This window comes from Narcine bancroftii, chromosome 2 (genome assembly GCF_036971445.1).
Source record: "Narcine bancroftii isolate sNarBan1 chromosome 2, sNarBan1.hap1, whole genome shotgun sequence".
NCBI lineage: Eukaryota > Metazoa > Chordata > Chondrichthyes > Torpediniformes > Narcinidae > Narcine > Narcine bancroftii.
This window is the reverse complement of record NC_091470.1, coordinates 373,179,293-373,323,471: the sequence shown is the minus strand read 5'-3', so window position 1 is coordinate 373,323,471 and position 144,179 is coordinate 373,179,293. Positions and strand designations below refer to the sequence as shown.

The window sequence follows — 144,179 nt, the reverse complement described above, 5'->3', positions numbered from 1 at the left end:
CTCCAGCAGCCCACAGCCTGTGTGGGTCCCCTGACCATTAGTTTCCCACGGCCGCTGAACCCCTCACCAGTCTGCCACTGTGGATACTATCTTGTAGGGTCATCTCCTTCTCAACAGGAGGTTGGTGGGGGGGGGGGGGAGGGGTGTGGGGTAGGAGGGTGTTTGTTCTTCTTGTTTCTGGTGTCTTACGAGCCCAAAGGTCTCAGAAACCAGCAGTAACAGAAATTCACCAAGATGATGGTTATTTAAACAAAACTGGTTTTATTTTCTTAATACATAATAAAATCAAACTTTAACTCATTACTATTAACTTAACCCCCTTCTAATTCTAAGAGTACACGTGTATGTCATGTTTATGTTCTCAGCAAAGTTATTTTTCACTGTCCATTCATTCACTTCTCCAAGTTCACTGGTATCAGGCAATCTTCCACACTCTGCACAGAATTTAACAGATATTATGTTCACCAGGATATGGTGCTTTAACTTGTTATTGTCAGGAAGGTCTTTGTTGGCTTCAGGGATGTTTGTTGGACACACACAAACTGATATCCTTCAATCAGCAACTGAGGTGTCTTACCCAAGAAACTTACCCCCTCTTGTGCTTTTCCAAAACATACCTTCTTCTTCCAGGTGACCACAAGGAGTTCTTCTTTTTCCCCTATTTGGGGAGAAACACAATAACCAGCCACAACCTCTGCAATTGACTAGAGAAGTTTGACTAGGCCGAGTTCGGAACTCGAAACCAATCATGAAATGGGGTCTTGGAGCAGAACTGCCAACTTGCAGCCTTCAACCCCAACTACTGCTGAATTTCTCAGTCTTTCTCTCCCAAAAAAATGGATGTTTTCTCTCTGTTTGTAAAACCACATGACCCCTCTTAGGACAACCTGTGTCCCCCAAAGCTCAATTCCTCTGATCCCTGCCTCTTGAGCATGCCCTTTCTCTCTCCCCATGCATTGATGGCCAAAGTTGCAGCCTCCTTGAAGTCAGGTTCTTTAATTCTGGCCATATGCCTTAAAACTGGATTCTCCCTTCTTCCATCTTCCACAATGTGTTTTCTTCTAACTTCTGTTGTTAAATATCGTGAATTTCTCTTGTTAAAGCTGCGGTGGTTACTGTGAGGGGTTTTGGTTCCTTAATGTATATCTGAGATGCCATCCTCTCTATTTGATAGTTACAAAGGCCTGGTGGCAGAAGCTCTGAGGCAGCTGCTTGGTCATCAGTGTTACAAGCAGGACGAGGTTCTTCCCCCAGGATATTACACAGGTAATGCCCCCATTCTGTCCTCTTTCTATGCTGGTCTTTGGAAGGTAAAATGGAAGATCAGAATATTATTTGTCAGGTAAATGGCAAGTGTCTGCAGCATGCTGACGTGCAGAGGGACGTGTTTGTGTATGAATCACAGAAGGTTGGTTTGCAGGTGCAGCAGGCAAATGGTCTTTCATTGCTGGAAGGATTGAGTTGAGGAGCAGGGAAGTTCTGCTATAACTGTACAAGGTCCTGGTGAGGCTGCATCTGGAGAACTGTGTGCAGTTCTGGATCCCTTACTTGAGGAAGGATGGACTGGCTTTGGAGGGGGTGCAGAGGAGGGTCACCAGGTTGATTCCAGAGAGAGGGGGGTATGCTATGAGGAAAGATTGAGTCGTCTGGGTCTGTACTTGCTGGAGTTCAGAAGAATGAAAGTGAATCTTATAGAAACCTATAAAATTGTGAAAGATGGAGGTAGGTAAGTTGTTTCCATTGATTAAGGAAGCCAGAACTAGGAGACATAGCTTCAAGATTTAGGGTATTAAATTTAACTGAGGAGCCCCTTCTGCTGCTCCAGTATCGAATGCCGCAGCGCAATTCACAAATTCAGCAGGTCACGCAGCATCCATGGGAAGTGAGGGGTGACCTTGCCTTTTGTGGAAGATAAGCATGAGCAGGCATGTGCCTCCAGACCTTCCAGTTTAGTGAGTGTGACACCTCTGTGTCCTGTCGTTAATGGAGGTGCAGACTTTGCAGCAAATCCTCCAATCGCCTCTGAGTAAGACGTTTGTGTGGTTGAATCCATTTTGAGGGACTTTGGCTCATCGCTGGGACTGATGGACATGAAGTTGCTGGGGAGCAGGGTACTGTCGGAGGATAGTTTTGAGGGAGCCGTGTTGTTGGGAGACAGTGCTGAGGAAACCCCAGCAGAATGTGGTAATCATGGACCCTATCCACAAACGTGCTGGAGAAATCAGCAGGTCACACATCATCCAGGCCTGAGCCCTTCATCAGGTTTGGGGCCACACAGTGTGGAAACAGGCCTTTCAACCCAACCATCCCTTGCCAACCTAAATGTCCCAACCACACTGGCCCCACCTGCCCACCTGAAGTAATCCCTTACTAATCCAGAGCATTAATCCAGGGATTGCTTCAGGTGGTGTGTGAGTGGAAAGGAAAAGTTTGAAAACTACTGTTATAAACCCATTCTATCCATGGATCCATCCAATTTTTTTCTTAGACATTGCAGTAGTCCCTCCCTCAAACACCTCCCCCAGCACCCATTTCATACACCCGTCACCCTCTGTGTAAAAACGTTACCCTTCAGTTCCACTTAAATCTCTCCCACCCCCCCGCCCCCCCCCCCCCCCTCCTCCGGTTACTGATCCTCCTCTGGGCAAAGGACTCTCTGCATTCACCTGATCCATTCCTCTTCTAATTTTGAACACCTCTATGTGATCACCCCTCATCCTCCTCTACTGCAAGGTATAAAGCCCCTGCCTGCTCAACCTCTCCCTGCAGCTCAGGTCCCCGAGTCCTGGCAACACGCTCATAAATCATCTCTGCACCCTCTCCAGCTTCACATCTTTCCTGTAACATGGTGAACAATACTGAACCCAACTCTCCTCACCGTCTTTAACAATTGCACCGTGACCTCCCAGAGACTGCATTCTACACCTGATGAAACCTCTCTACCTGTGACACCACTTTTGAGGTACATTGTACCTGGATTCCTCTGACCCACAACTCTCCTCGCATCCCTACCATTCACTGTATGGGTCGGACCTCACATTTTGATGTGTTAGATGCCATCAAATATTCCTCTGCCAACCTGCCCAACCAAAAAAAATCCAACCGTAATTGTTACGGTTGTCTACCTGATTGCCCTGAAGGAATGCTGCAGTGCCAGTGTCACTGTGGGATGGGCAGTACTGAGGGGGGGGTGTCACTGTGAGGGGCAATTCTGAGGGGGGTCACAGTGGGAGGGGCAGTACTGGGGGGTCACTGTGGGAGGGGAAGTACTGTGGGGGGATCACTGTGAGAGGGGCAGTGCTGAGGGGATGGTCACTGTGGGAGGGGCAGTACTGGGGGGGTCACTGTGGGAGGGGCAGTACTGGGGGGGTCACTGTGGGAGGGGCAGTACTGAGGGGGGGTCACACTGTGGGATGGGCAGTGCAGCATTATGGTCCACACCGCTGGGAAGACAGAGAAGGATAAATGATTTAACTGGGTGAAACGGGATTTGAATGGAAAGGTTTTGTGTGCGAGGTGTGGAAGAACTCAGGAAACCTCTTGTTCAGAACAAGTCTGCAGCTTGTGAGTAAAGTTCTGCTGTCTCCAACTCCACAGTTCCAGCAATTAGCTGGCAGTTTTGAACCTGAATCTGTTATCTTCATGGCCAAAATATCTCATTAGTGTTATCAACACCACAATATGAGAATTTAAGGCTGGCTCGATGGGCCAATTGGCCTACTTACTCCAGCACCTATTGTCTATTGAGTTAACTTGGAACCTACAATGGTTGGTGAGCTCATGGGGTACAGGGGAATCAGGGAGCATTGAGAATTCCGAGATCGGTCAGCAGGGTTTCAGGTGTGCCTTTCTGGAAGATGGAGAGCTGGACAAAGGAGTATTGGAACCAAGTTTGGAGGGAACCAAGGTGTGGACTAGATCTGGTTGAGTTAAACTTTGTTTTACAGCTTAGTGTGTCAGTGGCAAGGTCAGGAGAATCCACTGCCTTAGGGATAAACACCTTCATCAGTGCGTTGGATGAACCGATAAATGCAGAGCAGGATTGTGTTCCCAAAGGTAGAAGCAGGCAGCCGTTGTGGTGGAGATGATGCAGGTTTAGAGGCTAGATATACTGCCAGTTTTACCAAGGGATGGATTAAAAATAACCTTGGTGATGGAGGACATTTCTGTCCCAGCCAGCACCATGTGCAAATAGGATTGGAACCCAGCAGAGACAAGTCTTGCCAGCTTGGTATTGTACCAACCAGCTGCATTTAACTATCTTGCTTAGCTCTTATGGGTCCTAAAGCACATCACTGAATTGCCAAACTATTGTGTCAGAAAATTCACTGTGGATGTTAGTCAGTGCACTGGAGGAACTCGACTGGCCTGCAGTTTTGATGGTCTTGGGTGTTCAGCGGAGCAGAGAGGTGGGTCCAGAGTTGTACATCTTCTCTAAGAGGGGTACTTGCCACTGTGTGGCATGACTGTGGGGGCTGCTCTTCCAGGGTTTGATGACTTGCAGTGTTAACTGCTGAATGTCCATCCACTGGGCTGCCCTTGAGGGAGACTCTTCCTGACGCACGAGCAGGTTTTTTGTGTACAGGCAGTAGGCACAGAGACGAAAACAATTGTGAGTGTTGATTCGTGCTTGGTTCAATGAGCAGGAATGAATGAATCGTGCACAAAGTTCTGGGGAGTCCAATGAAAGTTTTTAGGTTTGGTGCCAAGAAATGTAAGTTTGCTCCTGTTCTTGGGTGATGTCAGCAAGGACCAGTTAATCACCCATCCTGAATTTGTCCTGAACACAATTACCTTTTCCCACGGTGGGAGAACCCAGGACAAGAGGGCACAACTTCAGGATTGAAGGGCATCCACAGAACAGAGATATGGAGGAATTTCTTCATCTAGAGCCCCCCTGAATCTGTGGAATTTGTTGCCACAGGCGATTGTGGAGGTCAGGATCTTGGGTGTATTTAAAGGAGAAATTGATAGGTTCTTGATTTGCTAGGGCATCAAAGGTTATGGGGAAAAGGCCGGGCAGTGGGGCTGAGTAGGAGAATGAATCAGCTCATGATTAAATGGTGGGGCAGACTCGATGGGCTGAATGGTCTATTTCTGCTCCTATGTCTTATGGAATCGCAAAAAGTTAGGTTGTAGGTGCAGCAGGTTATTAAGAAGGAAAATGGAATGTTGGCCTTCATCGCTAGAGGAATTGTATTCAGGAGTAGGGAGGTAATGTTGCAACTGTATAAGGTACTGGTGAGACCGCACCCGGAGTACTGTGTCCAGTTCTGGTCTCCATATTTGAGGAAGGATATACTGGCTTTGGAGACGGTCCAGAGGAGGTTTACTAGGTTGATCCCTGGGATGAAGGGGTTGACTTATGATGAATGATTAAATCATCTAGGATTGTATTCACTCGAGTTCAGAAGAATGAGAGGAGATCTTATAGAAACATATAGGATTATGAAGGGTATGGATAGGATAGATGTAGGAAGGTATTTTGAGCTGGCCGGGGAAACTAAAACGAGGGGACACAGTCTCAAGATTCGGGGGAGTAGGTTTAGGACAGAGATGAGGAAAAGTAGTTTTTCCCAGAGAGTAGTGAATGTTTGGAATTCTCTAACCAGGGAAGTGGTTGAGGCTGCTTCATTAAACATATTTAAAATTCAGTTAGATAAATTTTTACATGATAGAGGAATTAGGGGATATGGGGAGAAGGCAGGTAGGTGGAGTTAGGTCCTAAATTAGATCAGCCATGATCGTATTGAATGGCGGAGCAGGCTCGATGGGCCATTTTTGGCCTACTCGTTCCTACTTCCTCTGTTCCTATGACTCCAGAGGAAAAGTCAGTGAGACAGGTCGCTGTTGTTTTAAACTGTCCAGCAAGTTTTCTTTGCGACTCAGATTGGTTCCTGTGCCTCATTCATCACCAGGACCAGTTGGCTGTGGTGAACGTAATTTCCATCTGCACATGGGTTGATGTAGCTGGTCACACCAGCTCATGGAGCAGTATAGTGTGAAGAGACACTATACCTCCCTCTGCTTGTGGACATGGGGTGGGTGTGGGTGTGTGTAACTGAACTAGACTGAGGGACGAGTGATTATCTGTTCCTTTTTGCTCCATTTCCAGACTTCTTACTGTGGATCAATGGTTCAGGCGCTGTCCTCCATATTAATGGGACCACCCCCAATGCCGGCACTCCACTGTGCTCCTTCCTCCCACCTCCAAAATCTACTGAGAAGCCCAGTGCCCTTCACACCCTGGCCAACATCACCTCACTGACTTCTGACTTCCAGAGGTTCTCGCCCTTCTGTCCCAATGACACAATGCCAAAGGAGAAGAGAGAGGCTGAGCACATGGTTGGCATGGATTTCCTCAACCGCACGCGAGTACCAGGCAGTGGTGGCTCCTCCATCTTATCGGGCGCCACGGTTGAGTACAACACATACTACCCTCCTTCCAACTACTACAGCAGTCTGACCAAGGAGCAGTCGCTGGAGAGTCAGGAGAGCTCCACACTCAGCAGTCCATCGGACAGCTTGAACCAACCGCCTGCCACCACTGGCTCTTCCCCTGCCATCAGCTCCAATTCCCTCTTTCAGTTCCCCATTGGAAAGATCCTGGACGAGGAAGCAGAAACAGCTCCCCAGGACCAGGAACACCATCTCTTCGGAAATGAGGAGCCAGCCCCAAGTTTCTACGACAACCTAGCCTATCCTGAGGGCCAGGGCAGGGCAGGACAGGGGGAGCCAGTGCCTACACCTCTTCAACTGTCCAGTCCGCGACTGACTGACAAGGAGAGGGGCCGGAACAACGATCAAGTGAACAGGTAAATGCCCAGGGACAGTTTTCCCTGGTCTCCACAAACCATGTCTCTTTAACCAGAGCTGTTACAGACATGGGTCATACTCTCTTCATCAGAAGAGGCTTAGAGGTCAAAACGAAGGAAATTGCAGCAAACCGTATAAACCTGGGCCACCACACAAGGCAGATTTCTGTTGATGGGGTCCTTCAACTCCTGGAGAGACAGTAGAACCTGGGGTGAGTCTCCTTTGGATAGAGAAGCAAGAGGAAATTTGATAAAGTCATGAGAGAGTTTTGGCAGATTCAATCAAGAGTTGCAAGGGATGAGAATCAGAGGGTCGGAGCAGTTAGTGGAGTGGTGGTGGAAAAAGATGTTGCTAAGACTGCAGACAAAGACGGGAATAGAAAGGTCGAGCGTGGTGGGAATAATGTTCTGATGTGCATCTATTTCAATGAAAGTATTGTAGGAAAGGTGGATGCGCTCAGAGTATGGTTCAGCACATAGAATTATGACATTGTGGCCATTGGTAAGACTTGGTTGCAGGAGGGGCAGGACTGGCAACTCCATGTTCTGGGATTCTGTGATTTTAGATGTGATAGAGAGGGAGGAATGAAAAGGGCAAGGCACACAGCAGGACACACAGAAACCACAGGAAGTAAAAAGGCAGTTGATGTCGCATAGCATAGAAACAGGCCATTCAGCCCCCCTAGTCTGTGCTGTTCGTCATCTCCCTCGTCCCACTGACCTGCTCCCATTCCATAATTCTCCAGGCTTCTCCCATCCATGTACCTATCCAGAATAAATGGTGGGGAAGGGGGAGGAGCACAGGCTGACAGGTCACAGGTGGATACAGGTGGGAGGATAGAAGAGAAAGGAGCTGAGAAGTGTTGGGGAGAGGGCAGAGGGTGAAGATCAGGATTGGACAAGGATGATGTGGGGAGTTGGAGGGAAGGCAGACCAGGGAGGAGTTGGTAATGGAAATTGGAGGTTGATATTGATGCCATCTGGTTGGAGACTGCAGAGATGGATAGAGGGTGATGGTCTCCAATTTTCAGCTGGCCTCAGTTTGGTAGTGCATGAGGCCATGAAATAGACATGTTGGTGCAATATTTCTGTGTGGAATTAAAGTGGGTAGCCACTGGGAGATCCTTGCTGTTGCAACAGACAGAATGAAGTTGCTCAACGAAATGATTTCCATTTTGCGTCCAGTCTCTCCATTGTAGAGGATGCACCGGATGCAGTAGACGGCCCCTGCAGATTCACAAGTGAAGTGTTGCTTCACTTGGAAGGACTGTTTGGGGCTTTGAATGTTGGTGAGGGAAGAGGTACAAGTCCAAGTATCACAGGGGTAGATACCAAGTTGGGGGGATGGTGAATATTTGGAAGGGATAAGTGGAAGAAGGAATCCCGGAGGGAGGGGTCCCTGCTGAAAGCAGAGATGGGAGGGGAAGATGTGTCAGGTGGTGGGATGACTGTTGGAGACGGGAATTGTAGAGAATAATCGGTTGAATGCAGGGGCTGGTAGTGTGGTGGTGAGGACAAAGGTAGCCCTGTCCTTATTGTGCCTTGGGGCTGATGTGTGGGAAATGGAGGAGATATGGGTGAGGGCCAAGTTGATGGCGGTGGAGGGGAAGTCACATTTTCTGATGCAGGAGGACATCTCAGATGATCTGGCATGGAAGACCTCATCCTGGGTGCAGATGTGGTAGAGCTAGAGGAATTGAGAGAAAGGAATGGAATCCTTACAGGGGACAGGGTGGGAAGAGGTGTAGTCCAGTTAGCTGTGTGGGGTAGTGGGTTTATGAAAGAGGTTTTTAGATAGTCTGACCCCCTGAAAGGAGGCAGGGAGATCGAGAAAGGGGAGTGGGTTACCAGAGGTGGATCAAGTAAATTTGAGGTCAAGGTGGAAGTTGGCAAAGCGGATAGAGTTGATGAGTTCATCGTGGGTGCAGAAGGCAACACAAATATAGTTGTTCATGTGCGGAGGAAGAGTTGAGGGGCCTTGCCTGTGTAGGCTTGTAGCATGGATTGATCCACGTAGCCAATGAAAGAATAGGCACAGCGGGGCCCCTAGGGGTTTCCATGGCTACACCTTCAACTTGGAGAAAGTATGATAAACAAAAGGAGAAGTTATTGAGGGTGAGGACAAGTTCTGCCAGATGGAGGAGGGTGGTTATCCAGGAAGAAGCGGAGAGGTTCAAGACCTCCTTTGTGGGAGATGGAAGTCTACAGTGACTGGACGTCCATGGTAAAAATGAGGCAATCCGGCACAGGGGAACTGGAAGTTGTTGAAGTGATGGAGAGCATGTAAGGTGTAAAAAGGCTGGACGGCTTGGAGTTTGTCACATGTTTTCAGGAAAGTTTTCTAAATCAATATATGGATATACCAACTAGAGAGAGAATGCAATACTGGATCTCCTATGAGGGAACAAGACAGGACAGGAGACAGAAGTATGTGTAGGGGAACATTTTGGGTCCAGTGATCATAATGTCATTAGTTTCAAGTTAATTATGGAGAAGGATGGGTTCGGGCTTCAGGCTGAGTTTCTAAATTGGAGAAAGGCTAATTTTGAGGTAATGAGAAAGGATATAGAATGTATGGATTGGGATGTTGTTTTCGGGAAAGGATGTATGAGGTCAGTGGAGGATGTCCAAAGGTGACATGTTGAGAGTAGAGTTTGTATGTTCCTGTCAGGATTAAAGACAAGGTTAGCAGGCAGAGGGAACCTTAGTTTTGAGGGATATTGGGGATCTGGTTCGGAAGAGAGAGGGGTATAACAGGTATTGGCCACACGGAGCAAATGAGGAACTTGAGAATAAAAAATGCAAGAAAAACATCAAAAAGGAAATCAGGAAGGGTAAAAGGAGACACGAGGTTGCTTTGGCAGACAATGTAAAGGAAAATCCTCAGGGTTTCTACAAGTATCTTAAGAGCAAAAGGATAGACAGGGACAAAATTGATCCCCTTGAAGATCTGAGTGGTCGGCTTTTATGGAGCCAAAAGAGATGGGGTGGATTTTAAATGTTTTTTTTTCATCAGTATTCACTCAGGAAAACGGGCACAGAGTCGTGGGAAATAAAGAAAACAGGCAGTGAGGTCATGGAACTGATACAGATTATAAAGGAGGAAATGCTTGCTGTTTTAAAGCAAATATAGGCAGATAAATCCCATGGGCCTGACCAGATATTCCCTTGAGGGAAGTTCCTGGAGAAATTGCAGGGGTTCTGGCAGAAATATTTAAAATGTCCTTAGCCAAAGATGTGGTGCTCATGTTCTGTTGTTTAAAAAGGCTCCTAAAGTAACCCTGGAAATTATAGGCTGGTGAGTCTGATGTCAGTAGTCTCTACATTGGAGAGACCGGTCGCTGACTGGGAGATCGCTTTGCTCAGCACCTCCGCTCTGTTCACACCCACAACGACCTCCCAGTGGCCAACCATTTCAATTCTGAGTCACGTTCCCACACTTGCATGTCTGTCCATGGGGTTGTGTACTGTCCCACCCTGACCACCTACAATTTGGAGGAACAACAACACTTTATTTTCCATTTGGGCCCTCTCCATTAACATTGACTTTACTGCCTTCCACTAAACCTGCTCACCTTCTCTTTCCTCTCCCCTATCCTGTCTTTCCAGTTCTCCCACCCACCTAGTCATCCCTCCTCCACTTAATTGCTGCTGTCCCCTTCCTCCTTTCTCCACTTATCATCTCCTGCCTTTGCCACCCTCTCTCCCTTCCCCTCCCACTCTGGCCGGCATTTTCTCATGCTTTGATGAAGGGCTTGAGCCCAAGACGACTATAATGTATCTTCACCTCTGCTACATAAAGGACACTTTGACCTGTTGAGCTTCTCCAGCATTTTGTTTTATTTACTTCAACCACAGTGTCTACAGAATTTTGTGATTTATTTCTGATGTGTTCTTAGAGATTAGATATGCAAGCATTTTGATAGCCAGGAACTGATTGGTGATAGTCAACATGGCTTTGTGCTTGGTAGGTTGTATTTAACCAATCATTTTTCGAGGTGGTTACCATGAAAGATGACCAAGAAAAGGCTGTAGATGTTGTTTACGCGAACTTTAGCAAGGCCCTTGACAAGGTCCCACGTGGGAGGTTGTTCAGAAAGATTCAGATGGAAGTTATTCATGGTGAAGTATTGAAATGGATTTGACAATGGCTGGACAGGAGAAGCCAGCGAGTAGCAGTGTATTGATTGCTTGTCAGATTGGAGGCCTGTGACTAGTGGCGTGTTTCAGGGATCGGTGCTGGGACCATTGTTGTTTGTCATCTATATCAATGATCTGGATGATAATGTGGGAAATTTTGATCAGTAAGTTTGCAGATTACATGATGATTGGAGATGTTGTGAACAGCGAGAAAGGTTTTCAAAGTTTGCAGAGGGATCTGGACCAGGTGGAAAAATGGGCTGAAAAATGGCAGATGGAATTTAATGCAGACAAGTGGGAGGTGTTGCATTTTGGAAGGACAAACCAAGAAAGGACATACACAGTAAATGGTCGGGCACTGAGGAGTGGGGTAGAACAGAGGGATCTGGAAATACAAATACAGATACAGAATTCCCTGAAAGTGGCATCACAGGTGGACAGGATTGAAAAGAGAGCTTTTGGCATCTTGGCCTTCATAAATCAAAGGAATGAGTATAGAACAATGCAGCACAGCCCTTTGGCCCCTCAATGTTGTCCTGACCCATATATTACTTTCTAAAAATCCCCGTTATGAACTAACCAACCCCCGTTAGTACTAACACAGGAACAGCAATGAAAGATTTGCCAGATAGTGGAAAAATTTTTATTCAACTATTAACCACATAACAGTTCTCCCTTAACTCTAAACTTATTAACTCCAAGCTTAACCCTACTATTTGTGAGTGCAATTGTATCAATGTGTGCGTGTATTAAAGACCAAACTATTTCAGTTTAAACTTGAGTCTGAAAAATTAGCTTTAAGGCCCAGTATTTTGAAGTTTGGTTGAACGTGAAGGTCTGTTAAATTGTTGTTCAGAAGTGATTACGCAGCATCAAGTTCTTTTAAATTGTTGCTTAAAGCAGTAATTAAATGTTTGTTAACATTGAATCAATCCTGTTCCACCCCATAAATCTTGTTGAGCTATTTTCCTCAGGAAGAGATGATTTCTTCTTCAACTCTCACACTGGCTAATCTTCAACGGCCTCTTAGCTCCTGGAGATTCTTCCCATGATGAGGCTGGCGTCTAAATAATAACAAAAAATAGACAGTCAGAGGTGTTCTGGCTTACTTTAAAGCCACTTAGAACAGCACTTCCTCCTTCTCCAGAGAATACTGTCAATCATTTCCTTCTGGTTTCTGCTTCTCTGGCCTCAAGATGCCTGTACCTTAGGATATGTATATATACCCATGGACTTGTGTGAAATTACGTCGCCAATGAGGTCAGTCTGAATTTCTTTGAAATCATGTGACCATTTACTGAAATCTTTAATAGCTGTTTGCAACAGTTTCTTGGAAATCATGAGATCTTCATACCTCTGGCTTGTAGAGACCATGACTCCAAAAGATTACCTCACTTCTGTTTCAAGATGCTTAAGTAGGATCACTCACATGTCTCTAAGTTTCATTTCTCTTCTTCATGAGGTCTTAATTGCTTTTAAGAACCACACCTGGCACTTGAGTTTCAACTAAGAACACTTCTGTTCCATTATGGGATTGTTCTTCGAGACACACTGCGACTCCAAACTGACGCTTTGCTCTGAGTGTAATGAGGTCTTTGCAACTGTGTTGTGTGTAACCCTCTTCCAAACCTACTACATTACATATGACAGTTATAAGAAATCTAGCTTAACCTAAATATTACTATTTACACAGATCCATAACTCTCTACTTTTCTTTCATTCATGTGCCTGTCTCAGAGACTCTTAAATGCCCCCAATGTTCCAGCCTCCTCCACCATCCCCGGCAAGGTATTCCAGACCCCCACAACTCTGTGTAAAATAACTTACCCCTGACGTCTCTCCTAAACCTCCCTCCTTTCACTTTGTACATACTCTATATTTTGGTGCATAAGTTGAGTCATGAAACCCTAAAAAATTTCTCAGGGTGGGGTGGGGGGTGGTGTCGACTTGTACACCAGATATACATTTGAGACCTTAAATTCAATGATAAAACCAGATTTACATCAATTTGGCATACAAGTGGATGCTGTAAGCACCTCCCCACTGCTGGTACCACTGCTCCCCAACAGTTCCCCACAGCTGGGCGCCGCCATTACCGCTCTTATCTGGAATCTTGAGGTTGCCGTCGCCACTCCAGCTCCATGGGCCAAGGTGTTTTTTACTTACTTGATTTACAGCTTTGTTACTTGCGATTGTGAGGGTTTAAAAGGTTTTGGGTTGTTCCTGCGAGGTTCAGACAGCCCAAAAAATGGGGGTCAACATACACTGGATACACCATAAAACCCTTAAAATTAGACAAAAAATGGAGATCAATATACACTGAAATATACGGTATGTCCTCTGGTGTTTGCTGATTGTGCCCTGGGAAACAGGCGCTGGCTGTCCACCCTATCTCTGCCTCTCAGAATCTTGTAGACCTCTATCAGGTTTCCTCTCATCCTTCTACGCTCCAAAGAGAAAAGTCCCAGCTCTACAAAGCTTGCCTCATAAGACTTGTTTCCCAGACCAGGCAACATCCTGGTAAATATTTGCACCCTCTCCATGGCATCTACATCCTTCCTATAATGGGGTGACCAGAACTGAACACAATATTCCAAGTGTGGTCTCATCAGAGATTTGTGGAATTCTAACATGACCTCTCTACTCCCGATTTCTGTCCCCCTATTAATGAAACCCAGCATCCCATAGGCCTTCTTAACTATCCTATCAAATTGCGTGGCGACCTTGAGAGATGTATGGATTTGGACCCCCAAGGTCCCTCTGTTCATCCACACTCTGAAGTAACCAACTATTAACCCTGTATTCAGCCTTCTGGTTTGACCTTCTAAAATGCATCTCCTCATACTTATCCGGATTGAACCCCATCTGTTACTTTTCTGCCCAACTCTGCATCCTGTCTATATCATCTTGTAACCTTCAACAACCTTCAGCTCCATCTACAACCTTTGTGTCATCTGCAAACTTACTGACCCATCTCTGTCTCTTCATCCAGGTCAGCCAGACAGACCCCTGCAGAACTCCACTAATCACCGACCTCCAGGCAGAATACTTTTCGTCCACTACTACTCTCTACTTTCTCTCTACAAGCCAAATTTATTATCCACACAGCCAAGGTTCCACTGATCCAGTGCCTCATGACTTTTTTTTTGAGTCGGTCATGGGGGACATTGTCAAATGCCTTGCTGCAATCCATGTCAATCACATCTACCGCCTTATCCTCATCAATTTTTTACCTCCTCAAAAAACTCAAATTAAATGCGTCAGGCATGACCTACCCTTCACAAAGCCATGCTGACTATCCTTGAGTAGATAGAACTTCTCCAAATGCTCATAGATCCTTTTCTTAAGAACCCTCTCCAATAGTTTATACGCCACTGATGTAAGGCTCACTGGTCTAGAATTCCCAGGTTCTCCCTATTACCCTTTTTGAACAAGGGGACCACATTTACCATTCTCCATTCCTCTGGCACCTCCCCTACGGCCAAACAATATTCAAAGATCATAGCTACTGCCCCAGCTCTCTCTTCCCTCACTTCCCACAGCAGCCGAGGATTTATCACGTCTCGCCCGGTGACTTATCAATCTTGACGTTTTTAAGAAGATCCAACACATAATCATATAACAATTACAGCACCGAAACAGGCCATCCCGGCCCTTTTTATCTGTGCTGAAACACTTATACTCTCCTCGACCCTCTGACCTGGATTCTGCCCATAACCCTCCATACCTTTTACATCCACATACCTATCTAAATTTTTCTTAAAAGATAACATTGTACCTGCCTCCACCACCTCTACCAGAAGCTCGTTCCACACAGACCCCACTCTCTGAGTAAAGAAGCATCCCCTTGTGTTGCATCTAAACTTTTGCCCCCACCTCCCAGCTCATGTCCTCTTGTTTGAATCTGCACTCTCCTCAATGGAAAAGGTCTATCCACATCTATCTATCCCTCCCTCAACATTTTAAAGACATCTATCAAATCCCCCCCTCAGCCTTCTACGCTCCAAGGAATAAAGCCCTAACTTCTTTAACCCTTCTCTATAACTTACGTGCTGAAACCCAGGTGTCATCTGGTGAATCTTCTCTGAACTCTCTCATCCTTCCTATAATTTGGTGACCAGAACCGAACACAATATTCTAAATTTGGCCTCACCAATGCCTTGTACAATTTGAACATTGCCTCCTAACTCTTCTACTCGAGACTGATTTATAAAGGCCAGCATTCCAAAGGCCTTCTTCACTACCCTATCCACTTGAGATTCCAATTTTAGGGGACTGTGGACCATTATTCTTAGATTTCTCTGTTCAATTGCATTCTTTAACGCCCTACCATTCTCCATGTATGTCCTATTTTAATTAGTCCAACCACAATGTAGCACCTCACACTTGTCAGCATTAAACTCCATCTGCAACTTTCAGCCCACCTTTCTAACTTGCCTAAATCTCTGCAAGATTTGAAAACCTTCCTCACTATCCACAACACCACATATCGTAGTATCATCTGCACTTCTGCTTCCTTAATCTCTGCATTGTCCAGCACAAAGTCCTGTTCAATTTCGACCTCATCCTGATCAAAATCCTTTTCCCTTGTGAATAATGACACAAAGTATTCATTTAGCACCACCCCAACCTCCTCTGCCTCCAGCCACACGTTCCCCCCTTTATCCTTTAGCGGCCCCACCTTCATTCTCATCATCCCTCTTCTTCACATACGCATAGAGGTTCTCCTTAATTCTACAGGCCAAGGCCTTATCCTGCCTCCTTCAAGCTCTCCTAGGTCCTTTCTGAAGTTCCTTCCTGGCTACCATATACTTCTCATGAGTCCTTCCTGTTTCCTGCTTCCTTTTGACCAGATGCCTGACCTGTTTCGTCAGCCACGATTCCCTTTTCCTACTATCTTATCCTTGTCCCAGTGGGACAAACCTATCCTGAACCCTGCACAAGTGGTCCTTAAACTTCCTCCATGTTACCTCTGTGCTTTCACCCTTAAACAGCTATTTCAAATTTATTCTCGCTAGTTCCTGCCTCATCCCTTTATAATTAGCCCTTCCTCAGTTAAATATTTTCCCAGTTTGACTGTTTTTAACCTTTTCCGTACCTACATTGAAGCTCAGGGAGTTGTGGTCACTTTCAACAAAATGCTCCCCCACCGAGAGGTCCGCCCCCTGACCAGGTTCATTTCCCACAACCAGATCCAGTCTGGCCTCTCCTCTCATCGGCCAGTCCACAGAGTGTGTCTGGAATCCTTCTTGGACACTCCTGACAAATTCAGCCCCATCCATCCCTCTTGCAGTCAGGAGGTGCCAGTCATATTAGGGAAGTTGAAATCACCCATAACCACAACCCTGTATTTCCTACCATTCCAAAATCTGCCTGCTGATCTGCTCCTCGGTGACCCGAGGGCTATTTGGGGGCCTATAGATGACTCCCAGCATAGTGAGAGCTCCCTTCCTGTTTCTGATGTCTACCCACTCCCTCTCAGTGGACCCTTTCTCTGCAGCCTTCTACCTTTCTATAGACGTGATACTATCCCTGACCAGGTAGGTTACTCCTCCCCCCCCCCCCCCCCCCCCACTTCTCTCTCCCATCCCATTCCCTTTAAAACACCTGAACCCTGGTACTTGCATCAGCCAATCCTGTCCTTCCTCCAGCCAAGTCTCAGTTACGGCCACACCATCGTAGTTCCACGTACAGATCCAATCTCTAAGTTCATCCCCTTTATTCCTGATACCCCTAGCATTGAAATAGACATTTCAACCACCCCTAACTGGCTCCCTTTATGTTTTGTCCTTTGCCTTTCCTTCCTCACCAACTCAGAGCACACAGCATCAAGCTTTTGTCCTGCTACTCTAATTTCCACACTCACATTCTGATTCCCACCCCCCTGCCAAACTAGTTTAAACCCCTCCCCCACCCCCGCCAACAGCTCTAGCAAACCTGCCTGCCAGGATATTGGTCCCCCTCCAGTTCAGGTACAGCCCGTCCCTTTTGTACTGGTCAGACCTTCCCCAGAAGAGATCCCAATGATCCGGAAATCTGAACCCCTGCCCCCTGCACCAACTCTTCAGCCACACCTTCATCTGCCACAACATCCTGTTCCTACCCTCCCTGATCCATGGCACAGGCAGTGATCCCAAGATTACCACCCTGAGGTCCTGCTTTTTAACTTCCTTCCCAACTGCCTATATTCCTTCTTCAGGACCTGATCCCTACTATCTAGGTCATTGGTCCCCATGTGGATCAAGACATCTGGCTGTTCCCCCTCCCCCCTCCAGAATGCTGTGGACTCGATCAGAGACATCCCTGACCCTGGCACCTGGGGGGGCAAGAAACCAACCAGGAGCCTCAATCTCATTCACAGAATCTCTTATTCACTTGTCTAACCAACAAGATCCAAATCACCATTGCTCTCCTCTTCTCCCCCCCTTCCCTTCTGAGCCGGGGTGGAGCCTCTGTGCCTTAGATGTGTCCCTGGTAGATCGTCTGACCCCCTCAAATAACATCCAAAACAGTATACTTGCTGAGGGGAACAGCTGCAGGGTGCTCTTCACTGTCTGCCTCTTCCCTCTCCTGACAGTTACCCTGTTACCATCTTCTGACTTTCGGGGTGACTGCCTCCCTGAAACTCCTGTCTATTACTGCCTCTGCCTCCCTTATGATCTGCAGTTCATCCAGCTCCAGTTCCCTAACTTGGTTTGTCAGGAGCTGCAGCTGGATGCACCTTCTGCAGGTGTCATAATCAGGAACAAATGTGCTGTCCTTGACTTCTCACATCCCACTGCATTGCCCAAACTACTTTCTCCGTTACCTCCCTTACCTATTCCTAAGTTAATTAAATTTATGAAAGAAACTTACAGACCTTTCTCTGTGAGTAAGCTCTTCCTCAATGGGGATTCTGAGGGCATTTGGAAAGGCACAGACTAATTAGGCATGGTCAGCGTTGCTTTGCACGTGCGAAATTGTATCTCATGCACTTGACTGGGTTTTTTTGACAAGGTTCAAGATTCCTTTTATTGTCATATATGATACTTCAGAGAAACTGAGTGTCCATGGTAACCAAGATTACGATGTGTCCACGTGGACTTTAGCAAGGCCTTTGATGAGGATCCATGTGGAAGGTTTGTCCAGAAAGTCAGATTGTATGGGATCCAGGGTGAGTTCGCCAATTAGGAATAAAATTGGTTTGATGGTCACGGGTCATGTGAAGGGATGTTCTTCAGAATGGAGGCCTGTGAACAGTGATGTTTGTTATTTGTGTTAACCCTCTGGATGAGATTGTGGTTGTAAGTTTGCAGATGACAAAATTGGTGGTGTAGTGGACAATGAGGAAGAGTGCCTAATTCTGAGGCAGTCAACTGAGTCAGTGGGTGAGGATCAGCAGATGGCAAGTGTGAGGTGTTGCATTTTGGTCAGTCAAACCGGGGCAGGACGGGCGAGGGCTGGTGAAAAAGGTCTTGGCACACTTAAAAAAAATTAAAGGCAGATGTAGTTTTCTTGCAGAGAAACACACCTTACTAAATTGGAACATGCTAAATTAGAAAGAGGATGGGTGGGACAAGTAATATCGTCTTTGTTCGGTTCAAAGGCGAGAGGAGTAGCAATTCTAATTAATGAAAATAGTAGAAGATGTATCGATTGACCAAGCTGGAAGGTTTGAAGTAGCACATTGTAAAATTTATGCAGAATCCTGGACTTTTAGGAATATTTGCTCTCCAAATTATGACAATCAAGTCTTTATGAAGGATATCTTTTTAAAAGCAGCAGAGAGTAGACTAAATATATTGGTCGGCCTGGTGGGGGGGGTGGGGAGGTGGGGGGGGGAGGTTTAATTTCTGTTTGGATCCGATATTGAATAAAACAGCAAGAACAGTAACGAGGGCAAAGGCCAAGGGAAGATGGTACCATTGTGGCTAACAAAAGAGATGAAGGATCAGATGAAAGGAGAGGAGAGGGCATACAAGGAAGCTAAAATTAGTGGGGAATCAGAGGACTGAGACTCCTTTCCACACTTACAGAAAGTGACAAAGAAAGTCATTCAGAAAGAAAAGATGAGCTATGAAAGGAGATTAGCTAACAATATTAAAAACGATACTGAGTTTTTTTAAGGAATAAAAGAGACACATGTTGACATAGGACCGATAGAAACGATGCTGGGGAAATTGTAATGGGTTAAAAAGAGATGGCAGAGAACTTAATCAATATTTTACGTCTGTCTTCACCGTGGAAGACATTAGTAATATCCCGGACAGTCAGAGGCTTCAGGGAGTAGAGTTAGATTCAGTTAGGGTTACTAGAGAAATTGTGCTCAGCAAATTAAATGGATTAAAGATTGATAAATCTCCTGGACAGGATGAGGTGCATCTGCGGGTTTTGAAAGAGGCGGCTTAGGAGATTGTAGATCCATTGGCAATGATCTTCCAGAAATCTATAGACTGGAGAGATTCCAGAGGATTGGAAGGTCGCAAATGTGGTTCCACTGTTTAAGAAAAGTGGGAGACAGAACAAAGGACACTCTAGGCCGATTAGTCTGACGTAAGTGGTTGGGAAGATATTAGAGTCGATCCTCAAGGATGAGATGATGAAATACCTAGAGATGCACGACAGGATCAGTCCAAGTCAGCATGGTTTTTTTAAAGGGTAGATCCTGCCTGACCAACCTATTAGCGTTTTTTGAAGAAATCTCAAGTAGGATAGACAAAGGGGAGGCTGTGGATGTTATCTGTTTAGATTTTCAATAAGGTTTTTGATAAGGTGCCGCACGTTAGGCTGCTAAAAAGATGAAGGCGCATGGAATTACAGGAAAGTTATTAACTGGATAGAAAAGTGGCTGATAGGCAGGAAGCAAAGGGTTGAAATTATTAAGGGTTCCTTTTCTGGATGGCTGCCTGTAACTAGTGGTGTTCCCCAGGGGTCGGTCTTGGGGTCGCTCCTGTTTACAATTTATATTAACGATTTGGATTGTGGTATGAATGGTTTTGTGACCAAATTTGCGGATGACACCAAGATAGGTGGCGGAGTAGGAAATGTAGAAACCGTAAAGTTGCAGAAGGAAATAGACAGATTGGGAGACTGGGCAAAAATATGGCAGATGAGATTTAACATTGAGAAATGTACAGTTGTTCATTTTGACAGTGGAAATAAACAGACAGATTTTTATTTGGATGGGGTGAAAATTCAGACCTCAGATGTGCAAAGGGACCTGGGTGTCCTCGTGCAGGGAAATCTAAAAGTTAATGACTAGGTGGGAATGGTAGTGAAGAAAGCAAATGCTATGTTGGCATCATTTCAAGAGGAATCGTGTACAAGAGTAGAGAGGTGTTGATGAGGCTCTATGGGGCACTGGTGAGGCCTCATTTGGAGAACTGTGTGCAGTTTTGGGCCCCCTATCTTAGAAAGGATGTGATGTTGTTGGAGAGGGTGCAGAGGTGATTTACTAGGATGATTCCCGGAATGCAAGGGCTAACAGATGAGGAACGTTTGGCAGCTCTTGGATTGTATTCATTGGCGTATAGGAGAATGAGAGGAGATCTCATAGAGACATTTCGTATTTTGAAAGGTTTAGATAGGGTGGATGCGGGTAAGATGTTTCCCTTGGTGGGTGAATCGAGGACAGGGGGTCATAGTCTGAAAAGTAGAGGTTATCCATATAAAACAGATTAGGAAGAACTTCTTTAGCCAGAGGGTCGTGGATCTGTGGAACTCACTGCCGCAAACAGCAGTGGAAGCCAAATCACTGGGAGTACTTAAACAAGAAATGGACAAGTATCTCATTAGTGAGGGAATCAAGAGGTATGGGGAAATGGCTGGAAATTGGAACTAGTGTAGAGTAGCTTAGTGTAGATTTACGGAACAGGCTCATTGAGCCTATTTGGCCTGCTTCTGTTCCTTTGTCTTGTGATCTTGTGATTGATATTTGGAGGCAGCTCAACCTCACAGAGAGAGACTACTCGTTCTACTCAAGGGTCCATGACTCACATACAAGGATGATTTATTTCTAATGTCTGAGTGGTTGAAACCAAAATTATTGGCGATGCTAATTATCAGACTATTAATCATAAGTATTGTGTCAGTGGAAAACAGGAAAATGTGTACAGATGGCACCTTCATGTCACATTGTTGAGATGGACAGACTTCTGTGAGTTTATTACGAGACACAAGTATTTTGTGAGACAAATCTCCCTTTCACTGAACACCTTTTTGATGTGGGATATTCTTAAAGCTTATCTATGAGGGCAAATTATTTCTTATACAAAAAATCTTAAAAGAGAATATAATGTGGAATTGGATCATTTCGAGAAAGCAATAACAGAACTGGAGAAAGAATATCAGAGGGTAGGTTTACAAGAAAAATATAGGCTCTTTAGAGAATAAAATAATTGAGATGTAACATATTACAAATGTATAAAATAGAAAAAAATTATTTAAAAAAAACTAAACAAAACTATGAATTAGGAGAATGAGCACATAAGGTTTTGTCTTTGTAACAGAAGTCAGAGGAGACATCGAGGATGATAAATGGATAAAACAAGTCAACATCCTAACGTATAATCAAAAAGAGATTAATGATATTTTAAACAATATTACACAAAGCTATGTAAATCAGAATTATTAGGAGATGATAATGAGATGAACATTGAGCTTCCAATATTCAAGGTAAGAGAACAGACAGAGAGTTAGATGCCCCTTTTACAAGTGTAGAAATTGAAAAGGTTCTCAACACTCTCCAAGCTATTAAGTCTCTGGGGGAGGATGGCTTCCTGCCCAAGTTTTATTGACAATTTAAGGATCTGTTGATGCCTCTTACAAGGGATGTGCTGGGTCGGGCAGTGGAGACTCAGACTTTCCTGGACTCTTTTTCAACAGCTATCATCACAGTGTGGCCGAAAAAAACAGGGACCCATTAAAAACCTCATCATATTGACCTACCTTGCTTTTAAATGCTGATTATAAGATATAAGCTGCGCTGGATGGGTCACGTCTCCAGAATGGAGGACCATCGCCTTCCCAAGATCGTATTATATGGCGAGCTCTCCACTGGCCACCGTGACAGAGGTGCACCAAAGAAAAGGTACAAGGACTGCCTAAAGAAATCTCTTGGTGCCTGCCACATTGACCACCGCCAGTGGGCTGATAACGCCTCAAACCGTGCATCTTGGCGCCTCACAGTTTGGCGGGCAGCAGCCTCCTTTGAAGAAGACCGCAGAGCCCACCTCACTGACAAAAGGCAAAGGAGGAAAAACCCAACACCCAACCCCAACCAACCAATTTTCCCTTGCAACCGCTGCAATCGTGTCTGCCTGTCCCGCATCGGACTGATCAGCCACAAACGAGCCTGCAGCTGACGTGGACTTTTTTTTTACCCCCTCCATAAATCTTCGTCCGCGAAGCCAAGCCAAAGAGAGAAGATAAGATACTGGCGAAAGCATTAGCTAATAGACTAGGACAATATTTACCTAAATTGATACCTCAGATCAGCTGGGATTTGTTAAAGGAAGACACTTCAAATAGTCTGGGTAAGTTATTTAATCTAATACATATGGCCAAATCAAAACTGAATTCCAGAATAACAGTGGAAAAGGCATTTGGCAGCTTAGAATGGCCTTTTTTATTTAAGACGTTGGAGAAATTTGAAATAGGTAGAACATTCATAAATTGTTTAAAAAGTCTCTATCATGAACGAAAAGCCAGAATTATAACTAATAGTCAAATGTCAGCAGTTTTCCCTTTGAGTAGATCAAGTAGACAAGGGTGTTTCTGTCCCCAGGGCTTTTTATCCTTGCAATTGAACCGCTGGCAGAGATTATAAGGAGAGATCCGGATATTAAGGACTTCAAAGTTGGACAAGAACATAAAATCATCTGATGATGTGCTATCTATTTATCTGACCTGGCTGAGTCTCTGGAGAAATTACAAGCCACACCAGAAAAATATGGAAGAGTTTCAGGGCTATAAAATTCATATGGCTTAAAGTGAGATAATGCCATTGATAAACTTTGATTATGAAAGACATCAAACAGGAAGTTGATTTAAATGAAAAGTAGATGGAATTAAATACTTAAGAATAATGATTGACAAAAACCTACAGAATTTGTACAAATTAAATTATACTCCCCTGTTGGGGAAGATAGAGAAGGATTTGCAGAAATGGAAAGAGTTGCCGATTACTTTGGTGGGAAGGGTTAACTGTGTCAACTGAAAGTGATGCCAAGATTACAATATCTTTTCTAATCACTGCCTATTTCTTTGCCAAAAATTTATTTAAATTATTAAATAATTGTATTCGCCAATTCCCATGGAACAATAAGGTGCCGAGAATTTTGCTGGAAAAATTAACGTTGAATTATAAACTGGGAGGATTTAGGCTACTGGACTTTAGAAACTATTATTTGTCAACACAAGCCTGATTTCTTTCATCTTTCTTTGAGGAAGGCAGCCTTCTCCCACCCCCCCCCCCCCCCCCCACTACCCCCACTTCTTGGATTCAAATGGGATTAGACTCAATGAAAGCGGGGGCAGCAAAGGATTTTATCTCGAAGTGGAATGTCGGATCGTATATTAATACTTGTGAGTGTATTGAGATAAAAGCAGGGATATCGTTAAGGGTATCATTATGTAAGAATGTCGCGGCCCAATGAATTTAGATAACACAGTATTAAACTCTTAGTATGACAGAAGAATAAGATAGATTGAAGACTGCTATGCAGAAGGAATTCTTCTGCCTTTTGATCAACTAAAACAGAAATATGGAGTAGCTAATGGGACTTTCTTCTGTTCTCTTCAGCTAAGATTGTTCCTGAGAGAAAGATAGGGGCCAGCATTAGCCCCACCTGAAATGAGTGAACAATCTGGCTGGGGAATACACCAAAATTCATAACAATTGTACTTTGCTCTCCAGAGTGAAAGTGCAAAACCAGATTTACAGAGGTCAAGGGAGAAATGGGAATCTGACTTGGGTGTTATAATACCAGAAAGATGCGGGTCAGATTGGTGTTTGGATAGTATGACATCAATTATAAATGCAAGATATGAACGGGTTCAGTATAACTTCCTACACCAATTTACACTGCAGAAGCTACATGGGTCAAAATCTGAAATATCAGAGATGTGTTTTAGATGTGGGATTGAAACAGGAACATTTTTACATGCTACGTGGTTGTGTGTGAAGGTGAGGCCTTTTTGGTAGGATATTGCTGTTTAAGGACAGTCAGATGGTAGGTGGATGGTAGGTCGTGTTTAACAAATCCTGTTGAGTTTTTTGAGGAAGTTACCAAGAAGGTTGATGAGGGAAAGGCTGTGGATGTTGTTTATATGGACTTTAGTAAGGTCTTTGACAAGGTCCACATGAGAGGTTGGTTCAGAAGGTTAGGACACTAGGTATACATAGAGAGGTTGCGAACTGGATTCAAAATTGGCTTGGTGGAAGAAAACAGAGAGTGGTGGTGGATGGTTGCTTCTCAGATCAGAGATCTGTGTCGAGTGGTGTGCCTCAGGGATCTGTGTTGGGGCCATTATTGTTTGTTATCTATATCAATGACCTAGATGATAACGTGGTGAATTGGATCAGCAGGTTTGCTGATAACACAAAGACAGGAGGCGTCTGCACTGTGAGGAAGATTTTCAAAGCTAATACAGGGATCTGGACCAGCTGGGAAATTGGGCCAGTAAATGGCTGATGGAGTTTAATGCAGACAAGTGTGAGGTGTTGCATCTTGGAAGGACAAACCAAGGTAGAACGAACACTATAAATGGTCGGGTATTGAGGAGTGTGGAGGAGCTGAGAGATCTGGGGCTACAGATACATTGTTCCCTGAAGGTGGTGTCACAGGTGGACAGGGTAAAGAAAGCTTTTGGCATCTTAGCCTTTATAAATCAAAGTATGGAGTATAGGAGTTGGAATGTGATGTTGAAGTTATTCAAGTCATTGATGAGGCTGCATTTAGAATATTGTGTGCAGATCTGGTCACCCAGCAGCAGGAAAGATATCAATAAGATTGAAAAGGTGCAGAGAAAATTGACTAAGATGTAGTTGGGTCATCAGGAGTTGAGTTCCTGGGAAAGGTTAAACAGGTTAGGATTATACTCCTTGAAACAAAAAAGAATGAGGGGAGATTTGATAGAGGTTTATAAGATTATGAGGGGTACAGACAGAGTAGATGTGAGTGGGATGTTTCCACTTAGATTGGGGGAAGTAAATACGAGAGGGCACCGCTTTAGGCTGAAAGGGGAGAGGTACAAGGAGAACATTAGGGGAACGTTTTTCATTCAGAGAGCGGTAGGAGTGTGGAATGAGCTGCCATCTGGTGTAGTGAATGCAGATTCAATCTTGAGTTTTAAAAATAACTTGGATAAACACATGCATAGGAGAGGTCTGGAGGGACATGGAATGAGAGCTGGTCAGTGGGACTAGCTAGTTTTATTGATTGGCACAGACCGGAAGGGTAGAATGGCCTGTTTTCTGTGCTGTAACGTTCGATGGTTCATTAACAAGAATAACAAGGGTGGCCTTCACAGACAACCCAGACCTTTATCTTTTTTGGTGATTTTATTGAAATAAATAATAAATTAAGTAACTTCCAAATTTATTTTGTCAAAGTAGCTTTCGCGGTGGCTAAGAAGTGTTTTGCAACTACTTGGAAGTCCCACTCTCCCTTACTGATATCGCGATGGATATGCGGAGATGAATAGTCATATACCTATGGAGTAAATTGCATACAATCTATCAAACAAGTCTTGTGGTGCCTTCAGGCAGAGCTAAAGCAAATCGTCCGACTCGGGTTGTGATCAGCGAAAAACTGCTTTAATCAGCTTTACAGGCAATTTTTATGTCACTTCTGGTTCGGCTGTCCCGAATCCGGAAGTGACATCATGGCATTTCCAACACATTTGCCAGTCTGCTTACTTCATCCCCGAGACAAAATGGGATCCAGCATCATCTTAGCGCAGATCCCTGGAACGTGTGGTTGGCCAGAATCATGGGGGCCATTTGGGCATGAAGTCCCACCCCCTTGGCTGCTGCTACATTACCCCACCCCCCAAGAATTGTTACCCAGAGCAATAATCTGAGCTTGGGTTGTTTAGGCGGGTGACCACGGCAACGCGGAGGTGGGAACAGCACTGGCTCAGCTATGTCCACATGGACGGTTTGAGTCGGTTCTTGGTACAAAGTTCATGTTTGACCCCAATGTTCAAGAGCAGGGTGGATCCGTTGTTTGTCAGCACTTTGTATGGACTGATGTAGGAAAGCTGCAGCTGTGTTCCCTGTGTTGGGCAGCGGACAAGCACAAAGTCCACTGAGTTGAGCTCCACTGGTACTTGTGTGGGTGCTGAGCTGTGTCTTGTGGCTGGAATTAGGGCCAACGCCCCTAGTTGCTGGCGCAAGCGCTGAAGCTCGTCCGATGCTGTGGAGCCGGTTGTGGCGGGCAATGGTGGAATGTCGGCTGGCACCATTAGGGCCGTGGCGTAAACCAGCTCAGCTGAAGAAGCTTGCAAGTCCTCTTTTGGAGCTGCCCCTATCGCCAGGATCACCCTGGGTAGCACGTCCAGCCACTGTGGTCCTGTGAGTTGTGCACACAAGGTCTGCTTCAGATGTCTGTGGAAATGCTCTACTAATCCGTTGTACTGTGGGTGGTAGGCCATGGTGAAATGGAGTCGGGTGTCGCAGATGTGTGACAAGGCAGCCCACAGTGCCAAATTAAAGTGCGCGCCTCTGTCAGAGGTAATATGCACTGGTACCCCAAGACGTGCCACGCAGCTGGATAGGAGAGTTTTGGTTGTTATATTGACCCTTGGTGTGGCTTCCGGTCAGCGGGTGAATCGATCGACAATAGTGAGGATGTATTTAGCCGCGTGATACGAGCAGGGGTCCAAGAATATCAATGTGTGTGTGTTGGAACCTTTGGGTGGTCGGGGGAAAGTCCTGCTCTTGGTGTCTTTGTGGACCTTGGCCGTTTGACAAGTCTTTGCCCACTGGGAGACTTGTTTTTTTTAAAATTCCGTGCCCTTTGATTGTTGTTCGTATCGACGGGTGCGACAGCCCGTTTGCCTGGTCATAAAGTCTTTTGCACCACGCTGTTAGTATTACAGGCCAGGCTTTACCTGTGGAAACATCACAGAGCAATGTAATTCTCTCTGGGCCCATCTCATTTTCTTGCAGCTGGATTCCTGTTATTGTGGTCCGGGAAGCTTGCACCTTCACATCCTCCTGCTGGGCCGTGGCCAATGGTTTCAAGTCCAGGCCCCCAGAGATGGAGCTGATCTCAGATCTGGAGAGGGCATTTGCAATGTCATTGTCTTTCCCCGACTCATGTCGAATGTCGGAGGTGAATTCTGAAAGGAAAGACAGATGTTGCTGTTGTCTCGCTGTCCATGGGTCCGAAATTTTGGATGGGGCAAAAGTGAGGGGTTTGTGGTCAGTAAATACAATGAACTGCTGTCCCTCTAGGAAATGGCGGAAGTCTTTCACAGCCAGGTAAAGCCCCAACAGTTCCCGATTGAAGGCACTGTATTTAAGTTCTGGGGGCCATAGATGGCGGCTGAAAAAGGCGAGTGGCTGCCAGTGGCTGATGACTCACTGCTCTAGGACTGCTCCTACAGCTGTGCTGGAGGGGTCTGATGTCAGTGGCAACGGGACGTCCATGTGTGGGTGTGCTAGCATGGTTGCCTTAGCAAGCACCCCTTTGGCTTCCCGGAATGCTGTCTCTGCCTCGGATGTCCAAGTCAACAGCTTTTATTTTCCCATCAAGAGGTGGAAAAGTGAGTATAATATCCTGGTAGCCGTGGGAACAAAACGGTGGTAGAAGTTCACCATGCCGAAAAGCTCTGGCAGCCCTTTGCTGGAGGGCCTTGGGAAGTTCCAGACGGCTGCCACTTTAGTTGGCAACGGGGCTGCTCCAGTGGATGTGACTTTGTGCCCGAGAAAGTCAATGGTGTCTATTGAACTTGGCTGAGTTGACGGTAAGACGGAAATCCCAGAACTTCCAGAATAAGAGGCTGAGGTGCTGGCCGCGCTCTTCCTCCGTAGTGCTGGCCACGAGGATATCGTCCAGGTAGATGGAAACGAAGGGGAGATCTCTGGAAACTGCGTCCATTAGGTGTTGGAAAGTTTGTGCTGCATTTTTAAAACTGAATGACATCGTCAGGAATTCAAAAAGTCCGACTGGGGTTACAATGGCACATCCTCTGGGTGTACGGGGATTTGGTGAGAGCCCTTCACGAGGTCCACCTTGGAAAAGAACAGTTTCCCATGCAGGTTTGCGGCAAAATCCTGAATATGTGGTATCGGGTAGTGATCTCGTACCGTCGCACTGTTCAGCCTTCGGTAGTCGCCACATGGACGTCAACCCCCACTTGCTTTAGGGACCATATGTAGGGGAGGTGACCAGGGGCTGTCAGAATGCCTGATAATGCCAAGCTCCTCCAGGGTTTTAAATTAGTCTTTAGCCTGTTGTAAACAGTCGGTGGGGGGGGGTGGGTGGGTGAGTCTCCTCGCCTTGGCGTGGATCGGTGGTCCCTTGGTCGACATGTAATGTTGCTCGTTGTCCAAATGAAAATCCGGAGTGAGGATTTAAGGAAATTCAGTGAGGACTTGCGCAAATTTGTCTGTAATGAGGGTTTGTTCCCGCAGGGCTGGCCGCATACTAGGCAAGAGTGGGCATGTCTGGAAATTGGAGGCATGGATTAACCAGCGACCGCGTATGTCAACCAGTAGGTTATTGGCTCTCAGGAAATGTGCCCCTAGGATCGGTTGGCGTACAGCTGTGATAGTGAAGTCCCACCAGTCGGTCGAGTCTCCCAGTAATAAGCGGACTGACCTGGTGCCGCAGCTGGATTTAGGTGTTCCTTTTGCCGCGAGTAGGTTGAATTGCTTGCCCCGTGTTTCCTGTTCAAAGGTGTTCAGTGGCAGAGTGCTGCGTTCGGCTCCCGTGTCAACCAAAAATCTTCATCCAGAGATCCAGTCGACGTTGAGAAGAGACCTGTGTGTTCGCCAACCGCTGTGACCATTACTGGCAGCTGGCGGTGCTATTTCCCTGGTTGTTGACTGAGTAGGTACATGGTGGGACACAGTGGCGGGCGTTCTGGCCCTACCTTCTGAGGTAGAAACACCACCCGTCCCATTGCTGGCCTAGGTGGAGGAGGAGCATCCCTCTTTCCAGCTTGGACATGGAGAAGGTTCGTAGGAGGTGGGTCTTCAATGCCTCGTACTGACCTTCTGCTGGAGGGTCACTCGGGAACAGATCGACTTTATTGCCCGCCTCCTTGTCTAGCGACGCGACAACGTACCAGAACTTTCTGCTTTGCTGTAACATTGCGGAGGTGGAATTGTGCCTCCACCTGGATGAATCACGCATGTGGTCGTGTGGTCAGAACCCTGGCATCTTAATGACAGCAGCACTCAGAACTGGTTCATCTGCCATTGTGTAGCGTTCAGAGACGTCTGAACCATTGGGGTCACCAATGTGGTGCCTTCAGGGCAGAGCTACAAGCAAACCGCCTGACTCCAGTTGTGGTCCGCAAAAAACTGCTTAATCAGTTTTATAGACAACTTTTATGTCATGTCCCGTTTGGCTGTCCCGAGACTGGAGTGACGCATTCCCAAGTCTGCTGATTTGGTCCCCAGGACAAAGGGGGGTCCAATACTATCTTAGTGCGGAGCCCCAGAACGTGTGGTTGGCAGAATCACGGCGTGATTCAAGCATGAAGTCCCGCCCCCTCGGCTGCCACTACAGTCTGACACATTTGTCAAGATATGGGAGCCCAATTATAATAATAACAGATCTTTTATCGATTTTGTATGAGTGAGAGCTCTGGCAATGTATGGTTTTATATTTTTTTTTGGGGGGGAGGGGTTTTCATTTGCTTGAAAAAGTTTAATATATTATGACGCTGAAGATTTTACTATATATTTATTTTTTAAAATGAAATATTCAAAAAGAGCTAGCACAGTGGTGACAGGACGAATGGTTGAAAGTCTGCAGACACTGTGATTGCAGTAAAAACTCAGAAAAGCTGTAGGAACTCAGCAACGTCCATAGGAGGTAAAGGTATTAAAACCAATGTCTCGGGCCTGATGGTTGTCTGAGATAGGGTGAGCGTCTGCTGTAAAAACACGCAGAAATGCTGGAGGAACTCAGCTGGTCTCCCAGCGTCCATAGGAGGTAAAGATACGTTACTGACATTTTGGGCCTGAGCCCTTCATCAAGGTTATAAACAAAGGACAGGAAGGCATCAGAATAAAGAGTGAAGATTGGCAGAGGAAGGAGTTAATTGGATATGATAAGAGGAGAGGTGAGAATTGATTTTGGCTCTGTGAAAGGAGACGGAAAAGGGAAGAGAGAGCTGTACGCCAACCGATCCTTGGGGCACATTTCCAGGGTTGAGAGTCAGAGGTTGAGATGAGTGATGCAAGAGTGGAGCCTTCCGGGCCAGTGGTACAAAGACAGCTTCTTCCCCATCAGATTTCTGAACGGACAATGAACCACAGACACCTCCTCACTGTCTCTTCTTTTGCACTGATCATTTATTTTTAAAACGTAATGTGACGCTGGCACAAAACTCTGATTTTCGTCATGTGTTCACAACAATAAATTCTGGTTCTGACTCTTCTAACTAATGGGTTCAGACATTTGCGGTGCCTGACTGCTCCTTCCCACCACCCCACAGGATTGTGATGTCGGTGAATGACAAATGGCATTACTGCCACAACTCGAACGTGCTGGTGGGGTCACGAGCCATGCGGGATCGACACTTACGTTTGCTAGGATATACAGTTCTGCAGGTAAGGGGCATCACTTCATGGAGCAGTTGAGAAGGAGGTAGTTTGGTCGAACCTATCCCAGACTGTTCCCTCCTCATGGCCGTCCCAAACTAATGCCTGTGTTTTGTGCTCCGTTGATCCAGTTCTTCTCACTGATCCTCTGTGGCCACAGTACGATGGAGCACATGGTTCTGGGATGGTCTTTGGCCACAACAGGCTCGCTGACCATAAACTACCTCCTATTCCACTAATTCCATGGTCTGCAGCCTTCCATTCCTTGGTAATTCCTGGGTCTGTGAGAGCCTATTCCTCCAGCGTCAGGCAATGCATTCAGTCCTCTGATCTCTTCTAAACCTCCTTCCCTTATGACCATACCCTCTGTACTTACTCCCAAACACCTTTAAACTAGGCCCCCTCGTGTTAACTATTTTAGCCCCTGGGGGAAAAGCCTCCGGTCGTCCACACAATATAGGACAGACTTCATCTTGTCCACCTCTATCAGCTCACCCCTCATCCTCCATCACACCAAGAAGTTCATTCAACCCAACCTCATAAGGAATGCTTTCCAATCCAGACAGCGACCTTGTGAATCTCCTCTGCACACTCTCGATAGTATCCACATCCTGCCTGTAGTGAGGTGACCAGAAATGAACACAATATTCCAGGTGGGGTCTAACCAAGGTCTTTAGTTGTAACATTACTGCACAGCTCCTGAACTCGATCCCGCGGTTAATGAAGGCCAACACATATTCCCCCTTCTTAACAACACGTTCAACGTGTGCAGCAGCTTTGAGTGACCTGTGAACACAGACGCCAACATCTCTCAGTTTGTCCACACTGCTCAGAGTCCTACCATTAACATGGAATTCTGCCTTCAAATGTGACTGACCACAGTGAACCATTTCATATGTTTCTGGGTTAAACTTCATCTGCCACTTCTCAGCCCAGCTTTGCATCCTATCTGTCCTTCTGTAACCTCTGGCAACCCTCCAGATTATCCACACCACCACCCACTGTCATGTCATCCGCAAACTTGCTCACCCACCCTTCCGCTTCCTCACCCAGGTCAGTTATAAAAATCACAAAGTGGAGGGGTCCCAGAACAGATCTCTGCGGACCACCACTGGTCACCAATCTCTATGCAGAATATGAACCAACTACAACCACCCTCTGTCTTCTGTGGGCAAGCCGATTCTGTATCCTCAAAGAAAGGTCTCCTTGGATCCCATGCCTCTGTACTTTCTGAATAAGCCTTGCATGGGGAACCTTATCAATCGCTTCTCTGAAACCCGTATACACTACACCTGACTCAGTAGACAACCCCTCCACTCCTTCCCCCATTTCTGTAGCTGTGACAGTATCCCTGATCAGCAGTGCCTTTCCTCCACCTCTTACCTCCCTCCCTGTCCTTTACGAAACATCTAAACCCCGGTTCGTTCAGCACCCATTCCTGCCTCCGAGACGACCAAGTCTCTGTAATGGCCACAGCGTCATAGTTCCACGTACTGGTCCGCACTCAGACTTCATCTGCTCGTTTCCTAATACTGCTTGTGTTCAAATTCACACATTTCAACCCATCCAACCTATTGCCGTCATGTTCCATCCACTGCCTGGCCTTCCTCACACACTCACTTCACAGAGCATCCACCATTTCACCAACTGTTCCATCATCTGACCCAACCCTCTGATTCCCACCCCTCTACCAAAGGAGTCTAAACCCTCCCAAAGGCTCGATGTAGAGGCAAGGAGAAGTGTTACAGGTCTAATGCAACCAGTGTGATTTGTTCAGCTGGCATTCAAAGTGAGTAGGGAAGATAGGAGCAGAAAGGACCTGTTTCTGTGCTGCACCACCCTGTTTGTGTCCTGGCTAAAACACAAACAGCTTGCATACTTGGTCCCTGATGCCTCTCTTTCCTTGGTGACCCTCTGGACATTGTTGATGGGAACGGCCACTGGGGTGCCCTGCTCCTTCTGCCTCTTACCCTTCCCAGTTAGCTGCCTCCGGACATATAGGGGTGACTGCCTCCCTGAAATCACAACTTCTGCCTCCCTTAAGATCCACAGATCATCCAGCTTAGGTCCCTATCTCAGTTTATCAGGAGCTGCAGCTGGATGCCCCTTTTGCAGGTGTTGTCATCAGGGAGCAAACGTGCTGTCCCTGATTTCCCACAACCTGCAATCGGAGCACTGGACTGCCCTAACTACTGACTCCATTAACCTTCCCATGCTAATTAAATTTATTCAATAAACTTAACAACCTTACCTTTGTGGGATCAACCTCTTTCTCAGTCTCCGTGCCCTTTATAAACTAGCACTCCTCAACTAGACGTTCGCCCCTCCTCCGACTCCAACTCCCTTTAAGTCAAAGTAAAATAGCTTCTACATCCTTTCTGTAATGAGACCACCAGATTAAATGCACTTCAAGTGCGCCCCAATCAGAGCTTTATAGAGCTGTAACATTACCTTAAGACTCTTGAACTCGCTCTCCCAACTAATGATATGTTAGAAGACAAAATGAGTCCCCTAGAAGATCAGAGTGGCCGTCTGTGTGTTGAGCCTTATGCCGTTTTTTCTTGTGTCAGAATTTATTTAGGAAACTGGCAGAGTGTATAAGGAAGGAAGGGTAACCAGCAGTAGGGTCATGGAACATAGAGAGTTAAAGAGGAGGAGGTACTTTCTGCCTTACAGAGAATAAAGGGAGATAAATCCCCAGGGCCTGAAATTCCCTTGGACATTGAGGCAGACACATGGAGAAATTGCAGGGGCCCTGGCAGGAGTGTTTAAAATGTCCTTAGCCACAGATGTGGTTCTGGAGGATTGGAGGGAGCTCATGCTGTTCCGTGGTTTAAAAAAGAGCTCCAAAAGCAAACCAGAAAATTACAAGCTGATGAACCTGTCATCAGTGGTGGGTAAATTATTGGAGGGTGTACTGAGACATCAGATATACAAGTATTTGGATAGCCATGGACTGATTAAGGACAGTCAGCAGGGCTTTGTGCATGGTAGGTTGTGTTTTTCAAAGAGGTTACCAAGAAGGTAGATGAAGGAAAGGCTGTGGATGTTGTCTGCGTGGACTTTAGTAAGGCCTTTGACAAGGTCCCACACGGGAGCTTAGTACAAAAGTCAGGACACTTGGTATTTAAGGAGAAGTTGTAAAATGGATTCGAAATTGACTGAATGGGAGAAGCCAGAGAGTAGGGGTGGATGATGCTTCTCAGACTGGAGGATGTGACTAGTGGGGCCTCAGGGATCGGTGCTGGGACCATTGTTGTTTGTCATCTGTATCAATGATCTGGATGATAATGTGGTCAATTGGATCAGTGAATTTGCTGATGGCACAAAGATTGGAGACGTTGTGGACAATGTGGAAGATTTTCAAAGCTTGCAAAGGGATCTGGACCAGCTGGAAAAATGGGCTGAAAAATGGCCGATGGAATTTAATGCAGACAAGTGTGAGGTGATGCATTTTGGAAGGACAAACCAAGAAAGGACGTACACGGGAAATGGTCGTAGGAGTGCAGTAGAACAGAAGGATCTGGGAATTCACGTACATAATTCCTTGAAAGTGGCGTCACAGGTGGACAGGGTTGTAAAGAGACCTTTTGGCATCTTGGCCTTCATAGATCAAGGTATTGAGTCCAGGAGTTGGGATGTTATGGTAAAGTCATATAAGGCATTGGTTAGGCCAAATTTGGAGTATCTTGTGCAGTTTTGGCCACCGAACTACACGAAAGAGATCAATAAGATAGAAAGAGTGCAGAGAAGATGTTGCCTGGACTTCAGGAACTGAGTTACAGGGAAAGGTTAAACAGGTTAGGACTTTATTCCCTGGATTGTAGAAGAATGAGGGGAGATTTGATAGAGGTGTTTAAAATTATGAGGGGGACATATTTACTCTAAATATAGATAGGCTCTTTACACTGAGATTAAGAAAGATAAATCTGAAAGGTCAGGGGAAGGGTTTAGGGGGGAAATTGGGGGAACTTCTTCACATAGAGAGTGGTGGGAGTGTGGAACGAGCTGCCAGCTGACATGGTAAATGCGGGCTCACTCTTCAGAATAATTGGATAGATACATGGATGGGAGAGGTCTGGAGGGTTATGGAATGGGAGCAGGCCAGTGGGACTATGGAATGATGTTTTGGCACAGACAAGAAGGGTTGAATGGCCTGTTTTCTGTTCTGTAGAGGTTTTTATTAATGAAGGCCAACACACTGGACACTTTTTTGAATATTTTAATTTTCATTGACTCGTAAAATTCAAACAAACCATATAATCTTTTTTAACATTCGTGTAACCTACAGAGTCTGTATTTATTCCCCCCACCCCTCACCCCCCCCCCCCCCCCAATCTTCGTACAACTGAAAGTATAGTCAGTTAAATGAGATCGATATAAATTCTGGTGGGGCCAAATGCCCCTTCAGAAACCTAGGAAAAAACAATCAGAAAGGCTAAGTAATAAAGGGGAAGAAATTTAAAAAATGAAACTAAAAGAAGCACATTGCTTGCCCCAAGTCCCACTTCCTCAATCACATTAATTTTAGATTATTACACTACCCCCATTTCAAGCGGAGGGGAATAATCAATCCGCGAGCCCATGTATTTCAAATAGGGCTGCCCCACTCTAAGAAACGTGTCATGTTTGCTCCTTAGTCTGTACATGATTTTCTCCAGGGGAATGCAACTCTGCATTTCTACATTCCATCGTGTGTTATTTAGCTGGGAGTCAGACAAGGTGACCTTCACAAATGGAATTTGGCATTAGGACAGTCTAAAACTCTGGATTCTGTGGAAAATCCACTTTTGTAATTTTTTTCAGAATGCCCCCCAGGTCTTTCCAGAAAGATCTTACCTTTGTACATAGCCAGGTGGAGTGGACAAAGGCTCCAACCTCCACACCTCACCTAAAGCACATTTCCAAAATTTCTGGCTTTGATTTGTGTAATTTTGTGGTGTGAGAGATTATATTGCCCAACTTGTATCTAGCGTTGATGGCCCCCATCATGCTGTCCAGACACAGGTTTTTCCACCGCTCTTCATTCATTGTTGTACCCAAGTCCAACTCCCATCTCTCCCTCGACCTGTGTAAACCTGACCAGGCCCTCACTTTGGAATATGTAATAGAGATAAACTTGCACACATTCTCTTGTAGAATTAGAATCTCCATGTTACTACATCTAGGTAGGATCAACTAGGATTGTCCCAATTTTTCCCTTAAGGAAGATCTTATTTGCAGATAGCAGAAGAATGTTCTTTTAGACAAATCGTTTTTGTCCCTCAACTGCTCGAATGACATGAGCTGCCTTCGCTTGTAACAATCCTCGATACACGTGATCCCTTTCTGGCACCAGGTGTCCGGGATTTTATTACCCAGTCAAGGGTATCAAGTTGTTCTGGGTCAAAGGTGTTTTGGGAGGTAACTCCACCTTCAATCCAACACATTGATTCATTCTTTGCCACATCTGAAGTACAGCTTTAGTGTGGGGTTATCCATTTTCTTTGAAATTAATTTATATATAAACTCATAGTTTATAATGGGACATATGATGTCCCATTTATATATAAACTCTCCTGCTGTCTTTTCAACTACCGCATGCAGTCCAATTTGTGCCCAGGAAAGTGGGGGGGAGGGTGGAGCCTCTCTCAGAGAGGGAGGCGATAAACTTTGCCTGGGTTGCCCAGTAATTTTTTCTGAAATCAGGTAATTTTAAATCCCCCTAAATTATAATCCCATGTCAACATTTCCATGGAGATTCTACCCAGTTTACTGTTCCTTAGGAACCTTCTGACACATACCTTGAGCATCTTAAAAAAGCCCTGTGGCAACGAAATGGGTAACGATTGAAAAAGTTACTGGAGCCTTGACATCATCTTCATTCTGACACAGTTAACTCTGCCCATCAATGTTAGGGGCAGAGTCTTCCATCTAGCAAGATCGTCCTCAACCTTCCAGAGCAAAGGGAGATAATTACATTTGTATAAATTCCATAAATCTTTGTCTACTTTTACCCTCAGATATTTAATGCTTTCTTGCGGCCATTTAAGTGGACTTCTCTGTTGATTTTGTCTGTAATCTCTGTTTGTCCAAGGCATAATTTCATTTTTTCCAAATTTACCTTGTACCTCAAGACCTTCCCATAATCCTCCAGTGTGTACCGCAGCCTGGTCAATGACCACCCACCCCCACCGGGATCTGTCCAATACACTAACACATCATCAGGTAAAAGATTGATTTTGTGTTTCATCTGGCCCACCCTCAACCCCTTTATGTCTGGATCCCGCCAAATGGCTTCTGCCAGCGGTTCAATTGCCAATATGAACAGCGCTGGGGACAATGGGCAGCCCTGCCTACTGGACCCGCTCAATGGAATCACTGGACTAATCTGCCCATTTGAAATAATTTTTGCTTGGGTTTACAATAAAATGCACCATACACCTTCTAACTTGAGTGGCAACCTTGAGGGATCTATGAACATGGACCCCAAGATCCCTCTGTTCCTCCACACTGTTAAGGCTCCAGCCATTAACCACATACTCCTTCAATTTCAACCTTCCAGTGCATCATCTCACACTTATCAGGATTGAACTCTACCTGCCTCTTGTTCACCCAAAACTCTGCATCTTGTCTATATCCTGTTGTAACCTACCACCACCCCTTGTACATTATCCACACCTCCAGCGTTCATGTCATCTGATAAATTCATACCATTTACAAGAAAATGTGAAAGAGCAGGGATCCCTGTGGAACACCACTGGTCACTGACCTCCATAAGAATACATTCCATCTCCTACTACCTCTGCAGGTAGGCTGATTTTGATTCCACACAGCCAAGGTTCCATGGATCCTGTGTACCTCATGACTTTCTGGATTAGTCTCTCATGGGAGACCTTTCTAAAATCCATGTCGACCACATCTACCACCCAACCCTCATCAATTTCTTTTGTGACCTCCTTAAAAAACTCTATTAGGCTCACGACCTTCCCTTCACAAAGCCTTGCTGTCCATGAAAAGAGTGTTTCTCTCGAAATGGTCCTAAATTCTGTCCCAAAGTAATCCTCTCGAAGTGTTTGCCCACCACTGATGAAAGTAAGACTCATTGGTCCATAATTCCTAGGATTCTCCCTGTTACCAAGTTATGGAGACGTTATTGGAGCCTGAAGAAAGAAATGTCAGGCAAGAGGAAATGGCAGAGAGAGTGCTTGTTCAATCTTCCTGTTCACAGATATGATATGATTCCCATTTGTGATCTGCATTAACAACTTCGTCATGAAGCCACCCTCACGGGCAGATGGGTCTGGTTGAGAGTGTGCAGAGGAGATTCAGCAGGATGTTACCTGTAACGGAACATTTCTGTTCCGAGGGGAGACTGGCTCTGTTTAACTGGAATGGAGGAAGTGAGGGAGACAGTAGATCATGAGAGACTTTCCAGAGAAGATCCAGAAGGACTACTTCATATAACAACTACAGTACGGAAACAGGCCACATTGATTTACATGAAACTCCACTAGTCCCACCTACCCACTCCCTGCCCATAACCCTCCAACCCCCTCACGTCCACTCATCTAACCTCCTCTTAAATGACAGAATTGATCCTGCCGCAACTACCTCTTCTGGAAGGTAATTCCACTCAGCCACCACTCTCTGAGTGAAGAAGCATCCTCTTATATTACTCCTAAAGTTTTGGCCCCTAACCCTTAATTTATGACCCCTCGTTCCAATCTCCCCTTCCCTCAAGGGAAAGAGCCTATTCACATCTATCTATTCCCTTCATAATTTTAAATACCTCTATTAAATCCCCCTCAACCTTCTACACTCCAATGAATAAAGTCTCAGTCTACTCAATCTTTCTCCGTATTCAAGATACTGCAATCCAGGCAACATTTTCGTAAACCTTTGCACGATCTCGACCTTATTGATATCCCTCCTATAATTTGGAGACCAGAACTGCACACAGTACTCCAAACCTGGCCTCACCAATGCCTTGAACAGACTCAGCATCACCTCCCAGCTCCTATATTCTGTGCTATGATTTATAAAGGCCAACATACCAAAAGCCGCCTTCACCACCCTATCTACATGGGAATCCACCTTCAAGGAACGCTCAACTGTTATTCCAAGAACCCTCTGTTCCTCTGCATTCCTCAATACCCTCCCCTTCACTGCATACATTCCTCCAAAAATGAAGCACCTCACATAAAACTCCATCTGCCACCTTTCAGCCCACCTTTCCAAACAGTCCAAATCCTTCTGTAGTCCATGAAAACCTCCTCATTATCCACAACTCCCCCTATTTTTTTATCATCTGCATATTTACTCAATTTACCACCCCGTCATCCAAATCATTAATGTAAATGACGAACCACAAGGGACCCAACACTGATCCCTGAGTCACACCGCTCGTCACCGGCCTCCATCCTGACAGATAGTTGTCCACCATGACTCTCTGGTGCCTATCTTCCAGCTACCCTTGATCCCATCTGACTATCTCTATATTAATCCCTAGTGACCGAATCTTCCTCACTAACCTTTCATATGGAACCTTATCGAAAGCCTTACTAAAATCCAAATAGACCACATCTACTATTCTACTTTCACCAACCTTTCTGGTCACCTCTTCAAAAAATTCATCAAGATTCATCAAACGTGACTTTCCCCTCACAAACCCATGTTGGGTGTCCCTGATCAATCCCTGCCTTTCTAGATATTTAATCATATTATCCCTAAGAATACTTTCCATTAGTTTCCCCACCACCGATGTCAAACTTACGGGCCGATAATTGCTTGGCCTACACCTTGAGCCCTTTTTAAACAGCAGAACCTGGTTCTATTCCTGCCTTCACTATCACATGGCACAGGAAGTAATCCAGAGGTTAGTCCCTTAGTGGTCCTACTTCTCAGCTCCCTTCCTAACTCCCTATAATCATTCTTTAGGACCACTTCCTCCTTCCTCCCAATGCCTTTGGTACCAACATGTACCTCGACCTCTGGTTTATTGCCCTCCCCTTTTAGGATTTTAATTTTAATTTAGACATACAGCACAGTCCTTCCTGTTCTCAAGTCCATGCTGCCCAAATACCCCAATTATCCAACCCCCGTACGTTTTGAACAGTGGGAGGAAACCCTCACAGACACGGGGTTGACGTACATACTCTTTATAGTCAGTGTGGGATTTGAACCTCAGTCCCGATCACTGGCGCTGGAACAGCTGTCAAATATTGCTGTGACTATTTGCACGAGGATAATGGTGAACAGGTATTATTTTTAAGTATTCCACGGGTTTTGTTGTACAGTGTGTGTATGACGACAAACCCATTGTCAATATCAGAAACTTCACCCCATGGCAAAGGTGTCCAAGACCAGAGGGCATAGTTTTAAAGTGAGGAGCAAAAGGTGTGTTGAACCCGGGTCGCAGGACCTACACTAACTGCTGCACTGAGTGGTTGGAGTCTGGAGCTCGCTGCCTGAGGTGTTGGGGAAGCACCTGGTGAGGACTTCAATCACCCAGGCAGAGTTGGCTTCGGACCAGTTCATCAGGTGGGATCAGTATGATATGCTCTGTGATTCTAAGACTGTGGGGTAGTATTATTTAAAAGGAAGAGTGTGCAGGAGGCTAGTTACTGGTCCATTCTGAGAGATGATGGGACCTTCATTAAGAAAGGCACTGATTGATCGTTGCCTTAGCATGAGTGTGAGGGGAGGTTACACAGAATTTCCAGAGGGATCAAAGTCAGTGTATCTCATGGTCGACCTGCTTTCTGTCAAAGCTGGTATCCAATGGCCACAGGATGCAAGATTAATGAGTTTTTGTATGATTGGAAGGCTGTTACTTGTGGACTTTCTGGTATGTTGATAGTTTGGACAAATTGTGAGCACCTGATCTAGAACGATACAAACCCTGGCAGTTTGATTAACGGAGATGAGGGAGTTTCAGACTGCAGGAAGCTGGAGACAAGGTGGGTGGTTGACAGAAAGGTAATGGGTGGAATTTATCTGGAGAAGTGGTGAGGTCACGCATTGGGGAGAAGCAAAAAGGCACAGGAATGGACGATGAATGGGGAGGGAGGGGGTGGCATTGACCAGTGTGGGGGACGGAGGGAGCTTGAAGTGCAGATCCCTGATCCTTAAATGTAGCAATGGCTCAGTGATGGAAAACAGCTCATGGGACATAAGGATCTACAAGAGTCTGAGAGGCATAGACAGCCAACACCTTTCCCAGGGCAGGAATACCAAACACCAGACAATGTGTACAATGTTGGGGGGGAGGGGGTTTAAGGGGGATGTCAGGGGTAAGGTTTTTTACCCCTGATGTTGTGGGTGGAGGCTGGAAGAGTAGGGGCATTTAAAGAGGCACATGGATGGAGGAAAAATAGAGGATAAAGAGGCAGAAAGGGTTTTTTTCTAGGAATGTATGTCGGCACCTCATTCAGGGCCAAAGGGCCTGTATGTGCTGTTATGTTCTGACAGGGAGAGTTTTCTGGACCCAGTACTGGGTAATGGACCATGTCAGGTGATGGACCTCTTGGTGGGGGAGCATTTTGGTGACAGTGACCACAACTCCCTGAGCTTCAGCATAGTTATGGACAAGGAGTAGAAGAAATGGAAGTGTTAAAATGGGGAAGGGCTAATTACGATGGAATTAGATAGGATCTGGGGAGAGTGAATTGGGAACAGGTATTCTCAGGGAAAAGCACAGAAGTGATGTGGAGACGGGAAAAGATGGTTGGAAAAGGGAACTGTGGTTGACAAAACAGCTGAGGAAGCTGGTAAAGAGGAAGAAGGAAACATACATGAGGTTGAGGAAAAAAGTCAGGATTGTAGAATTGTATTGTAGCCACAGCATGAGGAGGCCTTGGCAAGAAGAATTAAGGTGTGGAAGGACAACTTATGGTTCATGGATTGGTCACAGGAGGCAAGGTCAGTGTGAGGGCAGTTGGAAAAATTGAGGAACAAGAAAGAGAGGCAGCATGTTTTTGCAAAAGGGAAGATTGTGTCGGACCAATTTATTTAATTATTTTGTATATCGATGAGGGCAGTGCAGTTGATGCAGTCTCCGTGGGCTTCAGCGAGGCCTTTGAAAGATCCATGTGGAATCTGAGGAAAGGTGGCAAATGGGATCCAACATTAGCTTGGTAACAGGAGGCAGAAAGGTGATGGGGAGGTTGCTTTTGTGTGTGGAAGCGTGTGACAGGTGTCCCACAGGGGCTGGTGATGGAACCCTTGCTATTTGTTCTCTATGCTGGATGTAGAGGCTATGATTCGTTAGCTTGCAGATGGTCTTGTTGCTGGTAAGGAGGATTCTTTGGTCCCGGAATAGTATTGATGACTGGGTCACGTGAAATCCTGAGGTGATCAATAAGGCTGGGCCTATCCAACAGTGGGAACAGGGGGTCCTCTGAATCTGTGCTGAACATTTACATGAATCCTATTTTGTTCTCCCCACATTGTCCTTGTTCCTCCCCCCCCCCCCCCCCCCAGATTCTCTCCCTCACCCACCCACTTGTTAAGCAGATAGATAACAGTGGCCAATTCACCCACTGATCCCAAGCGCCTTTGAGGTGCGGGAAGAAACTGAAACCCCCCCCAGATAACAGTAGAATGTGCAGCCGGTCTGACCCTGTGTCTGTGTTCTCTGTTACAGTTGCCTTACCACGAGCTGGAAAAGTTGAATGGGATCGAGGAGGTGAAACAGTATTTACAAAAGAGACTCATGGATGCACAGTTATGACGCTCAGACTCGGTTATTTTGTACCCTTTTCCCATTTGTACTTGGAGACATAGTTGGCCACCAGCCCTTGGCAAATTGTAGCTGGGAATCCTGGGATTGATGGGAGCGTTTCTTCCTCCCTTCCTTTGGAGTGTTGTGTCTGTTTTACCATTTTTATTTGCTTTGTGTGTTCACATGCTAACTACTGCCAGATTTCCCATCTCTGGAGACGAGAGGCTAGAGAGGTGACCCACGCGTATGAGCACAGTCGGTTTGTTCCGAATATTTCCACAGGAATTTTCACAGGAGGCCAGTTTTAGAGGAGTTTGTGATGAAATGTTCACTGGGCTGCAGGGCGTTGGTCAGCGATCCTCTCACCCCATCGTCCACAACCTCTTTTCATAGCAAGCAGTGCTGGACAGATGAAGTGGGTCTCTGGGATTTGGCTATAGTTTCAGTTAGGCCCCCCCCTCCCCTTGCTGAGGGAGAACCCAGCAAAAGTGATGGTGATAGAAAGGCAAGTGATGGGGGGAGTCCTGCTCCCCCACCCTGGAGCTGGGTTCGAGGGAATTGTTGGCAGGGGTTGAGAGCAGTGTGTGTGCCTCTCCCACTGTGACATTGGCCATGCAGAACCCTCAGTCAAGATCAGATGGTCTCAGAAACGGAACCATCTTCAGGCCAACGTTAATGACTTTGACCCACTGCAGGGTGTGTGGGGGATTTGGACTAGGAATACATGGAAGGGTGGACCATCTTGCAGTGGCTGCTGCCCACCACCTCACAGGCAGTGGAAGAGCAGTGGGGGGGGGGAGGGGGTGGATGCCAACACAGTGGATGGAGCATGGAGCAGGGAATGCATCTTCAGGTTGCTGGGAAGAGGAAGAATTACCCAGAGCTCAGCCCAGCCTGTTCGTTTGGATGTCAGCCATATGTCACAGCCTCGGTAACCACGGTTCTGCACGATGTAAATTGGAAGTGTTGGAGGAGTTTGTACAAGAGAAACCTTCATCCTCAGTGAGGGCTGATATGGTTGATTGGAGGATGTTGAGAACACTGGATCGTGGTGGAAGGTCAGCACTCCCCCTCCCCACCACAGCTGGTTGGGAAGGTGTGAATAATCCTGTAATCCTTGAAGTGGGTAGATCAAACTGGACAATGTGTGACTAGTGAAATGGTGATTGTTAGTGTGTGGGTTGTCAGTAGTTACAGTGAGCAGATCACAGTATTCTCAAATCCCAGCAGGATGGAGACTGGTGAGGGAGGGAGCAAAGGTTTAGTGTTTTTAAATGTGATGTTTCAGTTGGGGATGGGGGGTGGGGGTGGAGTGAAGAGGTCTCCAGGTTATGGGGTTTTAACGTGTGAATGAATGAGGAACTGGTGAAGTAACGGGGGACGGTGACGTGTGACTGAGGTCAGATAGGCTTTTTAACAATCTGTGTGTGTGTTTGTGGGGATGGCACGGGCTTGGGTGTAGTTCATGGAAGAGGAAATTAATGGCCTCGAATCCCATACATGTTTACGTTCTGGGGTGATTAATCAGCCACTGCGGCTAATGACAGTGCAGCTGGAAGGGATTGTGTGTGGGAATAAATAAAAAAAGGAAATCCTCTGACTCTGTGGTCTCCACTGTCATGGGACAATACCGAACACTGGTCACATTGGAAATGCTGGTCCATCAATCTGCTTCCTTCAGCCTGTGGAAACACAGCAGGGGGACCCACAGCAGAGCACCTTGGACTGATCCTGCCGTGCATCTCTAGGTATTTCATCACCCTCATCCTTGAGAATCGACTCTTAATATCTTCCCCACCACCGACGTCTCAGACTAATCGGCCTATAGTTTCCTTTTTTCTGTCTCCCACCTTTCTTAAACAGCGGAACCACATTGCGACCCCTTCCAATTGTGGCCAGGACACCAAATGGGCAGGTCTCTGTGACTCAGTGCCATCCAAACTGGAATGAGCTGCCCAAGGTGGTGGTTTAAGGAATAGCAACATGACGGGTATGTGGACGGAGACATGAATGAGTGGGGCACGGAGAATTAATGCAGGTAAGTGGGATTGGTGTAAACAGACGTGATCAACATTGGCACAATGAGCCAAGGAAGGGGCCTGTTTAAATGTAGAATTCCATGCCACTTATCTGAACCTCCCTCTTGTATCCTGTGAAGTTCAGAACTCAAGTTACCTGGGTCCCTATTTCTGAAGGGCCTGTACTGTTCTATGTTCCTAAAATACATCATCTCACATTTATCCAAATGAAATTCCATCAGCCCTGTCCATCTGACACCAGCACCAATGAAAAGGACCCATGGTCATTACCCCCCAAGGTGAAAACGTACAAACATGGCAGGATGAACAAGTTGGTGGATGACACTAAGGAGTTTGGCTTTGTAGACTGAAGAGAGTCGCCAAGGATTTGCAGAAGGATCTGGATTGGTTGTGCAGAATAGTTGATGAAATACAGGGAAATGTGAGTTGATGTAGTGTGGGAATGTATAACGTGGGTCGGACCCACAGAGTGAATGGTCGGGATATGGGCGTGTTGCAGAGGAGAAGAATCCAGGCGTTTTGGTGCTCTTTTTGGAGTATTGCCTTCAGTTTTCGTCAACATTCTACAGGAAAGATGATGTCAAACCGGAGAGGGTGCAGAGATTTATGAGGATGTTTCCCAGACTCGAGGGGGCCTGAGCTGAGAAACGTAGGAAATAGGTGCAGGAGTCGGCCATTTTTCCCTTCAAGCCTATACCGCCATTCGTTTTGATTATGGCTGATCATCTGCTCAGTACCCAGTATCTGCCTTCTCCCCAGACCCCCTGATCCACTTCACCACAAATCTAACTCCCTCTTAAATATAGATAAGGAACCAGCTTCAACCACTTCCTGTGGGAAAGAATTTCACAGATTCATCACTCTGAGAACATTTTTTTTCTCTCATCTCAGTCCTTAAAGACTTCCCCCTTATCCTTAAACTGTGACCCCTGCTACTGGTTTTCCCCACATTGGGAACAATCTTCCTATCCAATCCCATAAGAATTTTATACACTTCTTTTAGATTCCCCCCTTAGTCTTCTAAATTCCAGCGAGTATAAGCCTAGTCGATCCAGCCATATGCAAGTCCTGCCATCCCTGGTATCAATCCGGTGAACCTTTTTTGCACTCCCTTTACGGTCAGAATGTCTTTCCTCAGATAAGGAGACTAAAACATTAGTAATACCCTGGACAGACAGAGGCTTCAGGGAGTAGAGTTAGATTCAGTTAGGGTTACTAGAGAAATTCTGCTAGGCAAACTAAACAGATTAAAGATTGATAAATCTCTCGGACCAGATGAGGTGCATCTGCAGGTTCTTTGGAGATTGTAGATCCATTGGCGATGATCTTCCAGAAATCTATAGATGGAGAAATTCCAGAGGATTGGAAGGTCGCAAATGTGGTTCCGCTGTTTAAGAAAGGTGGGAGACAGAAAAAAGGAAACTATAGGCCAATTAGTCTGACGTCGGTGGTTGGGAAGATGATTAGAGTCGATCCTCAAGGATGAGGTGATGAAATACCTAGAGATTCACGACAGGATCAGTCCAAGTCAGCATGGTTTTTTAAAGGGTAGATCCTGCCTGACCAACCTATTAGAGTTTTTTGAAGAAATCTCAAGTAGGATAGACAAAGGAGGCTGTGGATGTTATCTATTTAGATTTTCAAAAAGCTTTTGATAAGGTGCCGCACGTTAGGCTGCTAAATAAGATGGCGGCCCATGGAATTACAGGGAAGTTATTAACTGGATAGAAAAGTGGCTGATAGGCAGGAAGCAAAGGGTTGAAATTAAGGGTTCCAGTTCTGGATGGCTGGCTATAACTAGTGGTGTTCTGCAGGGGTCAGTCTTGGGGTCGCTGCTGTTTACAATTTGTTTATGAATGGTTTTGTGGCCAAATTTGCAGACGACACCAAGATAGGTGGCGGAGTGGGAAGTGTAGTAGAAATCTTAAAGCTGCAGAAGGATTAGACAGATTAGGAGACTGGGCAAAAATATGGCAGATGAGATTTAACATAGAGAAATGTACAGTTATGTTTTGGCAGTGGAAATAAACAGGCAGAATACTATTTGGATGGGGTGAAAATTCAGACCTCGGATATGCAAAGGGACCTGGGTGTCCTCGTGCAGGGAAAACCTAAAGGTTAATGACCAGGTGAAATTGCTCATTAAGAGGAATAGTGTATAAGAGTAGAGAGGTGTTGATGAGGCTCTATGGGGCACTGGTGAGACCTCATTTGGAGAACTGTGTGCAGTTTTGGGCCCCCTATCTTAGAAAGGATGTGATGTTGGAGAGGATGCAGAGGAGATTTACCAGGATGATTCCCGAAATGCAAGGCCTAACAGACGAGGAACGTTTGGCAGCTCTTGGATTGTATTCATTGGTGTATAGAAAAAAGAGAGATCTCATCGAGGCATTTCGTATTTTGAAAGGTTTAGATAGGGTGGATGCAGGTGAGATGTTTCCCTTGATGGGTGAATCGAGGACAAGGTGTCATAGTCTGAAACAAGAAATAGACAAGTATCTCATTAGTGAGGGTATCAAGGGATATGGGGAAAAGGTTGGAAATTGGAACTCGTGTAGAGTAGCTTAGTGTAGATTTACAGAACAGACTCGATAGGCCTAATGGTCTGTTTCTGTTCCTTTGTCTTGTGTAAACTACACAATACTCCAACTGTGGTCTCACCAGGCCCTGTACAGCTGCAGTAGAACCTCTACTATGAATGCCAACGTACCATTAGCTTTCCTCACTGCCTGCTGTACCTGAGTGTCCACTTTCAATGACTGGTGCACAGCGACACCCAGGTCTCGTTCCATCTCTCCTTTTCCTCATTGGACACCATTTAGGTAATAATCTTCTCTCCTGTTCTTGCCTCTAAAGTGGATAAACACATATTTCTTCACATTATATTGCATCTGCCATGCATTCTCCCACTCATCTAATTTGTCCAAGTCACCCTGCACCCTCCTTGAATCCTCTACACAGCTAACCCTGCCACCCAATTTGGTGTCGTCTGCAAACTTGGAGATTTGCTTCTTTCTATTCCCTCATCTAAGTCATTGATATATATTGTAAGTAACTGTGGTCCGAGCACTGAGCCTTTCAGTACCCAATTAGTCACTGCCTGCCATTCGGAAAAGAACCCGTTTATTCCTACTGTTTGGTTCCAGTCAGTCAACCAATTCCCTATCCACCTCAATACTGTACCTCCTATACCGTGTGCTTTAAATTTGTACACTAATCTTCTGTCCGGGACCTTATCTAAAGCCTTCTGAAGATCCAGATATCCCACATCCACCGCTTCTCCCTTATCCACTCTACTAGTTACATACTCAAAAAGTTCTATAAGATTCATCAGACATGAAATTCCTTTTATAAAACCATTCTGTCTGATGATATCACCACTTTCCAAATGTGTTGCAATCGCATCTTTAATAACTGACTCAAGCATTTTCCCCACTACTGATGTCAGGCGAACAGGTCTATAGTTTCCCGTTTTCTTTCTCCCTGTCTTAAAAAGTGGGGTTATTTTAATGCAAGGATTATTGTAAAAAATCCTCAATTCTACCCAAATAGCCTCACTGGACGATCCCACCAAACCATCCTGCCACAGCACTGCTGTAATGATCTCTCTAATAAGCGATGCAACTCCTCCAACTTTTATTCCCCCCCCCCCCCCCCCCCCCGTTCTATCATGCCTAAAACAACAGAATCCTGGAATATTTAACTGTCAAACATGTCCGTCCTGCAAACAAGTTTCACTGATGGCCACTATATCGTATTTCCTCGTGGCCACCCATGTCTTAAACTCATCATTTACAATATTCCTTGCATTAAAATATATGCACTTGAGAGACTGTCCTCCACATAAACTCCTTCTGTTACCAACTACCTTCACCTTCCTCCCTCATTCATATTTTAATTCTGTTCCTTCCAATCCAGATGTTCTTCCTCCCTGATCTCTGTACTCTCATTCAGATTCACAGCCCCTGCAAAACTAGTTTAAACCTTCCCCAACAGCTCTAGCAGACCTGTCTGCCAGAATATTGGTCCCCCTTCTAGTTCAAGTGCAGCCCATCCCTGTTGTACAGGTCAGACTTGCCTCAGAAGAGATCCCAATGATCCAGAAATTTAAACCCCTGCCCCAGCTCCTGAGCCCCACATTCATCCTCCACAACTTCCTATTTCTACCCTCACTAGCGCATGGCACAGGCAGCAATCCCGAGATTGCCAACCTTGAGGTCCTGCTCTTCAACTTCTTCCCTAACTCTAGTAATCCTTCAGGACCTCATCCCCACTTCGAACTATGTCATGTGGACCACGACTTCTGGCTGCTCGCCCTCACCCTCCAGGATGCTGTGGACTTGATCAAAGACATCCTGACCCTGGCAGCTGGGAGGCAACATACCAACCAGGAACCCCAATCTCATCCAGCAAGTCCCCAAACTACAAGAACCCTACTCTTCCCCCCCCCTTCCCTTCTGAGCCAGAGACTTGACCTCCATGACTTATTCCCTGATTATTCCCCCCAACAATATCCAAAGCAGTTTACTTGAGGGGAACAGCCATGGAGATACCCTGCACTCACTGCCTGTCTCCCTTTCCCCAGTCACCCAGTTCCCTGACTCCTGGAGCTGACTGCCTCCCCACCACTCCCTTCCATCACCCTCTCCACCACTCCTGTCCGTCACTCTCCCCATAACTCCTGTTCCTGTCTCTGCCTCCCTTATGATCCACAGTTCATCCAGCTGCAACTCAAGTTCCCTAACCTGGTCTCCCGTGAGCTGGAACTGGATGCACCTTTTGCAGGTGTCTTCATCAGGAACATCTGTGCTGTCCCTGACCTCCCACATAAACAAACAGGCAGCAATAAATAAATCAATCGATCCTCAGGAACCAATCCAGATTCTAGTTTTGAAAAATGATCACTGATGCATCTACTATTTCTTGGGCTACTTCCTTAAGCACTCTTGGACGCAGACTATCCAGCCCTGGGGATTTATCTGCTTTTAATCCCTACAATTTACCCAACACAACCTCTCCACTTACATTATTTCTTTCAGCCCTTCCCTCACATTAGATCCTCGGTCCCCTACTATTTCCTGAAGATTATTTGTTTTCCTTAGTGAAGACAGAACTAAAGTAGTTATTCAATTGGTTTGTCATGTCCTTGTTCCCCATGATCAATGCACCTGTTTCTTTTTTATATCTATAAAAGCATTTAAAATCATGTTTTATGTTCCCTGCCAGCTTTCTCTCATAACCACTTTTCCCTTTCTTCATGAATCCTTTTGCCCTCCTCTGTTGAACCCTGAATTTCTCCCAGTCCTCAGGAATACTGCTTTTTCCAGCTAGTTTATATGCTGCTTCCTAGAATTTGATCCTCTCCCTGATCTCCCTTGTTAGCCACGATGCACGTCCTTCCTTGATTTATTCTTTTTACAAACTGGGATGTACAATTGTTTATTTCATCCAAGCTATCTGAGGGGAGAGGGTGAGAAGGCAGGGGGTTTTAGCTTAATGATAGAAGATGACAGGGTCTTCCAGGCCACGAGCTTGTGCTGCCCATATGTCAATGTTTTGGAATATGGGAGGAAGCCATGTTGGATTGTAACCCAGGATGTTGATGCTGTGGTAGCTTTACAGTTACCTCTATAGTGACACAGGAGGGTGAGGGGTGGGTCGGGTGAACGCAGTCTTCTGCCCAGAGTAGGGGAACTGGTAACCAGAAGACATGGGTTTAAGGTGGCGTGGGGGGGGGGGGGGGGGGTAAGATTTAATAGGAACCTGAGAGGATAATGTTTTTACAGAGGGTAGTGGGTGTATGGAACGGATGCTAAAGGTTGTTGAGGCAGTAACTATTGCAGTTTAAGCAGAAAAAACAGGTCCATGGATAGGATGAGTTTAGACTTAAACTGAGAGCAAGCGGTTCTCAACCTTTCTTTCCACTCACATACCACAGAGCACCTTTGGCATCCCATGCCATGAGCTCTCTGGTTAGTAAGGGATCATTTGAAGTATCTGAGTGGGGAAAAAAGGTTGAGAACCACTGGTCTAAAGAGAAATGAACCATTTTGGTCGGGTTGGGCTTTTTCACACTATATGATGGTGAATGGCCTCTCCTGCTTCTCAAACAAATGGTGCTCAGAAGAACCTTGTGCCTGTCTGCACTAGATGAGTTGGTGCAAACATGACTTTCACTGAGACTTCATGGCTGACATTTTAGCTTCAACCCAGGAGCAAGTGTTGAGCTTGCGTTGATTTTGTGTGAAAGTCTGTTTAACACCAGATGCCGTTTTCAACCGAGGTTTATTGTGAAGGTACCTGCTGCTGTGGTTAGCATCTGAACCCACGTCAGACACTTTCTCCAACCACCAAAGTCCACATGGAACGTGGAACCTTCTTCCCAAGGTCTGGATGCTCGGAACTGGTTTCCACAGGTCATCTGAGGCAAGCTCTGGTCAAATTCTGGAAGCTTCTCTCCATGGCTCTGGAATTTTTTGTGAAGCAATTTTCCACACACAAAACTGGTGCAAAAAAGTCTAACTTTCAGACACAAACTTTAAGTAAATCCAAGTGTGTAGCCTGTGACCCAGTATGGAGGGTTTGACATTGGGATTGGGATGTCTGTGTGGTCCTTTACATGAAGGGGAATGATACCCATAGGGAAGTGAACACACTTAATGTTCAGTAATTGAAGTCTCTCCACCCTTCAACATTGCACTGAATCAATCATGATTTATGGGAAGAGGGAATGGGATGGTGGGTCCTCTCTCTGCCGACCCTGACTTGATTAGCCTCCAACCATTGCCCAGGGCCCTGCCACCATCCACAACTGAAGTGCGATGGAACTCTCCTCTTGCCCAAGTGAGGCCAGGTGGAACTGAGGCTCAACACTGTCGCGGACAGAGTACCCTGCACTGCAGAGCATGCACTCCCTCACCACCAGTGCCCACAGTTCCTGGTATATCACCTCCCACACCTGCAGCCTCCAACACTGAATCAATGCTCCACACTGCAGAAGCCCCCTCACTTCTGCAAAGTGCCTCCCTCCCACTTCTCAGCACCGACTGGAGATGGGCAATCCCTGCCGGCATGGCCCACACCCTCTCAATAACCCAGAGCCTGCCTGGTACATGCTGGCAAGTGACCAGGGGGGAAGCTGAACACAAAGCAAGGAACAATCAGCACAGAAACGCCTTGTGGTGCGGTGACTTCAACCAACAAACAGACAGACCACAGCAACAAATCAGCCTTGTTTCCCAGAGACCAATCTCTCTCGGGATGTCCCTCATGAATTCTTGCTCCCTTCACCCCACACTCGCCAGGATCGGATTGCAGATGGTGAAGTGTGGAGACACTTTGGGGCAAGAGTTGAACACATCCTGGGAGTGAAGGGCTCACAGATAAAACCATCACTGAGAAACTGACTGCTTGTGGATCACGTGGAGTGAGTCTGCGTCATGCAGCAGTCCATTGGCTGGTTGGGAAAGGTTTCATGGTGAGGTAGGGTCATGCCTTGGACCCACGGCAGGTGAGCTGACATGAGGGGTGCAGAGACCACAGACCACGGCAACAGGAGCCCAGTGACCTTCCCTCCACCTGTCCACTGCTGGCACCCTTGAGGCAGGCATCAGTCGGAGTCCGAGTCTGAATCCTCAGCTTCCGAGGAGGAGGAAGAAGTGGAGGAGGAGGAGGAGGAGGTATCGGATTTCTCCTCTTCATTGTCCTCATCTTCGTCGTCCTCATTCTACAGAGAAACAGGAACTGGGTCAAAACTTCACTCCTGAGAGCCCCTCCCCATTCCCTTCCCCCTCCCCACCCACCTGCTCCCTCCCCATCCGCCACCGAGCCACCCTCCCTCGATGAACCACCCTCCTTGCAGGCTGCACCAGGATGTCAGCAGGAAGGGGTGGGGATGGGTTGCACCAGCGGCCAGAGGAACATCTCACCATCTCATCGCTGTCCGATCCGCTGTCAGACGTCCCAGACGAATTCACTCCGTCCTCTTCAGACTCAGAGGAGTTGCTCCTCTCGAGGTCCTCGGAGTCCTGAAGGACAACAGTGTTGGTTCAGTGGTTGCAGGGAAAGGTTAGGGATGGGAGAGATGTTGGGGAGGGATGGGCAGGTGGGGGGGGGGGGGGGGGGGGGATGTGCAGGATGGAGTGTGAATGATGGAGGTGGGAATGTGGGGGGGGGTGGTGAGAGATGGGGTGTGTTTGAGGGTCAGTGATAGGGTGTGTGGGTGGGGGTGAGAGAGAACCACTGGGTGAGGGTTGGTAGGGAAAGTGGGTGAACCGCTAGGTGAGGGGGGTAGGGAGCGTGGGGGATTGAGGATGGCGTTGAAGGTGAACTACTGGGTGAGGGCAGAGTTGGGAGTGTGGGTTGAACCACCGGGTGAGGGGGGAATTGGGAGACTGAGAGGGAGTGAACCGCTGGGTGAGGGGGATAGGGAGTGTGGAGGATTGAGGGTGGGGTTGAAGTGAACTGCTGGTTGAGGGGGGGGAATGGGAATGAATTGCTGGGTGAGGGCAGAGTAGGGAGTGTGGGGGGTAAACTGTCAGGTGAGCAGGGAGTGGGTGGGACTATTCGATCCCCACCAGCCGGTGGACGTGGGGACTCACCGAACTGAGTTGCTCCCTGGCCTGTGTTTTGGCTGAGGGACCCTCGGTCTTGCCCGGACCCTTGCGCTTCTGGAACAAAGGGGGAGAGGGTGAGAGGTGGATCACTACTGATGGGTCCCAGAATCCATGTGCTACAAAGGGAGGGAACCCCAGCCTGGTGTCATCGAAACCCATGGAGGTAATGAGCAGGGAGAAGCTCAGGGAGGGCATTTTGATGAAGGAGGTGTGCTTGGCAGGTGGGACACCTTCAGGGTGGCATTTTGAGAGTACATTTTGTATGTTCCTGTCAGTATTAAAGGCTGACAATGGGGATAAGGAACCTTGGTTCAGAGATTTTCTCACTTCCTCCATTAGTCCCCACACAAAATCCCGACCCAAAGTGCTGACTGACCATTTCTCTCCACGGATGCAGCCTGACCTACTGAGGCCTTCCAGCGTCTCCTCGTTTACAGAAGGCAGTAGCACCAGCACTTGTCAGGGTAATTAATGACACACGTTTACATGAGATGGGGTAAGTGTAAAGGGGGTGAATGGGGTGCCTTTTGCTTTCTTCAGAGAGTGCTGGAAGTCGAGGGAAGCAGGTATACAGTAACGTTGAGTGGTGGGTGCCTTGAGAGACACAGGCAACAGGCAGGAGTTGGAGGGATTAGCAACATGGTTGTCATCAGCCATAGGACACTAGAGCAGAAATAGGCCATTCAGCCTCTCGAGTCTGTCCCACCATTCAATCATGAGCTGATCCACTTTCCCACTCAGCCCCACTATTACGCACCTCGACTTACTGCAGGGGTTTGATCGCTGTGGTAGCGCTGGGCTGCCACTAGGGGGCTTTGACAGCGCGAGCCTGCAGTTGCTAACCTCTCCACCAATGGGGAGAGCTGGAGGCAGCGCCGGGCAGAGTCCAGAGTGCTCGTTGTGGAGAGGCTCGTTGGTGGAGTGCGCAGGACCAACCAGGGCCTCTCCTGTCCACTCTCAAGGAAGAGGACTTGGGCCCCAGAAAGGCACCTGTGAACCCTACACTAAGCTTTGGAGGCGTGACCCTCATCTCATGACCAGGAGGTCATTGTGGAAATGCCTGGATAAAGGAAGTGAAGGGCAGTGGTAGCCCCATTCCAGCCCCAAAACAGCCTCGTCTTCCCAAGACTTGACACGACTGGTGTGGGGGGGTTTTGCTTTTATGGATTGTTTTTGGGAAGTTTGGTGAGTTTTGGGGCATTTCAGGCTGGACTGTAATGGTCTGGGTTTTTTCCTCATACACTGTATAATTAGTTTGCTGTTGATATTGAGTTGCCATTAAGGCTGGTGTTCAGGCATTAAGTTTAGTGAGTTCATTTTATTATTGCTAGTTTGGTTAATAAATTTTGTGTGAAACTTCATTCATTCATTTGTGTGCCTCCCAATTGCTGCTGGGGAGCGGTCCTGGGTTCAAATACTGGACAACCCCCAATTTATGTATCAGCCCATCGAGACTGACCCTCCATTTAAACATGAGCTGATCCATTTTCCCACTCAGCCCCACTGCCTGCCCTTTTCCCCATAACCTTTGATGACGTGGCTAATCAAGAATCGATCAGTCTCTGCCTTAAACATACCTAACGTCCCGGCCTCCACAACCACCTGAAGCAACAAATTCCACAGATTCACTGCCTTCACATTCTTCTACATCTCTGTTCTAAGCGGGCAGCCTTCAATCCTGAAGTTGTGCCCTCTTGTCCTGGACTCTCCCACCACTCTGCCCACACCTTTTCACATTCAAAATGTTTCAATGAGATTCCCCCTCATTCTCCTAAATTCCAATGAGTCCAGGCCAAGAGCTGTCAAACACTCCTTTGGGACTCCTTCTAGTCCACGGCAGAACAAATCCCCACCCTCCTCATCCCACTGACCAGCACCTGGTCCATACCCCTCCAATCCTCTCCCCTCCATGTAATTATCCAGTCTTTCCTTAAATGTAAATAACGTCCTTGCTTCAACCACCTCCGCCGGAAGTTTATTCCACATCCCAACCACCCTTTGCGTGAAGAAATTTCCTCTCGTATTCCCCTTATAATTTTCCCCCTGCAATCTCAAACCATGGCCTCCGGTTTGAATATCCCCCACTCTTAATTGAAAAAGCCTATCCATGTTGACTCTCTCTGTCCCTTTTAAAATCTTGAACACCTCCATCAAATCCCCCCTCAATCTTCTACGCTCCAGAGAAAAAAGCCCCAGGCTGCTCAACCTTTCTCTGTAACTCAAACCCTGACATCATGTCAACATTCTCGTGAACCTTCTCTGCACTCTCTCTATTTTGTTTATATCTTTCCTATAATTTGGTGACCAAAACTGTACACAGTACTCCAAATTTGGCCTCACCAATGCCTTGTACAATTTCATCATAACCTCCCTACTCTTGAATTCAATATTCCGATTTATGAAGGCCAACATTCCAAATGCCTTCTTCACCACACCATCTACCTGAGTATCAGCCTAGAGGGTACTATTTACCACAACTCCTAAATCCCTTTGTGGCTCTGCACATCTCAATAGCCGACCATTTAATGTATATGACCTATTTAGATTTGCCTTTCCAAAATGCAACACTTCACACTTATCCGCATTAAATTCCATCAGCCATTTCTCAGCCCACTCCTCTAGCTTTTAAGCTACAGTAATCTTCCTCACTGTCCACACCACCAATCTTTGTATCATCTGCAAACTTACTTATCCAATTCACCATCCCTTCTTCTAGATCGTTAATATATATAAAACAAACAATAGTGAACCAAGGACCGATCCATAGAAACATAGAAGATAGGAGCAGGAGTAGATCTTTTGACCCTTCGAGCCTGCTCCGCAATTCAACGAGATCATGGCTGATCTTAAAGTTCAGTACCCCGTCCCCGCCTTCTCTCCGTAACCTTTAATACCCTTATACTGAAGAAATAGATCTAATTCCCTCTTAAATAGATTTAATGAACCTGCCTCTACTGCCCTCTGTGGCAATGAATTCCACAGATTCACCACCCTCTGGGTCAAGAAATTCCTCCTCATCTCGGTCCTAAATGGTTTGCCTATTATCCTCAAACCATGGCCCCGGGTTCTGGATTTTCCCATCATGGGAAACATCCCATCTGCATCCATTCTGTCCAGTCCTGCCAGAATTTTATAGGTCTCTATGAGATCCCCTCTCAATCTTCTAAACTCCAGCGAGTACAATCCCAATTTGCGCAATCTTTCCTCCTAAGTCATTCCTGCCATTCCAGGTATCAGCCTGGTGAATCGCCTCTGCACTCCCTCCATTGCAAGAACATCCTTCCTTAGATAAGGTGACCAAAACTGCACACAATACTCCAGGTGGGGTCTCACCAAGGCCCTGTACAGCTGCAGTAAGGTATCCTTATTCCTAGACTCAAACCCTCTTGATATGAAGGCCAACATACCATTTGCCTTTTGAACCGCCTGCTGTACCTGCATGCTCGCCTTCAGAGACTGATGTACAAGTACCCCTAGGTCTCTCTGCACTTCCCCATCTCTTAATCGATTGCCATTCAAATAGTAATCTGCCCTCCAGTTTGTATTACCAAAGTGGATAACCTCACATTGATCCACATTGTAGTGCATTTGCCATGGACCTGCCCAGTCCCTCAATTTATCCAAATCACACTGGAGCTTCCTGACCCTCACTCCCGTGCACACAACCCCTCCTAGCTTAGTGTCATCTGCAAATTTGGAGATATTACATCCAATCCCCTCATCCGGATCATTAACGTAAATTGTGAACAGCTGGGGTCCCAGTACAGATCCCTGTGGCACCCCACTGGTCATCCCCTGCCACTCAGAAAATGAGCCATTTATCCCAACTCTCTGTCTTCTACCTGCCAGCCAGTTCTCAATCCATATCAATACTTTTCCCCCAATCCCATGAGCCTTGATTTTGGAAGCCAGTCGTTTATGTGGGACCTTATCGAAGGCCTTTTGGAAATCCAGGTACACCACATCCACTGGCTCTCCCCCATCTATTTTACCTGTCACCATCTCAAAGAATTCCAATAGATTTGTCAAGCACGATTTACCTTTTGTAAATCCATGTTGACTCCGTCCGATCCCTTCTCTGCTATTCATATGCTCCGCTATTACATCCTTAATAATGGATTCCATCATTTTGCCCACTACTGATGTAAGGCTCACCGGCCTATAATTCCCCGCTTTTTCTCTACCCCCCTTTTTAAATAGTGGGGTAACATTAGCTACCCTCCAATCCATGGGTACTGATCCTGAGTCTATCAAGTTCTGGAAAATAATTCTTAAAGCATCTGCTATCTGAATGGCCACTTCCTTGAGTACCCTAGGATGTAGATTATCAGGCCCTTGGGATTTATCGGCCTTCAATCCCATCAATTTCCCCAAGACCATGTCCTTAGAGATACTGATTTCTTTCAGTTCCTCCCTTGCATTAGTCTCTATGTTTCCCAACGTCCTTGGGAGGTTATTTGTATCCTCTCTTGTAAAAACAGAACTAAAGTAAGGATTTAATTGGTCTGTCATCTCCTTATTCCCCATTATATATTCCCCTGATTCCGACTGCAAGGGACCTACTCTGGATTTCACCAATCTTTTCCTCTTGACATATTTATAAAAGCTTTTGCAGTTGGTTTTTATATTTGCCGCAAGCTTACTTTCGTAATTTATTTTTGCCCTCTTGATTAATTCCTTTGTCCTCCTTTGGTGCATCTTGAACTGCTCCCAGTCTTCGGTTGCGGTACTTTTTTTGGCCAATTGATATGCTCTCTCTTTGGACCCAATGCTGTCTCTAATTTCCCTTGTTATTCACGGTTGAGTCACCTTTTTTGGTTTATTTTTATGCCAAACCGGTATAAACGATTTTTGCAATTTCTCCATTAGATCTGTGAATGCTTTCCATTGTCATTTCCACAGTCAACTCTCCCCCATAAACACCACCCAATCAATCTTACTCAACTCCCGTCTCATACCATCATAATTCCCTTTATTTAAATTCAGGACCTTAGTCTCGGTTTTAATTTCTTCACTCTCCATGTCGAGTGAGAATTCGATCATATTGTGATCGCTCCTACCCAAAGGGCCTCGTACAACAAGATTGTTGATTAGCCCCTTATCATTGCATAATACCCAATCTAAAATGGCCTGCTCCCGAGTTGGTTCCTCGACATATTGGTCTAGATAACCGTCCCGTAAACATTCAAGGAATTCCTCCTCCTCAGTATTTTTACCAATTTGACTAGTCCAATCTATATGTAAATTAAAGTCTCCCATGATGACGGCTGTTCCCTTATTGCACGCTTTTCTAATTTCTCTTTTAATGCCTTCCCTCACCTCTACACTACTATTTGGAGGCCTATATACCACCCCCACTAACGTTTTCCGCCCCTTGCTATTCCTCAGTTCTACCCATGTAGATTCCGCATCTTCTGAGTTAATATCCTTCCTGTCAATTGTGTCAGTCCCTTCTCTCACCATCAATACTACCCCACCCCCTTTTCTTTCTTGCCGATCCCTCCTAAATATCGTATACCCCGGGATGTTAAGTTCCCAGGCTTGCCCACCCTGCAGCCATGTTTCTGTAATCCCAATCAAATCATATTTGTTTATCTCAATTTCCACAGCTAATTCATCTACCTTGTTCCGAATGCTTCTTGCATTAAGATATAAAGCCTTCAGATTTTCTTTTTTCACCCTCCTTGCTCTTTCTGATTTTTTACTTTCGCTGCCTAACCTAACTTTTCCTGTTTTATCTTTTCTGTCCTTTGCCCTATCATACAGGTTCCCACCCCCCTGCCAAATTAGTTTAAACCCTGAGGAACTCCACTAGTCACCGGCCTCCAATTTGACAAACAATTTTCTACCACTACTCTCTGACACCTCCCATCCAACCATTCCTAAATCCATTTCACTACCTCCTTATTTATATCCTTTAATTCCCAGAATCATCCTTGTGATCCTCCTCTGAACCCTCTCCAACGTTAGCACATCCTTCCTTATCCTTCCTTATCTTCTATTCCTCCTGAACTGAAAACCAGCATCGCATTTGCCTTCTTCACCACCGACTCAACCTGCAGGTTTACCTTCAGGCTCCTGCACGAGGACTCCCAGGTCCCTCTGTATCTGGGGATTTTCAATTTTCTCCCCACTTAGAAAATAGTCTGTTTATTTTTTTCTACGAAAGTGCACGACCGTGCTCTTTCCAACATTATATTTCATTTGCCATTTCCCAAGTTCTCCTAATCTGGCGAAGTCCTTCTGCAGTCTCCGTGTTTCCTCTACACTGTCAACTCCTCGACTCACCTTCATATCACCTGCAAACTTGACCACTAGGCCATTCATTCCATCATCCAAATCATTACTATCCAACATAAAAAGAAGTGGCCCCAACCCCGACCCTGTGGTAAACCACCCAATCACAATATTCTGCCAATCAGTCCATGCTCTCCCCACAATGAGCAACACTGTTCCTGCACTGTGTGCTGTACTAAACAGAAACTTGGTGAAAGATTTCACTGGAACATGAAGAATGAACCAATCGTGGATGTCACAGGCCAGCCAACACGTCCAGACATTGGACTGGCCACTGTGTGCAGAGTCCCTGAGGTGATACCCACCATGGAAACAAGGAGGCGACAGGCCATTCTGTCCATCCAGCACCTTTTATTATTATGCAGGGGGTGCAAGAAACCTGCGGCCAGAGAAGGTGACTAAGGCAGGTATTATCGCAGCATTTAAGAAACAAATTGGACAAATACCTGGAACGGGAGGGGTTGAGAGGGATATGGGGACAAATGCACAAGTGTAGGTGGGACCTTGTAGTCGTTGTGGGCAGGATGGGCCAAAGGGTCTGTTGGCTTGACAGCAAACACCTCATCCTTGGAGGTCTGGAGAGGGTCCACAGCCTCAGTGAGGATGGTGATAAACCCTGACAATGACGGGCATTGTGGTTTCCTGCATTGTCGCCCTCTTCTCATATCACTGATTTCCAGCAATGAAAAGAGGCCCTTCAACCCACATTTCTGGACTCTACCAAGATATCAGACCCGCTCCTGACAGGTACTCACGGTGGCGCTGCACTCATTGTATACGGCCCTCTCTTGTGGAGAAAGAGACTGGAAGAGAAGAAATGACACCCGGCTTAAATTTACATAAGGTGCAAATAAATCCATTTCAATCCTTAACACCAGAACACTGGGGGGAGTGGGGGGGAGGGAACATCACTGTGTAACACTGGGGTACGGTACTGGTGGGAATGGGTCCGTCACTGTATTACACTGGGGTACAGTACTGGGGGGACGGGTCCATCTGTATAACACTGGGGTACAGTACTGGGGGGACGGGTCTATCTGTATAACACTGGGGTACAGTACTGGTGGGGACGGGTCTATCTGTCTAACACTGGGGTACAGTACTGGGGGGACGGGTCTATCTGTATAACACTGGGATACAGTACTGGTGGGGATGGGTCCGTCACTGTGTAACACTGGGGTACAGTACTGGTGGGGACGGGTCTATCTGTCTAACACTGGGGTACAGTACTGGGGGGACGGGTCTATCTGTATAACACTGGGATACAGTACTGGTGGGGATGGGTCCGTCACTGTGTAACACTGGGGTACAGTACTGGGGGGACAGGTCCGTCACTGTGTAACACTGGGGTACAGTACTGGGGGGGATGGGTCCGTCACTGTGTAACACTGGGGTACAGTACTGGGGGGGACGGGTCCATCTGTATAACACTGGGGTACAGTACTGGTGTAGACGGGTCTTATCTGTATAACACTGGGGTACAGTACTGGGGGGGATGGGTCCGTCACTGTGTAACACTGGGGTACAGTACTGGTGGGGATGGGTCCGTCACTGTGTAACACTGGGGTACAGTACTGGTGGGGACGGGTCCGTCACTGTGTAACACTGGGGTACAGTACTGGTGGGGATGGGTCCGTCACTGTGTAACACTGGGGTACAGTACTGGGGGGGATGGGTCCGTCACTGTGTAACACTGGGGTACAGTACTGGTGGGGATGGGTCCGTCACTGTGTAACACTGGGGTACAGTACTGGTGGGGATGGGTCCGTCACTGTGTAACACTGGGGTACAGTACTGGTGGGGACGGGTCTATCTGTATAACACTGGGGTACAGTACTGGTGGGGATGGGCCTGTCACTGTGTAACACTGGGGTACAGTACTGGTGGGGATGGGCCTGTCACTGTGTAACACTGGGGCACAGTACTGGTGGGGATGGGTCCGTCACTGTGTAACACTGGGGTACAGTACTGGTGGGGACGGGTCCGTCACTGTGTAACACTGGGGTACAGTACTGGTGGGGACGGGTCTATCTGTATAACACTGGGGTACAGTACTGGGGGGACGGGTCCATCTGTATAACACTGGGGTACAGTACTGGTGGGGACGGGTCCGTCACTGTGTAACACTGGGGTACAGTACTGGTGGGGACGGGTCTATCTGTATAACACTGGGGTACAGTACTGGTGGGGATGGGCCTGTCACTGTGTAACACTGGGGTACAGTACTGGTGGGGATGGGCCTGTCACTGTGTAACACTGAGGTACAGTACTGGTGGGGATGGGCCTGTCACTGTGTAACACTGGGGTAGAGTACTGGTGGGGATGGGCCTGTCACTGTGTAACACTGAGGTACAGTACTGGGGGGACGGGTCCATCTGTATAACACTGGGGTACAGTACTGGTGGGGATGGGCCTGTCACTGTGTAACACTGGGGTACAGTACTGGGGGGACGGGTCCATCTGTATAACACTGGGGTACCGTACTGATGGGGATGGGCCTGTCACTGTGTAACACTGGGGTACAGTACTGGGGGGACGGGTCCATCTGTATAACACTGGGGTACAGTACTGGTGGGGATGGGTCCATCTGTCTAACACTGGGGTACAGTACTGGGGGGGATGGGTCCATCTGTCTAACACTGGGGTACAGTACTGGGGGGGACGGGTCTATCTGTATAACTGTATACTGTATACTGGTGGGGACAGGCGAGCGCTGTGTGACACAGGTGGGGAATGCAAGATGCTGCCCACCTTGAGCCAGAGGTCCAGCACAGCTTTGTATTCCTGCTGCTGCTGTTCCACCTGTTTCTTGTACACATCTTTCTGGGTTGGACTCAGTTTTTGCCACCTCCTGCCGATTTCCACCATCCTCTCCTTCAGCCCAAAGTGGTTGAGCTCTCCACTCGTCAGCAACTCCTGGGAGAACATCTGGTATCCACTCCTGCATGGGGACAAGCGCCATCCGTCATCAGTGTCTGGCCTATTGCCTCTGGGGGCTTGTTACTGGGATCTGTCAGTGACTAAGTACGGGGATGTGGGGCTCTGGCAGTGACTGAAACGCAGGTCCGAGACACTGGCAGTGACTGAAACGCAGGTCCGAAACACTGGCACTGACTGAAACGCAGGTCCGAGACACTGGGAGTGACTGAAACGGGGATCCGAGGCACTGGGAGTGACTAAGTACAGGAATGTGGGGCTCTGGCAGTGACTGAAACGCAGATCGGGGGCACTGGCAGTGACTAAGTATGGGGACATGGTGCACTGGCCGTGACTGAGCGGAGGGTGCACTGGCCTGCTGTCTGCAGACACTGATGGTCATTGGAGGAACAGTGGGGCAGGTCTGTGGGCACCTACCTCCAACTGGTGGAATCCAGCATGCAGTGCCAGATTGGTAGAATTCGGAGGGTTCTGTTTGGAGAAACGAGGGGGGGGTGGTCTCTAATTGGAGGAATGAGGGGAGGCAGACACCTATTGGAGGAACACTGGATGGACACTGATTGGAGGAATGCTGTGGCTGGTCTCCGATTGGAATTAGGTGGGAGGGGGGCTCGATGTCTGATTGGAGGAAGGAGAGGACAGTCTCTGAATGGAGGAAGGCTAGGACGGTCTCTAATTGGAGGAAGGCGAGGACAGTTTCTGATTGGAGGAAGGTGAGTCACTTACATCGGTGGCTTTTTTGGCTCCCCATCAAATTTGCGTTTCTTGGTGGGGGGAGCGGTTCCCATGACAGTCCGACTTTCCGACAGTTCCCTCTGTAACACAACAGCAGTCTCGTCAGTAGGCGCATCCATGACGACAGGCTATGGGGCAGCAGGGCAGGCAATGGGGGAGTAGAGGATCGTGGGGAACCTTATAGCCCTCTTGCTCAGTTGTGGATTCACAGAGTTAATACCCCACCTCTAATAAACCAACTACACAGAGTATTATCTAATTTCAAGAGGGCAAAATATGTTTAAAACTTGGATCAGTGTGTTGCAACAATGAAGACATGTATGTAATGACTTCACTCACAGTCTACTCCTCAGTACAATCACCACCGAGCAAAGGCACTCAACGACAGGGACGAGAGCAGTACCTGGTTACATCAGAAACGGGAGCAGGAGATTGTCGAGCCTGCTTTGCCATTCAACAACCTTCACCTATCCAACTGTTCCCCATCACCCTCAATTCCCCATCTCTGCAAATCTCTCTCTGTCTCATATATTTAATAATGCTGCTTCAGCAGAGAATTCCACAGATTTACTTCTCCTTGGGAAAACAGTTCTTCTTCATCTCAGTCCTAAATATACACCCCAGAATCTTGAGGCTGTGGTCTCACCTCCCAGTGGAAATAACTTACTCGCCTCCAACTTATCTACCCTTTCATCCATTTCTGTATAATTCCCTCATTATTCCAAAATCCAGCGAGTATCATCCCTTTCAACTCGATCTCTCCTCATTGCTGGAGCCAGAGATTGGACAGATTGGGTCTTTATTCTTTGGAGCGTAGAAGGTTGAGAGGGGATTTGATAGAAGTATTTAAGATTATGAAAGGGATAGACAGAATGGATGTGGATAGACTATTTCCGTTAAGAGGAGGAAAGATTAAAACAAGAGGACATGAGTTAAGAATTAAGGGGCAGAGGTTTAGAGGTAACATGAGGGGGAATTTCTTGACTCAGAGAGTGGTAGTCATGTGGAATGAGCTTCCGGGAGAAATAGTGGCGGCGGAGTCAATTGTATTATTTAAGAAAAGGTTGGACAGGTCTATGGATGAGAAGAAGATGGAGGGTTATGGGCATTGTGCAGGGAGGTGGGACTAGAAAGGGGTGTTTGGTTCGGTGCGGACTAGAAGGGCCTAATGGCCTGTTTCCGTGCTGTAATTGTTATGTTATTATGTTATGTTAGTGCATCCTTTCTCAAGGTGACCAGAAATGCACACAGTAATCTTGGTGTGTCCTCAGCCGCAAACGAGCCTGCAGCTGACGTGGACATTTACCCCTCCATAAATCTTCGTCTGCGAAGCCAAGCCAAAGAAGAAGAAAAGATTCAAGCAGAACCTGCTCGTAAATTCATCCCATTTGCCTTTTTGATGACCTGTTGCACCAGTAAACCTCTCTTTACAGGATTATGCCAGATCCCTCTACTTGTGAGCTGCAATCTTTCTCATTTAGATCATAATCTGATCCTCTGTGCTCTACGCACAATTTGCTTTTCCATTCAATTTAGTGTCACCGGCAAAGGTCATCCTGAACTGATGTCTTCCACCACTGGGGTCAAGAGCGGGTCAGACAGGATTGTCAGCACTCAACTGGGATTTGCCTTGACCACGTTCCCGGTGCTGGCTCCACTATCCCAGAGTTTATTCAACTGAACTTCACTATTGATGCACAATCAATTGCACAAAGACTGACGTTACTGAAGCGAAAGCTTTGATTTGCAAGAGATGGGCAGCATCCCTCTGTGGGTCACTCACACCGACCCCCATTTGAACTGAGGGCCGGCTTGTGGCAAGACACCCTATACCAACACCTGCTATAGACTGGTCCATTATAATTTTCTCGATCAGCTGAACCTCACCCTACAGAAATTACACCCACATAAACCCGAATGAGCAGAGATGTGCTTTTGGTGGGGTGTGGAGGTCGGTTCCTTTTTACATTCTACCTGGCTTTGCACAAAGGTGAGACCCTTCAGATAGGACTCTACGACATCCTAACTAAGATCATGGCAGTCACCTTCCCAGTGGACCCAGAGCTTTGTCTTCTGCGGAACTTTACCACAGCTGTAGATCACTAACTAATTCTCAAATTAAATTCACAGAAATTGCCTTACATGTGGTCAGGAAATGTATAGCAGTAACATGGAAATCTGACTCCCCTCTCCTCATTGATAAGTGGTCTTCAGAAATGAACAACTGCGTTCCTCTTGAAAAGGTCACATACAATCTCAGGAAGGGATATAACATCCTCCAAAAAATCTGGCAGCCTTATTTAGAGCATATGGTGCCAATATAGGGTTATGATCACTACTGACTAGCCAGTGGACCTCTGAGGGATTAGAACATTGTGGTGTTTTTGTGACTCCATGTGTTTTACTGAACACACCGGCAACGGGATGTTTCTTTTTCTTCGTTGTTTCTGTTTAATTGGACTTACATGGGGGAGGGGGGTTGGAGTGAGGGGTTTTCTTGACGTTTTGTATTTTGTTGGTTGTTGATTGTTAAATATACTTAAAATGATAAAGATTACAAAAACATATAGTGCTGTGGCAGCGCTCAGAGAATATATGTTCACAGCACAGCACAGGTTATGTGGACGGAGCGGGAAAGTGGTGTCGAAGACAAGATTGGACAAACAATCATTTCTTATGAGAAGAGTAGGCTAAAGGACTGACCAACCACCACATGGTCCTGTGTCTGCCTTCTTCACGCCCGAGTGCAGGGAGCACAGCTGATGATGCACATACCTCGTATCTTCTCTGATCGTCAGCTGCCTTCTTAATCCAGAGGATCTTCTCCTCCTTCTCCATGGCCTTCCACGCTGCCTCCATTGCTGACTGCGCCTTCTTGCAGTTGTTCTGTAGACATGAAAATTAGTGCATAAAAATGAAAGGTCTCCTCAGTAACAGCCCAATCCTTGTGGAGGTCATACCCAGATGCCTTGTTACAGGCTGGATCAGCTCAGGCGGGGTGCTGTATCACTGACTCTGGGACCTCCGACAGTGACTGGCGAATTTTGGAATCCAGATGTTACTGAAATGGTCAGACGCTAAATGACAGACTATGGGTGTACTTTCACTGCAGAGATTGCTGCAATCCACGGCAGTCCACCATCACCTGAACAAGGCAAAGCAAAGGCAATATGTTCCAGTCCTGAAACCAGATGCAGACAAGTGCTTGGCAGGATAGGCTGCTCACCTGATGCTTCACCAGGTAATCCCCAACCACTGCCTGTTCCCAGATCTCCTCGGCCGTTTTGGGAGACTCGGGCAGCCTGGATTTCCTCGGGATCCCGGCATCCTTCTGCTCCTTCAGGAAGTTTTGCATTTTCTGCTCGTGTTCGGCCTTCAAAGCCCTTTCCATCTTCTTGTATTTCTCCTAGAAAACGTGGAGTGAAGGGTTCAGAAGGGCACAGGCCACAGAGGGGTCAGGGCAGAAGCAGGGCTGGGTGAGGTGTGGGGACAGCACAAGAGTGAAATCATGTCCCACAAGAGATAGCAACAGAGGGGGGAGGCAGGAAGCTGGGCACAAGGCTAGGTGGATCTGTGGTGGATGTGCTTCAGGGTGGAGGGAGGTGACAGAGGCCTCTGGGTGGCTTAAAATCTGCTGGTGATCAAATCAATCAGGGAGATGGAATTTAGGAGAATGATGGGGGAAATCCATTGAAACATTTTATAATGTTGAAAGGCATGGACAGAGTAGATGTGGAAAAGTTGTTTCCCACAGTGGGAGAATCCAGGACAAGAGGGCAAAACTTCAGGATTGAAGGGTATCCACTTAGAACGGAGATGCCGAGGAATTTCTTCAGCCATATCATATCCAGTTAACACCTTGTGTTGGCCTGGACTCCTTCCCCTGTAAATCTTCAGTCTTTATTCTGATGCCTTCCTCTTCTTTGTTTATAACCTTGAGGAAGGGCTCAGGCCCAAAACGTCAGTAACGTATCTTACCTCCTATGAGAGGTGGGGCCTGGAATGCCTTGCTGAGGGTGGTGGTGGAGGCATTGAAGAGACTCTTACATGGATGAAAGAAATATAGAGGGTTATGGGGTTTAATACATTTTTTAGGAAGCGATATTTAGGATATATCGAGGGCCAAAGGGCCTGTACCACGCTGTATTGTTTTATGTTCTATGAGAACATTTGTCAGACCAGCTGAGTTCCTCCAGCGTTTCTGTGTGTTTTTACAGCAGACACTCACCCACCCACTTCATATCTCAAGACAACCATCAGGCCCGAGACATCGGTTTAATACCTCTACCTCCTATGAACGTTGCTGAGTTCCTACAGCATTTCTGAGTTTTTACTACACAATGTCTGCAGACTTTCAACCATTCATCCCGTCACCACTGTGCTAGCTCTTTGAAAGATCCAAACCCTTGGCCCCATTACTTTTCTTGTTCCCCACTTAGATCAACACGGGGACTTGGTTTCTAAAGTACCAATGGGGCAAGAACTCACATGTCCACAGGTCCCTATGTAATGAATGACCACATTATTAGTAAGATGGCTAAAGGTTTTAGTCGTGGCTGTAAACCCAACACTTACAATGAGTCAGCATGATAAATCATTCATGGTGGGAGAGTCTAGGACAAGACGGCACAACCTCAGGATCGAAGGGCGTCCACTTCAAACAGAGATACCGAGGAATTTCTGCAGCCAGAGGGAGGAGAATCCGTGGAACTTGTTGCCACTGGTGGTTGTGGAGGGCAGGTCATTAGGTGTATTTAAGGGAGAGATTGATGGGTTTTTGATTAGCCAGGGCATCAAAGGTTATGGGAAGAAGGCTGGGCAGTGGGGCTGAGTGGGAAAATGGATCAGCTCATGATTAAATGGTGGGGAAGAATCGATGGGCTGAATGGTCTATTTCTGCTCCTATGTCTTATGGTCAATGGAGTTGTCCACTATCAAAGGGTTCAGGAGAGAAGGGAACAATGTGGAGGGGATGGGAGACTGGACCAAGGTGATAGATGTACATAGGTATCTCCCCAATACCCATGGCTAGACTGGCCTACCCTCTTCTTCTCTGACAGCTCATTCCACATCCTGGCAAGTTGGCGCGTCAGCTCACTCTCTGTTAGGTCAGGGTTCTTCTTCCGCTTTTCCTGGAAGAAGAGGAACATGGCAGATATGGGCTGCTGAGGCCGTTCGGGGATACTCTGCAGCAGAAAAGAGATAGATGAAGTGAAACATTGGGCATGAGAGCACTCAGTTATAAAGATGTGAATATGTGCAGCAATTAGTGAAAGCCCACTGGCCTTCCCCTCTGGCCTTCCTCACTGGCCTTCCCCTCTGGCCTTCCTCACTGGCCTTCCCCACTGGCCTTCCTCTCTGGCCTTCCCCACTGGCCTCCCTCTCTGGCCTTCCCCACTGGCCTTCCTCTCTGGCCTTCCTCACTGGCCTTCCTCTCTGGCCCTCACTGGCCTTCCTCACTGGCCTTCCTCACTGGCCTTCCTCACTGGCCTTCCTCACTGGCCTTCCTCACTGGCCTTCCTCTCTGGCCTTCCTCACTGGCCTTCCTCACTGGCCTTCCTCTCTGGCCTTCCTCTCTGGCCTTCCTCGCTGGCCTTCCTCACTGGACTTCCTCGCTGGCCTTCCTCTCTGGCCTTCCTCGCTGGCCTTCCTCTCTGGCCTTCCTCGCTGGCCTTCCTCTCTGGCCCTCACTGGTCTTCCTCACTGGCCTTCCTCTCTGGCCTTCCTCACTGGCCTTCCTCTCTGGCCCTCACTGGCCTTCCTCACTGGCCTTCCTCTCTGGCCTTCCTCACTGGCCTTCCTCACTGGCCTTCCTCTCTGGCCTTCCTCTCTGGCCTTCCTCACTGGCCTTCCTCACTGGACTTCCTCGCTGGCCTTCCTCTCTGGCCTTCCTCGTTGGCCTTCCTCTCTGGCCTTCCTCGCTGGCCTTCCTCTCTGGCCTTCCTCACTGGCCTTCCTCACTGGCCTTTCTCTCTGGCCTTCCTCACTGGCCTTTCTCTCTGGCCTTCCTCACTGGCCTTCCTCCCTGGCCTTCCTCTCTGGCCTTCCTCCCTGGCCTTCCTCACTGGCCTTTCTCTCTGGCCTTCCTCACTGGCCTTCCTCTCTGGCCTTCCTCACTGGCCTTCCTCACTGGCCTTTCTCTCTGGCGGGGTGGAGCACAGCAACCCGACCTCAGTCCACACACCATGGAACAGACCCTTCCCAACTCATTCATGCCCAACATGTTGATACCCAGCACTAGTCCCATTGGCCTGCATTTGGTCCATATGCTGCTAGACCTTTCCTGTCCATGTTGACATCATTTGAAAGTCAGTGCATCAAGAGTTATGGGGAGCAGGCCGGGGAGTGAAGCTGAGTGATAAGGTTCAGCTCATGACTAAATGGCAGAGCAGACCCAATGGACCTACTTCTGGTCCTATATCTGTGATCTTGTGAATGTCAAAATCGTGCCACTCCTACAGTTTCCTCTGGCAGCTCGTTCCAGATACAGAACACCTTCTGCATGGAAACGTTGCCCTCAGGCTCCTTTTAATCTCGCCCCTCACCGCAATCCCATGTTGTCTCAATCTAGAGTCATGCACCCTGGGGAAAAGACTTAATCCAAGACCCCTCATGATTTTACAAACTGCTATGAGGTCATCTTTCAGTCTCCAACTCTCTGGGCCATAAAGACCCAGCCTATCCATCCTCTCCTTACAACTCAGTCTGAGCAACATCCCCTCTGTTCCCCTTCCTGTCACTCCCGTGCTGCTCTTGGGAGCTGCCCTCCTTCCCTGCAGGTCAGGTTCTGCAGATGCAGATTGTCAGGGGGAAGGAGAGAGATGGGCTCTTGTTTTTTGCAATGGGTGTTTCAGCTGAGTTGGATTCTGTCATCACCAGAGCTCCATGCAGGAGCAGAAGGTCGAGAGGCAATCCCACTAGATTAGTTTCTTCCTGTTTACAGTAACGAGGTCCCTCCTCAGTGATCTCCAAGTTCTTCTTCACTGACTCAGCGTCCAGCCTCAAGCTGCGGTTGGACTGAATTTCCTGCCTTCCCCCTGGTCAAGGATGATGTGAGGGTGGCAGTGGGCTGCCTCCTTCAACCACCGACACCTGGTATCCCTTAGCCACTTGGAATCAAATAGATTCAACTGCTTTGGCATTGAACTGGAGTCACATATCAGCCCAGCCAGGAAAAAGCATAGATGACCACTGGCTGTCCGGGAACTCACCTTGCAGCTTGGTGATGTTGGCGAGCTTGGAGAGTTGGGTTTTGACCGCTGAGAACCATTGTTCTGTGCATTTGCTGTGATGTTATTGGTAACTTTGCTTCCCCCAATCTTCTCCTCCAACAAAACTCTCTCCCGTTCTTCCTCTGGCAAGCTCTGAGCAATACAGCAAGTTTATTCCTCAATATAAACCACAGCTGAAGCACACAACAGGTAGCCACAGGGACTGGCTGAAAGTAACACACACACACACACACACACACACACACACAACCAAACAGCGAGGGACGGAATCAGGAAAGAAAAGACAAAACAGTTGAAGAAAGACTGAAGAATGCAGACACGATGAAAGAAAAAATCATTTGTTGTCACGGTTACATTATTAAGAACTGATAATATTCCATTTTGGAACAAAGGACAAGTATAACAGGGGGGAGATGCTGAGTAGAGCTCCTATGGTCTCTTTACCCGGCCAATTCAAGTGCTCACTGGACACTTCTTAAATGCTGTCAACAATACAACTTTGACCACTCTCTCTGGCAGTGTGTTCCAGGTACTCACTGCTGTCTGGGTGACAAAGATTTCCCTCAGCTCCCCTCTTTATCTGTCACATCATTACCCAAAGACATGACGTCCAGTTTTACTGACTTCAGATACTGAGAAAAATTTCTTTCAGTTTACTCTATCTGCATAGCCTCATAATATTATACACCTCAGTCGTTCCTTCTTAACCTCCTCTGCTCCAGGGAGAACAGGTCTCCAGACTCATCTCCTGACTAAACTGTTCCATCCCAGTCAATGTCCTGGAGAATCCCCTCTACACTCTCTCCAGCAACTGTCAAATCCTTCCGACGGTGTAGTGAGCAGAAATGCCCACAGTACACCAGCAGAAACCTGACCCATCATTATAAAGTTGGCACATAACCTCTTTAATTTTTCATTCAATGCCCTGACCAGTGAAGGCTAGTATTCCCATGCTTTCCTATCCACACCATCCTGTGTGACTACGATCTACATATGGACTTGGGCCCTTCGTCAGGCAGATATTCCCAAGACCCGACCATTCATGGTGTATCCCCTCCTCATTGTTAGTCCCAATACACACCACCTTTCTATGGGCCTTGTTTCCAGTTCATTTTGATCCTGGTGTCATGACGGATAACCACCTTCACTGTCCACCTCACCACCAATCTTGATGATATCTATAAACCTACCAACCACACGGTTATTCAAGTAGATGACCAACATGAGGGGACCTAGCACCAATTACTGGTCCAGCATCCAATGGGCCAGCTCACCCTCATTTCCATGTCCTTCAAGTCCAGTCTACCATGCAGGACTTTGTCAAAGGTGGTACAGTTGACATAGGGCAGCATAGTTGGAGTAGCGGTTAGCGCAACACCGTTACAATCCTGGCAATCGTGTCCAGGGGTTCAAATCCTGCACTGTCTGCAAGGAGTTTGTACATTCTCCCAATGTCTGTGTAGGTTTCCTCCAGGTGCTCCAGTTTCCTTCCACCATTTGAAACGTACTGGGGGTGTAATTGGGCAGCATGGGTTCGTGGGCCAGAACGGCCTGTAACTGTGCTGTACGTCTAAATTTAATTTTTTTTTAAAGAAAAAAAGGCCTTGGTGAATTCCTGGAAGACCACTAGCTATCTCTTCAAAAGAACTCAGTCAGATTCTGGAGACATGATTTCCCACGTACAAAACCACACTGACTGCCCCTAATGAATCCTTGCCTTTCCAAACCCAGGAAGATCCTGTCTCTCGGAATCCCCTCCAGTAACCTTTCCCACCAGACATTACACTCACAGACCTGTAGATCCCTGGTTCGTCATTAGAGACTTTAAATAAGGGCACAACATTAACCCCACCCCCTCGTCCCCCAGACTTCCCCCATCTCAAACCATGATGCAAAATGTCTCTGCCAGGGTTCCCACAAGGTCCTGGGATGCACCTACTCAGGACCCGGGGATTTACGTTTTACGACAATACACAAACGTGCTGGAGGACCTCAGCAGGTCACTCAGCATCCACTGGAAGTAAAAGGTAACCAACAGTTCAGGCCTGGGCTCTTCATCAGGAAAAAGTGGGCAGGTACCTGAATAAAAATGAGAGAATGGGAGGGATGGGGAAGAGGTGAAGCACAGACTAACAGGTAGGTGGATGCAGGTGGGAGAGTAGAAGAGGCCCCTTAACCCCAGAATCTGCAGATTTTCTTCTTTACCATGTTCTAAGACCTTCAGCACCTCCTATTCTGTAACATGACTATCAGGACATTGCAGTTTGAGTTGCCTTGCATGGTGAATACTCGTCAAAGCTCAGCCATCTCCTGTGGTTCCTGGTCTTTAAGGGGTCCTAGTCTTTCCCTCGTGGCTGACTGGTCTTAACCATATAACCATATAACCACTTACAGCACAGAACAGGCCAGTTCGGCCCTACTAGTCCATGCCGTAGCAAATCCCCACCCTCCTCGTCCCACTGACCAGCACCCGGTCCATACCCCTCTAGTCCCCTCCTATCCATGTAACGATCCAGACTTTCCTTAAATGTAACCAATGATCCCGCCTCGACCACGTCTGCCGGAAGCTCATTCCACATCCCTACCACCCTTTGCGTAAAGAAATTTCCCCTCATGTTCCCCTTATAATTTTCCCCCTTCAATCTTAAACCATGTCCTCTAGTTTGAATCTCCCCCTTTCTTAATTGAAAAAGTCTATCCACATTTACTCTGTCTGTCCCTTTTAAAATCTTAAACACCTCTATCAAGTCCCCTCTCAATCTTCTCCGCTCCAGAGAAAAAAGCCCCAGTCTGCACAACCTTTCCCTGTAACTCAGACCCTGAAATCCTGTCAACATTCTCGTGAACCTTCTCTGCACTCTCTCTATTTTGTTTATATCTTTCCTATAATTTGGTGACCAAAACTGTACACAGTACTCCAAATTTGGCCTCACCAATGCCTTGTACAATTTCATCATAACCTCCCTATTCTTGAATTCAATACTCCGATTTATGAAGGCTAACATTCCAAATGCCTTCTTCTCCACACCATCTACCTGAGTATCAGCCTTGAGGGTACTATTTACCATAACGCCTAAATCCCTTTGTTGCTCTGCACTCCTCAATTGTCTACCATTCAATGTATATGACCTATTTAGATTGGCCTTTCCAAAATGCAGCACCTCACATTTATCTGTATTAAATTCCATCAGCCATTTCTCAGCCCACACCTCCAGCCTTCCTAAATCACCTTTTAATCAACGGTAATCTACCTCACTGTCCACAACACCACCAATCTTTGTGTCATCCGCAAACTTGCTTATCCAATTCTCTACCCCTACATCCAGATCGTTAATATATATAACAAATAATAGTGGACCCAGGACCGAACCCTGAGGAACTCCACTAGTCACTGGCCTCCAATTGGACAAACAATTGTCTACCACTACTCTCTGACACCTTCCATCCAACCACTGCTGAATCCATTTCACTACCTCTTTATTTATACCTAATGCCTCCACCTTTTTTCCTAACCTCCTGTGGGGAACTTTGTCAAAAGCTTTACTAAAGTCCAAATAGACAACATCCACAGCTTTCCCTTCATCAACCTTTTTTGTAACCCCCTCGAAGAACTCAATCAGGTTTGTCAAGCATGATCTACCCCTGACAAAACCATGCTGATTACTCCCTATCCTTGTACGTCCAAAAATTTGTAAATAGCATCCCTCAGAACACTTTCCATCAACTTGCTCATCACAGACGTCAGACTTACAGGCCTATAATTCCCAGGTTTGCATTTGGACCCTTTCTTAAATAGAGGAACCACATGCGCCACCCTCCAATCCTTTGGTACCACCCCCGTGGCCAGTGACGTCCTAAATATCTCTGTTAATGGCCCCACTAACTGTCCACTAGCCTCCCTGAGTGTCCAAGGGAATATTTTGTCCGGTCCGGGAGATTTATCCACCTTTATCTTTTTTAACACAGCCATCACTACCTCCTCGGTTATCCTTATATGCTTCATGACCTCCCCACTATTTTTCTTTACTTCAACTGGTTCAACATTTTTTTCTCTAGTGAATACCGAGGCAAAGAAATCATTCAAAATTTCCCCCATTTCCTCAGACTTCTCACTCAGCCTACCCTCGCTATCTACAAGGGGTCCAATTTTATCTCTCACTAATCTTTTACTTTTAATGTACTTGTAGAAACCCTTTGGATTTATTTTTACTCTGTCAGCCAAAGCCTCTTCGTGCCTTTTTTTAAATTTCTTTCTTAAGATTCCTTCTACACTCCTTGTAGTCCTCCTTCAACTTCTCAGCTCCCTGCTCTTTATACCTCTTGTACACCTCCCTTTTTCTCCTAACCAAATTTCCAATATTCCTCGAAAACCAAGCCTCCCTATGACTTCCAGCCTTTCCTTTGATCCAGACTGGGACATAACTACTCTGTACCCTCAAAATTTCTTTTTTGAATATCCTCCATTTTTCATTAACATCCTTACCTGAAAATATCCTGTCCCACTCAATACTCCCCAAATCCCTTCTTATTCCTACGAAATTTGCTCTTTTCCAATCCAGAACCTCAACTTTAGGCCTCTCCTTGCTCTTCCTTAAAACTACCCTAAAACTAACAGAATTATGGTCACTAGACCCAATTTGTTCTCCAACATTAATGTCCGCTACCTGACCTAGCTCGTTCCCTAACAGGAGATCCAGTATTACACCATCCCGAGTCGGTTCTTCTACTAACTGATTTAGAAAACAATCCTGAACACATTTAACGAACTCCAGCCCATCCAGCCCTCTAACCATATGGGTATCCCAATCAATGTGTGGGAAGTTAAAATCTCCCATGATCACTACCCTATGATTTTCACACATATACGTTATCTCCCTACAAATTTGTTCCTCTAATTCCCTTGGCCCATTTGGTGGTCTGTAATAAACCCCTATTAGCACCCTCTTGCCTCCTCCACCCTTCAATTCCACCTAAACAGCCTCACTAGTCGATCCCTCCATACTATCCTGCCACCTCACGGCAGTAATGTCCTCCCTAACAAGCAGAGCAACTTCTCCTCCTTTTTTACCCCCTGATCTATCACATCTAAAACAAATGTATCCCGGAACATTAAGTTGCCAGTCCTGCCCCTCCTGTAGCCAGGTCTCACTAATTGCCACAATATCGTGACCCCAAGTATCTGTCCATGCTCTAAGCTCATCTACCTTGTTCACTATGCTTCTTGCATTAAAATATATGCATCTCAGAGAATGACCCTCACCTATATTCTCTTTTTTACCTTCTACCCTAATCTCCATCCTACCTTTGTTATCTTTTTTTATTCCTAGCTAGGTGGCCATACTCCCTGGACACTGCTCTCACCCTCTGTTCCCCACCCCCCTGCCAAACTAGTTTAATCCCTGTCTTAGGGGTTTAGGGGCAATCCCTGGTTTAGGGGTTTAGGGGCAATCCCTGGCTTAGGGGTTTAGGGGCAATCCCTGGTTTAGGGGTTTAGGGGCAATCCCTGGCTTAGGGGTTTAGGGGCAATCCCTGGCTTAGGGGTTTAGGGGCAATCCCTGGCTTAGGGGTTTAGGGGCAATCCCTGGCTTAGGGGTTTAGGGGCAATCCCTGGTTTAGGGGTTTAGGGGCAATCCCTGGTTTAGGGGTTTAGGGGCAATCCCTGGCTTAGGGGTTTAGGGGCAATCCCTGGCTTAGGGGTTTAGGGGCAATCCCTGGCTTAGGGGTTTAGGGGCAATCCCTGGCTTAGGGGTTTAGGGGCAATCCCTGGCTTAGGGGTTTAGGGGCAATCCCTGGCTTAGGGGTTTAGGGGCAATCCCTGGCTTAGGGGTTTAGGGGCAATCCCTGGCTTAGGGGTTTAGGGGCAATCCCTGGCTTAGGGGTTTAGAGGCAATCCCTGGCTTAGGGGTTTAGGGGCAATCCCTGGTTTAGGGGTTTAGGGGCAATCCCTGGCTTAGGGGTTTAGGGGCAATCCCTGGTTTAGGGGTTTAGGGGCAATCCCTGGCTTAGGGGTTTAGGGGCAATCCCTGGTTTAGGGGTTTAGGGGCAATCCCTATGCAGGTCCCATCTTCTTTGCAAACCATCCCAATGACCCAAGAACCTTCAGCCCATTTCCTTGCTACGTCTTCTCCTTCACATTCACTGACTCATTCTTCTACCCTTTTACTCAGGAACCATGGCAGCCAAAGCAATGCAAAGCTTACATCCTTTGTGGACCTGCTTGCTGTTTACACAGCTGTCACACATGCCGCAGAAACTTTCCACTTTGCCTACCTACAGGCACCACAACCTATTGTCATTCACACTCCCGTTTCAGAAAGTCTTGCAACTGCTCCGGGTCATCTTGATCCAAGCACCTGGACCAGAATACCAAGCTGGAGTCCCATTTGTAGCCACAGAAATGCCTGTTACTTCCCCTTACAAAAAAACCCCCTCCCACTACTACCCCTCGTACAACAGAGCCCCCTCCCACGACTCTCCCTCCTGCTCAGTATGCTCCCTTCAGCTACATTTTGCAACTGCAACATTCCCACTAATGAGTTGCTTCCATTGATTTGTGGACCTTGTTCACACCTTACCCTCATGCTCACCCCAGTGTTCCCCTTGCAGAGATCTCTCTCCTCCCTTCCATTTAACAAGATTCTTTTCTCTCCTTCCCTGTTCTGACCTGTTAACTCGGTTTCTCTTCCCACAGATCTGGTCTGACCTGCTGATGTTCCAGTACTTCCTTTACTCAGTAAATGCGGCCAAGTTGTTTCCCATGGGAGGGGAGTCAAGGACAAGGGGGTACAACTTCAGGTTTGAAGGGGCCCATTTAAAACAGAGGCAACTATGGAGACCAGGTCATTGGGCATATTTAAGGCAGAGATGGATAGGTCTCTGAATAGTCAGGATATCAAAGGGTATAGGGAGAAGGCAAGGGAGAGGGGCTGAGTGAGAGAATGGATCAGCTCATGATGGAATGGCAGAATGGACTCAATGGGATGAATGGTCTGGTCCTGCTCCTATAGCGTATGGGCTTTTAGCCCCATGATAACTGTGGGTAGGAACAGCGAGGCTTTCATACCACAGATCATTTCAGCTCACCAAGCTTGTACTGGCTTATGTAGTGCGTTCCTCGAACCTATCAAAGAAACCAAACCAGCAACAGGCACTTCAGCCCACGCGTCTGTGCTGAACATGATGTCCAAATCCAACAAAACCCTGCTTCTTGCATCTGACAGATATCCCTCCATCCCCTTCTTGTTCACGTGCCCGTCTACAATCCTCAAACACGACTGTTGCATCTGGCAAATCAGTGCCCTTACACCACCACTATCCCTGGCAGCCCATTCTGGGCACCCACCACTCAATGTGGAAACTATTTGCCCCACACATCTCAATGAACCTTCCTTGCCCTCACCTTTCTTTTTTTTTTTAATTTTTTTTTTTTCACACTATAAACCATATTGACCAAGATACATACAGACATTTTTCTTCTTAAATATATAGTGTCGTTTTCTCCCCCTTTTCCCCCCTCCCTTCCTCACTCCCTTTCCCATTTATTTGAAGTTCAATCTATAAGATACATTAAACCCGTTAAACAACGTTGGAGCTAGGCGGCGGGTCCGTTGGAGCTAGGCGGCGGGTCCGTTGGAGCTAGGCGGCGGGTCCGTTGTATCTGCGCCGCTGTGAATATCTAATTAACTTTCCCGTTAACTATATCGGTGTACTGCTGTGCCTGCTGTGGAAGTGCTAAAAACTACTATGGTAGAGCTTGCTGCTGTGCACGTGCTATACTTGCGCGGCGGCCAGCGGGCCAACTCTAATATTTATTTAATATGATCTTGCGGGCCAAATATTTGGTCCGCGGGCCAGAGTTTGACATGTGTGTTTTAGGTGGTGGAAGTCCATGGTAGAATTTCTCTATTATGTTTCATGTATGGCTCCCATATTTGTTCGAATATTATGATGTTATTTCTTAAATTATAGGTTATTTTTTCTAATGGAATACATTTATTCATTTCTATATACCATTGTTGTATTCTCAAGTTGTCTTCTAATTTCCAGGCTGACATAATACATTTTTTTGCTACAGCTAGGGCTATCATCACAAATCTTTTTTGTGCTCCATCCAAATTGCGTCCAAATTCTTTGTTTTTTATGTTACTTAGGAGGAAGATCTCTGGGTTTTTTGGTATATTGCTTTTTGTGATTTTATTTAATATCTGGTTTAGATCTTCCCAAAATTTTTCCACTTTCTCACATGTCCAGATTGCATGAATTGTTGTTCCCATTTCTTTTTTACAACGAAAACATCTGTCAGATACTGTTGGGTCCCATTTATTTAACTTTTGAGGTGTAATGTATAGCCTCTGTATCCAGTTATATTGTATCATACGTAACCTCGTATTTATTGTATTTCTCATAGTTCCTGAGCATAACTTCTCCCACGTTTCCTTCTTTATCTTTATGTTTAAATCTTGTTCCCATTTTTGTTTAGTTTTACCATTTGTTTCCTCGTTCTCCTTTTCTTACACTTTGATGTACATGTTTGTTACAAATTTTTTGATTATCATTGTATCTGTAATCACATATTCAAAATTTCTTCCTTCTGGTAACTTCAGACTGCTTCCCAATTTGTCCTTCAAGTAAGATTTCAGTTGGTAGTATGCAAACATTGTATTGTGAGTTATATTATATTTATCCTTCATTTGTTCAAAGGATAATAATTTATTTCCCGAAAAACAATTTTCTATTCTTTTGATCCCTTTTTTCACCCATTCTCTAAAGGAAAGGTTATCTATTGTAAAAGGGAGTAACTAATTTTGCGTCATTATTAGTTTTGATAATTGGTAATTTGTTTTATTCCGTTCTACATGAATCTTCTTTCAAATATTGAGCAGATGATGTTATACTGGAGAACTCCTACGTTGTACCAATTTTTCATCCGATTTTTATAGTATATGTTCAGGTATCTTCTCCCCTATTTTATCCAGTTCTAATCTGGTCCACTCTGGTTTTTCCCTTGTTTGATAAAAATCTGATAGGTATCTTAATTGTGCGGCTCTATAATAATTTTTAAAGTTTGGTAGTTGTAAGTCTCCTTGTTTGTACCATTCTGTTAATTTATCTAGTGCTATCCTTGGTTTCCCCCCTTTCCATAAAAATGTCCTTATTATTTTCTTTAACTCCTTGAAGAATTTCTCTGTTAGTCGTATTGGTAATGACTGAAATAGGTATTGTATCCTTGGGAAAATGTTCATTTTAATACAGTTTATCCTTCCTATCAGTGTCAGTGGTAAGTCTTTCCAATGCTCTAAGTCGTCTTGTAATTTTTTTCATTAATGGATGGTAATTGAGTTTATATAGATGGCCGAGGTTTTTATTTAGTTGTACACCTAGGTATCACATTGCTTGCGTTTGCCATCTAAATGGCGATTCTTTCTTAAACTTTGAGAAATCCGCATTATTCATTGGCATTGCTTCACTTTTATTTGCGTTGATCTTGTACCCCGACACTTTTCCATATTCCTTCAATTTCCTATGTAATTCTTTTATTGATATTTCTGGCTCTGTTAAGTATATTATAACGTCATCTGCAAATAGACTGATTTTATATTCCTTCTCTTTTATTTTTATCCCTTTTATTTTATTTTCTGTTCTTATCAGTTCTGCTAGTGGTTCTATAGCTAACCCAAACAGTGAGGGAGATAGTAGACATCCCTGCCTTGTTGATCTGCTTAAGTTAAATTGTTTTGATATATATCCATTTACTGTCACTTTCGCCAATTGCCCCTTATATAATGCTTCAATCCAATTAATATATTTCTCTGGTAAGCTGAATTTTTGTAGTACTTTGAATAAATAATTCCATTCTAATCTATCAAAGGCCTTCTCTGCATCTAAAGCAACCGCTACTGTTGGAGTTTTATTTCCTTCTACTGCATGAATTAAGTTAATAAATTTACAGATATTGTCTGTTGTTTGTCTTTTTTTAATAAATCCAGTTTGGTCTAGATTTACTATTTTTGGTACATAGTCGGCTAATCTGTTTGCTAATAGTTTAGCTATTACCTTATAATCTGTGTTAAGTAAAGATATTGACGCTGGTGCGAGTGGATCTTTCCCTGTCTTTGGTATTACTGTAATTATTGCTGTTTTGCATGAATCTCGTATGCTTTGTGTTTTATCAATCTGGTTGATTACTTCCAGAAGGGGAGGAATTAATAAGTCTTTAAATAACGTCGAAGTACTCGAGATGGCAGAGGTCGACAGCATCGAGTCCACGCTGCTGAAGATCCAGCTGCGCTGGGTGGGTCACGTCTCCAGAATGGAGGACCATCGCCTTCCCAAGATCGTGTTATATGGTGAGCTCTCCACTGACCACCGTGACAGAGGTGCACCAAAGAAAAGGTACAAGGACTGCCTAAAGAAATCTCTTGGTGACTGCCACATTGACCACCGCCAGTGGGCTGATATCGCCTCAAACCGTGCATCTTGGCGCCTCACAGTTTGGCGGGCAGCAACCTCCTTTGAAGAAGACCGCAGAGCCCACCTCCCTGACAAAAGGCAAAGGAGGAAAAACCCAACACCCAACCCCAACCAACCAATTTTCCCCTGCAGCCGCTGCAACCGTGTCTGCCTATCCCGCATCGGACTTGTCAGCCACAAACGAGCCTGCAGCTGACGTGGACTTTTTACCCCCTCCATAAATCTTCGTCCACGAAGCCAAGCCAAAGAAGAAATGTTTTATAGAATTCTATTGGGAATCCATCCTCTCCTGGTGTTTTATTGTTCGATAGTTTTATTATCTCCTGTAATTCTTCTATTTCAAATGGTTTTATTAATTTATTTTGCTCCTCTGTTTGTAATTTCGGTAGTTCAATTTTAGTTAGAAATTCATCTATTTTGTCTTCTTTCCCTTCGTTTTCAGTTAGATATAGTTGCTCATAGAATTCCCTGAATTTTTCATTGATCTCTGTTGGATTATATGTAATTTGCTTGTCCTTTTTCCTTAAAGCCAATACCATTTTCTTAGCTTGTTCTGTCTTAAGCTGCCATGCTAGAATTTTGTGCGTTTTTTCCCCTAGTTCATAATATTTCTGTTTTGTCTTCATTATGTTCTTCTCCACCTTATATGTTTGTAGTGTTTCATATTTTATTTTTTTATCTGCTAATTCTCTTCTTTTAGTTGTATCTTCCTTTATTGCTAATTCTTTTTCTATATTTGTTATTTCCCTTTCCAACTGTTCTGTTTCCCAATTGTAGTCTTTCTTCATCTTAGTTACATAACTTATTATTTGCCCTCTGATGAACGCTTTCATTGCGTCACATAGTATAAACTTATCTTTCACTGATTCCGTATTTATTTCAAAGTACATTTTAATTTGTCGTTCAATGAATTCTCTAAAATCCTGCCTTTTAAGTAGCATGGAGTTTAATCTCCATCTATATATTCTTGGTGGGATGTCCTCTACCTCTATTGCCAATAAAAGGGTGAGTGGTCCGATAATAGTCTAGCTTTATATTCCGTTTTCCTAACTCTCCCTTGAATGTGGGCTGATAACAGGAATAGGTCTATCCTTGAGTATGTTTTATGTCTACCCGAATAATATAAATATTCCTTTTCCTTTGGGTGTTGTTTCCTCCATATATCCAAAAGTTGCATTTCTTGCATCGATTTAATTATAAATTTGGTTACTTTGTTCTTTCTGTTATTTTTTTCCCAGTTTTATCCATGTTTGAGTCCAAATTAAGGTTAAAATCCCCTCCTATTAGTATGTTCCCTTGCGTGTCTGCTTTCATCAAAAAGATATCTTGCATAAATTTTGATCTTCTTAATTAGGTGAATATACATTGAGTAAATTCCAAAATTCTGAATATATCTGACATTTTATCATTACATATCTTCCTGCTGGATCTATTATTTCCTCTTCTATTTTGATTGGTACATTTTTATTGATTAATATAGCTACTCCTGTGGCTTTTGAATTATATGATGCTGCTATCCTATCCAATCTCTCTTTAATTTCTTGTGTTCTACTTCAGTTAGATGTGTTTCTTGTACGAATGCTATATCAATTTTTTATTTTTTCAGTAAATTTAACAGTTTCTTCCTTTTGATTTGGTTATGTATTCCATTAATATTTAAAGTCATATAATTCAACATAGCCATTTCATACTTTGTTTATCTTTCCTTTCCATTTCCTCAGCACCACCTGCCCTTCTTATCCATTTCTGCTTTCTTTTTTTGAACACATTACAAGCCAACATTTCTAAAACATAAAATATTTCCACTATTCTCCTATCTAAAATTCCTTTAACCCCAGTAGTTCCTCCCCTTCCTGAGTTGCCCTTTGTCCCTTTTCTGGCAACCACATCTCACCTCTCCATTTGGATTTGCGAATTCACTCGCAAGCGTCAACTGATTTCGCAGTGACCGTAATTCTTCCCCACCCAGCCCCCCCCAGAAAAGATTTTAATCTTCATATATAACAAAGGTCATTCTCTTAAATCCCTCCTTACTTCCTTTCTTTCCTTTTTTTCCCTTCTTAGTTTTTACCTATACTCTATTTTTTATATATATACATACACATACACATATATATATATATCTCTTCTTTGGCTTGGCTTCGCGGACGAAGATTTATGGAGGGGGGTAAATGTCCACATCAGCTGCAGGCTCGTTTGTGGCTGACAAGTCCGATGCGGGACAGGCAGACACGGTTGCAGCGGTTGCAGGGGAAAATTGGTTGGTTGGGGTTGGGTGTTGGGTTTTTCCTCCTTTGCCTTTTGTCAGTGAGGTGGGCTCTGCGGTCTTCTTCAAAGGAGGTTGCTGCCCGCCAAACTGTGAGGCGCCAAGATGCACGGTTTGAGGCGATGTCAGCCCCCTGGCGGTGGTCAATGTGGCAGGCACCAAGAGATTTCTTTAGGCAGTCCTTGTACCTCTTCTTTGGTGCACCTCTGTCACGGTGGCCAGTGGAGAGCTCGCCATATAACACGAGATATATATATATATATATATATATATATATATATACACCTACATACACACATACATATAGTTTGTTGTAACAAGAACAAAAATGACATCTCTCTGTCTGTTTTGTAGTTGTTCTGCAAATTTTCGTGCTTCTTCCGGATCTGAGAATAGTTTGTTTTGCTGCCCCGGAATAACTATTTTAAGTACTGCTGGGTATTTTAACATAAATTTATAACCTTTTTTCCATAGGGTCGTTTTTGCTGCATTGAACTCCTTTCTCTTCTTCAAGAGTTCAAAACTTATATCTGGCTAGAAAAAAATTTTTTGACCTTTGTATTCCAGTGGTTTTTTTGTCTTCTCTTATTTTCTTCATTGCTTTCTCCAATATATTTTCTCTTGTTGTATATCTTAAGAATTTTACTAGAATGGATCTTGGTTTTTGTTGTGGTTGTGGTTTAGGGGCTAATGTTCTATGTGCCCTTTCTATTTCCATTTCTTCCTGTAGTTCTGGTCTTCCTAGGACCCTGGGGATCCATTCTTTTATAAATTCTCTCATATTCTTGCCTTCTTCATCTTCCTTAAGGCCCATTATCTTTATATTGTTTCTTCTATTATAATTTTCCATTATATCTATCTTCTGAGCTAACAGCTCCTGTGTCTCTTTAACTTTTTTATCAGATTCTTCTAATTTCTTTTTTAAGTCCTCTAATTCCAATTCTATGGTTGTTTCTCGTTCTTCCACCTTGTCTACTCTTTTTCCTATATCTGTCATGATCATCTCTAATCTATTCATTTTTTTTCTGTACTTTTTACTCTTCTTTTTATTTCACTGAATTCTTGTGACTGCCATTCGTTTACTGATTCCATATATTCTTTAAAAACAAATATATCCATGTACTTGCCCTTCCCTTCATCTTCCATTTCTCTGTGTTCTTCCTCCTCTCCTTCTGAGTCCACTCCAGGATCTGTGTCCTTTCCCTCTGTCTCTTCTGGTTTTCTTGTTGGGTTGTTTATTTTATTTTGTTGGGTATTTTTGGTCTTCTTATTTTTATTAGAAATGTCTTGCTGCTGGTCTTCTTCCTCTGGGTTGGTCATCTGTTGTTTCTTTGATTTCTTATTTTTATTCTCTTCTTTCTTGCTCTCGTTATTCTCTCGTTATTTTCTATGTTTTCCTCTTGCTGTTGTGTTGTAGTTGCCTGTTTCAGCTGTGGAGATCGACTCCTCAGCTGGTCCCCCCTCCCGTCAGTGTTGTTTGGCTCCGTGAGCCATTTTTGTAGTCCCGAGTTCGGGGCTTCCACTGACCTCAGGGAGCGGGCTTCTCTCTCCATGGCGGGCCTCCTCGTACAGGTAAGGCCTTCACCTTCTTCTTTCGACGTCTTTCCTTCTTCTTTTCTTCCCATTGTTTTTGGTTTTTCTTTCTTTGCCATTTTCTCCACACTTTCACTTTCACTTTGTTTTGGTTTTTATGTTTGTGCGTTTGTTTTTTCTCTATCTTTTTTTTACTTTTCTGGAGAGGGCTGGAGTTCCCCCCCCGGCCACTACTCCATCACGTGACTCCTCCCTTGCCCTCACCTTTCAATGAACATCCTCCAATACGTGACACTTTTCCCGTGGGGAAAAGATTCTGACCGTCCACCCTGTCATGATTTTATAAAGCTACCAGGTTTCCCCTCTGAAGCTCCTGTGGAAATAACCCAAGTATGTCCAATGTCTCTCCACAGCACTCGCCCTTGAAACATAGAAACATAGGAGATAGGAGCAGGAGTACGTCATTCGGCCCTTCGAGCCTGCTCCGCCATTCAATGAGATCATGGGTGATCTTAAAGTTCAGTACCCCGTCCCCGCCTTCTCTCCGTAACCCCTAATTCCCTTATACTGAAGAAATAGATTTAATTCCCTCTTAAATATATTCAATGAACCTGCCTCTACTGCCCTCTGTGGCAATGAATTCCACAGATTCACCAACCTCTGGGTAAAGAAATTTCTCCTCATCTCGGTCCTAAATGGTTTGCCTATTATCCTCGAACCATCGTCCTGGGTTCTGGACTCCCCCACCATTGGAAACATCCCTTCCGCATCCATTCTGTGCAGTCCTGCCAGAATTTTATAGGTCTCTATGAGATCCCCTCTCAATCTTCTAAACTCCAGCGAGTACAATCCCAATTTGCGCAATCTTTCCTCCTAAGTCATTCCTGCCATTCCAGGTCTCAGCCTGGTGAATCGCCTCTGCACTCCCTCCATTGCAAGAACATCCTTCCTTAGATAAGGTGACCAAAACTGCACACAATACTCCAGGTGGGGTCTCACCAAGGCTCTGTACAGCTGCAGTAAGGTATCCTTGTTCCTAGACTCAAACCCTCTTGATATGAAGGCCAACATACCATTTGCCTTTTTAACCGCCTGCTGTACCTGCATGCTCGCCTTCAGAGACTGGTGCACAAGAACCCCTAGGTCTCTCTGCACCTCCCCATCTCCCAATCTATTGCCATTCAAATAGTAATCTGCCCTCTGCCCTGACAACTTCTCCTGTACCCTTTCCGAAGCCTTCATATTCTTATCAGCTCCTTCCAGATTTTACCACTCAGCTTCAGGGGAGGGAGAATTAACAGATGCCAATTCACCCCACCTGCACTTTTGAATTTTGGGGAACTTGAAGGGGAGAAACGCATGCAGTCCCAGGCAGAACAAAGACAGTGTAGAGTAAAACTCCTTTGACATCCACTCCCAGATCAGGTACAGCATGGCTCAGCGTGGACACTTACTCACCTCTAGAAAGTGCTGTATCTCCAACTCGTACTGCTTCTTCTTCTGAGGAAGGAACAGAAAATAAAAGGTAACAATTTGCCTTTCTTGAGGATGTCAAACCCTTCCTGAACATCGCAGAGAAAACACGTCACTGCCTTCTCCTCAACAGGAGTTTGCTGAGGTTTGGTATGACAGCGGAAACCCTGGCAAATTTCTACAGAGGTGTGGTGGAAAGTGCGCTGGCCGGCTGCATCACGATCTGGTACGGGGACACCAGTGCACCCAAGCAGAAAGCCCTCCAAAAGGTAGTGGACACAGCCCAGGACATCACAGGCAATCCCCTCCCCACTATGGAGAACATCTACAGGGACTGCTGCCGTCGGAGAACAGCCATCATCAAAGACTCACACCACCTAGCACACGCTCTGTTCTCGCTACTGCCATCAGGAGAGCGGTGTAGGTGCCACCAGGTTCAGGAACAGCTGCTTCCCCCTCCACCATCAGATTCCTCAACAACAATCTCATTGGGACTCATTTAAGGACTCGTATTTTTGCACTTTATTCATTTTTTTTAAACTCTGTATTGCAGTCAGTTGTTTACATTTTTTATTTGTTTAAATGGCTACGTTTTGCACTACCAATAAGTGGTCATTCTGCCTGACCTGCACAAAAAAGAACCTCAGGGTTGTATGTGATTTCATGTCTGTACTCTGACAATAAATCGGAATCTGAACATCTGATCCATCTGTTGTGATAGACTGCCTGCAGCACAATGGAACATTAGACCACAACAGAAGGACAAATGTCAGGTGTAGCATGTCAGCCAGACCGAGCAAGTTTAAGGTTGTTAATGATCGTGCTGTCTGTTGCCTTGGTGATCTTTCTCAATACCTGTACTTCAATTCACTTTTAAAACCAGGCTGGATCTGAACCTATATGATTTCTCTGCAGTTAAACAAGCAAATGAGTAAAGCGCTGGAAACTGACCAAAGTTCGGTGCAATATCATGGGCCGAAGGGTCTGTACCATGCTTTAATTTTTATTCATAGCACAGTAGAGGCTGATTGCAGCCATTTACACCTATAACCCCATATGTTTTGGATGGTGGAAAGAAACTCGGAGGAAACCCACGCAGACATGGGGAGACCATACAAACTCCTTACAGGCATTGCGGGACTTGAATCCGGGTCGCCTGCGCTGTAACAGTATTGTGCTAACTGCGGGGCCACCTATGTTCTATGTTCTACGATGATATGCAGTTCCAGCTACCTGGTGTTGTTGGGAGGGTGATCAACACCATCTTCACAACCCATTCATACCCTTCTACTTGGTGTGGATTCCCCACAGATTCTGGATTCTTAAATTTGTTGCTTTTCCTTTACGTTACAATAAAAGCCTCTGGGACCTAATCAGTAGATGAGGTGTTGTGGCACAGTGAGGCTATTGAGTTTTAAAAATGTAATCTAATAAAGAAGTAGACTATTTTCTAAAGGTGGGGGAGAATAGAAACCAGAGGTCCAGAGGAAGTTAGGAATCCTGGTGCAGGATCCCCTGAAGGTTAAATTGCAGTTGGTAGTAAGGAAGGAAAATGTAATGTTAGTATTCATTTCAAGAGGACTCCTAAAAAAAAACAAGGCTGCAATGTTGAGGCAATTGGGTCCCATATCCAAGGAAAGACGTGCTGGTGTTGGAGAGGAACCAAAGGTTTATGAAAATAATCCCAGGGGTCAGAGGGTTAAGGTACAAGGAGCATTTGATGTCTCTGAGCTAGTACTTCCTGGTGTTTAGAAGGATGGATGGCACGGATGTCCTATTGAAACATACCCAACATTGTAAGAGATGGAAGGAATGGAGATGGACAAGACGTTTCTAGTAGTGGGAGTCTGGGATCAGAGAACACTTTTATCCGAAAGGTCAGCCCTTTAACAGAGACAAGGAGAAGTTTCTTCAGCCACGGTGGGGGTGGGAGGGGAAGAGATGAATCTGTGGAATTTGTTGCCACAGACAGCTGTGGAGACTGTAAATGAGTAGATGTAACGCAGGAGAATGGAACTGAGAGAAAATAATACAAGCCATGAATCAAATTACAGAGCAGACACAATGGGCTGAATGGCCTAATTCTGCTTCTACGTCTGATGGACAATCAGTGTGAGGAATAGTGTCATTCAGGAGGAGGTGGTTATCATGGTAACCAGGTGAAGCTAAGCACCCTGTTGGTCTGTATTTGGTTAACGATCGTCACATAGAACAGCAAAGACAGCCAGGAAAGAGATGCTTGACGTGAACACAGATTCACTGGAATACAGCTCAATACGTCAGAAATAGCCGTGCAAGTTGGGGCAGCACGGTTAGTGTAGTGGTTTGCACAATGCTGTTATGGCACCAGCGATCAGGACCGGGGTTCAAATCCCACACTGTCTTTAAGGAGTTTGTACGTTCTCCCCGTGTCTGTGTGGGTTTTCTCATCATATGAAAAGTACCAGAGGTTGTAGGTTAATTTGAGTGTAATTTGGCGGCACGGACTCGTGGGCTGAAAGGACCTGTTACCATGCTGTGTGTCTAAATCTAAACTTAAATTTTTAAATTTAAAAGTAAGTTCTGTAATGCTGTCAATTTTACTCTCCACAGCCTTCAAAACGCATTTCCCAGTGGTGCAAGCACAGCTGATTCCCAGCAGCTCCCTTACCTGCTCACATCGTTTCTGGTACATGTCCTTTTCCCTCTGCAACATCATCTTCCACTGCTTGCTGCACAGCACCATGCGCTCAGTGCTGGGAACATCTTTCATGTTCACCATCAGTTCGGCACAGTACAACGAGTAGCCATTCCTGCAGTTACCAAAAGATAGTTCAGATCTACAGCAAACAAAGAGACAGCGTCCAAGGATGGAAAAGGAATAAGGGTTGATCGGAGAAGGTGCAGGAGGTACAGTGACAGGTCAGAGAACCACAGTGGGGGGATGGGTAGGAGAGAATTAGAGAGAAAAGTGAGACTGGGGGAGGTGATGAGGGTGTGAAAGGAGGTGGAGTTGTATTACACACCGTTCAATAGTCAGTGAGAATTGGAAGAGCCAATCTGTAGAGAGATAGCAGACAGCTGCTGGAGACAGAGGTTTGTGATAGTGGGAGATTTTAACTTATCACATATTGACTGGGACTCCAATACTGTAAAAGGCTTGGAGTTTGTGAAAGATGTTCAGGAGAGCTTTCTAAACCAATATAGAGATGTACCAACTAGAGAGAGTGCAATACTGGATCTCCTATTAGGGAACGAGACAGGACAGGTGACAGAAGTATGTGAAGGGGAACATTTTGGATTCAGTCATCATAATGCCATTAGTTTCAAGTTAATTATGGAGAAGGATAGGTCTGGGCCTTGGATAAAGGCCAATTTTAAGGAAATGAGGAAGGATCTAGAATGCGTGGATTGGGATAAATTGTTTTTGGGCAGGACATGTGAGGTAAGTGGAGGACCTTCAAAGGGGAAATTTTGAGAGTACAGAGCTTGTATGTTTCTGTCCGGATTAAAGACAAGGTTAGCAGGCAGAGGGAACTTTGGTTTTGAGGGATATTGAGGATCTGGTTCACTAGAAGAGAAAGGGATATTACAGGTATAGGCAACATGGACCAGAATGAGGTCCTTGAGGAATATAAAAAATGTAAGAAAAATCTCAAGAAAGAAATCAGGAAGGTCAAAGAAGACGTGAGTTTGCTGTGGCAGAGAATGTGAAGGAAAATCCTCAGGGTTTCTACAGGGTGTATTATGAGAAATAGGATAGTCAGGGACAAAATTGGTCCCCTCGAAGATCAGAGTGGTTATCTCTGTATGGAGCCAAAAGAGATGGGAGAGATCTTAAATGCATTTTTTAAAATCAGTATTCACTCAGGAAACAGGGACAGAGTCGTGGGAAGTAATGAAAACAAGCAGTGAGGTCATGGAACTGATACAGATTAAAGAGGAGGAAGTGTTTGCTGTCTTAAAGCAAATCAGGGTGGTATAAATCCCCAGTACCCTGCAAATTACAGGCCGGTGACCCTGACGTCAGTGGTAGGTAAATTATTGGAAGCTGTTCTAAGAGATCAGATATACAAGTATTTGGATAGCCAGGGACTGATTAATGCTTTATGCGTAGTAAGATGTATTTAACCAATTTTATACAGTTTTTCGATGTTACCTGGAAAGTTAACAAACGAAAGGATGTGGTCTACATGGACTTTGGTCAGGACTTTCACAAGGTCTCACATGAGAGATTAGTGAGGAAGGTTCAGATGCTGGATATTCTTGATGAAGTAGTGAACTGGATTCCACAATGTCTGGATGATAGTGGTGGATGATTGCTTCTCAGACTGTAGACCTGTGACTAGAGGGGTGCCTCGGGGATCAGTGCTGGGACCATTGTTGTTTGTCATCTATATCAATGACCTAACCCTAATGTGGTAAATTGGATCAGCAGGTTTGCAGATGACACTAAGATTGGAGAAGCTGTGGACAGTGAGGAAGGTTTTCAAAGCAGCAGAGGGATCTGTACCAGCTGAAAACATGGGCTGAAAAATGGCCAATGGAATTTAATCAAACAAGTGGGAGGTGTTGTATTTTGGAAAGATAAACCAAGAAAGGACGTACACGATGAATGGTCGGGCACTGAGGAGTGCAGTAGAACAGAGGGATTGGGAATACAGATACATCATTCCCTGAAAGGAGTGTCACAGGTGGACAGGGTTGTAAAGAGAGCTTTTGGTATCTTGGCCTTCATAAATCAAAGTACTGAGTACAGGGGTTGGGTTGGGATGTTATGGTAAAGCTTTAATCACCAAACTACAGGAGAGATATCAATAAGATAGAAAGAGTGCAGAGAAGATTTACTAGGATGTTGCCCAGACTTCAGGAACTGAGTTACAGGGAAAGGTGAAACAGGTTAGGACTTTATTCCCTGGAGCGTAGAAGAATGAGGAAAGATTTGAGAGAGGTATTTAAAATTATGAGGGGGATAGAATAGAGTAAATGTAGGTAGGCTTTTTCCACTGAGAGTAGGTGAGATACAAACTAGAGGACATGGGTTAAGGGTGAAAGGGGTAAAGTTTAGGGAGTTGTCCATTATCTCCAGCTCTTTTCCTCCATTAGGAGAATCCATACGTCTAGATCCAGACATAAAGAGTTTCAGGATCAATCAGGAAGAACATAAATTCAATTTCTTTGCTGTTGATGTACTGATATATCTGACAGGACCAGTTAAACTCATGATATATCTGACAGGACCAGTTAAACTCATGATATATCTGACAGGACCAGTTAAACTCATGATATATCTGACAGGACCAGTTAAACTCATGATATATCTGACAGGACCAGTTAAACTCATGATATATCTGACAGGACCAGTTAAACTCATGATATATCTGACAGGACCAGTTAAACTCATGATATATTTGACCGGACCAGTTAAACTCATGATATATCTAACAGGACCAGTTAAACTTAACATGAAAATTGCAGTCTAAATTGGAAGATTTTGGGATTATATTAGGTTATAAAGTCAATTGGGACAAAAGCAAAGTTATCTCACTTACAGGTGGGAATTATGAACAAATTATCATGGGATTTTTAAGTATTTAGGTATTAAGGTAGATAACAACCTGCAGAATTTATACAATTATCTTCCCTTGCTTCGGAAAATTGAGGATGATCTTAATAAATGGTTGACCCTCCCAATAACTTTGTTTGGAAGAGTCAATTGTATAAAATGAATTATGCTGTCTACAATTTTTTTTCAAAGTCTGCCTGTTCCTGAAACCTCAGAGATTCTTTCAAAACCTTAACAGGTTCGTGAATGGGAGGGGTATGGAGGTGGACTGGGTGCAGGTCAGTGGGATGGGGCCTGTTTCTGTGCTGTAATATTGTATGGTTCTACACTACACACCTCGTGCTTTCACAGATCATAAAATTGGAGGGTGGGTGTGGAATGCAAGGTGAAATTTCAGGCAAGGAAAGATGGACAGTGACCCTCCCACAGCTGCTCCCCATCCACTGCAGACTCACGGCGGAGGTTTGCTCGGCCGCCCATCAAATTTATCTTTCAGCTGTCGCTCAGCTTTGGTGAGGATGGACTTGGTGGATTCCTCGAAGATCAGACCGGGGTGAGCCTCAACATAAACCTTCATAGCAGTCTGCAAAACAATAGCAGGAGATCTCACAAACAACGTCCCAAATCACTGGTGCCCTTCACAACCATGCCACACCCATGAAGATGACCGGTTCTGGGTGAAACCTCAAATTTCCACCCATTATGATGAAAGATCATTGAGCCAAATGATTCAAGGTCTCTACCTGACCCGAGAGTCATTACTAATTTCAGATGTGCCTTCGCCAGGCTGTTTGAGGAGTAAATGTGTGGCAGGACATTGGAGATTGCCACTGCATTCAGTGACTTTCACAATGGTCTGAAAGTAAAGGTGGGCCCTGAGTTTTCATCCTTTGGAAAAGCAGTGCCAAGATCAATACAAAAGCACCACCATCACTGGGAGAAATTTCCTCCAGCGGATTCTCAACGTAAGTTCCCCCAGTCCTGCACGTCCCACAGCACAGTTCACACATCACTGCCCGTCTGCGGCACAGTTCTGGCCCCCACTGTCCTGTGACACTGTTCCCTGGCCCTGCCTGTCCCAGGTGGGGGGGTCGATCGATCCTGGCTTCACACACTGCCACATTCACCGCCCCCACCCTTCATCCTCCTCCTCCACCCCGTATTTCCCCCCCCCCGATCCCTATCCCCTACCTCCCATCCCCCTTCCACACTCCCCCATTGCCCACCCACCCAACCCCTTCTCCACCCCTCAACCCCTCCATACCCCCCACCCCATCACCCTCCTCCACCCCCCTCCATCCCTGCCTACCCAATCTCCACCCCTCATCCCCTACCCCTGCCCAAAGCCCCCACATTCACTGCCCAGCCCCCTCACCCACTCCCACACCTCTGCCCTTGCCTCGTATTCTTTCTGCAGCTCCAGCGCTTTGCTGATCCACTTGAGTCGTTTCTTATCGGCCAGCTGAGACCACTGCCTGCGAAGGGCATCGTTCAGCTCCTTTGCACTCACCTGCAGACAGAAGCCCACATCCTCAAACATTTGATCTCGACTCATTCCAGGCATAAATGACCATTCTGCCCCTCATCTCCATACTGGCTCAGACAGCCAAGATTAATCCCACATCCCAACCGGTTCACGGCTCGCAGGCCAGATTCTCCTGGTGATCACCTTGGCGTGACGTATATCTGCAGTCGTCCTGCGTGGGGGAACCCATCCCCAAATGTTGTCCTTCTACACTCCCGGGTCATTGACTGTAACGCCCAGGCAAAGAAGACCCTTTTAAATTCAAACATACAGCATGGTAACAGACCATTTTCACCCTCAAGTCTGTGCCACCCAATTTACACCCAATTAACCTACACCCCGGTACGTTTTTAATGGTGGGAAACCGGAGCCTCGGGGAAAACCCATGCAGAAACAGGGAGAACGTACAAACTTCTTACAGACAGCATGGAATTCGAACCCTGGTCCCGATGGGTAGTGCTGTAAAGGCGTTGTACTAACCGCTATGCCAACCAACTGCCCCCTTCTTGTTTACTCTCTCAGCTACACATGTTGTGAAACAACTTGCATAAGCCCTCTATTCCAAGAGAAAGGGCCAAGCTGAACCACTTCCTCTCATGGTCAGGATGTGGCCCCATGTCCTCCATACAACCAACCAGTGCAGTCATTTTTTAAATAAATGACCTAGATGAGGAGGCGGAAGGATAGGTCATAGATTTGCAGATGATACAAAGCTTGGAGGAGTTGTGAATGGAGCTGAAGGTTGACGAAAGTTACAAGAGGATATAGACAGGAAGCAGAGTTGGGCAGAAAAGTGGCGGATGGAGTTCAATCCGGATAAGTGTGAGGTGGATGAACAGAGGGACCTTGGGGTCTAAATCCATACACCCTCAAGGTCGCCGCACAGGTTGCTAGGGATAGTTAAGAAGGCCTATGGAGAGGGGGCAGAGATTTACCAGGATGTTGCCTGGATTGGGAAACAAGTCTTATGAGGCGAGGTTAGCAGAGCTGGGACTTTTCTCCTTGGAGCATAGAAGGATGAGAGGAGACTTGATAGAGGTCTACAAGACTCTGAGAGGCCAGCATCTGTTTCCCAGGGCGGGATCAGCAAACACCAGAGAAGACGTGTACAAAGTGAAGGGAGGGAAGTTTAGGGGAGACATCAGGGGTAAGTTTTTTTTTACACAAAAGAGAGTTGTGGGAGTCTGGAATGGATTCCTAGGGGTGGTGGTGGAGGCTGGAATATTGGGGATATTTAAAAGACAGGCACATGGGTGGAAGAAACTTAGAGGGTTATGAGGTAGGAAGAGATTAGTACCTTTTTTGGCAGAATTATAGAGGTCGGAACATCATACAGGTTCACGATCCTTTATCCAGAACCCTTGGGGGACAGTGTGTTCTGAATTTTGGATTTTTCTAGATTTCGGAAAGCCCACCCGAATTGTGCTGCCTATCCACCCCCACCCCCTTCCAGTCACCCGGCAGTCTCCCCCAATGGCTGCCTCCCCCGATCGTCGGTCCCTCGGCCGCCTCCCCCGACCGCGGTCTTTCTGCCACCTCCCCCGACCGCTGGTCCCTCGGCCGCTGGATGTCTCCTCTGACCGCCGGTCCCTTGGCCGCACGGCCACCTCCCCTGATTGCCGGTCCCTCGGCTGCCTCCCCCGACTGCCGGTCCCCACTTGCCGGATTTTGGAGCTTTTTGGATTTTAGGTGTCCGGATAAAGGGTCGTGTACCTGTACTGTGTTGCATTGTTCTATGCTTCCTGCAATGTGATGCCCAGACACACTAACCTAGCCTGTCCCATCAAGCCTTCCTTCATTCTTCGACATATCGATGAGTGGAGGAGATGGGGGCCAGGTGGTGGAATGGTGCACCAGGGAGAGGTGAAGGATGATGGGCCGAAGGAGCCATGGCAGAGGGATGGAGTTGGGAGACAGAGGCAGTTGGTGCCAGGGAGAGGTGAAGGTGTAGGCAACTCCTGGAACGAGGAGGAGTACAAAGGATGGTAGTACTGAAGTCTGATGCAAGGAAAGCAGTTGCTGGACCCATTGGAGATGAAGGGCAAATGGAACCAGATGGGTCTCCCCTGCGCCAGGGGCTGGCAGGTGAGGTGTTCGTAATCGGTAGTTGGAATTGGGGGGATGGGAAAAGCAATGAAAATCAGAAGACAGGGTGGATCAGAGTGGGGGAGATGGGGGGGGGGGGGGGGGGGTGGGGGAAGTAAGAGTTAGTTGCCTGAAATTGGAAATTCCGACGCTCATACCCACAGCCAGGCCGAGTGTGAGAGGTTCCTCTGTCTTCCCCAGCAGTGGACAATGCTGAGGTGCTCGACAACTCGGTTGCCTGGTCTGCGTTTAGCCTCACCAACCTATATTGACAGCACCAAGTGCAGCAGGTGGATTTGGAGGCAGATTCCCCAACAGTCTGTTTGTTATAGTCCAGGCACCTGGAGTCTCCCTTCATACAGTCGCTGCCACCACCATCCTATCCCTGATATTCCATTCCCCCCCCACTTCACATTCTCCTGGGCTACCTTCTTCCAGATTGAATGAAGCATCTCTGACCAGATAGTGGGTTAGAGTGGGAGTGTCAGCGAGAGAGCAGCGGAGGGGGAGATATGAAGGGAATGGAAGGGAAGACCAAGAAAGGGACAGGAATACTTACCAGGAATGAGAAGTGTTGGAGGGCAAGGTGGGGGTGGGGGAAGAAACAGGAATTGGTACAAACGAGCTGATTATTGCTGACTGATATCTCCGATCCGAGGGGGGGCCTGGGAGGATGCGATGGGGGGAATCCAGAGGATACAACTTCAAATCACGGAGGGCAAGCTGTGCAGCGGAAAATAATCACCACCAATCAGTCAGCATTGTGAAGGTGTGACTCACACCTCACTCAGCAAGGGAATACCCCCGTCTGTCCTGGAAGGGTTGGCTGCGTTGGAAAAATGTAGACAGGGAGAATTGATGTACCGTTCAGAGATTCCTGCAATAAAACAGAACTCTGCAGTGTGTGGTGGTCGCTGGAGAACTTTCAAGGGAAGGACAGCTGGAGGAGGCCATGCGGCCCACCTTAGTTAATGTTGTGAGACCAGTCACGTTTCCTCCTGCCATCTCCGACACCAGACAGGTTTTTAATACATCCAGAATGATCTTGGGTTCACATTTTGGGGTTTTATCTGTGAAGAATTTCTTGATAATGAATCTAAAACTGCCAGACCTGTTATGACAGGGGAGGGCAAGGGGCGGAGACACAGCACTGCTCTGCGGAGTCCTACTGGTTGGTCGTGATTCCAACAGCTCTGTAAAGGCTTTTAATGGCCTGTTAAAGGGGCTGACGGTGGTTTTTTTAAATCCTGCAGCCTCAGGGTCTGGGTCTAAGATGGCAGCCCCTGTACCACAAGGGGTTCCAGACTCTGGGGAGCAGCGGACCAGTGAAGGGCACCAGAAATGGGGAGAACACCCTCCACCATCAACACCCCCACTACCCCATTGAGAAGAAGCATAGATGATGGCCCTACAAGACGGTGACCACGGCAGCAGAACACAAGGGGCTCAGTGGCAGGAGGACCCACACGTGCTTTGAGCTGTTTGAGACTAGCTCATGAGAACCAGGTTTCGGAACTGGGATTCAAGTGAGTTTCGAGGGCACGAAGAGCCTCAGGCGCTGAAGGCCTCCTGATGGTAGCGGAGTTTTGGATTTGGAGCCTGGGTCACCAATGTGGAGTTAGTCTGGCTGCAGAGGCTGTGGGGACTCAGTGTGTCTAAAGGAACTCTCTTTTGCTTCTCTTTCTTATTGTTAGGGGTGCCAGGCAATGCACACAGCAGACAAAAACTGAGGTATATCCATGCATGACTTGACAATAAAAAGAACCTTGCAACTTTTCCACCCAAGGGTCAGAATCCCACTGAAGAGTTACATGACAGGGAGATCATACAGCCACTTGCCAACAATATTTCTGTTCAGGCAATCATCTGCAGCCTTACCTCAGGGTGGACTTTCAGGAAGGCTTTCTTCTCGTGACTATACCACAGCTGCTGAGGTGTTTTTGGCTTCTCTGGAACATCTGATTTCTTGTGTTCAACAATAAGGTCCGGATGTTCGTCCCTGGATATAAAGATCCATTTGTTAAATTCACAGCCAGTCCCCAAATGGCTGGGAGGCAGCTTCGAAATGAACATGAGGTCAAGTTTGCCAGAGTTGTAGGGGAGGGTTTAAATGAAGTAGGCAGAGAGAATGGGAACAAGGGAGGAACCTTGATGAAGAGATCAGTATAGAACAGAGAAATGTGTTGGAGCATGTCAAGGTTAAGAAAGAGGTGGTGTTAAAGTTTCTGAACAGTATTTGGATATTTGGATTGCCCAGATGGAATGCACCCTCGCTTACTACGGAAGTGAGAGAATAGATTGTTAAAGTGTTGTCTATGATCTTTGTGTCCACCCTGGATGAAGGAGAAGTACCAGAGGATTGGTGGAGTGCAGATGTAGTTCCCTTGTTTGAGAAAGGTAATAGGGAGGATTTTTACAATTATAGACTGGAGGGTCTTACGTCAGTGCTAGGCAAACATTTGAAGAGGATTCGTCGGGACAGGATTTACAAACATTTGAAAAAGCATGATCTTATTAGGGATGGTTTGTAAGAGGCAGGTCATGCCTCAAGAGCCTAACTTGTTTTCAAGGAGGTGACAAAAAAAAATTGATTAAGGTAGGGTGGCAAATGTGTATATGGATTTTAGCAAGGCGTTGGTCAAGGTAGACTCGTTGAAAAAGCAGTGAAACATGGAAGGCATGGAAACTTGGCTGCTTAGATTGATAATTGGTTTGCATACAGAAAGCAGAGTGTAGTAGATGGAACATATTCCGCCTGGAGGTCAGTGACCAATGATGTTCCACAGGGGTCTGCTCCGGGACCCCTGCTCATTTTAATCTTTATTAATGATTTGAATGATGAAGTGGGGGTTGTGACAGCAAGTTTACTGATGATAAGATTGGAGGAGTAGTGGACAGTGTACATCCCTCATGGAAGGCAAATTGGGAAGATAAGGCATGAGATCCACAGTAATATGGTAGATCAGATTCAAAACTGGCTTGGCTATAGAAGGCAGTGGGTCGTGGTGGTGGGATATTGGAGGGAACCCCCACGTTATGGGGAGGGGGGGTGTTTTGTTCCAAGTTATCAGGCCTTCTCACAACCTGAAGTCACAACATCTGCACATGCGTGAAAGGATGAAAGTTAAAAACAAAATTATGCATTTACCTTTGTCCTGTGAATTTTGTAAGAGCAAATTTTATTCCATAGCCCACATTTTTGGGTAGTGAATTGTGAATTCTGCAAGGGCAAACTTCAAAGACATGAATTACTGTAATGTAGTGGGCTGCCAGCACTCTGACCAGTGCTCTGTGACAGGTGGTGCTCCAAAGGGATCTGGGCTGGGACCTCTCCATCTGTTTGTGAGTGTGTCTAAAGATATGTACATAAACCTTCCTTAATACCCACTCCACCCCGTAAAGAAACTGTGGATGGACTGAGTGGTAGACTACACAACATCTGGTGATGTGGTGAATGGTGAGGAAGGTTGTCAGTTGGAGAAGTGCCCGGAGGAGATTAACCCAGAGAAGTGTGAGGTGTTTCACTTTGGGAGGTCAAATACGTATATAGATGACCCTGCGTACCTACTGTTGGGGTGGGGGGGGGGGGGGATACAGGTGTGTATATATTGGTGTACATAGGTGACTCCAGCCGGTTGGGGTGGAGAAAATTTGCCCTCAACCAAAATCACGGAAGGAGTCACGTGATGGAGTAGTGGCCGGACGGTGAACTCCAGCCCTCTCCAGAAAAGTCGGGAAAAACAAAGGAAAACACAAAGGCACAGAAATAAAAGTTACAGAAAAGTGAGTATAAAGGTGGAAAGAAGATGGCGATGAAAAAAGAAAAATCGAAATCAACGGTAAGAAGAGAGGAAGAGAAGACAACGAAAGAAGAAGGAGAAGGCCTTACCTGCTCGAAGAGGCCCGCAGTGGAGAGAGAAACCCGCACCCTCAGGTCGGTAAAAAGTGGACTACAAAAATGGCTCGCTGAGCCGAGTAAAAGTGCGCAACTGCGCATGCGCGAGGCGCATGCAAAAAAACACACCGACGGGAGGGGTGACCAGCTGGGAAGTCGATCTCCACAGCCGGCAATGACAGCTGCAGAACACCTGCAGCAAGAGGAGAACATAGAAGACAACGAAAACAAGAAAGAAGAGAAGAAAAGGGCAACAAAGAAACAACAGATGGCCAACCCAGAGGAGGAAGAGGAAGAGCACAGTGAAATAGAAGAAGAAGGGAAAGGCAAGATAAAGGATTTACTTTCTCTTATTAAAGGATACATGGAGTCATTTAAAGAATGGCAAGCGCAAGAATTTAATGATTTAAGAAGAAGAATAAACAATACAGAAGAGAAAATGAATAAAATAGATATGACCTTAACAGAAATGGGAAAGAAAATGGACAAGATGGAAGAGCGGGCAGTAGCAGCAGAAATGGAGGTAGAAGACTTAAAAAAGAAATTGGAGAAATCTAATAAAAAAACTAAAGAGACACAAGAACTACTAGCTCAAAAAATAGATACAATGGAAAACCATAACAGAAGAAATAACATAAAGATAGTGGGCCTTAAGGAAGATGAAGAAGGCAAGAATATGAGGGAGTTTATAAAAGAGTGGATCCCTAAGACCCTAGGATGTCCAGAACTACAGCAAGAAATGGAAATAGAAAGGGCACATAGAGCATTGGCCTCTAAACCACAACCACAACAAAAACCAAGATCTATTGTAGTAAAATTCCTAAGATATACTACAAGAGAAAAGGTACTGGAGAAGACAATGGAAAAAGTAAGAGAGGGCAACAAACCACTGGAGTATAAAGGGCAAAAAATCTTCATTTATCCAGATATAAGTTTTGAACTCCTAAAGAAGAGAAAAGAGTTCAATACAGCAAAGGCGATTTTATGGAAGAAAGGGTATAAATTTATACTAAAGCATCCAGCGGTATTGAAAATATTTATTCCAGGACAACAAAACAGACTATTCTCGGATCCAGAAGAAGCATGAAAATTTGCAGAACAATTACAAAAATAGACTGAGGGAGGAAGACGGGTAATGAGAGTTAAAATGATCACGATGGATATGTATGTGGGTAAAGACAAAAATAGACTGAGGGATGAAGACAGGTAATGAGAGTAAAAATGATCACGATTGATATGTATGTGGGTAAAGACAAAAATAGACTGAGGGATGAAGACGGGTAATGAGAGTAAAAATGATCACGATTGATATGTATGCGGGTAAAGAGGTATAAGAGTGAATAGAGACAATGAGCATACGTGAATGTATCTGTACTTAGAGGAAAATATAGATAGTATAGACAAGAATTAATAAGGGAAGGTAATGGAATAGAGAGAATAAGGAGGGAATTAAAAGAGTGACCTTTGTGACATATAAAAAGTGAAATCTTTTCTGGGGGGGCTGGGTGGGGGGAAATAGCGGTCACTGCAAAATCAGTTGACGCTTGCGAGTGGATTCGCAAATCCAAATGGAGAGGGGAGATGTGGTTGTCCGACAAGGGATAAAGGACAACTCAGGAGGGGAAGGGGAGATTGGGGATAAATAAGATAGAAATAGGAGAATAAGGAAAATGTTGGATGTTGTAGGAATGTTGTCTTATAAAGAGTTGAAAATAAGAAAACAGAAATGGAAAAGGAGGAAAGGTAATGATGGAAAAACGGAAAGAGAAGATAAACAAAATATAAAAGGGCTACGCTGAACTATATGACTTTAAATATTAATGGAATACATAACCAAATTAAAAGGAAGAAACTACTAAATTTAAATAAATAAATGTATTCCATTAGAAAAAATAACATATAGGTTAAGAAATAATATTGAAATATTCGAACAAGTATAGGAGCCTTACATTAAATACAATAGCGAAAACCTACCGGGGACAAACATTACCTAAGTCGATGGAAGGAGAAGGAAAGAAAAGGATGGACTCAGTAGAATTTCTAGTGTATTTTTGTTGAATGAGAACATTGTCTGACTGGCTTAATGCAACCTAGATTGTATACCTAAAATGGATGAGAGGGGGGGGTTGGGGGGTGGCTTGGGAGGAGGGGGGGGGGGAGAAAAAGTCACTGTATATGTGTGAAAAAGAAATAGTGTATATCATGGCTAATGTGATTTATGGTGTGAAAAATAAAAAAATTAAAAAAATAAAATAAAATTAAAAAAAACCCCAAAATCACAAATCAATCCCCAAAAATGTGAGACATGGAATTTTCATTCATGGAATTTATAAGTAAACAAACAAATGTAAAAATTCACATTTTTTGTGGCTGGCAGAGGGCACAAGAAATATGAATCAGCTGTACCTGGCTGCTGGTTCCCTACAACCTTGAGTTCCCCAACTATACAAAAATCTATCTCACCACATCTTAAACACATTTAATGAGGCAACCTCCACTGGGCAAAGAATTCCACAGGTTCACCACTTTCTGGGAAAAGCCGTTCCTCCCCATCTCTGTCCTACATCTACACCCCTGAACCCTGATGCTGCGTCCCCTGGATCTCATCTCACTTGCCAGTGGAAGCAACTTCCCTGTCTCTATCTTATCTATCCCTTTCATAACTTTGTATGTTTCTAAAAGATCCTCTCCCTATCTTTTGAATTTCAGCAAACATAGAACCAGGTGAATGTCTCCAGATCGGCAAAACCATCATCTGTGGAATCAACTGGTGAACCTCCTCTGCACTGCCCCCCAAACTGATAAAGCAAGCACACAGTGAGGAGACCAGAACTGCACGCAGTACTCCAGTGCAGCCACAGCCACAGTTGCAGAACCTCCCTACTTTTGAATTCAATCCCTCTGGCAATGAATAATGAATATGGAGCATAGAACCTAATGGCATATTACAGGCCCTTCAGCCCACAATGTTGTGCTGACCTGTGTAGACCTACTCTACAACAAACTAACCCTTCCCTTCCTCATGCCTATAAACCTCTATTTTTCATTCATCCATTTACCTGTCTCATAATCTTTTCAATATCCCTACTGCACAAAAAAAAAAAAAAAATCCCTACTGCACCAGCTTCCAGTCAATGAATTCAAGGCACCCACCACTCTCTGTGTAAAAACTTCCCTCTGATGTCTCTCACAAAATTTCTCCTTAAACAGATGTTCTCCGGTATTTGCCACTGTCACCCAGGAAAAAAAGTGCTGGCTGGCCACCCGATCTATGCCTCGCAATCTTGGACCTCTATTAACTTAGAAATGCTGGACGAACTCAGCAGGTATCACAGCGTTCATCAGAGGTAAAGATATATTATTGACTTTTCAGGCTGGACCCCTTCTTCCCAAAATGTCGTTAATACATCTTTACTTCCGATGAACGCCACAAGACCTACTGAGTTCCTCCAGCATTTCTACAATCCCAGATTCTGCAGACTTCCATGTTCCACTCTCTCCATTAAGTCACCTTTCACACTTCATCACTCTGAAGAGAAAAACCCTAGTTCGTCATCCTTTCTCCATAAGACATGGCCTCCAATCCAGGCAACTTCCTGGTAAATCTCCTTTGCACTCTCTCATCTTGCCTTTAAGAGATCGACCAGAACTGAACACAATACTACCACGTGTGGTCTAACCAGAGTTTAATAGCACTGCAACACTACCTGCCCTATGAAAAAGGCTGTCAGCATTCACTTTATCAATGCCCTTCATGGTTTTATAAACCTCCACCAGATCACCCCTCAGCCTCCTACACTCCCAGCCTGTCCGCCCTCTCCCTATAACTCAACCCCTGCAGTCCCACTGACATCCTGGCGAATGTCCACCGCAGCCTTTTCAACATATTGACATCCTTTCTAGAGTTGGGTGACCAGAAATGCACGCAGAACTCCAAGTGTGGTCTCACCAACACCGTGAGCACATAAATTAAATGGTCCAAACTTTTCCCAATGAAGGCAAGCATGGCAAATGTCTTCTTCAAGACTTTGTCAATCTGAGTCAATACTTCCAGGAAGTGCACACTCACAGCCCTCATCTTTCTGTTTTGCAACGCACTCCCCAGGGCCCGACAACACCCTCCCAGAGGCCTGACATCACTTCCCAGGGCCCGACAACACCCTCCCAGAGGCCTGACATCACTTCCCAGGGCCCGACAACACCCTCCCAGAGGCCTGACATCACTTCCCAGGGCCCAATGATGCTCTCTGGGGCCTGATGACAGACACCAGAGCCAAAACAAGGACAATAAATATTACTATTATACAAAATCCAAATGTGATTTCCCCAACTGTACGCTATATATTTAAAAGATATGTTAGCTCTTGACAGAATGCAGATCTGTATGTATGGAAAGGGGAAGGACTTTTGTTTTTATGTTGTTGTTTGTAAGAAATAATTTAATATATTGTGATATCGAAGATTTTATTATGTACTGGTATATTTTTAAAAACAAAATTGAAAAAAAAACAGACTCCAGAGCCCAGAGGCAGTCCCTGACAACACTCCCCAATGGCCGGCGGCAACCCCCAGGACCCTCCACAGTCTCCATGGCCCAACAACTCTCCCCAGGGCCTTACCATCTACTCTGCAAGTCCTGCCCTGGTTTGACATTCCAAAGTGCAGCAACTCACACTTGTCAATTTTAAGTTTCATCTGCCAGTGTTCGGTCCACCTTCCCAACTTATCCCAACCTTGGATAACCTCCATCACTCTCCACCAAATGTGCTGTCACCTGCAAATTTACTTGTCAAATACATTGCCATCCAAATCATTAATACAGAAAACAAATGACAGGGGAGCCAGCACCAATCCCTGTGCCATACCACTCGTCACAGGCCTCCAATCAATGATTTATGGTAGAGGAGGTCGATAAAGATCGAAGGTACCTGAATTTGGCCATTGCCTGCCCAAAATGGCCCTTCTCCTGCTGGAAATCCTGAATATACTTGAGCTGCAAGAAGATACAAGAGGAGAACCATTGTTAGAGGTCACTGGTAGACAAGTGAACCTGCAGATATCTGAAACAAGAACAGAACTGCTGAGAGAACTCGGGCAGCATTGGTGGAAGGAGAAACTGGTCAATGTTCTGGGTCAGGGGCTCGACAGAGCTTGGGATCAGGGAGGGAAGAGAGTGAAGCAGTTACATAGCTGGGGGTGGGGGAGAGCGAGGCATCAGACACAAGGCCATGCAGAGAAGGGTTCAGGCTGCTCAATGGGTAACCACAGTAAAGACAGTTCATAGAAATGGATGAGGAAGGGGATGAGCGAGGAAATGAGAAACAGAGAGTTTACTGGAAGATGGAGAATTCAATGTCTGTTGAAGGGTGCAGAGTGTCTGGACAGATGATAAGATGCTGTTCCTCTGGTTTACATTGGGCCTCCACTGCCACCTTGAGGGGCCACAGACTGCCAGGTTGGAATGGGTGAAGGCTTGGGAATTGGAATGGGTGAAGGCTTGGGAATTGGAATGGGAGAAGGCTTGGGAATTGGATGTTACGGTTAACATTGCAGTTAGCGCGATACTGTGATTGTGCCAGCGACCCAGGTTCAAGAGCCCAAAAACATATCTATATAGATCTATGTACAGTGTCACACTGTGTCTGCGTGGGTTTTCGCTGGGTGCTCCAGTTTCCTCCCACATTCCAAAGACATACAGGGTTCATAAGTTAACTGGGCGTATTTGGGCAGCGTGAGCTCGTGAGTGAGAAGGGCCTGTTACCGTGCTGTAAATCCAAATTTAAAAAATAAGTTAGTTAAAGTGGCACGGAACAGGAAAGTCACGAACGCCTCATGGACTGAGAGCACTCACTGAATAAAGAAATTACTCAACCCATGGTAGAGACCACAATGTGATCCTGAATGCAGTACATTACAATGGAGCAAGTGCAAAGTAAGCCTGCTTCACCTGGAGTGGTTGTTTGGGACTGGAGGATGGGAGGGGAGGAGACAAAAGGACACGTGTAGCATTTCCTGTGATTCCATGGATAGGTGTGTGGGTCAGGGAGTGTTGAATGGCGATGGAGGAGATTAGGGAGTCACAAACGAAGCAGTCCCTGTGAAAGGAGGTGGGGGGGGGGGTGGGGGAGATGTTAGTGGGGAGGCATCACGTTGGGGGCAATTGTGAATGATAATTGGGTGTGTGGCACATTTGGTTGATAGTGCAATAGTCAGCAGGCAATGGAAATTGTTTTGGACTAAATAAAGGGCTGTGGGGAGAGAGAGAGGGCAGTGGGATCAGTGTGGGGACTGATACAGAGATGTGAGGAGAGAGAGGGCAGTGAGATCAGTGTGGGGACTGATACAGAGATGTGAGGAGAGAGAGGGCAGTGGGATCAGTGTGGGGACTGATACAGAGATGTGAGGAGAGAGAGGGCAGTGGGATCAGTGTGGGGACTGATAAAGAGATGTGAGGAGAGAGAGGGCAGTGGGATCAGTGTGGGGACTGATACAGAGATGTGAGGAGAGAGAGGGCAGTGAGATTAGTGTGAGATCTGACTCATGGCTGTGGGGAGAGAGTGGGGAAGTGGGATCAGTGTGGGGACTGATACAGAGATGTGAGGAGAGAGAGGGCAGTGGGATCAGTGTGGGGACTGATACAGAGATGTGAGGAGAGAGAGGGCAGTGAGATCAGTGTGAGATCTGACTCATGGCTGTGGGGAGACAGTGGGGAAGTGGGATCAGTGTGGGGACTGATACAGAGATGTGAGGAGAGAGAGGGCAGTGAGATCAGTGTGAGATCTGACTCATGGCTGTGGGGAGAGAGTGGGGAAGTGGGATCAGTGTGGGGACTGATACAGAGATGTGAGGAGAGAGAGGACAGTGGGATCAGTGTGAGATCTGACTCATGGCTGTGGGGAGAGAGCAGGGCAGTGGGATCAGTGTGGGGACTGATACAGAGATGTGAGGAGAGAGAGGGCAGTGGGATCAGTGTGAGATCTGACTCATGGCTGTGGGGAGAGAGCAGGGCAGTGGGATCAGTGTGGGGACTGATACAGAGATGTGAGGAGAGAGAGGGCAGTGGGATCAGTGTGAGATCTGACTCATGGCTGTGGGGAGAGAGCAGGGCAGTGGGATCAGTGTGGGGACTGATACAGAGATGTGAGGAGAGAGAGGGCAGTGGGATCAGTGTGGGGACTGATACAGAGATGTGAGGAGAGAGAGGGCAGTGAGATTAGTGTGACATCTGACTCATGGCTGTGGGGAGAGAGCAGGGCAGTGGGATCAGTGTGGGGACTGATACAGAGATGTGAGGAGAGAGAGGGCAGTGAGATTAGTGAGAGATCTGACTCATGGCTGTGGGGAGAGAGCAGGGCAGTGGGATCAGTGTGGGGACTGATACAGAGATGTGAGGAGAGAGGGCAGTGAGATCAGTGTGGGGACTGATACAGAGATGTGAGGAGAGAGAGGGCAGTGGGATCAGTGTGGGGACTGATACAGAGATGTGAGGAGACAGAGGGCAGTGGGATCAGTGTGGGGACTGAGACAGAGATGTGGGGAGAGAGAGGGCAGTGGGATCAGTGTGGGGACTGATACAGAGATGTGGGGAGAGAGAGGGCAGAGGGATCAGTGTGGGGACTGATACAGAGATGTGGGGAGAGAGAGGGCAGAGGGATCAGTGTGGGGACTGATACAGAGATGTGAGGAGAGAGAGGGCAGTGGGATCAGTGTGGGGACTGATACAGAGATGTGAGGAGAGAGAGGGCAGTGGGATCAGTGAGGGGACTGATACAGAGATGTGAGGAGAGAGAGGGCAGTGGGATCAGTGTGGGGACTGATACAGAGATGTGAGGAGAGAGAGGGCAGTGGGATCAGTGTGGGGACTGATACAGAGATGTGAGGAGAGAGAGGGCAGTGGGATCAGTGTGGGGACTGATACAGAGATGTGAGGAGAGAGAGGGCAGTGGGATCAGTGTGGGGACTGATACAGAGATGTGAGGAGAGAGAGGGCAGTGGGATCAGTGTGAGATCTGACTCATGGCTGTGGGGAGAGAGCAGGGCAGTGGGATCAGTGTGGGGACTGATACAGAGATGTGAGGAGAGAGAGGGCAGTGGGATCAGTGTGAGATCTGACTCATGGCTGTGGGGAGAGAGCAGGGCAGTGGGATCAGTGTGGGGACTGATACAGAGATGTGAGGAGAGAGAGGGCAGTGAGATCAGTGTGGGGACTGATACAGAGATGTGAGGAGAGAGAGGGCAGTGAGATTAGTGTGACATCTGACTCATGGCTGTGGGGAGAGAGCAGGGCAGTGGGATCAGTGTGGGGACTGATACAGAGATGTGAGGAGAGAGAGGGCAGTGGGATCAGTGTGGGAACTGATGCAGAGATGTGAGGAGAGAGAGGGCAGTGGGATCAGTGTGGGAACTGATACAGAGATGTGAGGAGAGAGAGGGCAGTGGGATCAGTGTGGGATCTGACTCATGGCTGTGAGGAGAGAGAGGGCAGTGGGATCAGTGTGGGGACTGATACAGAGATGTGAGGAGAGAGAGGGCAGTGGGATTAGTGTGGGATCTGACTCATGGCTGTGGGGAAAGAGCAGGGCAGTGGGATCAGTGTGGGGACTGATACAGAGATGTGAGGAGAGAGAGGGCAGTGAGATCAGTGTGAGATCTGACTCATGTTGTGGGGAGAGAGCAGGGCAGTGGGATCAGTGTGGGGACTGATACAGAGATGTGAGGAGAGAGAGGGCAGTGGGATCAGTGTGGGAACTGATACAGAGATGTGGGGAGAGAGAGGGCAGTGGGATCAGTGTGGGGACTGATACAGAGATGTGGGGAGAGAGAGGGCAGTGGGATCAGTGTGGGGACTGATACAGAGATGTGAGGAGAGAGAGGGCAGTGGGATCAGTGTGGGAACTGATACAGAGATGTGAGGAGAGAGAGGGCAGTGGAATCAGTGTGGGGACTGATACAGAGATGTGAGGAGAGAGAGGGCAGTGGGATCAGTGTGGGATCTGACTCATGGCTGTGAGGAGAGAGAGGGCAGTGGGATCAGTGTGAGATCTGACTCATGGCTGTGAGGAGAGAGAGGGCAGTGGGATCAGTGTGGGGACAGATACAGAGATGTGAGGAGAGAGAGGGCAGTGGGATCAGTGTGGGGACTGATACAGAGATGTGAGGAGAGAGAGGGCAGTGGGATCAGTGTGGGGACTGATACAGAGATGTGAGGAGAGAGAGGGCAGTGGGATCAGTGTGAGATCTGACTCATGGCTGTGGGGAGAGAGCAGGGCAGTGGGATCAGTGTGGGGACTGATACAGAGATGTGAGGAGAGAGAGGGCAGTGAGATCAGTGTGAGATCTGACTCATGGCTGTGGGGAGAGAGCAGGGCAGTGGGATCAGTGTGGGGACTGATACAGAGATGTGCGGAGAGAGAGGGCAGTGGGATCAGTGTGGGGACTGATACAGAGATGTGAGGAGAGAGAGGGCAGTGGGATCAGTGTGAGATCTGACTCATGGCTGTGGGGAGAGAGCCGGGCAGTGGGATCAGTGTGGGGACTGATACAGAGATGTGAGGAGAGAGAGGGCAGTGGGATCAGTGTGAGATCTGACTCATGGCTGTGGGGAGAGAGCAGGGCAGTGGGATCAGTGTGGGGACTGATACAGAGATGTGAGGAGAGAGAGGGCAGTGGGATCAGTGTGAGATCTGACTCATGGCTGTGGGGAGAGAGCAGGGCAGTGGGATCAGTGTGGGGACTGATACAGAGATGTGAGGAGAGAGAGGGCAGTGAGATCAGTGTGGGGACTGATACAGAGATGTGAGGAGAGAGAGGGCAGTGGGATCAGTGTGGGGACTGATACAGAGATGTGAGGAGAGAGAGGGCAGTGGGATCAGTGTGGGGACTGATATAGAGATGTGAGGAGAGAGAGGGCAGTGGGATCAGTGTGGGGACTGATACAGAGATGTGAGGAGAGAGAGGGCAGTGAGATCAGTGTGGGGACTGATACAGAGATGTGGGGAGAGAGAGGGCAGTGGGATCAGTGTGGGGACTGATACAGAGATGTGGGGAGAGAGAGGGCAGTGGGATCAGTGTGGGGACTGATACAGAGATATGGGGAGAGAGAGGGCAGTGGGATCAGTGTGGGGACTGATACAGAGATGTGGGGAGAGAGAGGGCAGTGTGATCAGTGTGGGGACTGATACAGAGATGTGGAGAGAGAGAGGGCAGTGGGATCAGTGTGGGGACTGATACAGAGATGTGGGGAGAGAGAGGGCAGTGTGATCAGTGTGGGGACTGATACAGAGATGTGAGGAGAGAGAGGGCAGTGGAATCAGTGTGGGGACTTATACAGAGATGTGAGGAGAGAGAGGGCAGTGGAATCAGTGTGGGGACTTATACAGAGATGTGAGGAGAGAGAGGGCAGTGGGATCAGTGTGGGGACTGATACAGAGATGTGAGGAGAGAGAGGGCAGTGGGATCAGTGTGGGGACATACAGAGATGTGAGGAGAGAGAGGGCAGTGGGATCAGTGTGGGGACTGATACAGAGATGTGAGGAGAGAGAGGGCAGTGGGATCAGTGAGGGGACTGATACAGAGATGTGAGGAGAGAGAGGGCAGTGGGATCAGTGTGGGGACTGATACAGAGATGTAAGGAGAGATAGGGCAGTGGGATCAGTGAGGGGACTGATACAGAGATGTGAGGAGAGAGAGGGCAGTGGGATCAGTGTGAGATCTGACTCATGGCTGTGGGGAGAGAGCAGGGCAGTGGGATCAGTGTGGGGACTGATACAGAGATGTGAGGAGAGAGAGGGCAGTGAGATTAGTGAGAGATCTGACTCATGGCTGTGGGGAGAGAGCAGGGCAGTGGGATCAGTGTGGGGACTGATACAGAGATGTGAGGAGAGAGAGGGCAGTGAGATTAGTGAGAGATCTGACTCATGGCTGTGGGGAGAGAGCAGGGCAGTGGGATCAGTGTGGGGACTGATACAGAGATGTGAGGAGAGAGGGCAGTGAGATCAGTGTGGGGACTGATACAGAGATGTGAGGAGAGAGAGGGCAGTGGGATCAGTGTGGGGACTGATACAGAGATGTGAGGAGACAGAGGGCAGTGGGATCAGTGTGGGGACTGATACAGAGATGTGGGGAGAGAGAGGGCAGTGGGATCAGTGTGGGGACTGATACAGAGATGTGGGGAGAGAGAGGGCAGAGGGATCAGTGTGGGGACTGATACAGAGATGTGGGGAGAGAGAGGGCAGAGGGATCAGTGTGGGGACTGATACAGAGATGTGAGGAGAGAGAGGGCAGTGGGATCAGTGTGGGGACTGATACAGAGATGTGAGGAGAGAGAGGGCAGTGGGATCAGTGAGGGGACTGATACAGAGATGTGAGGAGAGAGAGGGCAGTGGGATCAGTGTGGGGACTGATACAGAGATGTGAGGAGAGAGAGGGCAGTGGGATCAGTGTGGGGACTGAAACAGAGATGTGAGGAGAGAGAGGGCAGTGGGATCAGTGTGGGGACTGATACAGAGATGTGAGGAGAGAGAGGGCAGTGGGATCAGTGTGGGGACTGATACAGAGATGTGAGGAGAGAGAGGGCAGTGGGATCAGTGTGGGGACTGATACAGAGATGTGAGGAGAGAGAGGGCAGTGAGATTAGTGTGAGATCTGACTCATGGCTGTGGGGAGAGAGTGTGGAAGTGGGATCAGTGTGGGGACTGATACAGAGATGTGAGGAGAGAGAGGGCAGTGGGATCAGTGTGGGGACTGATACAGAGATGTGAGGAGAGAGAGAGGGCAGTGAGATCAGTGTGAGATCTGACTCATGGCTGTGGGGAGAGAGTGGGGAAGTGGGATCAGTGTGGGGACTGATACAGAGATGTGAGGAGAGAGAGGGCAGTGGGATCAGTGTGAGATCTGACTCATGGCTGTGGGGAGAGAGCAGGGCAGTGGGATCAGTGTGGGGACTGATACAGAGATGTGAGGAGAGAGAGGGCAGTGGGATCAGTGTGAGATCTGACTCATGGCTGTGGGGAGAGAGCAGGGCAGTGGGATCAGTGTGGGGACTGATACAGAGATGTGAGGAGAGAGAGGGCAGTGGGATCAGTGTGAGATCTGACTCATGGCTGTGGGGAGAGAGCAGGGCAGTGGGATCAGTGTGGGGACTGATACAGAGATGTGAGGAGAGAGAGGGCAGTGGGATCAGTGTGGGGACTGATACAGAGATGTGAGGAGAGAGAGGGCAGTGGGATCAGTGTGGGAACTGATGCAGAGATGTGAGGAGAGAGAGGGCAGTGGGATCAGTGTGGGATCTGACTCATGGCTGTGAGGAGAGAGAGGGCAGTGGGATCAGTGTGGGGACTGATACAGAGATGTGAGGAGAGAGAGGGCAGTGGGATTAGTGTGGGATCTGACTCATGGCTGTGGGGAAAGAGCAGGGCAGTGGGATCAGTGTGGGGACTGATACAGAGATGTGAGGAGAGAGAGGGCAGTGAGATCAGTGTGAGATCTGACTCATGTTGTGGGGAGAGAGCAGGGCAGTGGGATCAGTGTGGGGACTGATACAGAGATGTGAGGAGACAGAGGGCAGTGGGATCAGTGTGGGGACTGATACAGAGATGTGAGGAGAGAGGGCAGTGAGATCAGTGTGGGGACTGATACAGAGATGTGAGGAGAGAGAGGGCAGTGGGATCAGTGTGGGGACTGATACAGAGATGTGAGGAGACAGAGGGCAGTGGGATCAGTGTGGGGACTGATACAGAGATGTGGGGAGAGAGAGGGCAGTGGGATCAGTGTGGGGACTGATACAGAGATGTGGGGAGAGAGAGGGCAGAGGGATCAGTGTGGGGACTGATACAGAGATGTGGGGAGAGAGAGGGCAGAGGGATCAGTGTGGGGACTGATACAGAGATGTGAGGAGAGAGAGGGCAGTGGGATCAGTGTGGGGACTGATACAGAGATGTGAGGAGAGAGAGGGCAGTGGGATCAGTGAGGGGACTGATACAGAGATGTGAGGAGAGAGAGGGCAGTGGGATCAGTGTGGGGACGGATACAGAGATGTGAGGAGAGAGAGGGCAGTGGGATCAGTGTGGGGACTGATACAGAGATGTGAGGAGAGAGAGGGCAGTGGGATCAGTGTGGGGACTGATACTGAGATGTGAGGAGAGAGAGGGCAGTGGGATCAGTGTGGGGACTGATACAGAGATGTGAGGAGAGAGAGGGCAGTGGGATCAGTGTGGGGACTGATACAGAGATGTGAGGAGAGAGAGGGCAGTGAGATTAGTGTGAGATCTGACTCATGGCTGTGGGGAGAGAGTGGGGAAGTGGGATCAGTGTGGGGACTGATACAGAGATGTGAGGAGAGAGAGGGCAGTGGGATCAGTGTGGGGACTGATATAGAGATGTGAGGAGAGAGAGGGCAGTGAGATCAGTGTGAGATCTGACTCATGGCTGTGGGGAGAGAGTGGGGAAGTGGGATCAGTGTGGGGACTGATACAGAGATGTGAGGAGAGAGAGGGCAGTGAGATCAGTGTGAAATCTGACTCATGGCTGTGGGGAGAGAGTGGGGAAGTGGGATCAGTGTGGGGACTGACACAGAGATGTGAGGAGAGAGAGGGCAGTGGGATCAGTGTGAGATCTGACTCATGGCTGTGGGGAGAGAGCAGGGCAGTGGGATCAGTGTGGGGACTGATACAGAGATGTGAGGAGAGAGAGGGCAGTGGGATCAGTGTGAGATCTGACTCATGGCTGTGGGGAGAGAGCAGGGCAGTGGGATCAGTGTGGGGACTGATACAGAGATGTGAGGAGAGAGAGGGCAGTGGGATCAGTGTGAGATCTGACTCATGGCTGTGGGGAGAGAGCAGGGCAGTGGGATCAGTGTGGGGACTGATACAGAGATGTGAGGAGAGAGAGGGCAGTGGGATCAGTGTGGGGACTGATACAGAGATGTGAGGAGAGAGAGGGCAGTGAGATTAGTGTGACATCTGACTCATGGCTGTGGGGAGAGAGCAGGGCAGTGGGAACAGTGTGGGGACTGATACAGAGATGTGAGGAGAGAGAGGGCAGTGAGATTAGTGAGAGATCTGACTCATGGCTGTGGGGAGAGAGCAGGGCAGTGGGATCAGTGTGGGGACTGATACAGAGATGTGAGGAGAGAGGGCAGTGAGATCAGTGTGGTGACTGATACAGAGATGTGAGGAGAGAGAGGGCAGTGGGATCAGTGTGGGGACTGATACAGAGATGTGAGGAGACAGAGGGCAGTGGGATCAGTGTGGGGACTGAGACAGAGATGTGGGGAGAGAGAGGGCAGTGGGATCAGTGTGGGGACTGATACAGAGATGTGGGGAGAGAGAGGGCAGAGGGATCAGTGTGGGGACTGATACAGAGATGTGGGGAGAGAGAGGGCAGAGGGATCAGTGTGGGGACTGATACAGAGATGTGAGGAGAGAGAGGGCAGTGGGATCAGTGTGGGGACTGATACAGAGATGTGAGGAGAGAGAGGGCAGTGGGATCAGTGAGGGGACTGATACAGAGATGTGAGGAGAGAGAGGGCAGTGGGATCAGTGTGGGGACTGATACAGAGATGTGAGGAGAGAGAGGGCAGTGGGATCAGTGTGGGGACTGATACAGAGATGTGAGGAGAGAGAGGGCAGTGGGATCAGTGTGGGGACTGATACAGAGATGTGAGGAGAGAGAGGGCAGTGGGATCAGTGTGGGGACTGATACAGAGATGTGAAGAGAGAGAGGGCAGTGGGATCAGTGTGAGATCTGACTCATGGCTGTGGGGAGAGAGCAGGGCAGTGGGATCAGTGTGGGGACTGATACAGAGATGTGAGGAGAGAGAGGGCAGTGGGATCAGTGTGAGATCTGACTCATGGCTGTGGGGAGAGAGCAGGGCAGTGGGATCAGTGTGGGGACTGATACAGAGATGTGAGGAGAGAGAGGGCAGTGAGATCAGTGTGGGGACTGATACAGAGATGTGAGGAGAGAGAGGGCAGTGAGATTAGTGTGACATCTGACTCATGGCTGTGGGGAGAGAGCAGGGCAGTGGGATCAGTGTGGGGACTGATACAGAGATGTGAGGAGAGAGAGGGCAGTGGGATCAGTGTGGGAACTGATGCAGAGATGTGAGGAGAGAGAGGGCAGTGGGATCAGTGTGGGAACTGATACAGAGATGTGAGGAGAGAGAGGGCAGTGGGATCAGTGTGGGATCTGACTCATGGCTGTGAGGAGAGAGAGGGCAGTGGGATCAGTGTGGGGACTGATACAGAGATGTGAGGAGAGAGAGGGCAGTGGGATTAGTGTGGGATCTGACTCATGGCTGTGGGGAAAGAGCAGGGCAGTGGGATCAGTGTGGGGACTGATACAGAGATGTGAGGAGAGAGAGGGCAGTGAGATCAGTGTGAGATCTGACTCATGTTGTGGGGAGAGAGCAGGGCAGTGGAATCAGTGTGGGGACGGATACAGAGATGTGAGGAGAGAGAGGGCAGTGGGATCAGTGTGGGAACTGATACAGAGATGTGGGGAGAGAGAGGGCAGTGGGATCAGTGTGGGGACTGATACAGAGATGTGGGGAGAGAGAGGGCAGTGGGATCAGTGTGGGGACTGATACAGAGATGTGAGGAGAGAGAGGGCAGTGGGATCAGTGTGGGAACTGATACAGAGATGTGAGGAGAGAGAGGGCAGTGGAATCAGTGTGGGGACTGATACAGAGATGTGAGGAGAGAGAGGGCAGTGGGATCAGTGTGGGATCTGACTCATGGCTGTGAGGAGAGAGAGGGCAGTGGGATCAGTGTGAGATCTGACTCATGGCTGTGAGGAGAGAGAGGGCAGTGGGATCAGTGTGGGGACAGATACAGAGATGTGAGGAGAGAGAGGGCAGTGGGATCAGTGTGGGGACTGATACAGAGATGTGAGGAGAGAGAGGGCAGTGGGATCAGTGTGGGGACTGATACAGAGATGTGAGGAGAGAGAGGGCAGTGGGATCAGTGTGAGATCTGACTCATGGCTGTGGGGAGAGAGCATGGCAGTGGGATCAGTGTGGGGACTGATACAGAGATGTGAGGAGAGAGAGGGCAGTGAGATCAGTGTGAGATCTGACTCATGGCTGTGGGGAGAGAGCAGGGCAGTGGGATCAGTGTGGGGACTGATACAGAGATGTGCGGAGAGAGAGGGCAGTGGGATCAGTGTGGGGACTGATACAGAGATGTGAGGAGAGAGAGGGCAGTGGGATCAGTGTGAGATCTGACTCATGGCTGTGGGGAGAGAGCCGGGCAGTGGGATCAGTGTGGGGACTGATACAGAGATGTGAGGAGAGAGAGGGCAGTGGGATCAGTGTGAGATCTGACTCATGGCTGTGGGGAGAGAGCAGGGCAGTGGGATCAGTGTGGGGACTGATACAGAGATGTGAGGAGAGAGAGGGCAGTGGGATCAGTGTGAGATCTGACTCATGGCTGTGGGGAGAGAGCAGGGCAGTGGGATCAGTGTGGGGACTGATACAGAGATGTGAGGAGAGAGAGGGCAGTGAGATCAGTGTGGGGACTGATACAGAGATGTGAGGAGAGAGAGGGCAGTGGGATCAGTGTGGGGACTGATACAGAGATGTGAGGAGAGAGAGGGCAGTGGGATCAGTGTGGGGACTGATATAGAGATGTGAGGAGAGAGAGGGCAGTGGGATCAGTGTGGGGACTGATACAGAGATGTGAGGAGAGAGAGGGCAGTGAGATCAGTGTGGGGACTGATACAGAGATGTGGGGAGAGAGAGGGCAGTGGGATCAGTGTGGGGACTGATACAGAGATGTGGGGAGAGAGAGGGCAGTGGGATCAGTGTGGGGACTGATACAGAGATATGGGGAGAGAGAGGGCAGTGGGATCAGTGTGGGGACTGATACAGAGATGTGGGGAGAGAGAGGGCAGTGTGATCAGTGTGGGGACTGATACAGAGATGTGGAGAGAGAGAGGGCAGTGGGATCAGTGTGGGGACTGATACAGAGATGTGGGGAGAGAGAGGGCAGTGTGATCAGTGTGGGGACTGATACAGAGATGTGAGGAGAGAGAGGGCAGTGGAATCAGTGTGGGGACTTATACAGAGATGTGAGGAGAGAGAGGGCAGTGGAATCAGTGTGGGGACTTATACAGAGATGTGAGGAGAGAGAGGGCAGTGGGATCAGTGTGGGGACTGATACAGAGATGTGAGGAGAGAGAGGGCAGTGGGATCAGTGTGGGGACATACAGAGATGTGAGGAGAGAGAGGGCAGTGGGATCAGTGTGGGGACTGATACAGAGATGTGAGGAGAGAGAGGGCAGTGGGATCAGTGAGGGGACTGATACAGAGATGTGAGGAGAGAGAGGGCAGTGGGATCAGTGTGGGGACTGATACAGAGATGTAAGGAGAGAGAGGGCAGTGGGATCAGTGAGGGGACTGATACAGAGATGTGAGGAGAGAGAGGGCAGTGGGATCAGTGTGAGATCTGACTCATGGCTGTGGGGAGAGAGCAGGGCAGTGGGATCAGTGTGGGGACTGATACAGAGATGTGAGGAGAGAGAGGGCAGTGAGATTAGTGAGAGATCTGACTCATGGCTGTGGGGAGAGAGCAGGGCAGTGGGATCAGTGTGGGGACTGATACAGAGATGTGAGGAGAGAGAGGGCAGTGAGATTAGTGAGAGATCTGACTCATGGCTGTGGGGAGAGAGCAGGGCAGTGGGATCAGTGTGGGGACTGATACAGAGATGTGAGGAGAGAGGGCAGTGAGATCAGTGTGGGGACTGATACAGAGATGTGAGGAGAGAGAGGGCAGTGGGATCAGTGTGGGGACTGATACAGAGATGTGAGGAGACAGAGGGCAGTGGGATCAGTGTGGGGACTGATACAGAGATGTGGGGAGAGAGAGGGCAGTGGAATCAGTGTGGGGACTGATACAGAGATGTGGGGAGAGAGAGGGCAGAGGGATCAGTGTGGGGACTGATACAGAGATGTGGGGAGAGAGAGGGCAGAGGGATCAGTGTGGGGACTGATACAGAGATGTGAGGAGAGAGAGGGCAGTGGGATCAGTGTGGGGACTGATACAGAGATGTGAGGAGAGAGAGGGCAGTGGGATCAGTGAGGGGACTGATACAGAGATGTGAGGAGAGAGAGGGCAGTGGGATCAGTGTGGGGACTGATACAGAGATGTGAGGAGAGAGAGGGCAGTGGGATCAGTGTGGGGACTGATACAGAGGTGTGAGGAGAGAGAGGGCAGTGGGATCAGTGTGGGGACTGATACAGAGATGTGAGGAGAGAGAGGGCAGTGGGATCAGTGTGGGGACTGATACAGAGATGTGAGGAGAGAGAGGGCAGTGGGATCAGTGTGGGGACTGATACAGAGATGTGAGGAGAGAGAGGGCAGTGAGATTAGTGTGAGATCTGACTCATGGCTGTGGGGAGAGAGTGGGGAAGTGGGATCAGTGTGGGGACTGATACAGAGATGTGAGGAGAGAGAGGGCAGTGGGATCAGTGTGGGGACTGATACAGAGATGTGAGGAGAGAGAGAGGGCAGTGAGATCAGTGTGAGATCTGACTCATGGCTGTGGGGAGAGAGTGGGGAAGTGGGATCAGTGTGGGGACTGATACAGAGATGTGAGGAGAGAGAGGGCAGTGGGATCAGTGTGAGATCTGACTCATGGCTGTGGGGAGAGAGCAGGGCAGTGGGATCAGTGTGGGGACTGATACAGAGATGTGAGGAGAGAGAGGGCAGTGGGATCAGTGTGAGATCTGACTCATGGCTGTGGGGAGAGAGCAGGGCAGTGGGATCAGTGTGGGGACTGATACAGAGATGTGAGGAGAGAGAGGGCAGTGGGATCAGTGTGAGATCTGACTCATGGCTGTGGGGAGAGAGCAGGGCAGTGGGATCAGTGTGGGGACTGATACAGAGATGTGAGGAGAGAGAGGGCAGTGGGATCAGTGTGGGGACTGATACAGAGATGTGAGGAGAGAGAGGGCAGTGAGATTAGTGTGACATCTGACTCATGGCTGTGGGGAGAGAGCAGGGCAGTGGGATCAGTGTGGGGACTGATACAGAGATGTGAGGAGAGAGAGGGCAGTGGGATCAGTGTGGGAACTGATGCAGAGATGTGAGGAGAGAGAGGGCAGTGGGATCAGTGTGGGAACTGATACAGAGATGTGAGGAGAGAGAGGGCAGTGGGATCAGTGTGGGATCTGACTCATGGCTGTGAGGAGAGAGAGGGCAGTGGGATCAGTGTGGGGACTGATACAGAGATGTGAGGAGAGAGAGGGCAGTGGGATTAGTGTGGGATCTGACTCATGGCTGTGGGGAAAGAGCAGGGCAGTGGGATCAGTGTGGGGACTGATACAGAGATGTGAGGAGAGAGAGGGCAGTGAGATCAGTGTGAGATCTGACTCATGTTGTGGGGAGAGAGCAGGGCAGTGGGATCAGTGTGGGGACTGATACAGAGATGTGAGGAGAGAGAGGGCAGTGGGATCAGTGTGGGAACTGATACAGAGATGTGGGGAGAGAGAGGGCAGTGGGATCAGTGTGGGGACTGATACAGAGATGTGGGGAGAGAAAGGGCAGTGGGATCAGTGTGGGGACTGATACAGAGATGTGAGGAGAGAGAGGGCAGTGGGATCAGTGTGGGAACTGATACAGAGATGTGAGGAGAGAGAGGGCAGTGGAATCAGTGTGGGGACATACAGAGATGTGAGGAGAGAGAGGGCAGTGGGATCAGTGTGGGATCTGACTCATGGCTGTGAGGAGAGAGAGGGCAGTGGGATCAGTGTGAGATCTGACTCATGGCTGTGAGGAGAGAGAGGGCAGTGGGATCAGTGTGGGGACAGATACAGAGATGTGAGGAGAGAGAGGGCAGTGGGATCAGTGTGGGGACTGATACAGAGATGTGAGGAGAGAGAGGGCAGTGGGATCAGTGTGGGGACTGATACAGAGATGTGAGGAGAGAGAGGGCAGTGGGATCAGTGTGAGATCTGACTCATGGCTGTGGGGAGAGAGCAGGGCAGTGGGATCAGTGTGGGGACTGATACAGAGATGTGTGGAGAGAGAGGGCAGTGAGATTTGTGTGAGATCTGACTCATGGCTGTGGGGAGAGAGCAGGGCAGTGGGATCAGTGTGGGGACTGATACAGAGATGTGCGGAGAGAGAGGGCAGTGGGATCAGTGTGGGGACTGATACAGAGATGTGAGGAGAGAGAGGGCAGTGAGATCAGTGTGAGATCTGACTCATGGCTGTGGGGAGAGAGCCGGGCAGTGGGATCAGTGTGGGGACTGATACAGAGATGTGAGGAGAGAGCAGGGCAGTGGGATCAGTGTGGGGACTGATACAGAGATGTGAGGAGAGAGAGGGCAGTGGGATCAGTGTGAGATCTGACTCATGGCTGTGGGGAGAGAGCAGGGCAGTGGGATCAGTGTGGGGACTGATACAGAGATGTGGGGAGAGAGAGGGCAGTGGGATCAGTGTGGGGACTGATACAGAGATGTAGGGAGAGAGAGGGCAGTGGGATCAGTGTGGGGACTGATACAGAGATGTGGGGAGAGAGAGGGCAGTGGCATCAGTGTGGGGACTGATACAGAGATGTGAGGAGAGAGAGGGCAGTGAGATTAGTGTGAGATCTGACTCATGGCTGTGGGGAGAGAGCAGGGCAGTGGGATCAGTGTGGAGACTGATATAGAGATGTGAGGAGAGAGAGGGCAGTGGGATCAGTGTGGGGACTGATACAGAGATGTGAGGAGACAGAGGGCAGTGGGATCAGTGTGGGGACTGATACAGAGATGTGGGGAGAGAGAGGGCAGTGGAATCAGTGTGGGGACTGATACAGAGATGTGGGGAGAGAGAGGGCAGAGGGATCAGTGTGGGGACTGATACAGAGATGTGGGGAGAGAGAGGGCAGAGGGATCAGTGTGGGGACTTATACAGAGATGTGAGGAGAGAGAGGGCAGTGGGATCAGTGTGGGGACTGATACAGAGATGTGAGGAGAGAGAGGGCAGTGGGATCAGTGAGGGGACTGATACAGAGATGTGAGGAGAGAGAGGGCAGTGGGATCAGTGTGGGGACTGATACAGAGATGTGAGGAGAGAGAGGGCAGTGGGATCAGTGTGGGGACTGATACAGAGGTGTGAGGAGAGAGAGGGCAGTGGGATCAGTGTGGGGACTGATACAGAGATGTGAGGAGAGAGAGGGCAGTGGGATCAGTGTGGGGACTGATACAGAGATGTGAGGAGAGAGAGGGCAGTGGGATCAGTGTGGGGACTGATACAGAGATGTGAGGAGAGAGAGGGCAGTGAGATTAGTGTGAGATCTGACTCATGGCTGTGGGGAGAGAGTGGGGAAGTGGGATCAGTGTGGGGACTGATACAGAGATGTGAGGAGAGAGAGGGCAGTGGGATCAGTGTGGGGACTGATACAGAGATGTGAGGAGAGAGAGAGGGCAGTGAGATCAGTGTGAGATCTGACTCATGGCTGTGGGGAGAGAGTGGGGAAGTGGGATCAGTGTGGGGACTGATACAGAGATGTGAGGAGAGAGAGGGCAGTGGGATCAGTGTGAGATCTGACTCATGGCTGTGGGGAGAGAGCAGGGCAGTGGGATCAGTGTGGGGACTGATACAGAGATGTGAGGAGAGAGAGGGCAGTGGGATCAGTGTGAGATCTGACTCATGGCTGTGGGGAGAGAGCAGGGCAGTGGGATCAGTGTGGGGACTGATACAGAGATGTGAGGAGAGAGAGGGCAGTGGGATCAGTGTGAGATCTGACTCATGGCTGTGGGGAGAGAGCAGGGCAGTGGGATCAGTGTGGGGACTGATACAGAGATGTGAGGAGAGAGAGGGCAGTGGGATCAGTGTGGGGACTGATACAGAGATGTGAGGAGAGAGAGGGCAGTGAGATTAGTGTGACATCTGACTCATGGCTGTGGGGAGAGAGCAGGGCAGTGGGATCAGTGTGGGGACTGATACAGAGATGTGAGGAGAGAGAGGGCAGTGGGATCAGTGTGGGAACTGATGCAGAGATGTGAGGAGAGAGAGGGCAGTGGGATCAGTGTGGGAACTGATACAGAGATGTGAGGAGAGAGAGGGCAGTGGGATCAGTGTGGGATCTGACTCATGGCTGTGAGGAGAGAGAGGGCAGTGGGATCAGTGTGGGGACTGATACAGAGATGTGAGGAGAGAGAGGGCAGTGGGATTAGTGTGGGATCTGACTCATGGCTGTGGGGAAAGAGCAGGGCAGTGGGATCAGTGTGGGGACTGATACAGAGATGTGAGGAGAGAGAGGGCAGTGAGATCAGTGTGAGATCTGACTCATGTTGTGGGGAGAGAGCAGGGCAGTGGGATCAGTGTGGGGACTGATACAGAGATGTGAGGAGAGAGAGGGCAGTGGGATCAGTGTGGGAACTGATACAGAGATGTGGGGAGAGAGAGGGCAGTGGGATCAGTGTGGGGACTGATACAGAGATGTGGGGAGAGAAAGGGCAGTGGGATCAGTGTGGGGACTGATACAGAGATGTGAGGAGAGAGAGGGCAGTGGGATCAGTGTGGGAACTGATACAGAGATGTGAGGAGAGAGAGGGCAGTGGAATCAGTGTGGGGACATACAGAGATGTGAGGAGAGAGAGGGCAGTGGGATCAGTGTGGGATCTGACTCATGGCTGTGAGGAGAGAGAGGGCAGTGGGATCAGTGTGAGATCTGACTCATGGCTGTGAGGAGAGAGAGGGCAGTGGGATCAGTGTGGGGACAGATACAGAGATGTGAGGAGAGAGAGGGCAGTGGGATCAGTGTGGGGACTGATACAGAGATGTGAGGAGAGAGAGGGCAGTGGGATCAGTGTGGGGACTGATACAGAGATGTGAGGAGAGAGAGGGCAGTGGGATCAGTGTGAGATCTGACTCATGGCTGTGGGGAGAGAGCAGGGCAGTGGGATCAGTGTGGGGACTGATACAGAGATGTGTGGAGAGAGAGGGCAGTGAGATTTGTGTGAGATCTGACTCATGGCTGTGGGGAGAGAGCAGGGCAGTGGGATCAGTGTGGGGACTGATACAGAGATGTGCGGAGAGAGAGGGCAGTGGGATCAGTGTGGGGACTGATACAGAGATGTGAGGAGAGAGAGGGCAGTGAGATCAGTGTGAGATCTGACTCATGGCTGTGGGGAGAGAGCCGGGCAGTGGGATCAGTGTGGGGACTGATACAGAGATGTGAGGAGAGAGCAGGGCAGTGGGATCAGTGTGGGGACTGATACAGAGATGTGAGGAGAGAGAGGGCAGTGGGATCAGTGTGAGATCTGACTCATGGCTGTGGGGAGAGAGCAGGGCAGTGGGATCAGTGTGGGGACTGATACAGAGATGTGGGGAGAGAGAGGGCAGTGGGATCAGTGTGGGGACCGATACAGAGATGTAGGGAGAGAGAGGGCAGTGGGATCAGTGTGGGGACTGATACAGAGATGTGGGGAGAGAGAGGGCAGTGGCATCAGTGTGGGGACTGATACAGAGATGTGAGGAGAGAGAGGGCAGTGAGATTAGTGTGAGATCTGACTCATGGCTGTGGGGAGAGAGCAGGGCAGTGGGATCAGTGTGGAGACTGATATAGAGATGTGAGGAGAGAGAGGGCAGTGAGATCAGTGTGAGATCTGACTCATGTCTGTGGGGAGAGAGCAGGGCAGTGGGATCAGTGTGGGGACTGATACAGAGATGTGAGGAAAGAGTGATACAGAGATGTGAGGAAAGAGAGGGCAGTGGGATCAGTGTGAGATCTGACTCATGGCTGTGGGGAGAGAGCAGGGCAGTGGGATCAGTGTGGGGACTGATACAGAGATGTGAGGAGAGAGAGGGCAGTGGGATCAGTGTGGGGACTGATACAGAGATGTGGGGAGAGAGAGGGCAGTGGGATCAGTGTGGGGACTGATACAGAGATGTGAGGAGAGAGAGGGCAGTGGGATCAGTGTGGGGACTGATACAGAGATGTGAGGAGAGAGAGGGCAGTGGGATCAGTGTGAGATCTGACTCATGGCTGTGGGGAGAGAGTGGGGAAGTGGGATCAGTGTGGGGACTGATACAGAGATGTGAGGAGAGAGAGGGCAGTGGGATCAGTGTGAGATCTGACTCATGGCTGTGGGAAGAGAGCAGGGCAGTGAGATCAGTGTGGGGACTGATACAGAGATGTGAGGAGAGAGTGGGCAGTGAGATTAGTGTGAGATCTGACTCATGGCTGTGGGGAGAGAGTGGGAAAGTGGGATCAGTGTGGGGACTGATACAGAGATGTGAGGAGAGAGAGGGCAGTGGGATCAGTGTGAGATCTGACTCATGGCTGTGGGGAGAGAGCAGGGCAGTGGGATCAGTGTGGGGACTGATACAGAGATGTAAGGAGAGAGAGGGCAGTGAAATCAGTGTGAGATCTGACTCATGGCTGTGGGGAGAGAGCAGGGCAGTGGGATCAGTGTGGGGACTGATACAGAGATGTGAGGAGAGAGAGGGCAGTGGGATCAGTGTGAGATCTGACTCATGGCTGTGGGGAGAGAGCAGGGCAGTGGGATCAGTGTGAGATCTGACTCATGGCTGTGGGGAGAGAGCAGGGCAGTGGGATCAGTGTGGGGACTGATACAGAGATGTGAGGAGAGAGAGGGCAGTGAGATTAGTGTGAGATCTGACTCATGGCTGTGGGGAGAGAGCAGGGCAGTGGGATCAGTGTGGGGACTGATACAGAGATGTGAGGAGAGAGGGCAGTGAGATCTGACTCATGGCTGTGGGGAGAGAGCAGGGCAGTGGGATCAGTGTGGGGACTGATACAGAGATGTGAGGAGAGAGGGCAGTGAGATCAGTGTGAGATCTGACTCATGGCTGTGGGGAGAGAGCAGGGCAGTGGGATCAGTGTGGGGACTGATACAGAGATGTGAGGAGAGAGAGGGCAGTGGGATCAGTGTGGGGACTGATATAGAGATGTGAGGAGAGAGAGGGCAGTGAGATCAGTGTGAGATTTGACTCATGGCTGTGGGGAGAGAGCAGGGCAGTGGGATCAGTGTGGGGACTGATACAGAGATGTGAGGAGAGAGAGGGCAGTGGGATCAGTGTGGGGACTGATACAGGGCTGTGGGGAGAGAGTGGGGAAGTGGGATCAGTGTGGGGACTGATACAGAGATGTGAGGAGAGAGAGGGCAGTGAGATCAGTGTGAGATCTGACTCATGGCTGTGGGGAGAGAGCAGGGCAGTGGGATCAGTGTGGGGACTGATACAGAGATGTGAGGAGAGAGAGGGCAGTGGGATCAGTGTGGGGACTGATACAGAGATGTGAGGAGAGAGTGGGGCAGAGGGATCAGTGTGGGGACATACAGAGATGTGAGGAGAGAGAGGGCAGTGGGATCAGTGTGGGGACTGATACAGAGATGTGAGGAGAGAGTGGGGCAGAGGGATCAGAGTGGGGACTGATACAGAGATGTGAGGAGAGAGAGGGCAGTGAGATCAGTGTGAGATCTGACTCATGGCTGTGGGGAGAGAGCAAGGCAGTGGGATCAGTGTGGGGACTCATACAGAGTTGTGAGGAGAGAGAGGGCAGTGAGATCAGTGTGAGATCTGACTCATGGCTGTGGGGAGAGAGCAGGGCAGTGGGATCAGTGTGGGGACTGATACAGAGATGTGAGGAGAGAGAGGGCAGTGGGATCAGTGTGAGATCTGACTCATGGCTGTGGGGAGAGAGCAGGGCAGTGGGATCAACGTGGGAACCGAGACGAGACTGTGGGTAGAGAGCAGGGCAGTGCAATCAGTGTGGGGAGTGATACAAGGCTGTAGGGATAGATCGGGGCAGTGGGATTTGTTTGGATCAATGCCAGGCTGTATGAAGATCGGGGCAGTTGGTTTATTGAGGGACTGATGTGGGTTGTGTGTAGACAGGGGGTTTAGTGCGGGACTGATGTGGGTTGTGTGTAGACGGGGTTTAGTGCGGGACTGATGCGGGTTGTGTGTAGACAGGGGGTTTAGTGTGGGACTGATGCGGATTGTGTGTAGATGGGGTTTAGTGCAGGACTGATGCAGGTTGTGTGTAGACGGGGTTTAGTGTGGGACTGATGTGGGTTATGTGAAGACAGTGGGTTTAATGTGGGGCTGTGTGTAGATAGGGAGTTTAGGGCAGGACTGATGTGGGTTGTGTGTAGATGGGGTTTAGTGCGGGACTGATGCGGGTTGTGTGTAGATGGGGTTTAGTGCAGGACTGATGCAGGTTGTGTGTAGACAAGGTTTAGTGTGGGACTGATGTGGGTTGTGTGTAGACAGGGTGTTTAGTACAGGACTGATGCGGGTTGTGTGTAAACGGGGTTTTAATGCAGGACTGATGTGGGTTGTGTGTAGACGGGGTTTAGTGCGGGACTGATGCAGGTTACGTGTAGACGGGGTTTAGTGCGGGACTGATGCAGATTGTGTGTAAACAGGGGGTTTAGTGTGAGACTGATGCGGGTTGTGTATAGACAGGGGGTTTAGTGCGGGACTGATGTGGGTTGTGTGTAGACGGGGTTTAGTGCGGGACTGATGCGGGTTGTGTGTAGACAGGGGGTTTAGTGTAAGACTGATGCAGATTGTGTGTAAACAGGGGGTTTAGTGTGAGACTGATGCGGGTTGTGTATAGACAAGGTTTAGTGTGGGACTGATGCGGGTTGTGTGTAGACGGGCTTTAGGGCAGGACTGATGTGGTTCGTGTGAAGACAGTGGGTTTAGTGGGGAACTGATGTGGGTTATGTGAAGACAATGGGTTTAATGTGGGGCTGTGTGTAGATAGTGAGTTTAGGGCAGGACTGATGTGGGTCGTGTGAAGACAGTGGGTTTAGTGTGGGGCTGTGTGTAGATAGGGAGTTTAGGGCAGGACTGATGTGAGTCGTGTGTAGATGGGGTATAGTGTGGGACTGATGTAGGTCGTGTGAAGACAGTGGGTTTAATGTGGAGCTGTGTGTAGATAGTGAGTTTAGGGCAGGACTGATGTGGGTCGTGTGAAGACAGTGGGTTTAGTGTGGGGCTGTGTGTAGATAGGGAGTTTAGGGCAGGACTGATGTGAGTCGTGTGTAGATGGGGTATAGTGTGGGACTGATGTAGGTCGTGTGAAGACAGTGGGTTTAATGTGGAGCTGTGTGTAGATAGGGAGTTTAGGACAGGACTGATGTGGATCGTGTGAAGACAGTGGGTTTAGTGTGGGGCTGTGTGTAGATAGGGAGTTTAGGGCAGGACTGATGTGGGTCGTGTGTAGACGGGGTTTAGTGTGGGACTAATGTGGGTCGTGTGAAGACAGTGGGTTTAATGTGGGGCTGCGTGTAGATAGGGAGTTTAGGGCAGGACTGATGTGGGTCGTGTGATGACAGTGGGTTTAGAGGGGAACTGATGTGGGTTATGTGAAAACAATGGGTTTAATGTGGGCTGTGTGTAGATAGGGAGTTTAGGGCAGGACTGATGTGGATCGTGTGAAGACAGTGGGTTTAATGTGTGGCTGTGTGCAGATAGGGAGTTTAGGGCAGGACTGATGTGGGTCGTGTGTAGACGGGGTTTAGTGTGGGACTAATGTGTGTCGTGTGAAGACAGTGGGTTTAATGTGGGGCTGTGTGTAGATAGGGAGTTTAGGGCAGGACTGATGTGGGTCGTGTGAAGACAGTGGGTTTAGTGGGGAATGACGTGTGCGGCGTCCTGTTCTACTTCATCACATGATGAGTTCTCTCACCTTTTTTTTCTCTGGCAGCTCCTTGTACTTCTTCGAGATGATTTTGGTCAGTTCCAGATTACTCATTTCTGGGTGGATCTTGGCGTACTTCGCTCTTTTCTCCATGAAGAATCGGAAGTATGGAGTCAGTGGCTTCTTGGGAAAATCAGGATGAGTCTGAAACAAAGATCAGCATCTGACTGTTGGTGCTGTTGAGTTCAATGGGGACACGTGCCCTTTAACTTCTGTCAATGGCTTGAAACAGTACAGGGTTAAATCTCCACCCTTACCCTCAGCTATGGGCACCACAATCCTGCAAAGCGTGGAGATTCAGCCCTCACGTCGGCTCCAAGGGTTGATGAGATCGCACTCGTCCTTGCCCTCAGCACCACTGCTGGACTAATCCCACATCCCTCGTTTCCCTCCCTATCAAGTTTTTTCTGGTCTCTGCCTTGAACACCTTCAGCTCCCAAACGTCCCACGTCATCCTTGGGTAGAGAATCCCAACTCTCCTGCTGGTTAATAATGGAGTAACGACTTTTTGAATTTGCTCCCTCTCTATACTATTTCCAAACTTTTCTAAGTTCTTATTCTTATCTTTAAATTTTATCGGTTCTTGATCTTACTGGATTAATTGTCTTTAATAAGGATGTAAGAAGTGATAAAGGAACTACTACAGAACAAGATCCTCCAGCGTCTTTGGATACTATTATGGAACAACTTCAACAACAAAGAAATCTCTGATGGAATTCAAAAAGGAGTTTAAGCAGGTGGAGGCTAAATTGGACCCTTCAAGAAACCTTAGACGATTATGACAAATATATTAAAGAAAATGAAGCAATTCCCAAAGTTTTGGATGGAAGAACGGAGGACATGCAAGAGCAATGTAAAAAGCTTTCACGACAACAAATGAAGAATTAAAGGAGAAAATTATTAACAGAAAACAAAAGTAGAAGAAATCACAAATTTTGGGATTGAAAGAATCTACTGAGGGTGGCCAATCCACAAAAAGAATCTACTGAGGGTGGCCAACCCACAAAAAGAATCTACTGAGGGTGGCCAACCCACAAAAAGAATCTACTGAGGGTGGCCAATACTGAGGGTGGCCAACCCACAAAAAGAATCTACTGAGGGTGGCCAACCCACAAAAAGAATCTACTGAGGGTGGCCAACCCACAAAAAGAATCTACTGAGGGTGGCCAACCCACAAATCCTTTGCAAAATTTTTGCTAGAAGTGTTTGGCCCTGGAATCTTCACGACTCTCCCTGATAGATCGAGCACATAGATCGGAGGTTTTTAAACCAACTCCCGTCCAGAGTCCTTGATCTGTTATTGTCCGTTTTCATGAATTTCAACGAAGGAGCTTTTGCTACGTGAATCTCGTCACAGAGGAATGATCAACTACAAAGGACAGAAGATTCATATTGTTGAACATTACTTACCTGAGTTTATGAAGGAGCGTGTTAAATAGAGGAAGATCATATCAAAATTCTACAATCAAGGGGTGAAGCCTACATTGATTTTCCAGTGCGCCTGAGAATTACATTGAAGGACAAATTTAAGAAATCATTTGATTCTCTCAACACAGCCCAAAAGTCTCTGGATGGAGAATTACCAGCTATGAAGTCTCCGTCTGAGTAACTGTTTCGATAACTTTCTCTCAATGAGATTCATGTCTGAAATTAGATAATGTTTAGGGTCTCAATGTCTTAAGTGTTCTTAAATTTTTCACTAATAATTTTGACACTGTATCTTCTTTTAACCAATTAGTTTATAATGTTCAGCTTACTGAATCTGTTTTAACCATTTAAATCAATATTTTAATTTGTGTATTTTTAATTTTTTAAGGGTTTTCTTTGTTATCAGTGGTTTAAAGTGTGGTTTCAGTTCTGTGAAAGTCTGACCTTGGCATTATTGGCAATAAAAATATTGTGTCTTGTTTGGAACACATTTCAGATTTCATTATAATATTGGAGTTTTGCCAGCAAGAATTTTGGAGGATGAGTAGATTAGTTATTAGCCAGTGGTTTTCTGGCTGTGGGGGGGAGGTGTAGTTGGGGTTAACTCTTTCTTGAAGCTGCTTTGGCCATGAAGAAACACATCTGTTTTTGGTTAGCTTATTTTCAACTTCAGTTAAATGTAACTGAAATTAGATTTTTTACCTGCTAGTTTTATTTTCACAAGTATTTTAAATGAGTCAAGCTATTAATTTAATTAGTTTTAATGTTAATGGTTTAAATCACCCTGTAAATCAAGTAAGATTTTTGCTTACATTAAAAAATTTAAGGTTCAATTATAATTCTACAAGAAACCCATATATGCAAAAGTGATAACACACACCCTTTTAGATGTTGGAATGGTCTGCAGTTTCACTCTTCATTCCAGAGGGGTATCGATCTTTATAGATCATACCAATCCCTTTGTTCAATATAATGTTGTCTCAGACACAAATAGTCATTTTGTTACTGTAACAGGGAAATTATATAATAAATTGGTGGTGCTTGTTAATATATATCCTCTAAATGTGGATGACCCTGGATTTTTTAAACTTTTTTTTCCACTCTTGTCTGATTTATTCATTAGTGATGGGGGGGTGGGGGGGGGGGGGAGACCTTAATTGCTGGTTAGACCCAGTTTTAGATCATTCTTCTCCTAAACTAGCCACTTTGAACAAATTAGCTTTTTTCATTTAACCTTTTTTATTAAAATGTGATATTATTAATGACTGGCATTTTTTTTATGCAGAGAACAGAAAATATTCGTTTTCATCTCTTCTTCGTACATATTCATGGTATGTTACTATCTTTAAATTTTCCAGGTCCTCCTCAAATAAACAGACATTGGCATTTCAGTTCAACTTTACTATCTGATAAGGAATTTTTAAAATTCTAGGAAGAACAAATTGCTCTTTTTTGAAAAGAATAACGTGGAAGAGACGTCTGGTCTTATTGTATGGGACGTCTTTAAGGATTTTATTTGGGGACAAATCATTTCTTATACTGCAACCATAAGGAAAAAAGCTAATCAAGAGAAAATTGACTTAGTTAACCAACTAAAACATTGCGATCAAAGGTATGCTGTGGCTCCAGATCCTGTTCTATAATAAATGGCATATTGAAATTTAAGCTAAATATGACCTTTTAACATTTCCAATTAAAAGCCAACTTTTAAAAGCCAAGTCAATTTTATATCCATGGAGATAAAACAAGTAAATATTGACTAATCATTTAAAAGCTTTAGCAGCCAAACACCAAATCAAAGACATTTGTAAAGCTAATGGTGATATGATAACTGATCATTGAAGAATAAATTATACCTTTAAAGAATTTTATTCTGAACTATACAGTTCCAATTCTCCCAAGGATAATATTGTAATAATTTTTAGATAAGTTGAACATTCCTGTATTATCTGCTGACAACCAAAAGCAAATGGATCAACCTCCTTCCCATGAAGAAATTGTCGAGCCTGTCCATTCACTACACTCTGAGAAGTCACCAGTTCCTGGTCGATTTCCTGGAGAATTTTATGACTTTTTCCTTATTTATGTTCCATTCTTTCTGATTCTTTTAAACTTGGCCAAGTTGCCACAGTCTTTTTATGAGGCTTTTTCTCACTAATTCTTAAAAAGAATAAAAATCCAGCTGAAAGCTCCTCATAGAGGCCAATTTCTTTACTCAATGTGGTCACTAAAGTTCTATCTATAGTTTTGGCTCATAGACTTGAAAATACAGGTAGTCCCCAACTTAAGACTGGAAAGGGGTCCAAAGAATTGGTTGTAACTCAGGTTCATTCGTAAGCCGGGGAAGAGGGACCTCGGTTGCCGTCAGGAGCCGGGACCACTGTGTCCTGTACTTATAATATAAAATATGTACTTGTTCAGTAGTTTTAATTTTTTTTAAATTAAAAACTTTGGTCATATATGCGGGTGGTCATGATTTGCGTAGGTCAGAAGTCAAGGAATACCTGTATTTTACCACTCGTATCTGATGATCAGACTGGATTTATTAAAAATTTGTACTCCCATTTCAATATATGCCATTTATTATGTGGCGGCCCGCAATTGCGAAGATCGGACCAGCAAAATGTATGGCAGCAGACGCAGACAGAGATCGCTAAAACGACTTCCAAGATAACGAACCAGCAGGGGTAGAAGCTGGGGCAGCATCAGACCGACAGCCCTAAAATGGCGTTGGTCAAGCTGCCCAGCTAACTCAGCAGGAACAAGCTGGGGAAGAAGGGGATTCCTATGCATGGATGTTCCCACCCGCTATTGTTATTCACATGGCTGACTCAGTCGATCAACAAAAAAACTTGAACAGTATAAAAGCAGCCTTTCCAGCCCTAATAAAGGAGTGTGTTTCTTTGTAGCAGTCGGCGGAGAAAGCTTTTTATCGGGTAAAATGGAATTATTTATTTAAGACTTCAGAAAAATTTAATTTTAGATTGGCTTTATTCAATGGATTAAGTTACTATATTTATCCCTTTCTGTCTGTGTTCTTACTAACTTTCAGAATTCTAAACCATTTAGACCTCAGCGTGGAACCAGACAATGATGCCCTTTAAATCCATTCCTTTTTGACCTGGCTTTTAACCCTTAGCTAACGCTTTTTGAGAATCTAATGATATTATTGGCATTTTAAGGAAGAGCACAGCCCACAAAGTTTTGTTTTATACTGATAATTTATTGCTATTTATTTCTAATCTTCAGACTTCATTGCCTTCTGTGCTTTCTTTAATTTCTCATTTCAGTCAATTTTTCAGGTTATATATTAAATCTTCTTAAGAGTGAACTTTTTCCTTTGAATAATTTGGCACCGATAAATACTAACCTTCCTTTCAAAATTCTAAGAAATAAATGTATGTATTTTGGTGTAACAATTATTAAAAACTGTAAAAACATTCAATGGAAATGTTCTCACCTTAATCAAACACAGGAGAGGGGCGTTATCAAATTGGTCGCCCCTTTCTTTATTATTGGTTGGTTGAATCAATTATATTAAAATGAATATATTACCTAAATTTTTATACTTTTTTTTCGGGGTTTGTCTGTTTTTATTCCTAAATCTTTTATTAATTCCCTTGACTCAATCTTATCTTCTTATATATGGAAGAATAAACATCCTCGCCTAAATAAAGTCCATTCAGAAAAACTTAAAAGAATGGAGGTTACGCTTTACCAAACTTTCGGTTTCATTATTGGGCGTCAATATACAAAATCTCACATTTTTGTTAATCGTGAAGACTGTCCAATATGGGTCTCTTTGGAATCTAATTCCGTTACTAATTTCTCTCATTTCTCTTCTTGGATCCACACTTCCTGTATCTTTATATAAATTAATAAATAATCTGGTAAGGGGTCAATTAATGTCATTTGAGCAATTGAGCAACAAATATGCTATACCACATAACCCTCTTTTTTGTTAGTTTCAATTAAGAGCATATTTGAGGGATAAGCTTTGATGCCTTTATCTAGTTGTACTGAAGTAGAACTTCTTATTAGGAGATGAATTGTTAAAAAATTTACTTCTATGGTATATTTGTTTTTCCAAGCAGGAACTCCCAAACAAAGACTTCATAGATCTAGACAGAGATTGGAAACAGATTTAAATATTACAGTTGGGATTGTATGACCAATATAGACTAGTCCAATATACTTTTATACATCAGTTATATCTTACACCACAGAAGTTTCACAGAATGAAATCCAATAAAATTCATCCAATCAGTGCTTTAGGTGTGGTGAAGATATTGGATCCTTCTTATATTCAATGTGGTCTTATCCCAAAGTAAGGCCCTTTGTGGACAGATCTACAGAATATTTTGGAACAAGTTACAGGAATTGTTTTTCCACAAAATCCTTATTTATTTTTAATAGGAAATATTGAAGGTCAAGACCTAAATTAAAAGGATCAGCTTATCAATTGGAATTTGTTAAATTAGCGTTAGCAGTAGCAAGGAAATGCACTGCTGGAGGTCCGATACATCTTTGGGTACGTTAATGTGGCATCCAGAGATTCAAAGTTATATCCCTTTGGAAAAAATTAACATATAATTTGAGAAATAAGTATTCTATGTTTATGCAAATTTGGGACCCAAACACCCAAATAATGGGGTTAAATTTGTAATGGTATCCTTTCTATGCACCAAGACCTGCGAGATTCTCCTCTGAGTGATTATGAGAAGAATTTGGTGATAAGTGCCAGACAATGCTTCTCTGTCCAATCCAAAAATTCTTTCTCTATCTTTCTTTTTTTTTATATACTTATACAGTTATAGAATGTACTGTAGCGTTGCTCCTACACAGCATTGCTCACCTTCACAACAAGCAGACTGGCCCCAGCAGTCATGGACAGCAAAGCAACTGACAGCATCTTGCGGGACTTTAGATGCAGGGTGAAACTTACATGGGAAGCCCACGTCACTTCCACCCCGCCGGACGTGGGGGTTAAAAGGAAAGGGTGGGGTGTTTAAATCACGGGGTTTTGGTTTTGAGTAAAGGAATTCGCATTGAGACATCCTTGGACTTGGCTCATTTCTTTCACACTTCTCGCTCAACACAGCCAACCTCCATTGCTCATTGTGGCTCTGTATTTTTGGATGTGAAATTTCAATGTTAATAAAAACATTGTAAAAGAGAATTCCAAAGATTCACTTACTTTGGACATCACGAGAGCTGAATCCTGAAGCCCTTATTTTGAGAAAGGGATCCTTAATTCCAGAACCACTCCACCCCTACCGCCCCCCCCCCCCTCCCCCAGCTCAGCCAGGGGAAACAACAACCCTCCATGAACTCCATCAGTCTCTTACATGTTTCAACATCGCCTCTCCATTGCAAGAGACAAGTGCAGACTGCTTGGTGTCTCCTCAGTACAAAGCTACCATCACGGGAATCCATCTGGTGAACCTACTTTGTCACATACACCCTTCAGGGGTGGGGAACAGACTTGTGCATCATATTCCAGGTTACCAGAGCCCTACACAATTACATTGTCTGCCTGTCCCGCATCGGACTTGTCAGCCACATTCGAGCCTGCAGCTGACGTGGACATTTACCCCCTCCATAAATCTTCGTCCGCGAAGCCAAGCCAAAGATTTGTGCAGAAAAGCATCTCTGAAGATCTGTCCTGGGGCCTCTATCTCGATGGAGTCAGGAAGAAGGCCCGCCAGCGGCTGTACACTTTGTGAGGTGTTTGAGGATTGTCTCCAAAGACTCTCACCTGGTCAATGACCCACAGACACGACCTCACTTTCTCTTCTTTTGCACCAATCTATTTATTTTTAACTGTAATTTATTGCAATTTCGCTCTGTGCTGCTGTCTCAAAACAACAAATTCTGATTTAACAAACAAGCTGCCTTGCAAATTACTCGCTGAACCTGCCTGATATTTTTCAGATTTGTTAACAAGGAATTCCAGACTCTTCTGATATCCACAACTTTAATTATTTTACAATTTAAAGTCTGATTTTCCATTTTTCTGAAGTGCTTTCCTTCATCTATGTTCCATTCAAGTTCAAAGTTCAGATTTATTGAGTACATACATGACATCACATACAGCCCCGAGATTCTTTTTCCTGCGGGCCAGGCAGGCAGTTCCATCCACCCTGTTCCTCTGTCTACAAAGTTTAAGTCCCTCTGCATCTTCCCCGACCCAGAATTCCACCAGCTGTGTAAAATCTACGATAAATTACGCCCCTCATCCTTCACTCCAGGATCAGCTTGGTTCATCTCACTGTATTCCATCCGAAATCTGAGAGTCCGTGATTCTCTATCCCACGTCCCTCATTTTGACCTGAATGTTCCACCTGATGGAAAGCCTCTAAAAACCCTAGTTCATTCTGCGAGTTGCCAACTCAAGTTTCTGACAGGTTCTAAAGAATTCCTCCATGGTCAGTGCAGCACCGTTACAGCGCCAATCGGGACAGGGGTTCGAATCCCGCGCTGTCTGTCAAGAGTTTGTATGTTCTCCCTGTGTCTGCGTGGATTTTCCCCGTGGGCTCTGGTTTCCTCCCACTGTTCAAAACCTACCAGAGGTGTAGGTCAATTGGGTGTAATTGGGCGGCACAGACTCGTGGGCTGGAAGGAGCTGTTACCAAGCTGAATGTCTAAATTTTAAATTTTTTTAAAAGTTAAAAATTTTAAAATGTAATGACCTCACCTCATCCACACCAACCCTGATGTCTACTAACTCCAATCACAATTGCTCGCCTTAGGTCTGGATTCCCCAGCACGTTTCTGATTTAAGTGTCTCCCCAAACACCTTTTAAACATTGTAAGTTTCTGCCTCAACCACCTCCTCTGCGAGTTTGTTCCAAATAATTACTGAGTGAAGGTACTCAGCGAAGCGGCCTCCCAGTCTGTGCCCAGGGAAGATGCCAAGAGGGTGATTGGTGGGAACGGGATGAGTGGATGAGGGAGTCACAGAGGGAGCAGTCCCTACAGAAGGCAGAGAAGGGAGGAAGGGGAAGATATGTCTGGTGGTGGCATCATGTTATAGGTGGCAGAAATTATGGAGGAGAATGTGTTGGATGTGGAGGCTGGTGGGATGGTAGGTGAGGACAAGTGAAATCTGAGTTGATGGTGGTGGAGGGGAAACCACGTTTGTGGAAGAAGGCGGACATTTCGGAAGATCTGAACTGGAAGACCTCATCCTAGGAACAGATGTGGTGGAGAGGAAGAAATTGTGAGAAGGGAATAGAATTCTTCAAGGGATTGGGTGTGAGGAAGTGTAGTCGAGGCAGTCGTGGGAGTTAGTGGGTTTGTAATATACATGTCTCCCGAGATGGAGGCAGTGATCAAGAGAGGGGAGAGTGTTGTCGAAGATGGACCAGGTGAGTTTGAGATCAGGCTGGAAGTTGGCAGCAAAGTGAATGAAGTTGATGAGCTCATCACAGGTGCAAGAGGCAGCCCTGATGTAGTCGTCAATATAGCCGAGGAAGAGTTGCGGGGCCTTGCCTGTGTAGCAGCAAAATTGCTTCACGAAGCCCACATACATGCAGGCATAGTTGTGTAAACCTGCACAGGAGAGGCTCAACTCTTTCTCCACAATATCAAGAATTCCACACCTCCTTCACCACCATTCGTGGCCCCAAACAGTCCTTTCAAGTAAAGCAACACTTCATTTGTGTTTCCATGGGAGTTATCTACTGCATCCAGTGCTCCCGTTGTGACCCTCTCTACATTGGAGAGACTGGATGTAAACTGGGAGATGGCTTCACTGATCTCTTTCGCTCTGTCCGTATCAGTGACGAGAATCTCTCAGTGGCCAACCACTTCAACTCTGAACCCCGCTCCCAAGCTCATGTTTGCCCATGGCCTTCTGTACTATCCCACCAAGTCCACCTGTAAACTGGAGGTACAACATTTAATTTTCCATTTGGACCCTCTCCAGCCAGATGGCATTAACGTCGACTCCTCTGGTTCTACTAACCTACTCTCTGTTCTCTCTCTCTTCCCTTTCCCCTGTCTCCTTTCCTCCAGCTCTCCACCCCCTTCCCTCTCCATTCACAGCGCCATCCTCCTTCCCTGTTTGCTGAAGTGCCCTCCCTCCTTTATCGACCTATTACCTCCTGCCTATGAGATTGTGCTCGTCCGAATACCCCTCCCCCCACCATTTTGTCCAGGCGCCTGCTGACATTTTTTTTCACATCTTGATGAAGGGCTCAAGCCCAAAACGTTGGTATCTTTATCTTTGCTACATAAATGCACTCCTTGACCTGCTGTTTCTCCAGCCTTGTGTTTTACTTCAACCAGGGTATCTGCACCCTTTCGTGTTTTACTGGAGGTTGATGAGTTCTTTATTAGAAAGCGTATGAAAGTTAAAATATTATAAGAAGCACTGGTCAGGAGGACCGTCAGAAACTTTTCTCTCAGGTAAAAATGGCACATAGGAGAGTTCCTGTGGTTAAGGAGGGGTGGAATTGAAGGAGGTATGAAAAAAAACTTTTTTTGCACAGAGAGTAAGTGTCTGGAATGGGCTGTCAGGAGTAGCAATGGAAACAGACATGGAGAAAGTGTTTAAGAGGCTTCCAGAGACACAAAAATATGCAGGGAATGGAGAAATATGGATCACATGCAAGGAGCAGATTTCAAGATTAAATTGGATATCGAGTTCAGTGCAGGCACGTGGACCGGAGGGGCCTGTTCCCATGGTGTACAGTCCCATGTGGTGTTCGGTGCAGGCACGTGGACCGGAGGGGCCTGTTCCCATGGTGTACAGTCCCATGTGGTGTTCGGTGCAGGCACGTGGGCCGGAGGGGCCTGTTCCCATGGTGTACAGTCCCATGTGGTGTTCACAAACTATCAAGATGAAACTTTAATAGTGTGTACCACAACACCACGGCAAAATCAATGTAATCGTGAGGATGGCTATATTTCTTTAGGAGTTTGAGATTCATTATGTCACCAAAGACACTTGCAAATTTCTACAGGTGTACAGTGGAGAGCATTCTGTCTGGTTTCATCACAGTCTGGTATGGAGGTTCCAATACACAGGACAGGAATAGACTACAGAGGGTTGTGAACTCAGCCAGCGCCATTAAGGACATCTACAATAGGTGGTATCTCAAGAGAGAAGCCTCTATTCTCAAGGACACTCACCACCCAGCCCATGCCCTCTTCACACTGCTACCATCAGGAAGGAGACGCACACCCAATGTTACAAAAGCAGCTCTTCCCCTCTGCGATTGGACTTCTGAACGGACAATGAACTACAGACTCTATCTCACTGTTTTCTCTTCGGCACAAATTATTTATTTTTTAAATCGAGCATTTGCGCAACTGTAATTTATAGCAATTTTGCGCCTGTGATGCCACAAAACAACAATAGACCAGATTCTGATTCACAATCAGGAACGTACCTGGCAGTGTCTTAACACTCTGCCAAAACTCGTCGAATCACACTTACCTTCAGTTTCTTACCCTTGTATGGATTTTTTACCAACTCCTCTGCATCGGTTAGCAGCTCACTCAGAGTGCGATATTTCCTGATCTAAAGAAATAAGAGTCAAGAGTTGAGCTGATGGATAAATTTAAAAATTGCTAACAAATGAGGAGTAACACCTTGCACTAGCCAGCCCCAACACCCAGACTTGCTCTTCCAGACCACAGCTCATCCCATGCTCCAGAACGCAGGGAACAGGAGCAGAGCACATTCCAAGGTTTGAAAGGCCTGCATACAAGTCATTAAAATCCCACTGACAAGTATAAAATGCAATGGAAATGTCCAATGGAAATTGAAAAACGTGTGGAATACCGAAACAACTGGAGTACAAGGGGCAGCAACTTCACCTTGGCAACAAAATCTGCCTTGCAAGTGGTGAAGTAGGTAGGGTCGTAAAGAGAGCTTTTGGCACATTGCCCTTTATAAATCCAAGTATTGATTGTTGGGATGTCATGTTGAAGTTGTACAAGACATTATTGAGGCCAAATTTGGAGTATTGTGTGCAGTTTTGGTCACCGAATGACAAGAAAGAGATCGGATGGCACAGTTAGCGTGGCGGTCAGCGCAACGCTGTTGCAGCACCAGTGACCGGGGTTTGAACCCGGCACTGTCTGTAAGGAGCCTGTCATTTCAGGTCCTGCTCACACACAGACGATTCATTCAAACTAAATGTCAGAATTGACAGCAAGTTACTTGGCCCAACTCCAACTGGCTCCACACACTAAATGAAGAGTCAAGAGTGAGGGACAAAACTGTGGGAGTCAGGCTCTCAAATCACAAAGGCGAGGGAGTTGGGGGGGGGGGGGCCTGATCATACTGTGCTGGAAATGGCCAGAATTGTGTGGGCTGGTCAGAGGCAGGGGGCGCGCCTCACCTGTCTACACAAAGGGGGAGAATGATTCTTTCACTAGAGGCTCTTGAGTCTGTGGGACCTGCTCCAACAAAGGTCGTTGGGTGTATTTAAGGCAGGGATTGACAGGTATTTGAGTAGTCAGGGCACCAAGGGTTATGGGGAGAAGGGCAGGGCAGTGGGTCTGAGTGGGAGGTTGGAATGGCAGAGCAGACTTGACGGACCGACAGGCTCTGATATCTTGTGATAAAGGGATGGAGATGTGGGAAGAGAGTGGGTGAGGCAGGTTACACAGAGAGTCAGGAACAAGGACATCGGGTGAGGGCTATGAGGGGGGGACAGGCGAATAGGGTTGCCCACAACAGACCCTATGTGTTGATACATTTCGTGAATACAAACCTCACAGGCCAGTTTCAGCCACTTCAAGCGGCACATTTCCCCCGTAAAGGGTCCGAAGGCAACTTTATCCCAGTTGAAGTGGGACTCAGTGGTCTTGTACTTCATGCAGTCCTGCTCTGGGATGAAGCTCTTTATTCGATCCAACAACCACAACAAGTCATCTTTACTCCATAAATCTGAAATAATTGCAGAAGTGATCAGCACCCCTCTTGACCAGACGAGGCATCCCAGCAACGGCTCGGCTAAGAATCCCTCCCATCATCCCAGCTCCTCGTGACCTGAGTTCAACCTTCCACCCAACCACGACTGTACGTTAAAAGCAGCTATTCAGATTCCAATTTCAGATTTATTGTCAGGGTACTGTGATAGTATATATGTTTCGGAGAGATAAATTGGGGCAGATTTTAGTGTAGGTCACAAACAAACACTTTAAAACAGATCTTATTTAAAATACTGGAGCTCTGCTCATGCTAGACATGTCGGGGCCTCAGAGCCTTTGCAAAAGCTTTGGAGAGTGCCCAAGCGACTTCACTAATGGATTGTTGTTTACAAAAAGGCAACAGATGAAAGAGCTTGTCGGAGCCGCCTTCTGTCTGGAGTGGAACTTGCTGAGGGTCATGTGGCTTTCAAACAGGCTTTCTGTGTGTGTGTGTGTGTGTGTGTGTGTGTGTGTGTGTGTGTGTGTGTGTGTGTGAGGGAGAGAGAGACACACACAGATCTCTTCTACAGTGTTATAGCCAGCAGCAGCAGCTGGGACTGGAACAGGACAAGCTGGCAACCTTGTGGAAAACCCCATTTAGAAGACAGGATGTGAGCGCTTATTTCAGCCTGGTCAAAGCCCTTGTGGTTCATGCAAGAGGAGAGGACTGGCTGTCTAATATTCACTTAGAATAAGAGAATCAAAAAGGCACTCTGGTGTCCTGAAAGAAAGAGGTTATCATCTGGAGAACCCAGAGGGGGCAAGTTTCGTCAGCAAGACACTGAAGTGGCTGACTAAAAAGGAATCAGTTGTGTGTATCAGCGAACAACAAATCTCTCTCTGAAAACCATCAAGAACTTTCCTGAGCGGTAACCTTTCTAGCACCAAAGCCTGGTGAACTTTATACATGTTAAATTCTGTGCACAGTCTAAGAATGGTCTGCAACCAGTGAACTTGGAGGAATGAGAAGTGAGAATGGACTGTGAACCCAAGAACTTTTCTGACTAAGAATAAGAAGGGGGTTAAGTTGGATTAGTTAAGTTAACAGCAGTAAGTTAAAGTTTGATTCTATTTTCATGTTTAAAGATAATTAAAAGCAACTTTGGTTTGGGTAGCCATTTGTCTTGGTAAATATCTATTACTGCTGGGTTTATGGGTCCTCATGACTTTACATTATTGGTAGTTAACATAACATAACATAACAATTACAGCACGGAAACAGGCCATTAGGCCCTTCTAGTCCGCACCGAACCAAACACCCCTCTCTAGTCCCACCTCCCTGCACAATGCCCATAACCCTCCATCTTCTTCTCATCCATATACCTGTCCAACCTTTTCTTAAATAAAACAATTGACTTCGCCGCCACTATTTCTCCCGGAAGATCATTCCACACGACTACCACTCTCTGAGTAAAGAAGTTCCCCCTCATGTTACCTCTAAACCTCTGCCCCTTAATTCTTAACTCATGTCCTCTTGTTTTAATCTTTCCTCCTCTTAACGGAAATAGTCTATCCACATCCACTCTGTCTATCCCTTTCATAATCTTAAATACTTCTATCAAATCCCCTCTCAACCTTCTACGCTCCAAAGAATAAAGACCTAATCTGTCCAATCTCTCCCTATACTCTAGATGCTTAAACCCAGGTAATATTCTGGTAAACCTTCTCTGCACTCTCTCCACTCTGTTTATATCCTTCCTATAATTATGCGAACCGAACTGCACACAGAACTCCAAATTAGGCTGCACCAACGTCTTATACAATCTCAACATCACCTCCCAACTCCTATATTCCATGCAATGATTGATAAAGGCCAGCATACTAAAAGCCTTCTTCACCACCCTATTCACGTGAGTTTCTACCTTCAGGGAACGATGTACCGTTACTCCTAAATCTTTCTGCTCTTCTGTATTCCTCAATGCTCTCCCATTTACCACGTATGTCCTGTTCTGATTCTTCTTACCAAAATGAAGCACCTCACACTTATCAGCATTAAATTCCATCTGCCATTTTTCAGCCCACTTTTCTAAGCAGCCCAAATCCCTCTGCAATCCTTGAAAACCTTCTTCATTATCCACTATTCCATCTATCTTAGTATCGTCTGCATATTTACTAATCCAATTCACCACCCCATCATCTAGATCATTAATGTATATAACGAACAACAATGGGCCCAATACAGATCCTTGAGGCACACCACTGGTCACCGGCCTCCAACCTGACAGACAATTATCCACTACCACTCTCTGGCCTCTCCCTTTCAGCCAATGTTCAATCCATTTGACTATCTCAAGTTCAAAATAACTTGTACACAAAGTACACATGTAAACAAATTAAGAAATGTAAATAAATGGACTGTGTAATAGAGAGAGTAAATAAAACAATCAATTTGCAGAAACTGCAAATTCTGGAAACCTGCAATAACGACATATTTCCACAACTCTGGCAGCATCTGTGAAGATGAGGGACAAAGACCCTTCATCAGAACTGAAAACGAGAGGAAGCAAGTTTGTCTCAGTAGATGAGAGCAATAGTGGGACAAAAAGAATGTCTGTAAAAGAGTAAAATGCTGTAGCCACATGTAGTGTTAAATAGTCCAAATTACTGGGATGTGACCAACAGGCACGTGTAAAGAGAAATGCCCAGTCCTGATGCAAACAGAAAGAGGAAGCTCTCCAAAGGTCAACACAGGGTCCTGCTGGCTGCAGGTGGACAGGGTGGTGAAGATGGCACTTGGCACACTCCCTCATTGATCAGGGCACTGAGTACAGGATCAGGAACGTCATGGTACAACAGTACAAGAGGCTGTTGAGACCACAAATGGAATGTTGGCCTTTGCAAATGGAATGTTGGCCTTCATCGCTGGAGGAATTGAATTCAGGAGTAGGGAGGTAACGTTGCAACTGTACAAGGTACTGGTGAGACCGCACCTGGAGTACTGTGTCCAGTTCTGGTCTCCATAGTTAAGGAAGGATATACTGGCTTTGGAGACGGTCCAGAGGAGGTTTACTAGGTTGATCCCTGGGATGAAGGGGTTGACTTATGATGAAAGATTAAATCATCTAGGATTGTATTCACTCGAGTTCAGAAGAATGAGAGGAGATCTTATAGAAACATATAGGATTATGAAGGGTATGGATAGGATAGATGTAGGAAGGTATTTTGAGCTGGCCGGGGAAACTAAAACGAGGGGACACACAGTCTCAAGATTCGGGGGAGTAGATTTAGGACAGAGATGAGGAAAAATAGTTTTTCCCAGAGAGTAGTGAAATTTTGGAATTCTCTAACCAGGGAAGTGGTTGAGGCTGCCTCATTAAATATATTTAAAATTCGGTTAGATCAATTTTTTCATGATAGAGGAATTAGGGGATATGGGGAGAAGGCAGGTAGGTGGAGTTAGGTCATAAATTAGATCAGCCATGATTGTATTGAATGGCGGAGCAGGCTCGATGGGCCATTTTTGGCCTACTCGTTCCTACTTCCTATGTTCTATGTTCACACAGAGTATTGTCCACAGTTTGGTCACTCAGTGATAGGAAGGACATTGTTATGCTGGAAAGGGTGCAGACAACTTTCATAGGGAGTGGAGGGCTTGATTTAGAAAGAGGGGCGGGGACTTTTCTCCCTAGAGTGTGGGAGGCTGAGGGAGGACCTTACAAAACCATGAGGGGCACAGCTAATAGCCAAAGTTTTTCTCCCAGGAAAGGGAAGCCTAAAGCAGATTGTAGGAGGAGGATCCGAAGGGCACCTCCTGCACACACAGTCAGTGTCTTTCAACACAGACACAGTCCCAGCTTGACCAAGCCGAACAACACGCTCTCCTGCTTTAGTCTTACTTGCCCACATTCTGCCCTTCCAATCCCTTCCCACATTGTGCCCGTGCCCCACCAATCCCTTGCCATCCAGGGAGTTACCCAAGTGTTTCCAGAAGGAAGCTAATGTACCTGCCTCCACCACTTTGTTTGGCAGCTCATTCACTGTGCCCATCATCATCCAAATGAAGAACTGTCCCCTCACATCTCTTCGAAATCCCACCTTAGTGATGCCCTCACCTTAGATTCCTCTACTCAAGGAAGAAGGGTCACTATTCACCTAATCTATGGCCCTCACGATTTTATAGATCTCAATAAGAGATCTCCCATGATAATCCACCCTCCCTAATCTTGGCAACAGCTCCATGTAAACTTCTTCAAACTTTATAATAATATAAATTAAATAGAAAAGCCCAAAACCAAAGCTGCACACAATATTCCAAGAGTGGCCTCACTGACGCCTCGTACAACTTCAACATGACATCCTGACACTTATATGCAACGAAGGCAAGTATCCCAAACGCTCTCTTCACCACTTTGTCCACCTGCACTGCCATCCAGCAGCTGTCCCTGCACCCTGCACCCCTCAGTTTCTCTTCTGCCTGACACTTAGTGTGCTCCTGTTACCAGAGTAAGTCCTGCCCTGGTTCAATATGCCCAAATGCAGCACCTCACACTTATACAGAACAAAGAACCTTGCACCACAGTACATCCCCTCGACACTCAATGTGTTGACCTGTGTAAACTTACTCCACCACAATTTAACGTTTCCCAACATCACACCTGACCCTCTATTGTTTTTACATCCCTGTGCCTGTCTAAGTCTTTTAAATGTCCCTTATTGTGGCAACCTCCACCAGCATCCCAGGCAATGCAATCCAGGCACCCATCACTCTCTGAGTAAAAATCTCCCCCCTTGGCACCCACCCGTGTGACCACAGGAAATCCTCCACTTGCGCCTACACCTCCTTCCTCACCACCATTCTGCGCCCCAAACGGTCCTTCCAAGTGAAGCAACACATCTACTGCATCCGGTACTCCCATTGTCTCCTCTACATCAGAGAGACTGGACACAGACTGGGAGATCACTTCGTTGAGCACCTTAGCTCTGCCCACTGCAATAGCGTGGATCTCCCAGTGACCACCCATTTCAATTTCCTGCCCCATTCCCTTGCTGACATGTCAGTCCATGGTCTCATGCACTGCCAGACTGAGACAACCCGCAAATTGGAGGAAGAACATCTCATCTTCTGCCTGGGCACCCTCCAACCGG

At 46.8% G+C, this 144,179-nt stretch overlaps 2 protein-coding genes across 9 annotated transcripts in view; one reads left to right on the top strand and one right to left on the bottom strand.

Moving 5' to 3' along the window:
• fastk (Fas-activated serine/threonine kinase) overlaps positions 1 to 42,903 on the top strand; it is a 78,728-nt gene extending 35,825 nt beyond the window's left edge. For 3 of the 4 annotated variants that reach the window (XM_069922684.1, XM_069922682.1, XM_069922686.1), the window contains 4 exons: positions 1,175 to 1,266; positions 6,116 to 6,815; positions 30,615 to 30,729; positions 42,347 to 42,903. In XM_069922684.1, coding sequence (XP_069778785.1) covers positions 1,175 to 1,266; positions 6,116 to 6,815; positions 30,615 to 30,729; positions 42,347 to 42,433 — 994 coding nt within the window. In that variant the 3' untranslated portion in view covers positions 42,434 to 42,903. The remainder of the gene's footprint in view (positions 1 to 1,174; positions 1,267 to 6,115; positions 6,816 to 30,614; positions 30,730 to 42,346) is intronic. The other variant, XM_069922685.1, reaches the window with a different exon arrangement.
• Positions 42,904 to 50,729: 7,826 nt separating this feature from the next.
• LOC138755894 (nucleolar transcription factor 1-like) lies at positions 50,730 to 139,069 on the bottom strand. 5 transcript variants are annotated; one of them, XM_069922687.1, is made up of 19 exons: positions 138,896 to 139,069; positions 137,611 to 137,694; positions 126,726 to 126,881; positions 104,000 to 104,064; positions 97,055 to 97,175; positions 92,954 to 93,076; positions 92,022 to 92,149; positions 88,672 to 88,813; positions 86,007 to 86,048; positions 70,259 to 70,411; positions 68,090 to 68,233; positions 66,274 to 66,453; positions 65,823 to 65,933; positions 63,039 to 63,127; positions 62,127 to 62,316; positions 60,131 to 60,178; positions 53,064 to 53,132; positions 52,392 to 52,490; positions 50,730 to 52,189 (listed from the first exon to the last, which is right to left on the bottom strand). In XM_069922687.1, exons 1-19 carry the CDS (start codon positions 138,998 to 139,000, stop codon positions 52,073 to 52,075), a joined length of 2,166 nt encoding a protein of 721 aa, XP_069778788.1. In that variant the 5' UTR covers positions 139,001 to 139,069; the 3' UTR covers positions 50,730 to 52,072. The 5 variants fall into 5 exon arrangements, with proteins under 5 accessions (XP_069778788.1, XP_069778790.1, XP_069778789.1 ...); XM_069922689.1 differs by having other exon boundaries at positions 68,090 to 68,179; XM_069922688.1 differs by having other exon boundaries at positions 92,966 to 93,076.
• Positions 139,070 to 144,179: the final 5,110 nt, after the last annotated feature.

Bases quoted from the DNA above. Each gene is read 5' to 3' on its own strand.
- LOC138755894 (XM_069922687.1), bottom strand. From the start codon at position 139,000: ATGAAGTACAAGACCACTGAGTCCCACTTCAACTGGGATAAAGTTGCC. The intron at 70,412-86,006 runs GTGAGTAAGTGT...TGTATTGCTCAG, and splicing joins AGATACAGCACTTTCTAGAG to AGCTTGCCAGAGGAAGAACG. The intron at 52,190-52,391 runs GTGAGATGTTCC...GTTTCTCTGTAG, and splicing joins GATCGGACAGCGATGAGATG to AATGAGGACGACGAAGATGA.